The sequence below is a fragment of the Rhinoderma darwinii genome, chromosome 4 (assembly GCF_050947455.1).
Source record: "Rhinoderma darwinii isolate aRhiDar2 chromosome 4, aRhiDar2.hap1, whole genome shotgun sequence".
NCBI lineage: Eukaryota > Metazoa > Chordata > Amphibia > Anura > Rhinodermatidae > Rhinoderma > Rhinoderma darwinii.
Genome location: NC_134690.1, coordinates 51,193,106 through 51,337,284, shown reverse-complemented (window position 1 = coordinate 51,337,284; position 144,179 = coordinate 51,193,106). Strand labels below are relative to the sequence as shown.

Here is a 144,179-nt window from a genome sequence, read left to right as displayed (position 1 = left end):
GTGGGTAGATTAGGGCTCACTTTCCCTTCACCTCCTTCCTGCCATTACATAATTACAAGCCCTTACCTAGTCTACCATTTCTCCTACGCTGACGCTATCATGGACCCCCTTGAGACCCTGACCCAGCAGATGCAGGGCCTCTCCCTACAGGTCCAGGCCCTGGCCCAAAGGGTCAATCAGGGTGACGCTGCTTTAGTGGTACCCCTCACCTCACCTCTAGAACCGGACCTCAAGTTACCTGACCGGTTTTCAGGGGACCGTAAGACGTTTCTCTCCTTCCGGGAGAGTTGCAGACTGTATTTCCGCCTAAAGCCCCACTCCTCAGGTTCCGAGAACCAGCGGGTGGGTATCATCATATCCCGACTCCAGGAAGGGCCCCAAGAGTGGGCCTTCTCCTTGGCTCCTGACGCCCCTGAACTTTCCTCTGTTGATCGTTTTTTCTCTGCCCTCGGACTCATTTACGACGAGACTGACAGGACTGCTTTAGCCGAGAGTCAGCTGGTGACCTTACGTCAGGGTAGAAGACCGGTTGAGGAATACTGTTCTGATTTTAGGAAGTGGTGCGTAGCTTCTCAGTGGAACGATCCGGCCCTAAGGTGCCAGTTTAGGTTAGGATTATCTGACGCCCTGAAGGATCTGCTGGTTAGCTACCCCTCGCCTGACTCCCTTGACCAGGTTATGGCCCTAGCAGTACGACTTGACCGACGTCTCAGGGAACGTCAGCTAGAACGCTTCAGTGTGCTCCCCTCTGACTTTTCTGCGATTCCCCCCGAGGTCCCGTCTCCTCGCCCCTCCACGGAGGACTCGGAGGTACCTATGCAACTCGGGGCCTCCATGTCCCCTCGACAACGTAGGGAGTTTCGCAGAATGAATGGTCTCTGCTTCTACTGTGGGGACGACAAGCATCTACTGAACACCTGTCCCAGGCGCAAGAATAAGAAGCCGGAAAACTTCCGCGCCTAAGTGATCATCGGGGAGGTCACTTGGGCGCACAGGTATTTCCCGTTAATGTGAAACGCAATAAAATTTTGCTTCCCTTTCAGGTCTCGTTTGCTGGCCGGTCTGCCACGGGCAGTGCTTTCGTGGATTCTGGCTCATCTGCTAATATCATGTCTGTGGAATTTGCTATGTCTCTAAAGATGCCTTGTATTGATTTACCTTATCCTATCCCTGTAGTAGGAATCGACTCAACACCCCTTGCTAATGGTTATTTTACTCAGCATACTCCTGTTTTTGAACTCCTGGTTGGCTCCATGCATTTGGAGCAGTGCTCTGTACTGGTGATGCAGGGATTATCGTCTGATCTGGTTTTAGGCCTTCCCTGGTTGCAGTTGCATAATCCCACATTTGATTGGAATACTGGGGATCTCACCAAATGGGGTAATGAATGTCTTATGTCATGTCTTTCTGTTAACTCTATTTCTCCCCGGGAGGAGGTAAACACACTTCCTGAGTTTGTTCAAGACTTCGCCGATGTGTTTTCTAAGGAGGCCTCCGAGGTGTTGCCCCCCCATAGAGATTACGATTGCGCTATCGATTTGGTGCCTGGTGCCAAGCTTCCTAAGGGTAGGATATTTAATCTTTCATGTCCTGAACGTGAAGCGATGAGGGTGTATATCCAAGAATGCCTGGCCAAGGGTTTCATTCGCCCCTCGACTTCTCCTGTAGGTGCTGGCTTCTTCTTCGTGGGGAAGAAGGATGGTGGTCTTAGGCCGTGCATTGATTATCGTAACCTGAATAAGGTCACCGTAAGGAACCAGTACCCACTTCCTTTGATTCCGGATCTTTTTAATCAGGTTCAGGGAGCCCAATGGTTTTCTAAGTTCGATCTACGGGGGGCATATAACCTTATCCGCATCAAAGAGGGGGATGAGTGGAAAACTGCGTTCAACACACCCGAGGGTCATTTCGAATACCTGGTCATGCCCTTTGGGTTGTGTAATGCCCCTGCTGTCTTCCAGAATTTTATTAATGAAATCCTGAGAGAGTACCTGGGTAATTTTCTTGTTGTGTACCTTGATGACATACTGGTGTTTTCCAAGGACTGGTCCTCCCACGTGGAGCATGTCAGGAAGGTGCTCCAGGTCCTTCGGGAGAATAATCTGTTTGCTAAGACTGAAAAATGTGTCTTTGGGGTACAGGAGATACCATTTTTAGGGCAAATCCTCACTCCTCATGAATTCCGCATGGACCCTGCCAAGGTTCAAGCTGTGGCGGAATGGGTCCAACCTGCCTCCCTTAAGGCGTTACAGTATTTTTTAGGGTTCGCCAACTATTACAGGAGATTTATTGCCAACTTCTCGGTCGTCGCTAAGCCTCTTACGGACCTTACCCGCAAGGGTGCCGATGTCCTCTATTGGCCCCCTGAGGCCGTCCAGGCCTTTGAGACTCTCAAGAAGTGCTTTATCTCGGCCCCCGTGCTGATTCAGCCCAACCAAGAGGAGCCATTTATTGTGGAGGTTGACGCTTCCGAGGTGGGAGTGGGGGCCGTCCTGTCCCAGGGTACCAGCTCCCTCACCCATCTCCGCCCCTGTGCTTACTTCTCTAGGAAGTTTTCGCCCACGGAGAGTAACTATGATATTGGCAACCGCGAACTTCTAGCCATTAAATGGGCTTTTGAGGAGTGGCGGCACTTCCTGGAGGGGGCCAGACACCAGGTAACGGTCCTTACGGATCACAAGAATCTGGTTTTCCTAGAATCGGCCCGGAGGCTTAATCCTAGACAAGCTCGGTGGGCACTATTCTTTACCAGATTTAATTTCTTGGTTACCTATAGGGCTGGGTCCAAGAATATTAAGGCTGACGCTCTGTCACGTAGTTTCATGGCCAATCCTCCTTCCGAGAAGGATCCCGCTTGTATTTTACCCCCTGGTATAATCGTCTCTGCCACGGATTCTGATTTAGCTTCTGATATCGCGGCTGATCAGGGTGCAGCTCCCGGGAACGTCCCTGGGGACAAACTGTTTGTTCCCCTGCAATACCGGCTGAGGGTACTCAGGGAAAACCATGACTCCGCTCTATCCGGTCATCCTGGCATCTTGGGCACCAAACACCTCATTACCAGAAACTATTGGTGGCCTGGGTTGCCTAAAGATGTTAGGGCTTACGTCGCCGCTTGTGAGGTTTGCGCTAGGTCCAAAACCCCTAGGTCCCGACCTGCGGGCCTACTACGTTCCTTGCCCATTCCCCAGAGACCTTGGACCCATATCTCCATGGATTTTATCACCGATTTGCCTCCATCTCAGGGCAAGTCGGTGGTGTGGGTGGTAGTCGACCGCTTCAGCAAGATGTGCCACTTTGTGCCCCTTAAGAAGCTACCTAACGCCAAGACGTTAGCTTCTTTGTTAATGAAACACATCCTGCGTCTCCATGGGGCCCCAGTCAATATCGTTTCTGACAGAGGGGTACAATTTGTTTCCTTATTTTGGAGAGCTTTTTGTAAAAAGTTGGAGATTGATCTGTCCTTCTCCTCCGCCTTCCATCCCGAAACCAATGGCCAAACGGAAAGGACCAACCAATCCCTGGAACAATATTTAAGGTGTTTCATCTCTGACTGTCAATTCGATTGGGTCTCATTCCTTCCCCTTGCTGAATTTTCCCTGAATAACCGGGTCAGTAACTCGTCAGGGGTCTCCCCGTTTTTCTGTAATTTCGGGTTTAACCCTAGGTTCTCCTCCGTCTCCCCTGGTTGTTCCAATAATCCTGAGGTAGAGGAGGTTCATCGGGAACTGTGCACTGTCTGGGCCCAGGTTCAGAAGAACCTAGAGGCGTCCCAGAGCGCACAAAAGATTCAGGCGGATAGTAGACGTTCTGCTAACCCCCGGTTTGTCGTCGGGGATTTGGTCTGGTTGTCGTCCAGGAACTTGCGCCTTAAGGTCCCGTCCAGGAAGTTTGCTCCCCGATTTATTGGACCTTATAAGATCATTGAAGTCCTCAACCCTGTATCCTTCCGTCTGGAGCTCCCCCCATCCTTTCGCATACATGACGTCTTCCATGCCTCCCTCCTTAAACGCTGCTCCCCGTCCTGGTCCCCCTCGAGGATACCTCCTGTTCCCGTTCTCACCCCTGAGGGGGTGGAATTCGAGGTGGCCAAGATTATGGACAGTAGGATGGTCCAGGGCTCCCTCCAGTACCTGGTCCATTGGAGAGGATACGGGCCGGAGGAGAGGACTTGGGTACCTGCCCGTGATGTTCACGCTGGGGTATTGATCAGGAGGTTCCACCTCCTCTTCCCCACTAAACCGGGTCCCCTTAGTAAGGGTCCGGTGGCCCCTCATAAAAGGGGGAGTACTGTTAGGGATCTGCCAGGTACTTCATCTAGCTACACTCCTGGGATTAATCAATCCACACCTGAGGCCAGACCTGTTCGACTGACACCTTCTCCCACCAACCAGGGTGGCAGGCTCAGGAGTGGGAGAGCCTATCGCGGCCTGGTCTCTCGGAGTTAGCTCCGCCCCCTGCCCTTTATTACCTGCCCTGTGCTCTCCCTCAGTGCTTGTAATTCTTTTGGATTCCTGGCCCCACTGCTGCTTGCTCCAGCCTGCTTCTGCCGTGCTTCTGCCTTGCTGCAGTTCTGCTTGACCTGCTTTGCTTGCCCTGGCTTGCTTCTGTCTCCGTGTCCGCTCGGGTGTACTCACTTCGTCCTGGTCCTGACTGTTCGTTCGCCGCCCCGTTTCCTCGTGGCGTTCCGTGGCTACTGCCCCTTCCCTTGCGTGTTCCCTGTTTGTCTTCCTGTGCACTTAGCCAGCGTAGGGACCGCCGCCCAGTTGTACCTCGTCGCCTAGGGCGGGTCGTTGCAAGTAGGCAGGGACAGGGCGGTGGGTAGATTAGGGCTCACTTTCCCTTCACCTCCTTCCTGCCATTACAGATTCACAGTTCTCAATGTAAAGAAGCCTTGTCGCCTCTGCAGCTTGAACCTTTTTTTCTCCAGACGGAGGGAGTGCCCCCTTGTTTTTTGAGGGGGTATTACAAGGAACAGGATTTCACCATATTTTTTGTATGCGCCATTAATATATTTATATAAGTTAATCATGTCCCCCCTTAGTCGTCTTTTTTCAAGGCTAAATAGGTTTAATTATTTTAATCTTTCCTCATAACTTAGATTCTCCATGCCCCTAATTAGCTTCGTTGCTCTTCTTTGTATTTTTTCCAACTCCAGGGCATCCGTTCTATGAACTGGAGCCCAGAACTGGACTGCATATTCTAGATGAGGCCTCACTAATACTTTGTAAAGTGGTAATATTACATCCCTGTCCCGCGAGTCCATGCCTCTTTTAATACACCACAATATCCTGCTGGCCTTTGAAGCAGCTGATTGACACTGCATGCTGTTATTGAGTTTATGATTTACAAGTACACCCAGATCCTTCTCAACAAGTGAATCCGCCAGTGTAGCTCCCCCTAGGACATATGATGCATGCAGGTTGTTGGTACCCAGATGCATAACTTTACATTTATCTACATTAAACTTCATCTGCCAAGTGGACGCCCAAACACTTAGTTTGTTTAAATCTGCCTGCAATTCATGAACATCTTCCATAGACTGAACTATATTACATAGCTTGGTGTCATCTGCAAAAATAGAAATAGTGCTATTAATCCCTTCCTCTATATCATTAATAAATAAGTTGAATAATAGTGGTCCCAGCACTGAACCCTGGGGTACACCACTTATTACCGGGGACCATTCAGAGTAGGAATCATTGACCACAACTCTCTGGATACGGTCCTTGAGCCAATTCTCAATCCAATTACAAACTATATTTTCTAAACCTATAGTCCTTAATTTACCCATTAGGCGTCTATGGGGGACAGTGTCAAATGCCTTTGCAAAGTCCAAAAACACTAAATCCACAGCGGCCCCTCTGTCTAGACTTCTGCTCACCTCTTCATAAAAACAGATTAGGTTAGTTTGACAACTTCTGTCCTTAGTAAAACCGTGCTGGCTGTCACTTATAATGCTATTTATTGTCACATAATCCTGTATATAGTCCCTCAATAGCCCCTCAAACATTTTCCCCACGATGGATGTTAAGCTTACTGGTCTATAATTACCTGGGGAAGACCTAGAGCCCTTTTTGAAAATAGGCACCACATTTGCCCTGCGCCAGTCCCTTGGCACTATACCAGTCACTAGAGATTCTCTGAATATTATGAAAAGGGGGACAGAAATAACTGAACTAAGCTCTTTAAGAATTCTAGGGTGTAACGCATCTGGTCCCGGGGCCTTGTGCACATTTATTTTATTTAATATAGCTTGGACCATCTCTACATTCATCCAATTCAGTATATCAACTGATATATTAACAGCACTGGCACCGGCTACATCAGCTGCTCCTTCTTCAGTTGTATATACAGAGCTAAAGAACCCATTTAGTAACTCTGCCTTCTCTTGATCCCCTGTGATCAACTCCCCATTACCACTCTCTAGGGGTCCTACATGTTCAGAACTGGGCTTTTTTGCATTTATATGCTTGAAGAATTTTTTAGGATTTGTTTTACTATCCTTGGCCACCTGCCTTTCATTTTGTATTTTTGCTAATTTTATTACATTTTTACAGATTTTATTAAGCTCTTTATATTTTACAAAGGCTACAGCTGTACCCTCAGATTTGTATTTTTTAAATGCCCTTTTTTTGTCATGTATTGCCCCTTTCACAGAAGGTGTAAGCCATGTGGGGTTTAATTTGAGTCGTTTATACTTGTTACCTATAGGAATACATTTTGCACTATAATAACTCAAAGTAGATTTGAAAATCTCCCATTTATCATTTGTTCCATTATTTGACATTAGTTCTTCCCAGTCTATATCCTGAATTGCCGCCCTCATCCTGGGGAAATTGGCTTTCTTAAAATTAAATGTTTTTGCCCTCCCAGCCTGCGTTTGTTTTTTACAGTATAGGTAAAATGTAACTATATTATGATCACTGTTACCGAGGTTTTCACGAACATTGACATTCCCAACAAGATCTGCATTATTAGAAATGACCAGATCCAACAGAGCTTCACCTCTAGTCAGGTCTTCCACAAACTGGCCCATAAAATTTTCCTGCAACAGGTTGAGGAAATGTCTCCCCTTTGCAGTTGAAGCCGAACCATGACACCAATTAATATCCCGGAAATTAAAATCTCCCATTATCACTACAGTACCCGCTTGTGCAGCCTGCTCCATCTGTTTATATATCTGACCTTCCATCTCCTCAGTTATATTGGGGGGTCTATAGATTACACCAAAAGTAATTTTTTCAGTGTTTACCTCCCTTTCTAGTTCCACCCACAAGGTTTCAACCTCCTCACAGTATTCACCCACTATTGTCTCTTTCACACTCGCCTTCATATCACTTCTCACATACAGACATACACCACCACCTTTCCTATTTGTCCTGTCTTTCCGAAAAAGTGTAAAACCCTGTAGATTTACAGCCCAGTCATGTGAAGAGTCCAGCCATGTTTCAGCAACACCAACTATATCTATGTTTTCTTCCAGTATCAAGGCCTCCAGCTCCCCTATTTTGCTTGCTAGACTTCTGGCATTTGTGAACATACACTTTAACTTGCCTGTCAGTTTTTCACTTTTATTATCAGAAATGTGATTTGACATTAATTGGGCCTTTTTATTTACACTGATGTTTTGTAACGAAAGGATCTCCTTATCTTGTTGTCTAGTCCTCTCCCCACATTCTGTTTCTCCCCCCACCAATATAGTCTGACCCCTCTCTAACCTGGCTACCCCTTTTTTTTCTACATTGACCTAGTTTCCTCAGCCCTAGTTTAAATACTCCGCCACCCCAGCTAGAATTCTCTCCCCCAGCACAGCGGACCCCCTTCCATTTAGGTGCAAATCATCTGCAGAATACAGTTTGTACCCCAATGAAAAGTCAGCCCAGTGCTCTAGGAACCCAAATCCTTCTCCTCTACACCAAGACTTCAGCCATGCATTTAACTCCCTGAGCTCCCGCTGTCTTTCCTGTGATGCGCATGGCACAGGCAGTATTCCTGAGAATACAACCTTGGAGGTCCTTCCCTTCAGCTTGTAGCCTAGTTCTTTAAAATTATTCTTAAAGCTCCTCCACCTACCATTTATTCTGTCGTTGGTAGCGACATGGACCACGACAGCTGGATCATCACCAGCCCCTCCCAGCAATTTGTCCACCCGTTCCACCACATGCCGAACCCTGTCACCAGGGAGACAGCAAACCATTCGGTTGAGGTGGTCTTGGCGACAAATTATTCTATCCGTCTTCCTGATTATAGAATCCCCTACGACTATCAATTGTCTTGGCTTACCTGCATTACCGTCCCGCCGACTACTAGCTGGGCTGTTCTCCCGGCTGTTAGGGAGATCAGTATCCACTAGGGCTGCCATTTCTGAGACTGACACCCTCGCATCATCACCCAACTTGGCAATTTTGCCTGGAATGTCAGAAACCGGATTGGCCTTCCTTTTCTTTGACCCCTTTCTACTGCCCCTAACTACATTAACCCAGCTACTTACCTGATCCTGCTCACCCATGTCTACACCCTCCAGTTCTAACCCACTAACTGCATGCTCTGTGAGCAGCAAGCTCCGCTCAAAATTGTCTATCCTCCTCAGTGTTGCATTCTGCTCCTCCAGATCTCTAATACGAGCTTCCAGGTGAACAACATGCTCACATCTGCCACAGAGATATTCACCCTGGAACTACGGCTCCAGTCGTGCATACATATGGCAAACTGTGCACTGAAGAAAACCTCCAATCTTGCTATCCATTATCCAAGTTACAAAAAAAACCAGCGAACAGGTGTTAATCAAAAAGAAAAAGAAGTAGAAGAGCACTTACTTGGGCTTTAACTCCTCTTTTGAACTCCGGTTTTTGGAACTCCACTTGATATACAAACCACTTGTTGTTTCAAGCCACAGAGCAGGCTCTACAGAGTAGTGAGGCCTGATTTATAGCACCTGGTAGCAGCTAACCCCTCCCCCTTACTCAGCTACTCAGGAAGGAAACTGCAAGGGAAAAGTTATCACAACTTTTTCTGGTTAACAATGTAATTGCCGGCAAAAATTCTCTCATGCCTTTCATATCAACAACTCAAGATCACGTATGCACCTGCAATCTTTCATCACACAAAAAGTTTCAACATACCTTTTTTGGATCGATCCTTTCATACCATTACTGGATAAAGTGCCCCGTCCAGACGATGTGACGTCATGACAGCTAAATTCCAAGGCTTACGCAATACATGTGTAAATGATGTAACAATAAGCTCCTTACCTACCGCGTGTTTACCAGACCACTCCAGCGAGAGCTTATCAGATGTGCACTCTCCCGGGTTTTTTCGGCACCATTACTGTTGTGGAAGTCAATGGCTCAAAATGTATTAGACTGAAATTTAGACGAGTGTTCCAACCGACACTCACGCCAGGAACTTTATCCAGCATTCTAATCAGGAGATTTCATATCGATATGAGAGACGAGGAATAACACACAGACAATGTTCATATGCTCAAAATACTCCTCTGCGGTTTATTGCCAAACTCAATTACAATAATATCATTCAAAAGGGGGGTAGGCTTGAGGTTAACCAATCAGAGGCAATGTGACAGTAACTCTTATTTAGCCAATAGAATACCATGAGAATATTTCAAATTAATTATTACAATTCTTCATTAAAATGCTGACATCAGGTAACACCTGGAGACAGGCATACAATAGAGTGGTGTTAGCTGTTCTTTCCCATAGAGGGAGTTTGTTGCGATAACGAGAAAAAAAACTTGCAATTCTGATAGCTTTATGTCTGGGCGTTCAGCCAACCCGCTAGCAATGGATGCATGAAGGCCACACAAAAAAACACATAGAGATAAACATTTCTTTGAGACTTGAGCAGAACTATGTAGAGGAAAGGTCATTCAAATAATAGAGAATACATATCTTCATAATTCGGCATCCTGCTTGATAATTCAAAATGTAATTTAATACAGAGAATATAAGCAAATTGACCATCCGTCACAATAGTTATCTATGACGCTAGGAGTCCCTGTCTCTCCGTGGGAATACCGTCCCGTACTGTAATCATGTTTTCAGTACGAGACCTGGGCCATAAATAACTATGTTGCTAGGAGCCCGGCTCCCTGAATTGTGTTTGGTCCGGGAAATACAGTCGACATACGGTCCGTATAACACAGACCGAACACGAACATTTGAATAAGGCCACTTCAGAAGTGGCGTATTTGTCTCCTGTTTCTGGTGCGGATTGCACACTGAAAATTCACTACAAATTACAATATAAGGCTATACTCAACGAACATGTGCGAAATTGGCCATTAAAAATGGCTGTTTTTCACTTCCAATTTGCACACGTGTGGGACCCATTTTCACGGATCCCTCTTAGACTTGAGTCTATTGAGGGATTTGTAAAAACAGACATAAATAAGACATGTCCTATTTTTTCAGGGCCCTTCACATAGTCCATTAAAACAACGGCCATGTGAATAGCCCCATAGAAATACATGCAACCATGTGACAGCCGTCAAAAGAACGGCTGTCACACGGACAATTAAGGCTATGTTCACACGCTGTGTTTCCAGCCGTTTTAAGGGGGTAAACGCCTCGAAAAATGCCTGAAAAAACAGAAGCTGAACGCCTCCAAACATCTGATTTCAAAGGGAATAACGGTGTTTCGTTTAGACGGGACATTTTTTTATACAGCCGTTTTTGGAGCCGGTTTTCATTGTGTCAATAGAAAACAGCTCAAAAAAATGCCTAAAAAAAAACGGTCGATGCTTTAAAAACGGCTGAAAATCAGAGGCTGTTTTTCCTTGAAAAACAGAGGCTGTTTTTCCTGCATTTTATATGCTCCGTATTTTACAGCCAATTTTACTTTAGCGTGTGAACATAGGGCTTATTCGGACAAACGTTTTAAGCTAACTCATGTGGATGGGGTTTTCAAAACCCCATGCACATGCAGTAGAAAAAAATCTGCATGGAATTTAGGACAGGTGCTGATTGTTATATTTAAATTGCAGAATTGGAACGTATTTTACCCTTTACAATGCAAAGGGTTAATTTGCTGCAAATCCCTAGCAAAATCTGTAAGGCTACATGCACACGTTGAGGAATTTGGTGCAGAAAATCTGCATCAAAACCACAGGTAAATGCAGGTAATTCTGTAGGTAAAATCCACACCTGAGGACTTGTCCACACAGAGCAGAATTGCTGCAGAAAATTTCTGCAGCAATTCCGTTGAAAGCAGCAGACTTTCCTCTGTGGAAAAAACGAACCATTTCCTGCGTTTTTGACTACAGAAAATGGTGCGTATTTTGCTGCATTTTTCACAATGCTGGGAGAAGGTGACATGTCCTCTGAAAAACGCATCAATTCAGTCCACTTTCCGCAGCATGAACTGGCATGCTGCGGTCTGAAAAATACGCACCGCAGGTAAATTTCTGCTCTGAATTTTTATGCAGCGTGTGGATGAGATTTGTTAAATCTCATCCACTTTGCTGCTACTGTATTCTGCTGCATATTTTCCGTCTTCAATTCCGGACGGAAAAAACACCGCAATTCCGCAACGTGTGCTCCTGAGTTTCAGACGTTTTTTAATTGACTTGCGTTTTTCGCTGTGTTTTTTTACAGCCGTTTTTGGAGCTGTTTTTCTATAGAGTCAATGAAAAACGGCTCAAGAAGTGACATGCACTAATTTTTCGTTGGCATTTTTTTTTACGGGGCCGTTTTTCAAAATGGCCTCGTAAAAAAACGCCCTGTCGGAACAGAACACTGTTTTTCCCATTGAAATCAATGGGCAGATGTTTGAAGGCGTTCTGCTTCCGATTTTTAAGCTGTTTTTTGGCCGTTTATGCCCCGAAAAACATCCAAAAATAGCCAGTGTGAACATACCCTAAGGGTATGTTCACACACACTAATTACGGACGTAATTCGGGCATTTTTGCCCCGAATTACGTCCGAAAAATGCGGCTTGAAAGCGTTGGCAAACATCTGCCCATTGAAAGCAATGGGCTGACGTTTGTCTGTTCACACGAGGCGTATATTTACGTGCCGCTGTCAAATGACGGCGCGTAAATAGACGCCCGCGTCAAAGAAGTGACCTGTCACTTCTTGGGGCGTAATTGGAGCCGTTATTCATTGACTCCAATGAAAAGCAGCGCCAATTAAGTCCGTAATGGACGCGGCGTTCAAGCGCCTGCACATGCCATTACGGCTGAAATGACGGGGCTGTTTTCTCCTGAAAACAGCACTGTAATTTCGGCCGTTACAGACGCTGCCGTGTGAACATATCCTAATAGTGCATTCTTAGGTGCAGTTTTTACATTTTGATGTGGAAATACAGTGCAGGTTTTATGCTGATTTGTTATGTTTGATTTTTTTTTAAATTGGTCAGATACAATTTGCAAGCGGAAACACAAGATGAATTGACATGCTGTGGATTTTAAAATACATACCGCAGGTCAATTTATATGCAGAAAAAAATCTGCAACGTGTAGATGAGATTTCTTGATAATACATGTGGCAAATCCGCATGTAATACGCATCGTGTGCATTTGGCCTAACAGAGGTTTTTTGTAACTCACCCTATGGCCCCGTTCACACGTGTTCGATTTCATACAGATTGCGATGACAATCTGCATCCCATGCATATGAGGCAACCCAGTTCAGATGCGGAGAAACATTTTCCATGTGCGTTTTTGTCCGCACCATGAAAAGAAATCCAGCACAGTAACATGTTACTTATTTTGCACGGAAAAGGCGCGGATAAACAACTTTGAATGACAATGGGACTAATTCTCGTGTAAATCTGCTGCACACTTGTGGCACATCTGCGTCAGAAATCCAGGGGTAAGCCTCAGATTTTTTCTGCGTAAAAACACATTGGACTTTAAGGGCATGACCACACGTAGCGGAATTGCTCTGGAATTCCGCTGCGGACAGTCCGCAGCGGAAATCCGCAGCATACACGTTTCTCCATTGCCTTCCACAGCTTTTTAGCTGTGTTCGTTTACACGTTGCGGACAATTCCGCTGCGTAGCATAGGCTGCGGTGCGGAATTTGGTGTCCGCAGCATACAATGGTTGTTGCGGACGTGTAGCGGACTTGTTGCGGACTCATTGCGGAATTTCTCCATTGACTTCAATGGAGAGTCAAAATTTCCGCAATGAAGTCCGCAGATGTTATGTAGATGTTGTGTGCTGCGGAGCGTATTGGTTTTACTAACATGACATTTCTTCATTCTGGCTGGACCTATGTATTGAGGAAGTCAATGGGGCTCCCGTAATTACAGGTGACTACGTTTGTGCACCCGTAATTACGGGAGCGTTGCTAGGCGACGTCAGTAAATAGTCACTGTCCAGGGCGCTGAAAGAGTTAAACGATCGGCAGTAACTGTTTCAGTACCCTGGACAGTGACTTCCGATCACAATATACATCAACCTGTAAAAAAACTAGAAGTTCATACTTACCGAGAACTCCCTGCTTCTTCCTCCAGTCCAGCCTCCCAGGATGACGTTTCAGTCCAAGTGACGGCTGCAGCCAATCACAGGCTGCAGCAGTCACATGGACTGCCGCGTCATCCAGGGAGGTCGGGCTGGATGGCGAGAGAGGGACGCGTCACCAAGACAACGGCCGGGTAAGTATGAATTTATTTCTACTTTTACTAGGGAAAGTGCTGTCCCTTCTCTCTATCCTGCACTGATAGAGAGAAGGGAAGTACTTTCACCTCAATACGCAACGGCCAGTCCGCATCAATTTAATGCCCATTTTAGGCAAAGCCGCAACAGAATCTGCCACTCAGATTCTGTGCGGCATTGATGCGGACAGTTGCGGAAGAAATACGCCACGTCTGGGCATGCCCTAATGGCGATGTAAGAAATATAGTGCTCCTTATATCCTCACAAGCGCTTTCCCCTCTCTTAACGCCCCCTTTACATAGTTTTATTGGCCTACGTTAATCGTAGAGAAAATCTCTGAACGTACAATATAAACAACATAAACCATAATTCACAGGGCTCCATTATGTTGTTTTAGCCTACGGCAGGCCGGTAGACGTCGGTATACCTTATCTTTGAAGGATGGAATAGCGTAGTAGACTCTGCTATTCCATCCTGAGAGATCCCACAAAAAAACGTATACCGCTCCTGACATTATTATGTGGACAGTGACGTCCGTAGCTTCCCAATGCCGCAGTTCCCAGACAGAGCATCACAAGTGCTCTACCCGTGGACTTTGTCCCTGGGAAAGTTTCTGACATCACTGTCCATATATGTAAAGGGACGTCAGGGGATTCTCCAGGGCCAGAATCCCTGGCCAGAGCGTTGCGTTGTGTACTCAGGCTTTGTAAAGCTTCTGACGTCACTTTACGTACATGGACATCAGGAATAGCGCTGAGTCCCTGGGCAGCTCTGCCCGTGGGTTCCAGCCCTGGGAAAGCTCCTGTCAACACTGTCAATTTGTGGACAGTGACTTCAGGATTTTCTCCAGGACCATTCCCCTGGGTGACGTATCCCACTGTATGCCATACAAGGGGATATGTTTTGGCTAAATAGAACAAAATCCAGAGCATTAACCGGTCACTGCCTGCTCCATGGTTTCATTCACTGTAATTGACATCAGCACCAAAATCAGTTAATGCGTATAACGTACAAACATGAGCACCACACTTTCCATTGCCCAAACATGGTAATGGACGGGGGGCCCAGACAACTTAACAAGTTCTTGGTCACAAGGATGGCTCTATAGTTTTAGATTGTATCTGTACTATACAGTAAGGTTTCTGGATGAATATGTAGCCAAACTTTTATGATCCATCCACTAAGGGCCAGATTAAAACAGAGGCAAATGCCCTAGAGCCTCCTCCATCTTATCCTCTTTCCTGACAAAGTGCTTGGCATTGAGCAAAAACTTTTGAATTTATCCGAGTTGTGCCAATCATTAAGACTCCAACATGGTGAACATAGATTGACTTTTGATGATATCTCATGTACTTGTATTGTAGCTTTGTATCAGTCCCATAAGGATTACCCCTTCCCTGAATGAAGACCTAGTGGCAATCTTCTGAATGCCATGGATCTTGCAGCTGAAAACCCCGATAATCAGCTGTTATCACCAGGGAAGCTATGGTGGTCACACATTGTGGTATGCCAGAGAGTTCGGGGCAAAGCCTTCGTCTTGGGAAAATTATAACTTTGGGTGGAAACACACGCCAGGGTAGATGCAGTTAGTGTGGTTCCTTTCATTATGGGTTTGTTACTTTTGTGTTCCTTTGGCATGGCTGTATACCTGTGATACACTGCTTGGCACTAATACACTTTATGTTATGTATTGCTTTACATGAACTCTATTTATGAGGGATCTTGTAAACTTGGTTGTTTAGATACTTTTGTAACATGACCTAGGAATATTGTCTTATTCTAGTAGTGGAACTCATTTTTAATTGTATTTTACTGATTCATTGATGTACATAAAGACTAAATCCACTTTTTTTTTTTTCATTTTGTTGGCTTGTTGAGCACTAGATTTCTTACTTAACATGTTGTGAATTTTGAGTGTAGTCCTGTAATAGTGCTGCTGTAATGACAGGGATAGGGAAACAGACAAGTGAGCCCTAATCTACCCGCCACTCAGTCCCTGCCTACTTGCAACGACCCGCCCTAGGCGACGGGGTACAACTGGGCGACGGTCCCTACACTCAGTAAGTGCACGACAGACAACCAGACAAGGAAACACAGAACAAAGGGAAACGGGGCAGTTGCCCACGGCAACACCGTGAGCAACAAGAGAAGTAAACGAGCCGAGTCAAACCAGGAGTGTACGAGGTACCAAACGCAGAGCAGAAGAGTAGTCAGTAAGCCAGGGTCATATGAAGCAGGGTCAAATAGTACAGAAGCTGCAGCAGGGCCAGGAAACCAACAGAGAAGAATCACAAGCAAGGAGGAACAGGAAAGGCAGGTATAAATAGACAGAGGGCGGGAGCTAGCTCCGTCTGGCCAGGCTGCGATAGGCTCTCCCACTCCTAAGCCTGCCATCCTGAATGGTGGAAGATGGAGTCAGTCTCACAGACATAGAAGCAGGTGCAGACTGATTACCTATGGGCGTGGATACAGAAGCTGTGCCTGGCAGATCCTTAAAGGGAATGTGTTGCCAGAAAAACATGTTTTTTTTTTTTTAATTAAACATTTAGTGTGTAGGTGATTAAACATTGTTCAAATTTTTTTTATTTTTTTCAAGAGTCAGGAAATATTATAAATTAATTCTAATTTATAATATTTCCCATTGCTGGTCACTAGATGGAGCTATTCCCAAAATTGCAGCATTGCATGTGGTAAAGCAACCACATTGCTTTATGCTGCAAAATTGGGTAAAAAGCCCTCGCTCTAATGAGCTCTCAGCATCCCCCCCTCCTTTATCCTGGCTAGTGCCGTGATAAACGATGGGTTTGAACGGTCTAACCTCCTACACTGTGTGTCGCCATTTTTTGAGCTAACACACAGTGTAGTAGGTTTACATACAGTAGTAAACGTACACAAACACGAACATACATAGAAATCTCTTACCTGCTCCTGCCGCGGCTCCCTCCGGCCCGTCCGCTCCGTCTGCTGCCGCTGGTCCAAGTGCACAAGTCCGGAAGCCGCGACCGGAAGTAGTAATCTTACTGTCCGGCCGCGACTTCCGGTCCACAGGAAAATGGCGCCGGACGGCGCGCATTTCAAATTGGACTGCGTGGGAGCAGCGCATGCGCAGTTCCCACACAGACGGCGTACATGTCAGTGGATGGAACGGGCCCCGTTCGCAGTCCCTATGGGACTGTGGCTGCCGTATTCCATGTCTGTATGTGTCGTTAATCAACACATACAGAAATGGAAAAAAAAATGGCAGCCCCCATAGGGAAGAAAAAGTGTAAAAATAAGAAAAAGTAAAACACAAACACACAAATAAATATAAACGTTTTTAATAAAGCACTAACATCTTTAACATATTAAAAAAAAAATGTGATGACACTGTTCCTTTAACAGCTGCTGTGTAGATATACACATTGTCATAATATGGTTAAGACTGGATTATATTACATGTGTAAATACCTCATGATAGATATACAGTATATAACTTTTATTTTTTATTTGCAAATATACAGGAGTACCGGTCAAGGGGCCCCCACTCAACGATGTCCATATGCCTTAACCCGTTAGTGACCGGCCCATCGTGTTTCTACGTCGGTCACTAACGGGCCTTATTCTGATGCCATAGACTTTTTACGTCGCGGCATCGGAATAAGTTTACAGAGCAGGGAGCTGTCAGATCTCCCTGCTCTCAGCTGCTAGAGGCAGCTGAGGGCTGGGAGCGTCCCTGCTCTGCCGTGTGAGATCGATATTAGTATCGATCTCACACGTTTAAGCCCTCAGATGCGGTGCTCAATAGCGAGCACCGCATCTGAGTGGTTTTGGAGAGAGGGAGGGAGCTCCCTCTCTCTCCCACCGACACCCGGCGATACGATCGCCGAGTGTCTGTGTCTCTAATGGCAGCCGGGGGTCTAATAAAGGCCCCCAGGCTGCCTGGAGTGAATGCCTGCTAGATCATGCCGCAGGCATGACCTAGCAGATGCCTGTCCGTTTTAAACGGACAGGCAGTAATACACTGCAATACAAAAGTATTGCAGTGTATTATAAATGCGATCGCAGTATCGCATATTATAGTCCCCTAATGGGACTAGTAAAAAAGTGAAAAAAAAGTTTAATAAAGTTAATTTAAAAAAAAAATTGAAAAAAATGAAAAACCCAGCTTTTCCCCTTACAAACTGCTTTACTATTAAAAAAACAAAATAAAGTTAAAAAGTTACACATATTTGGTATCGCCGCGTCCGTAACGACCCCGACTATAAATCTATTACATTATTTAACCTGCACGGTGAACGCCGTAAAAAAAATAATAAAAAACGATGGAAAAATTGCTGTTTTCTGTGAATACTGACTTAAAAAAAATGTAATAAAAAGTGATTAAAAAGTCGCATCTACTCCAAAATGGTACCAATAAAAACTACAAGTCGTCCCGCAAAAAAAAAGCCCTCATACAACCGCATCGGCGAAAAAATAAAAACGTTACGGCTCTTCAAATATGGAGACACAAAAACAAATCATTTAGAAAAAAAAGCGTTTTTACTGTGTAAAAGTAGTAAAACATACAAAAACTATACAAATTTGGTATCGTTGCAATCGTAACAACCCACTGAATAAAGTTATTGTGTTATTTATACCACACGGTAAACGGCGTAGATTTAGGACGCAAAAAAGAGTGGCGAAATTTCAGATTTTTTTCTATTCCCTCCCCAAAAAAAGTTAATAAAAGTTAATCAATAAATAATATGTACCTCAAAATGGTGCTATTAAAAAATACAACTTGTCCCGCAAAAAAACAAGACCTTATACAGCTATGTCGACGCAAAAATAAGAAGGTTATAGCTCTTGAAATGCGACGATTCAAAAACGTAAAAAATAGCTTGGTCATTAAGGTCCAAAATAGGCTGGTCATTAAGGGGTTAATAGGTCCTATGGACAGGGGTTATCCATTTAAGGATATATGCAATAAAATACACCATTATATACAACCTTTTCTTAACGATTATCCTTAAAATTAATTGCACTAACTATACACACACAGTACTGATTTAAGGACACTTTTTTTATTTTTATCTTTTATTAAAATATTTTTTCAGGAAAGTACACCCTGAAGATCATACATAAAGCTCTACATTGGTTAACTTTAACCCCTTCCCGCACCTTGCCGTTAATGCACGTCAATGTGTGCAGTTAGTTCGTGCAACTTGACGGGCATTAACGTCTGCACTTTATGAGTTAAGCGGCGGTTAACTTTACAGTCTGTCTGCCAGGCCATACAGGTGGCATCCCACCGACAAAGCAGAAATGCTGCAGTACTGGGGATTGGTCCTAAATATGGGCCTAACGAAGAAGCCATCGGTGAGGGCCTATTGGTCCACAGATATTTTGTACCACTGCCCCTTATACCGCATCACAATGCCCAAGGCTCGTTTTGAGGCAATCCAAAAATTCTTTCATTTCAATGATAATTCCCAGTGCCCCCCCCCCCCAGAATGACCCAAATTTCGATCGACTCTATAAAATTAGACCCCTTATTTCCCATTTGGCCCAAACATTTGCATCGTCCTATACCTCAGGAACAGAAATTGCCATTGACGAGTCCCTGGTGCATTTCAAGGGAAGGGTGAAGTTCAGGCAGTATTTGCCCAACAAACATGCCAGGTATGGCATCAAGATCTATAAGTTGTGTGAGTCCGAGTCGGGCTACACACATATTTTTAGAATATATGAGGGAAGGGACAGTCAGATTGAGCCCCCAAACTGTCCACCTGTCCTGACCACAACTGGGAAGATTGTCTGGGACCTCCTGCACCCACTGTTTAATCAGGGGTACCACTTGTATATAGACAACTGGTACACAAGTGTACCCCTGTTCAAATGCCTGGCGGAGCAAAAAACAGTGGCGTGTGGGATGGTCCGCAAAAACCAGAGACAGCTCCCAAAAACACTTCTAGGCCAACCCCTGCAGCGTGGGGAGAGCAGGGCGCCCCATAGTGAAGGGGTCCTTTTTTTAATATTCAGGGACAAGAAGGATGTCCTAATGCTGACATCCATTCATGACGGCACCTGCTCCATTGTCCCTGTGCGTGGTGAAACACCCACCACCGCGTCACGGCCTGTCTGCATCCAGGCCTATAACAAATACATGTGGGGAGTGGACCTTTCTGACCAGATGCTCAAGCCGTACAATGCCATGCGCAAATCAAAAATTGGTACAAAAAATTGCGGGGTACTTTGTCCAAATGGCATTGTACAACTCCTTTATAATATACAGGAGCACTGGTCAGGAGGGGACATACCTGGAGTACCAGGAGAAGGTAATCAAATCCCTTCTCTTTGGGAATGTGGCAGAGGTAGGGGAAAGTTCTACCTCTGGAAGTAGTGATGTCCCCAGGATAGTTCCAGGGCAGCACTTTCCTGGTGAAGTGCCGTCCACAGAAGAAAAAAAAAGCGCCCACAGAAAAGGTGTCGTGTCTGTGCCAAAAAAGGCAAAAGAAGAGACACAACATACCAGTGTAACACCTGTCCCACCCACCCTGGACTATGTATAAAGTAGTGCTTCCAAATATATCACACCTCTCGAGTTCTAAATTAAATTTGTATCTGCCCATTATAATTATCGTCCCTTTCATTTACAATTACCTTACCATAACCATTTCACCATTTAAAAATTGAACATCCCCTCCATAACAAAACTAAAAATACCCATTATACCCCTAGATGAATACCTAGGATTTGTAATACCGTGTAGTATCTGCACAATTTTTTAGGCCTATGCAAGCATGACATCTGCCCAAAAATCATCCAAGTAAAATAAGGTCTCAAAATCCTTGTGGTGTTCCAATACTTTCTTTCCCTGCCATATGTCCAGCAACAGTAGATTAGGGCCAAGTTGGGGGTATTTCTAAACTCGAAATAGCATGATAAATATTGAGGTGCTTTTCTTCACTTGCATGCTCTGTGTCTGAAAAATCTGTCCTATAAATTAAGCATTTGTGAATTTTTTTTTATTAATTTTGTTCACCCCAGATTTCCACAGACTGCAAAAAAACTGTGCGGTCAAAAAAGTGATGGCACCCCTAGATAAATTACTTGAGGGGTGTAGTATTCGAAATGGGGTAATTTCTTGGTGTTTTCCATCATTATGGGGGCTCAGAGTCTCTTCAAAGATCAAATGGGGCCGTTGAACCAATCATGCAAAACTTGGGCCCTGAAAATCTAAGGCTGGGTTCACACAACCTATTTTCAGGCGTAAACGAGGCGTATTATGCTTCGATTTATGCCTGAAAATACGGCTCCAATACGTCGGCAAACATCTGCCCATTCATTTGAATGGGTTTGCCGACGTACTGTGCAGACGACCTGTAATTTACGCGTCGTCGTTTGACAGCTGTCAAATGACGACGCGTAAAATGACTGCCTCGTCAAAGAAGTGCAGGACACTTCTTTGGACGGAATTTGAGCCGTTCTTCATTGAATTCAATGAAGAACAGCTCAAAATTACGGCCGTCAAAGACGCCTCGCATAGTACGAGCACTTACGTCTTAAATGACGGAGCTGTTTTCTCCTGAAAACAGCTCCGTAATTTCAGACGTAAATGCAGTTTACGTGTGCACATACCCTTAGGCTGCTCCTGAAATTCCAGGCACTGCCATGTGCCCACACAACATATTTGGACCACTTTAGGGGTATCTCTGAACTCGGTACAAATGGGCCAATAAATGTTGAGGTGCTTTTCTTCACTTGCATGCTCTGTATCTGAAAAAGCTGTCCTATAAATGAGGCATTTGTGAAAAAAATTGAAAATGTTCTTTTTCACGCCACATTTCCACAAGATTCTGCAAAAAACTGTGCGGTCAAAAAAGTGATGACACCCCTAGATAAATTCCTTGAGGGGTGTAGTATTCGAAATGGGGTCATTTCTGGGTGTTTTCCATCATTATGGGGGCTCAGAGTCTCTTCAAAGATCAAATGGGGCCGTTGAACCAATCATGTAAAACTTGGGCCCTGAAAATCTAAGGCTGCACCTGAAATTCCAGGCACTGCCATGTGCCCACACAACATATTTGGACCACTTTGGGGGTATCTCTGAACTCGGTACAAATGGGCCAATAAATGTTGAGGTGCTTTTCTTCACTTGCATGCTCTGTATCTGAAAAATCTGTCCTATAAATGAAACATTGGTGAAAAAATTGAAAATAGTTTTTTTCACGCCAGATTTCGACAAGATTCTGCAAAAAAAATATGTGCTCAAAAATGTGATCGCACACTGGGAAAAATTCTTAGAGGGGTGTAGTTATCAAAATGGGGCCATTTCTGGGGGTTTTCCATCATTATGGGAGCTCAGAGTCTCATGCAAAACTTGAGTCCTGAAAACCTAAGGCTTCTCCTTCACTTCCATGCACTGCTATGTGTCCACACAACATATTTGGACCACTTTGGGGGTATCTCTGAACTCGGTACAAATGGGCCAATAAATGTTAAGGTGCTTTTCTTCACTTGCATGCTCTGTGTCTGAAAAATCTGTCCTATGAATGAAGAAGTTGTGAAAAAATTTAAAATGTTATTTTTCGCGCCAGATATCCACAAGATTCTGCAAAAAAATTATGGGGTTAAAAAAGTAATCACACCCCTAGAAAAAATTCCTTGAGGCATGCAGATTCCAAAATAGGGTCACTTTTGGGGGGGTTTCCACTGTTTTGGTCCCTCCAGGGCATTGCAAACGCGACATGGCACTGAAAACTATTCCAGCAAAATCCGTGCTCCAAAATCCAAATTACGCTCCTTCTATTCTGAGCCCTGCTGTGGGTCCAAACAGCAGTGTTATACCACATATGTGGTATTGCCGTAATCGGGAGAAATTGCTTTACAAACATAGTGGTGCTTATTCTCCTTTATTCCTTGTAAAAATGTAACATTTCTACGTTTTTCCAGAAAAAAAGTAGATTTTCATATTCATACACTAATTCAAATAAATTTCGTAAAACAACTGTGGGGTCAAAATGCTAACTAAACCCCTAGAAAGATTCCTTGAGGGGTCCAGTTTCCTAAATGGGGTCACTTTTGGGGGGTTTTCACTGTTTTGATCCCTCCATGGCATTGCAAACGCGACATGGCACTGAAAACTATTCCAGCAAAATCTGTGCTCCAAAATCCAAATGACGCTCCTTCTCTTCTGAGCCCTGCTGTAGGTCCAAACAGCAGTGTTATACCACATATGTGGTATTGCCGTAATCGGGAGAAATTTACTTACAAATATAGTGGTGCTTTTTCTCCTTTATTCCTTGTAAAAATGTAAAATTTCTAAGTTTTTTGAGAAAAAAAGCAGATTTTCATATTCACACACAAATTCAAATAAATGTAGCAAAACAACTGTGGGGTCAAAATGATAACTATACCACTAGAAAGATTCCTTGAGGGGTCCAGTTTCCAAAATGGGGTCACTTTTTCTCTGTTTTTACTGTATCGGCAGAACAAGAACTCTTCAAACCTGACATGGTGCCTAAAATATATTCTAAAAAAAGGAGGCCCCAAAATCCCCTAGGTGTTCCTTTGCTTCTGAGGCTGGTGCTTCAGTCCGTTAGCACACTACGGCCACATGTGGGATATTTCTAAAAAGTGCAGAATCTGGGCAATAAATATTCAGTTGCATTTCTTGGGAAAAACCTTCTGTGTTACAGAAAAAAATGGATTACATATGAATTTTGGCAAAAAAAATTTAATTTGTAAATTTCACCTGTAGTTTGCTTTAATTCCTCTGAAATGCCTAAAGGGTTAAAACACTTTCTGAATGCTGTTTTGAATACTCTGAGGGGTGCAGCTTTCAAAATGGGTTAATTTATGCAGACTTTCTAATATATAAGGCCCCCAAACTAACTTCAGAACTGACCTGGTCCCTGACAAAATAGCCTTTTGAAATTTTCTTGAAAATATTAGATATTGCTGCTAAATTTCTAAGCCTTGTAACGTCCTAGAAAAATAAAAGAATGTTCCAAAAACGATGCAAATATAAAGGAGACATATGTTAAATATAAACTAGTAAGTATTTTGTGTGGTAATACTATCTGTCTTCCAAGCAGATAGATTTACATTTCAAAAAATTTTAATTTTTGCACATTTTCTCTAAATTTTGATGTTTTTTACAAATAAATCTTGAATTTATCGACCAAATTTTTTCACTAACATAAAGAACAATATGTCACGAGAAAACAAACTCAGAATCGCTTGGATAGGTAAAAGCATTCCAGAGTTATTACCACATAAACTGACACATGTCAGATTTGAAAAATCGGCTTCATCCTGAAGGCCAAAACAGGCTCAGTCCGGAAGGCAGGGGCGTAGCTAGAGGGGGGCAGGCGGGGCACGTGCCCCGGGTGCAGCTCAGAGGGGGGCGCCAGCGCCACCTCCTCCTGCACTATAATTGTACCTGTGTCGCAAGGACACAGGTACAATTAGAAGCAATGAATGACCGGGCACGTTCCGTGCCCAGCCATTCAGTGCCTTTCCACGAATGAAGCAACTGGTACCTTTTGTACCAGTGAAGCTTCCGTCGATGAAAGACGCTGACTGACTGACAGGGAAAGTCATCCTGCCCAGCCAATCAGCGCCTTTCATAGACGCTGTGTTCAACCCCCTGGAGACCTGCGCAGAAGAGCGCAGGTCTCCATGGCTGCCGGACGGCGTGGGAGCGGGAATAAGGTGAGTTTGAATATTTTTTTTTATTTTTTTTTAACTGTAATAGACGTGTGTGTCTGTATCTGCGGGGGGACTATATCTACAGGGGGACTATATCTACAGGCGGGCTATATCTACAGGGGGGCTATATCTACAGGGGGTGGACTATATACAGGGGGACTATATCTACAGGGGGCTATATACTGGGGTGGGCTATATACAGGTGGACTATATCTACAGGGGGGCTATATACTGGGGTGGGCTATCTACAGGGGGACCATATCTACAGGGGGTGGGCTATATACAGGTGGACTATATCTACAGGGGGTGGGCTATATACAGGGGGACTATATCTACAGGGGGCTATATACTGGGGTGGGCTATATACAGGTGGACTATATCTACAGGGGGGCTATATACTGGGGTGGGCTATCTACAGGGGGACCATATCTACAGGGGGTGGGCTATATACAGGTGGACTATATCTACAGGGGGTGGGCTATATACAGGGGGACTATATCTACAGGGGGGCTATATTCTGGGGTGGGCTATCTATGGAGCACCATATACAGGGGTGGACTATAGCTACAGGGGGGCAATATAGTATATAGCCCCCTGTAGATATAGCCCATCCCTGTAGATATAGCCCACCCCTGTAGATATAGCCCACCCCTGTATATAGCCCACCCCTGTAGATATAGCCCACCCCTGTGTATAGCCCACCCCTGTAGATATAGCCCACCCCTGTAGATATAGCCCACCCCTGTAGATATAGCCCCCCTGTAGATATAGCCCACCCCTGTAGATATAGCCCACCCCTGTAGATATAGCCCACCCCTGTAGATATAGCCCACCCCTGTGTATAGCCCAGCCCTGTAGATATGGTCCCCCTGTAGATATGGTCCCCCTGTAGATAGGCCACCCCTGTAGATATAGTCCCCCTGTAGATATAGTCCCCTTGTAGATATAGCCCACCCCTGTATATAGTCCCCCTGTAGATATAGCCCACCCCTGTATATAGTATCCCACAAATAGCTCCCCCTATAGTGGTCCACAGAAAGCCCACCCCTGTATATAGCCCCCTTGTACATATAGTCCACCCCTGTATATAGTGCTCCACAGATAGCCCACCCCTGTATATACTATATACAAGGGTGGGCTATCTGTGGAGCACTATATACAGGGGTGGACTATCTAGTGGAGCACTATATACAGGGGTGGACTATATGTACAAGGGGGCTATATACAGGGGTGGGCTATCTGTGAAACACTATATACAGGGGTGGACTATATGTGGAGCACTATATACAGGGGTGGGCTATATCTACAGGGGGGCTACATACATGGTTGGGCTATCTGTAGAGTACTATATACAGGGGTGGGCTATATCTACAGGGGGCTATATACAGGGGTGGGCTATCTGTAGAGCACTATAGGGGGAGTGATTTGTGGGACACTATATACAGGGGTGGTCTATATGGGGGCACTATCTACAGGGGCTCTATGGCAGGCACTATCTACAGGGGGCACAGTGTGTGTGTGTGTGTGTGTGTGTGTGTGTGTGTGTGTGTGTGTGTGTGCGTGTGTGTGTGTGTGTGTGTGTGTGTGTGTGTGTGTGTGTGTGTGTGTGTGTGTGTGTGTGTGTGACACCGTGTATGGTGCTATTATAATTAGAGGTGCAGTGTATGGCGCTATTATATTTAGGGGCGTAGTGTGTGGTATAATGATAACTTTATATTTGTTTATAGGTGCAGAAATGTTGGAAAAGTGAGAAGCTGAAGACATGTGAGCGGCAAACTGCAGAAATGGGCTGTGACCGGGAGAAGCCACCATAGAGGTCTGGACCGGATGGAGAAAAAAAACTAGAATCTGAGACGTTACCGGTGAGTCACTTAATGTAAATGTTTATTCTGCCTCTAATCAGTAATGTAGTCATTGTATGATCTGCAGCGAGATGATGGGTGGTATGATTATGATAGGATTTATTTTGGTGAAACGGCATCTCCCAGCATATCCTTATCATTGTTTGGGCCATGCTGGGAGCTGTAGTTTTACGCCGTACACACCTATACGGCAGGGGTTGCACTAAATTGAGCTGTATTTGTGCCTGTGTTGTATTTATGTACTGAGCTTGGTTCTGGTGTTGTGTATAGAACCATATTGCTTGTAAAATGTACAAATGTTTTTATGCTCGCGTTTCATAAAAATAAATGACACATCGATTGGTAGAGAAAACAAACACGGCGAGGGGGAAAGAGATGTCGGGAAAGAGGTTGGTGGGGGGGGCGCCAAACTGAATCTTTGCCCCGTGTGCTGGAAAACCTAGCTACGCCTCTGCTGAAGGGGTTAAATGTAAATGGGTTGTGCGATTATTTACATCACCGTTTAATGTATGGCATAACACAGATCATTTAAAGGGGTTTTCCACATTCTGACAACTGATGACCTATCCACCAAATAGGTCATCAGTACATGATCTGTGGGGGTCCGACACCCGGACCCCTCACAGATTAACTGGTGCAGTGTTTCCGTGCACCGGATGTACAAGCTGGAACAGTTGGCTCCGGCCACAGAACAGCGGCCGAACTGCAGTACCTCAAGCGAATAGGAGCAGACCTGCAGTTCTGCAGTGCCGCCGCTATGCTGTGTACGGAGCCATCTGCTTCCGGGCTCCGTACATAGCATTATGTGCCATAACATCCGATGCCCGCAGGCCACCGGAGCGGCTTAAGGCCTTATTTACACGAGCGTGTGCGTTTTGCGCACGCAAAAAACGCTGTGTTTTGCTTGCGCAAAATGCACTTAACAGCTGCGTGTGTCATCAGTGTATGATGCGTGGTTGCGTGATTTTCGCGCAGCCGCCATCATTATGACACTCCGTTTGGATGTTTGACAGCTGTTGCGCAAATCACGCAGTTCGCACGGAAGTGCTTCCGTGCGACCTGCGTGGTTTTCACGCACCCATTGACTTCAATGGGTGCGTGATACGCGAAAAACGCTGAAATATAGAACATGTCATGAGTTTTACGCAGCGCACTCACGCTGCGCAAAACCCACGGACTGTCTGCACTGCCCCTGAGAGTAATATAGGTGCGTACGACACGCGTGAAAAGCACGCGCGTATATTACGCTCGTGTAAATGATGCCTAACGGTGCGTTGTCCGGGTGTCGGACCCGCACCGATGATATACTGATGACCTATCCGGTGGATAGGACATCAGTTGTCAGAAGGTGGAAAACCCCTTTAACACTCTGTGGTCTGCTGAGTTTTTATTAGGGAATGATAGATCCTTCTTCGATAAAAAGCATTTAAACTAAAAATATAGGAACGGTTCACATCCATCAGATAAATAGAGCAGAAATTATTAATTAGCTTCATTGCCTTTATTTTAATGAGTATGCAGCTATGAAGATCCCATGCTTCATCATCAAGGTATGCTGACATTAACTTTTTTCTTTTTTGTACTCTTATTTTTTTCATGCCATTAGGAGGAGATTTGTATCTATTGTAACTATTTTTATGCATAAATGGCACATAATCGGTAAATTCGCCTCATGAATATTAGTTGCGATCCCATGGGTGTCTAATGAATTGGCAGAGTTCATTCCTCATAGATATTACCGTGCATTTTACCATGGCTGATGTTGTACCAATTGTTTCTATTCACTGGCAGGAAAACAGATCTTGAAAATGGTGAGAAATTGAAACACAAAGTATATTAGAAAGTTTCAGAAATGTTCATTATACAATTTTTAAAAGGGATCAAGTGAATGGGGATGAACTGCAATACCAGACACAGCCCATGGACAAAAGTGTTGCTGTTTCTAGAAAAAGATAGATTTTTTTTTCTAAGAGTGGACTCCCCCCTTCAAAGCTTTTTTAACACAAAAATACTTTAGCAAGACTTAGCAGGGGGGTTTCAAATGGAAAGAAATCATGTTTTTGTTTTTTTATTATTGTCTACAAAATTCCTAATAGACTAATAATGGACTAGCAATTAAAAGGGTTATAGATATAAATCTATACAAAAAAAAATTGTTAAATCCTCTTTGTAATTAGGACCAGGGATAATCCAGTGGCAAGGTGTTAAGTAGAATAGATGATAAAACGGACGTTTTTCACGTCAGAGTTGCACCCATGCGGGTCCCGTTTTCACGGATCTCCATAGACGTGACTCTATGGAGGGATCCATGAAAATGGAAGAAAACGGGACATGTTCTATTTTTCAACAGACCCTTCACACGGTCCGTTGAAACAACGGCCGTGTGAACGGCCCCATTGAAATACATGCGTCCCGTGTGACGGCCATTAAAACAACAGCCACCCTTCACCTAGAAAGTTTTCTTAAAATCTACCCTTTTGTCAAGGTGCTCCTGAGTATTTCCTCCAATTGATGAGAACTCAAAAGGAATGAAAAATTCTCTACATCTGTGTCATGTGTAAAGGGATGCCTCCTGTTTAACATCTTTCCATGAACCCTATTAGGGCATATGGACGGCATAGAGGGGTCCCTCAGAGCAGAGACAGTGAAAAGATCAGCTCCTGCTGTCAGACTCAACACACCATATATTACATGACTGCACATTGATTTGAATGTGCGCCATGTGCAGCAACCCAGGGAGAGTGCAGTTTCACCAGTGGGACAGCTGGCATGCAGGACGTTAGGAGTAGTAGTCCTGGCAGGGCCCGCCTCCACTAGACCTCCCACACTCCTAAGGCTGGCACACCAATGAGGGGGTGGCACTTAGATGATGATGGCAGTTGTTTTTATCCAGTTTAAAGCCTATGACCCAGTCGTGGCTGTGAGGCCCAACGACATTTTCTCCTCACAGACTGTTCTTCTGTCCTCTTCTCATCCCATCCTAAGCTGAACTGAACAACCCTGGACGAGGAGGGGCAGCCCATGCTAGTTTAGCTCCGCCCTCCTTCCGGAAGCATCCAGAGACGCTCAATAGAAAAGATAGGGACCTGCTCCAGCCGCAGCAATTCACGCCCAACACATCTTAAAGGCACATTACAGTATTTCTTACAAATAAAGGTAAACAGTACAAGTATCAGTGGAGATAACGGTGCTGGAAACTTCCGGCACTTTCCTGTGAATCTATAATTATGTAGAATCATGTCAAACAGTATAAAAAAATGATCCATTTATCCACTAGTAGTGTCCGAGTGGTAGACTACACATGTAATATTATATTTAGCAGCGTAATAAAGCGGGGGCAACGAGCAGCAATAACAGCTAATCACCAAGAGTTGGATTAAAAACCGCGCCAGCATGCTGTTTGGCACAGTTGTCAAATTGCTTGTTAATGGCCGCATGGTGGTGTTGGTAAAACTGCTGGCTATCTGCAAAATTGTGCCGCCATTAATAAATAGACCCATTAATGAATAATGCCATGAAGGAATAGGCCACATGATTTTGTATGTAACCAGCAGATTTGCCCCCCCCCCCCCCCCCCCCCGATTGGAGCTTGGCCCGAGGATCTTTAATTTCTCATTGCCTCTTACATCTAAACATTAGTACCCTCAGGCATAGATGGTCTGTCTAAGTCATTATTTTTTTGCAAGCTTACTGATATATTTAGAAATCACCTTCATTTTACATAAAATGTACACCAAATAGATATTACCCATCATAGATCGTCCCGACCTGTACCTGGCTCTACAGCCACTTTGCTAAAGTATCAGGCATTGGATCAGTTCTCTCATTTTACAGCCAAAAAAATGTACAATAAAATTTTGCTCATGCTGATATTTGTTTTCAATTAAGTAAATGCAGTTATTTTCTTTTATGTTGTTCTAATTTTTTTATGAAAAGAAACATAATTATATTGGGGACGTGCATAGGTATTAGTCCAACTATGCAATCAATTTTACATGGCTTCAGTGCACCTAAATAGTTTTGATTAAAAATCTCCCGCTCTTTTGTGTATACAGCTCGTATGTGTCTCCATGGTTACAGCAAACTATAAACAACCCCTGTGTCATAACTCTCTTCCTTTCTGCTGACCTACTAAATGTACAGTATGTATTTCAGGATTTCGTGCCAAATTTCCAGTGCCCAATATACAGGGTGGGCCATTTATATGGATACACCTAAATAAAATGGGAATGGTTGGTGATATTAACTTTCTGTTTGTGGCACATTGGTATATTGGAGGGGGGAAACTTTTCAAGCTGGGTGTTGACCATGGTGGCCATTTTGAAGTCGGCCATTTTGTATCCAACTTTAGTTTTTTCAATGGGAAGAGGGTCATGTAACACATCAAACTTATCGAGAATTTCACAAGAAAAACAATGGTGTTACTTTATTCTTTCATGAGATCATAATCATCTTGCTGCAGATCATACAGTGACTACAGTGCTGATTAGAGACAGAATAAACATTTACATTAGGTGACTCACCGGTGACGTCTCAGATTCTAGTTCTTTTTCTCTATCTGGTCCAGACCTCTATGATGACTTCTCCTGGTCACAGCCCATTTCTGCAGTTTGCCGCTCAGATGTCTTCAGCTTCTCACTTTTCCAACATTTCTACACCTATAAATAAAGATAAAGATCTTATTATACCACACACTACGCCCCTAAATATAATAGCACCATACACTGCACCTCTAATTATAATAGCACCATACACACACACTGTGCCCCCTATAGATAGTGCCTGCCATAGAGCCCCCTGTAGATAGTGCCCCCCATAGATAGTGCTCCCATATAGCCCACCTGTAACGAATCGGGGTACGGAGACGGACAGGTGAGCCCTAATCTACCCACAACTCAGTCCCTGCCTACTTGCACGGCCCGTCCTAAGTGACGGCGTACAACTGGGCAACGGTCCCTTCGCTTAATAATTGAAAGACAGACAACACAAGACAAGGGCACACAGAAGCAAAGGGGGAAGTAGGGGCAGTTGCCCACGGAACACCGTGAGCAACAGGAGTGGTGAACGAGCCGAGTCAAACCTGGAGAGTACGTAGTAACAAAATCAGAGCAGGAGAAGAGTCAGTCAAGCCAGGGTCAAAAAGTAACAGCGGTCAATAATGTAAATAGCAGGAATTGCAGAGCCAGGAAATAAGACAATCACAGGCAAGGAACAACTGCAAGTGAGGGTATAAATAGACCAAGGGCGGGAGCAGAACCATCAGGCCAGGCTGTGATAGGTTCTAACTCTCCTCAGCCTGCGAGCCTGAGTGGTAACAGGTCGCGTCACTCTAGCAGACCTTGGAGCTGATGAAGGCTGATTAACCCCGGGCGTCGACACAGAACCTGTGTCTGGCAAATCCATTACACCACCCCTGTATACAGTGTCCCACAAATAGCTCCCCCTATAGTGCTCCACAGATAGCCCACCCCTGTATATAGCCCCTCTGTAGATATAGCCCACCCCTGTATCTATTGCTCCACATATAGTCCACCCCTGTATATGGTGCTCCATAGATAGCCCACCCCAGTATACAGCCCCCCTGTAGATAGAGCCCACCCCTGCATACAGTGCTCCATAGATAGCCCACCCCTGTATATAGCCCCCTGTAGATATAGCCCACCCCTGTATATGGTGCTCCATAGATAGCCCACCCCTGTATATAGCCCCCCCTGTAGATATAGCCCACCGCTGTATATAGTGCTCCATAGATAGCCCACCCCTGTATATAGCCTCCCCTGTAGATGGAGCCCACCCCTGTATATAGTGCTCCATAGATAGCCCACCCCTGTATGTAGCCCCCCTGTAGATATAGCCCACCCCTGTATATAGTGCTCCATAGATAGCCCACCCCTGTATATAGCCCCCCTGTAGATATAGCCCACCACTCTATATGGTGCTCCATAGATAGCCCACCCCTGTATATAGCTCCCCTGTAGACATAGCCCACCCCTGTATATAGTGCTCCATAGATAGCCCACCCCTGTATATAGCCCCCCCTGTAGATAGAGCCCCCCGTAGATATAGCCCCCCGTAGATAAAGCCCCCCATAGATAAAGCCCCCCCTGTAGATAAAGCCACCACCGTAGATAAAGCCACACACTTTTTTATTACAATAAAATAACAAACTATTCAAACTCACCTTAATCCCGCTCCCGGCCGGCAGCAATGGAGACCTGCTCTCTTCTGCGCAGGTCTCCTGGGGGTTGAACGAAGCGTCTATGAAAGGCGCTGATTGGCTGGGCAGGATGACTTTCCCTGTCAGTCAGTCAGCGCCTTTCATCGACGGAAGCGCGATGTCGCTTCACTGGTACAAAAGAGCTGAATAGCCGGGCACGGAACGTACCCGCCCATTCATTGCTTCTAATTGTACCTGTGTCCTATAGACACAGGTACAATTATAATGCAGGAGGAGGTGGCCCTGGCGCCCCCCACTAAGTTGCGCCTGGCCCCCCCTTGCTACGCCCCTAACTTTGCTACTGGGTAGGACTCCCATCTCTAGTGAAAATGCATTGTTTACAAACAAGAGGGTGGGCAATTGTCCCATCTAAAAGGTGTAGATGGAGAAATAATATATATACCCCGATCGGCCATAACAAAAAAAAAAACTCCCCCTCATGCTGCCAAAACAGATCTGACCCATCGAGGCATGGACTCTACAAGACCTCTGAAGGTGTCCTGTGGTATCTGGCACCAAGACGTTACTCTGTGGATCAGACTTGTTTTTCCAGCACATCTCACAGATGCTCGATCAGATTAAGATCTGGAGAATTTGGAGTCCAAGTCAATACCTTGAACTCTTTGTCATGTTCCTCATTACTGAACAATTTTTCCAGTGTGGCAGGGCACATTATCCTGCTAAAAGAGGCCATTTTGTATTTTGAGGGTCTCCTGAGGTCTGAGCACTGGCCTGCGTTGGAGAACCTCCTTCTCGTAAGCTGCAGACCTACTAGGGAAAAGAGCAGGGCATGGAGCCAATGGTTCTGCATTATTCAATTTTGAAGTTTAAAGTAGCCCTGAGATCCAGGTCGCTGAGAAAAAAAAACTCTGGGACGTGTGCCTCAGAGGCTCAATGCTAGCGATGCCACTGGTATAGTTGCTACCCAAATCCTACTCATAAAGTCATGGTTTCTATATAGTGCACAACAAAGAGATGATAAACTTAGGACAGCTGTATTTCTCTGCCCACTGTCAAAAAAAAGAGGAATTAATCACTCTGTTATGCAAAAAGAAATAAAATAGGGCAAGTTCAGCTTTACATATCTTGTCAACGAGACTTGTCAAAAATCTGTTAATTGAAATTTTGTATTAAATACAAAAAAGAAATGTCATACATCTTATAAATTCCAACAAGATAATACATAACCCAGAAGGCTGAGGAGAGAGGAAGAGAGAAGAAATAAATAAAAAATAAAATAATTATAAATAAAGAAAAAATATAAAATTCCCTTCTTTCCCTTTTTTTCCCCTTAACCCCTTAGTGACCAGACTATTTTAGGCCTTAATGACCAAGCAATTTTTTATGTTTTTCCATCATTTAAAGAGCTATAACTTTTGGGTCAACATAGCTGTATAAGGTTTTGTTTTTTGCGGGACAAGTTGTATTTTTAATAGCACCATTTTGGGGTACATATAATTTATTGATTAACTTTTATTAACTTTTTTTGGGGGGAATAGAAAAAAAACAGCGATTTCGCCACAATTTTCGCCGTTTACCGTATGGTATAAATAACACAATAACTTTATTTAGCTGGTTGTTACGATTGCAACAATACCAAATTTATATAGATTTTGTATGTTTTACTACTTTAAGGCTGGATTCACACAAGGTCATTACGTCCGTAATTGACGGACGTATTTCGGCCGCAAGTCCTGGACCGAACACAGTGCAGGGAGCCGGGCTCCTAGCATCCTACTTATGTACGATGCTAGGAGTTCCTGCCTCGCTGCCGGACAACTGTCTCGTACTGAAAACATGATTACAGTACGGGACAGTTGTCCGGCAGCGAGGCAGGGACTCCTAGCGTCGTACATAACTATGATGCTAGGAGCCCGGCTCCCTGCACTGCGTTCGGTCCGGTACTTGCGGCCGAAATACGTCCGTCAATTACGGACGTAATGACCTCGTGTGAACATACCCTTACACAGTAAAATCACTTTTTTTTTAAAAATTATCTGTTTTTGTGTCTCCATACTTCAAGAGCCATAACTTTTTTTTTTTTCCGCCGATGCAGCTGTATCAGGGCTTTGTTTTTGCGGTTTTTATTGGTACCATTTTGGAGTAGATGCGAGTCTTTGATCACTATTTATTCAGAATTCACAGAAAACATACTTTTTTTTTTTTTTACGGCGTTCACCGTGCGGGTTAAATAATGTATAGTTTATAGTTACGGAAGCGGCGATACCAAATATTTGTAACTTTTTTTTGTTTTTTTTAATAATAAAGCATTTTGTAAGGGGAAAAAGTGTGTTTTTCATTTTTTTTTCACTTATTTTTTTTTACTAACTTTATTCAACTTTTTTTTTTACTTTTTTACTAGTCCCACTGGGGGACTTCAATATGCGATCGTCCTATCGCTTTTATAATACACTGCAATACTTTTGTATTGCAGCGTATTAGTGCCTGTCAGTTTAAAATGGACAGGCATCTGCTAGGCCATGCCTCTGCTATGGCCTAGCAGGCATAACTAGTGGCAGACCTTGGGGACATAATTAGGCCCCCTGGTTGCCATAGAAGACACCGGTGCACTGCGATCACACGCATGGTGCCGGTGGAGTGAGAGAGGGAGCTCCCTCCATCACTCCAAAACCACCCAGATACGGGGCTCGCATCTGGGGGGTTAAATGGATGAGATCGATACTGATATTGATCTCACCCGTTAAAGCAGGGATGCTCCCAGCCCTCAACTACTGAAGGTTTTACCTCCCCCACCCTTACTCCCCCTCTTCCTTTCTGTATCCCTCCTATTACCCATCCCCTTCCCTACGAATTTTTGTGAAAATCAAAATAAAGAATTTCTTAAAAAGAAAAAAATAGTTACATTTTTGTGCTTCCTACCTCCTCCATCCACTTCCCACTACTATCCTCCTCCTCCTTGTGTTCCCCATGTTACCCCCACCTTTCGGTCATTGATCTCCTATCACTGACCACTTTTTAGTCTTCAGGGGCACATTTCTTGGTCCCTGGGGATTATTTTTTTTCTTTATAAAATACCAAAAAACCCCCAAAAAATTTTTATAAAAAAAAAAAAAATTAGTTTAGAAAGTTATCCTCTAGCTAGTTTAGTATTAGGGATAGTTAGTGTCAGGGAACCGTCAAAAAGTAGTTAGGTTTAGTGTCAGGAATCATTCACCGTAGTTAATTTAACATTTGGGATCCATCACTGTAGTTAAGTTTAGGCCTTATTTACACGAACGTGTGAGTTTCGCTTTTTTACGCGCGTTGCAGTTCCGTGTGTCATCAGTGTTTGTTGCGTGTCTGCGTTATTTTTGCACGTATGGCATCCTTATGTCAAGTGGTTTTGACGTATGCAAATTTAATTGAAGGAGGTGGTTTTCTTTTTCCCATCATTTTTCGAGCAACTGTTGCGCGAATCACGCACAGCACATGGATGTGTGTCCGTGTGATGTCCGTGATTTTCACGCACCCATTGACTTTAATGGGTGCATGATGCACAAAAAACGCTCAAGTATAGGACATGCAGTGAGTTTCACGCAGCGGTCACACGCTGCGTGAAAAACACGGAATGTCTGAATGGCCCCATTGACCTACATAGGTCCGTGCGATGTGCGTGATTTTCACGCGCGTGTCACGGACATGAAATACGCTCTTGTAAATAAGGCCTAAGTGTCAGGGAAGCCCAGAATAATCTAGTTAGGTTTAGTGTCAGACACTCATCACCGTAGTTAGTCTTAGTGTCAGGGCAGCTCGGAATAATCTAGTTAGGTTTAGTGTCAGGGAATTGTCGCCGTAGTTAGGCTTAGCGTCAGGGAAGTTAAAAAAAACAAACTAGTTAGGTTTAGTGTTAGGAACCCTCGCCCTTGTTAGGTTTAGGGTAGTGAAGTCCACTCATTCTATAAAAGTTGTGGGTAGCTTAGGTAGCACCCTATTGCTTCTAGTTAAGGAATTATTATTTTTTTGTTCTTTTCATGTTTTCTAAAAGTTTTTTTTTTGCTGTATACGCAATACATAATATACGCGTCTAAGAACACAATTTACACGTGTCTAAGCACATAAATAATATAGATGTCCCAAAGGTCAATTTCTGCCAAAGAGGCCTATGCATTTCTAGCCTCCAACACAAACTCGTCGGATGGTGAGACTCTTTTTTTATTTGTCAACGTCCTCATCTAGTGATGAAGAGGAAGGACCCCCTAGATCTAGTGATGAAGAGGAGGGACCCCCTAGGAGACGTCTCAGGACCAACACCACAGTTGAAACCCCCAAGAGAAGTGACCCCGTCGCAGTTGAAACCCCCGAGCAAAGTGACCCCATTTGGACCCCCACACTAGACAATTATGAGCCCCAAATCCTCGAGTATATGGGCAGCCCGGGGATCAAATTTAACAAGGCAGGAGTCAGTGAGATGGACTTTTTCAAGTTCTTTTTCACTGATGACTTTATATAGCTTATGGTCTCCCAGACAAATTTATATGCCCAACAGTATATTACTAAGTACCCCACATCATTTTATGCCCAAATTCACAGGTGGACCCCTGTAGATGCAGCAGAGTTGGGGAAGTTCTGGGGACTTCACTTGAACATGGGGCTTCTGAAAAAGCTAACTATTAGGGACTACTGGTGCACGGACATCTTATACCACACCCTGATGTACCATATGGCCATGTCCAGGATGCGTTATGAGGCAATACTTCGCTTCTTACATAATGAGCAGTGTCCACCCCGAGATGACCCCAATTTTGACTGTTTGTATAAACTGAGACCCCTATTGGACTATTTCAGTGCACGGGTTTGCCCAAGCATACACCCCTGAGAAGTGTATTTCTATTGATGAGTCCCTGGTACATTTTAAAAGGAGGCTTCAATTCCGCCAGTACCTGCTGAATAAGAGGGCAAGGTATGGCGTGAATATGTATAAACTGTGGAGAGTGCATCAGGGTATACTTACAAATTTAGGGTATATGAAGGGAAGGACACCAGTATTCAACCCCCAGAATGTTCTCCCTTACTGGGAGTTAACGCAAAAATTGTGTGGGATTTGGTGCACCCACTGCTGGACCAGGATTACCACCTCCACTTGGATAATTTTTATACCAGCGTCCCACTTTTCAAGTGCCTCGCTTCCAGAAGTCCTGCGGCATGCGGCACTGCTAGAAGAAATCTGAGAGGCCTCCCTAAGACACTGCTTGGGCAAACACTCAGAAGGGGTGAGAGCAGGGCACAATCTAGCAGCAACATATTGTGTGTCACGTACAAGGACAAGAGAGATGTCCTTGTATTGACAACAATACATGCCCACACCAGTACCCATGAACATGTACGAGGTACCAGTACAGAGACCCCACACCAGACTGCCTCCTGGACTATAATAGGTACATGGGAGGGGTGGACTTGTCAGATCAAGTCCTGAAGCCCTACAGTGCCATGCGGAAAACGAGGGTGTGGTATAAGAAGCTGGCCGTGCACATCATACAGATGGCATTGGCATTGTACAACACGTATGTGCTATGTCGATGTGCAGGCCAGAGGGGAACTTTCCTGGAATTTCAACAAGTGGTTATTAAGGACCTTATTTTTAGGTACTTCTGGAAGCGAAGCCACACGCATTGTACCAGGGCAAGACTTTCCAGTAAAAGTTCCCCAAATTGCCAAGAAGGGAAAGAATCAAAAGACATGCAGAGTCTGCTCAAAGAGGGGGATAAGGAAGGACACAATATACCAATGTGACACGTGTCCCGAAAAAACAGGGATCTGTATAAAAGGGTATTTTAAAAATTATCATACATTCCTTTATTTTTTATTTACCCTGATGTGCTACGCATAGCTTATCCCCCTCATCTTTCCCTTCTGAGCCCTGCCATGTGCCCAGACAGCAGATAACAGCCACATGTAGGGTATTGCCGTACCCAGGAGAACCCACATTACAATTTATGGGGTATATGTCTCCAGTGGCACATGCTGGGCACAATATATCGGTCGCTGAAATTGAATATTTGTATAGAAAATTGCAAATCTCACTCTGAACCATCTGCTGCGCATTACCTTTTACACAATGCCTGTGGGGTCAAGATGCTCACTACACCTCTAGATGAATGCCTTAAGGGGTGTAGTTTTTAAAATGGGGTCACTTCTTGGTGGTTTTTAACTGTACTGGTACCTCAGGGGCTTCCGCATACAGGACTTAGCACCAGAAAAGCTCCAGTAGGCCAAATGGTGCTCCTTCCCTTCTGAGCCCTCCCATGGGTTCAAATGGCAATTTATGACCACAAATGGGGTATTACTGCACTCAGAAGAAATTGGGCAACAAAATGGGGCATTTTATTACTTGTGAAAATAAGGCATTTTGAGCAAAAATGACATATTATTGGAAAAAAAAATTTTGGGGTCAAAATGGTTGCAACACCCATAACTTGATTGAGGAGTGTAGTTTCCAAAATGGGGTTACTTCTGGTGGGTTTCTATTTCTTGGATACTTATGAGGCTCTGCAAATGCGACATGGCACCCGAAAACCAATCCAGCAAAATCTGGACTGCAAAGAACACATAGCGCTCCTTTCCTTCTGAGCCCTCCCATGGGCCCAAATGGCAGTTTATGACCACAAATGGTGTGTTGCCGCACTCAGGAGAAATTGGGCCAAAAAATTGCATCTTTTATTCCTTTTTGAAAATAAGACAATTTGAAGCAAAAAATACATATTATTGGAAAAAAAAAAAAATTTTTTTAATTCACAGCCCAATTGAAATAAGTTCTGTGAAAAAACTATGGAGTCAAAATGGTCACAACACCGATAAATAAATTTTCTGAGGGGTGTAGTTTCCAAAATGGGTTCTTTTTGTTTGTTTTGGTACCACAAGACCTATCAAACCTGACATGGTGCCTAAAATATATTCTAATAAAAAAGAGGCCCCAAAATACACTATGTGCTCCTTTGATTCTGAGGCTGGTGTTTTAGTCCAGTAGCACACTAGAGCCACATGTGGGACATTTATAAAAACTTCTGTGTTACAGTAAAACATGGATTCAAATTTAATTTCAAAAATGAAATTTGCAAATTTCACCTCCACATTGCTTTAAGTCCTGTGAAATGCCTAAAGGGTTAAGAAACTTTCTAAATGCTGTTTTGAATACTTTGAGGGGTCTAGTTTCTAAAATGGGGTGATTTATAGGGAGAAAAAGAAAAGAATGTTCAAAAAATCGATGCAAACATAAAATAGACATATGGGAAATGTTAATTAGTAATTATTTTGTGTGGTATTACTATCTGCCTTACAAGCAGATACATTTAAATTCAGAAAAATGCTAATTTTTCCAAATTTTCTCAAAATTCTGCTATTTTTCACAAATAAACACTGAATATATCGACAAAATTTTACCACTAACATAAAGCCCAATGTGTCACGAGAAAATAATCTCAGAAGCGCTTGGATTAATAAAGTCATTGTAGAGTAAGGGGGGATTCACACGAGCGTGATTTGGCAGCGTGTAGACCGCGTGGTTTTCGCGCGGCACGCAATGCCCTATAGAAGTCAATGGGGCAGTACACACAGTCCGTGTATTTTGCGCAGCGTTTGTTCGCTGCGCAAAATACGCGACAGGTTCAATAACTTTGCGTATTTCACGCATCACGCACCCATTGAAGTCAATGGGTGCGTGAAAACCACGCATGTCGCACGGAAGCACTTCCGTGCGAACTGCGTGTTTGCGCAACAGCTGTCAAAAGGATGAATGGAAACAGAAAAGCACCACGTGCTTTTCTGTTTCCAAGCATCCAAACGGAGTGTCTTTGCGAGGAGCGAACCCCGACAACCGAGGCAAACTTCACCGGGTTCGGCCAAACTCGTTTTGGCCGAACCCGGCAAAAAAATTTCCGGTCCGCGACGTCGGGAGAGATTCACTGTGCATGGTGCTGAAAGAGTTAAACTGTTTCAGCACCATGGACAGTGACTTGCGATCCCAAAATACATGAACCTGTAAAAAAAAACGAAGTTCTAACTTACCGATTACTCCTGTCTCCTTCCTGCAGTCCGACCTCCCGGGATGACACTTCAGTTCAAGTGACAGCTCCAGCCAATCACAGGCCAAGCACAGGCTGCAGCCAATCACAGGCTGCAGCGGTCACTTGGACTGCCGCGTCATCCAGGGAGGTGGGGCCCGATGTCAAGAGAGGCGCGTCACCAAGGACGCGTCACCAAGGACGCGTCACCAAGGCAACGGCCGGGAAGTTCTCGGTAAGTAGGAACTTTATCTTTTTTTTTTACATGTTTTTCGCTGTTGTGTTCGGCATTCACTGTCGAGGGTGCTGAAAGAGTTAGCTCTTTCAGCACCTTGGACAGTGACGGGCGTCGACAAGCCTCATCTCTATGATGCCGGCTGCGCGAAAATCACGCAGCCGCGCATCAGACACGCATGACACACGCAGCTGTCAAATGGTTTTTGCGCTCGCAAAACGCCGTGTTGTTTGCGCGCGCAAAAACGCAACGCTCGTGTGAATCTGCCCTTATTACCACATAAATTGACACATATCAGATTTGAAAAATGGGCTCTGAGCCTTTAGGACCAAACTAGGATGCATCATTAACCCCTTCCCGCTCCTTGACGTACTATTACGGCATGGCAGCTGTATCGTTCGCGCTCCATGCCGTAATAGTACGTCACGGGAGTAACGGCCATTTCGGCCGTCCTCCCGACACATACAGGAGCTGTGACGCTGCTGTCTTGTTCAGCAGCTGTCACAGCTCCTACAGCGGGGACCGATCGCTGTGTCCCCGCTGATTAACCCCTTAAAAGCCGCGTTCTATAGAGATCGCGGCTTTTTAGGGGTTAAGCTGCCATCGCCGGCCTGCTACACGATAGCGGCCGGCGATGGTGACTATGGCAACCGGACACCAAACAATGGCGTCCGGCTATGCCATAGACGGAAGCCTAGTGGGTCCTGACAACGTCAGGACCCACTATGCTTGCTGTCAGTGAGTAGCTGACAGTTCTAATACACTGCACTACGCATGTAGTGCAGTGTATTAGAATAGCGATCAGGGCCTCCTGCCCTCAAGTCCCCTAGTGGGACAAAGTAATAAAGTAAAAAAAAAGTTAAAAAAAGATTTGTAAAAATAAGAAAATAAAAGATTTAAAAGTATTAAAAGTAAAAATCCCCCTTTTTCCCTTATCAGTCCTTTATTATTAATAAAAATATATAAACAAACAAATAAACTATACATAATTGGTATCGCCGCGTCCGTAACGGCCTGAACTACAAAATTATTTCATTATTTATCCCGCACGGTGAACGCCGTAAAATAAAATAATAATAAACCGAACCACAATCACAATTCTTTGGTCACTTCACCTCCCAAAAAATGGAATAAAAAGAGATCAAAAAGTCGCATGTACCTAAAAATGGTACTGATCGAAACTACAGTTCGTTACGCAAAAAATAAGTCCTCGCACGGCTTTATTGATTAAAAAATAAAAAAGTTATGGCTCTTAGAATAAGGTAACACAAAAAGTGAATGATTGTTTACAAAACGTATTTTATTGTGCAAACGCCATAAGACATAAAAAAAACTATAAACATCTGGTATCGCCGTAATCGTATCGCCCCGCAGAATAAAGTGAATATGTCATTTATAGCGCACGGTGAACGCTGTAGAAAAAAAAGAATAAAAAAACAATAGTAGAATGGCTGTTTTTTAGTCACCACGCCACCTAAAAATAGAATAAAAACTGATCAAAAAGTCGCATGCACCCCAAGAAAACTACAATGGATTCCTCAAGGGGTCTAGTTTCCAAATTGGGGTCACTTTTGGGGGGTTCCCAATGTTTTGGCACCACCAGACCTCTTCAAACCGGACATGGTGCCTAATAAAAAAGAGGCCTCAAAATCCACTAGGTGCTCCTTTGCTTCGGAGGCCGGTGCTTCAGTCCATTACCGCCCGAGGGCCACATGTGGGATATTTCTCAAAACTGCAGAATCTGGGCAATAAGTATTAAGTTGCGTTTCTCTGATAAATGCTTTTGTGTTATAAAAAAAATGGTATAAAGAGGATTTTCTGACAAAAAAAAATATGTAAATTTCACCTCTACTTTGCTCTAAATTTCTGTGAAACACCTAAAGGGTTCATAAACTTTCTAAATGCTGTTGTGAATACTTTGAGGGGTCTAGTTTCTAAAATGGGGTGTTTGATAGGGGTTTCTAATATATGGGCCCCTCAAAGCAACTTCAGAACTGAACTGGAACCTAAAAAAAAAAAAAAAATGAGGCAATACTTCGCTTCTTAAATTATACTGATAATGAGCAGTGCCCTCCCTGAGATGACCCCAGTTTTGACCGTTTGTATAAACGGAGACCCCTATTAGACCGTTCCAGTGCCCGGTTTTCCCAAGCATACACCCCCGAGAAGTGTATTTCTATTGATGAGTCCCTGGTACATTTTAAATGGAGGGTTCAATTCCGCCAGTACCTGCCGGGTAAGAGGGCAAGGTATGGCGTGAAGATGTATAAGCTGTGCGAGAGTGCATCAGGGTATACCTACAGGTTTAGGATATATGAAGGAAAGGCCACCCCCAAAACAAACTGCATCCTGGACTACAATAGGTACATGGGAGGGATGGACTTGTAAGATCAAGCCCTGAAGCCCTACAGCGCCATGCGGTGTGGTATAAGAAGCTGGCTGTGCACATCATATAGATGGCTTTGTACAATGCGTACGTGCTGCATCGATGTGCAGGCCAGACGGGAACTTTCCTGGAATTTCAAGAGGTGATTATCAAGAACCTAATCTTTAGGGACCAAGAAGGGGGGGCACCCAGTACTTCTGGAAGCGAGCCCACACGCATCGTACCAGGGCAACACTTTCCAGGAGAAGTTCCCCAAACTGGCAAGAAGGGAAATAGTCAATAGAGGTGCAAAGTCTGCTATAAGAGGGCGATAAGGGATGACACAATATATCAATGTGACACGTGTCCCGAATAACCAGAGCTCTGTATGAAAGAGTGTTTTAAAATTTATCATACATCCCTTGGTTTATAATTTACCCCAATTTTACTTACCCTGATGCACTCCGCACAGCTTATCCCCCCTCGTCTTTCCCCTCTGAGCCCTGCTGTGTGCCCAGGCAGCTGATAACAGCCACATGTAGGGTATTGCCATACCCGGGAGAACCCACATTACAGTTTATGGGGTGTAGGTCTCCGGTCAAAATGCTCACTACACCTCTAGATGAATGCCTTAAGGGTGTAGTTTTTAAAACGGGGTCACTTCTTGCGGGTTTCAACTGTATTGGTACCTCAGGTACTTCTGCATACATGACTTCGCACTAGAAAATCCCCAGTAGGCCAAATGGTGGTCCTTTCCTTCTGAGCCCTCCCATGGGCCCAAACGGCAGTTTATCACCACAAATGGGGTATTGCCGCACTCAGGACAAATTGGGCAACAAAATGGAGTATTTTATTTCTTGTGAAAATAAGAATTTTTGAGCTAAAATGACATATTATTGGAAAAAATATATTTTTTTTTAATTCCCAGCCCAATTCAAATAAGTTCTGTGAAGAAACTATGTGGTCTAAATGGTCACATTACCCATAAATGATTTCCTTGAGGGGTGTAGTTTCCAAAATGGGGTCACTTCTGGTGGTTTTCCATTGCTTTGATACCTCTGGGGCTCTGCAAATGCGACATGGCACCCGAAAACCAAACCAGCAAAATCTGTACTCCAAAGAACACACAGCGCTCCTTCCCTTCTGAGGCCTCCCATGGGCCCAAACGGCAGTTTATTGCCACAAATGGGGTATTGCTGCACTCAGGAGAAATTGGGCAACAAAATTGAGCATTTTGTTCCCTGTGAAAATAAGAAATTTTGATGAAATTTTTTCCAATAAGATGTAATTTTTTATTTTTTTAATGTCACAGCCCAATTGAAATAGGTGCTGTGAAAAAACTGTGTGCTCAAAATGCTAACAACAACCATAAATGAATTCCTTGAAGGGTGTAGTTTCCAAAATGGGGTCACTTTTGGTGGGTTTCCATTGCTTTGATACCCCTGAGGCTCTGCAAATGCGATATGGCACCCCAAAACCAATCCAGCAAAATCTGGACTCCAACAAACATATAGCGCTCCTTTCCTTCTGAGCCCTCCCATGGGCCCAAACGGCAGTTTATCACCACAAATGGGGTATTGCCGCACTAAGGACAAATTGGGCAACCAAATGGGGTATTTTGTTCCCTGTGAAAATAAGAAATTTTGATCACAAATGACATTTTATTGGAAAAAATGACATTTTTTTCATTTCACAGCCCAATTCAAATATGTGCTGTGAAAAAACTGTGCGGTCAAAATGGTAACAACAACCATAAATGAATTCCTCGAGGGGTGTAGTTTCCAAAATGGGGTCACTATTGGGGGATTCCTACTGTTTTGGCACCTCAACACCTCTCCAAACCCGGCATGCTGCCTAAAATATATTGTAATAAAAAAGAGGACTCAAAATGCACTAGGTGCTTCTTTGCTTCTAGGGCTTGTGTTTTAGTCCACGAGCGCAGTAGGGCCACATGTGGGACATTTCTAAAAACTGCAGAATCTGGACAATACATATTTAGTAGTGTTTCTCTGGTAAAACCTTCTGTGTTACAGAAAAAAAAATGAATAAAATTGAAATTCAGCAAGAAAAATGAAATTTGCAAATTTCACCTCCACTTTGCTTTAATTCCTGTGAAATGCCTGAAGGGTTAAAAAACTTTCTAAATGCTGTTTTGAATACTTTGAGGGGTCTAGTTTTTAAAATGGGGTGTTTTATCAGGGTTTCTAATACATAGGCCCCACAAAGCCACTTCAGAACTCAAGAGGTACCTTAAAAAAAAGGCATTTGAAATTTTCTTAAAAATATGAGAAATTGCTGTTTATGTTCTAAACCTTGTAACGTCCAAGAAAAATAAAAGAATGTCCAAAAAACGATGCCAATCTAAAGTAGACATATGGGAAATGTGAAGTAGTAACTATTTTGGGTGGTATAACCGTCTGTTTTACAAGCAGATGCATTTAAATTCAGAAAAATGCAATTTTTTCAAAATTTTCTCTAAATTTTGCAATTTTTCACCAATAAACACTGAATATATCGACCAAATTTTACCACGAACATGAAGCCCAATGTGTCACGAGAAAACAATCTCAGAATCGCTTGGGTAGGTTTAAGCATTCCGACGTTATTACCACATAAAGTGAAATATGTCAGATTTGAAAATGGGCTCTGAGCCTTAAGGCCAAAACTAGGCTGCGTCCTTAAGGGGTTAAGGGTATGTGCACACACACTAATTACGTCCGTATGTACGATGCTAGGAGTCGCCTCTCTGCAGGATAACTGTCCCGTACTGTAATCATGTTTTCAGTACGGGACAGTAGTTCCACGGAGAGGCAGGGACTCCTAGCATCGTATATAAGTATGATGCTAGGAGCCCGGCTCCCTGCACTGTGTTCGGTCCGGGACTTGCGCCCAAAATACGTCCGTCAATTACGGACGTAATTAGTGTGTGTGCACATACCCTAAGGGGTTAAATAAATGTTGTAATAATTCAAAAAGTTGTGTTATGTGTTTATTCAGGTTCTCTTTGTCTAATGTGATTGCATTTCAGAGAAAAGAAATCAGCGGGACAAATAAAATAATAGGGGACATCTGTAAAAGAGCAATCACTTTATTCACAGAGCTGTACTGCAAAGGTTCACACAACAAAAAGAGGAGGTGGTAATGGCGGCTCAAATTGCCTTGAAAATAACAGAAGTGCTCCACAATGTGTTTTTGAAAGCAGAATTTTCTGAAGTATATCATTATTTGTAGAGAATTGCATCAAAAGGCTGAAATAGAAAAAAAGAAATCTATGTATTCCCATACATAATTGCCAACTTAATACATTAAGACAGTGATGTGTATTATTTTTTAGAAATATAAAATAAGTTATTATCTTAGGGGCGGGTTTCACATGTCGGTAAGCACATTTACCAAATGGCTTATTGACCTAATGAAAAAAATTAATTACATTGTGATAATACTGGAATACATTGTGGAATACTGGTTATTGTGGCAGCAAGGCTCCTTTTAATGCATAAAAGAAAAGTAAAGCAGGAGTAAAACTGGCCACAGATAATACGTTTTACCAGGCGAATCAGGCAGATGCCAGGGTACACTGGGTTGGGACCATAGGCAATCTGGATAAACATGGTCTACACTTGTCAATTCAAAGGGGGTAGACAGGGGGCCTACTGTGACTCACCCAAGGGCCCACATTCACATGGAGCTGTCCTTGATTCTGGTTCTGATCCATAAAATAATTATTTCATCGCCATAGACGTTACATTTATCTTAATTTAGGCCTACCAATAGAAGTTACAGTGATGTCATTACTTAAAGATTAAACAATATTCCGTAATATTTCGTCTAAATATTTGCCTGCAGTTGACAAGTGCAATGATGTTCACACTTCCATAGCAGGAATAAAGAGGGCATCCTAAGCAATCAGATAGAAATCCTTGACCCAAGAGCTTGCATGCTTTACAATGCTAGCTAGTTGAATTTGTCCCATCGCCCCCCGCCCAAGATAAAAAATATCTGCTACCTGCAAAACTGATCCTTGTTTGTGTCTCATTTGGTGTTTCTCCAGACTCACTGACTCTGGCTTGTTAACTATTCTCATACTTTGATATTACCCCTTCATCATCCTTTGTCATCACCAATGCTTTGTGGATGTTTTGTAACTTTTTGTGCATGGAAAAAAGTATATAATCTAATTATACTGCCTTATACTAGTGATAATATAAATACATATATACTAAATATATGTGGACACCAATGTTCCCTTTAAGTCTTTGCAGCTGCTGAGTGGAGCGGTTAGGGAGATCGGCAATGTTCCGTTAAAGGTGGGAGATCTGAAAACCTAACATAAGGACATCGGTACATCTGTCAAAAAAACAAAATAACCTAGTAAATAAAACAATAAAATGGAACTTACTCTACTTACCACAGTAAGGGGTGGTGCATGTTAAGGGTATGTGCACACGATATCGACAATTACGGCTGAAATTACGGAGCTGTTTTCAGGAGAAAACAGCTCCTGCATTTCAGACGTAATTGCTCGTACTCGCGTTATGCGAGGCGTCAATTACGGACGTAATTTGGAGCTGTTCTTCATTGAAGTCAATGAAAAACGGCTCAAATTACGTCCAAAGAAGTGTCCTGCACTTCTTTGGCAACGCTGTTATTTTACGCGCCTTCTTTTGACAGCGACGCGTAAAATGACAGGTCGTCGGCACAGTACGTCAGCAAACCCATTGAAATGAATGGGCAGATGTTTGCCGACGTATTAGGGCTGTGTTTTCAGGCGTAATTCGAGGCCTAAAACGCCTCGTTTACTCCTGAAAATAGGTTGTGTGAACCCAGCCTAAGTCTTCCCTATATGTAGGGACAAAAGCACCTAAATATTTAAAAGATACACCTGTATCTTTGGGTATTTATGACGGACAAAGGCATACATGGGGAGGGGACACACAAGCCCAAGTTACTCATTTAGGCCGACGGACATCGACACACAAAGGCCCGGGAGAGGGGTCATGGACCTTTAACACAACACCTCCAGTCGACTGCGCTATTGATTCCATCAAAAACAACTGAACCCTGTCACAACGGTGACAAACGGAAACCATTAACAAAGTTTCTGTCACCATTGAGATCAATGATGAGGCAAATGGAAGCTAAGGTTTCCGTCTGCATTTCCGTTGCATTTTTTTAAGAAACCATCATGAGTCCTCCTGCTATTACCTGAGCAGGAGTACTAAATAATTAGCATGAGCCTGAAATAGTACATAAAGATCACATTATCACCCTTCACATCCCTTCATAAGGACCTACATATTACAAAAATCTCTTCCCCAGATGTCCACCAAATAAAGAAGGATGGGACACATGTGAAGGACACATTTTGACTGCATGGGACCCAGATATTCAAAACATTGGTCATCAGTTAAGAGGTTACATCCACACCTGTCCCTGGTCCCAGAGGGGACTAATGGTCCCTCTGCCCCATAGGAGGAAGACGGCACTATAAATGCATTGGAACCCAGGAGCTTCAACCAGTGGCGTAACTACCGTTGTAGCAGCCGTAGAGGCTGCTACAGGGCCCCTCCCATGCCCGGGGGCATCGCTAGCATTGGAGGGGGTCCCGGTGCTAGCGACAGCCACCCCCTCTTGCATTAATTGTATCTGCGTCTATAACATGCAGGTACAAATACATGCATTAGCGCTGAATAGCCGGGCATGTTCTGTGCCCGACCATTCAGCGCCTTACAATGACGCTGATTGGCGGGGCAAAATGACTTGCCCCGCCAATCAGCTACTTTCAACAATGCTAGCGGCGCGATGACTTCCGTGCTTGAAAGGCGCTGATTGACGGGGCAAGTCATTCTGCCCTGCCAATCAGTGCCTTTGAACAACGCACCGTTTGCGTCGTTCAGCTCCAGCAGACCTGCTCAGAAGAGAGCAGATCTGCATTGCCACCGGACAGCGTGGGAACGGGATCAGGGTGAGTATGTAATCTTTTTATTTTTTCCTGCTAAAACTGTGAGTGGCGTTATCTACAGTGGGGGCTCTATCTACAGGGGGGTTCGTCTATATGTGGGGATGTGGGCCACTATATACCGGGGGAGTCGTCTATATGTGGGCCACTATATACAGGGGGGTATATATGTGGAAATGTGGGGCACTATCTACAGGGGGCGTCTATATGTGGGGATGTGGAGCACTATATACAGGGGGAGCTATATGTGGGACACTATATACAGGGGTGGGCTATATGTAGAGCACTATCTATAGGGGTGGGCTATATGTGGGACACTATATACAGGGGTGGGTTACCTGTGGGGCACTAGCTACAGGGGGCTATATGTAGGGCACTGTCTACATGGGTGGACTATTTGTGGGACACTATATACAGCAAGAGCTATATGTGAGGTACTATCTACAGAGGTGGGCTATATGTGGAGCACTATCTATAGGGGGAGGTATTTGTAGGGCACTATCTGCAGGTGTGGGCTATATGTGGGACACTATATACAGGGGAGGGTTACTTGTGGGGCACTATCTACAGGGGGGCTATATGTAGGGCACTGTCTATAGGGGTGGGCTATAGGTGAGGCACTATCTACAGAGGTGAGCTATATGTGGAGCACTTTCTATAGGGGAAGCTATATGTAGGGCAGCATGGTGGCTCAGTGGTTAGCACTATTGCCTTGCAGCTCTGGAGTCCATATGTGGGCACTCTCTACAGAGGGCTGTATTTGGGGCACTATCTACAGGGGCTTCTATGTAGGGCACAATCTACAGATGCTCTATGGGGGTCACTATCTACAGGGGGCTATAGGGACACTATCTACAGGGGGCACGGTGTGTGTGTGTGTGTGTGTGTGTGTGTGTGTGTGTGTGTGTGTGTGTGTGTTACTATTATAATCAGGGACACAGTGTATGGTGCCATTATAGTTAGTGGTGCAGTGTATGGAGCTTTATTATATTTAGGGGTGTTGAGAATTTTATTTTCGTTTATAGGTGCAAAAATGTTTTAAAAGTGAGAAGCTGAAGACATCTGAGTGGAAAACTGCAGAAATGGGTCATGGCCGGGAGAAGTCATCATAGAGGTCTGGACCGGATGGAGAAGAAAAGAGAAAAAGAACAACTAGAATCTGAGACGTCACCGGTGAGTCATTTAATGTTAATGCTTATTCTGCCTTTAATCTGTACTGTAGTCACTGTATGATCGGCAGCGAGATGATGAGTGGTTTGATTATTATATGATTTGTTTTTTGTGAAACAGCAACTCCCAGCATATCCTTACCATTGTTTGGGCCATGCTGGGAGCTGTAGTTTTACTCCGTACAAACCTATACAGCAAGGTGTAATGTCCGTGGCTGCGGGCTGTCAGTTCCGTTCCCCCTCTGACAGCCGCAGCCACGAGTCGGTAAGCGCTGGCCCCAGCCTCCTCAGGAGATGCCAGTGCTCGCGTCCACTCACCTCACCCGTAGGGTGCGCGCGCACGCTCGTGCCCGCTCTTAAAGGGGCAGCGCGCGCACCGGACCTTGTTGATGAACTTTGACCCGTGAGTACCTTGGACTCCTTGCAACGACCGTCCTAAGCGACGGGGTACAACTGGGCGACGGTCCCTACGCTCAGTAAGTGCAAGACAGACAAACAGACAAGGGTACACAGAAGCTAGGGAAAACGGGGCAGCTGCCCACGGAGACACCGTGAGCAACAAGAGTAGTGAACGAGCCGAGTCAAACCAGGAGAGAACGAGGTACCAAACACTGAGCAGGAGAGTGGTCAGAAAGCCAAGGTCAATAACAAGCAGATGATGAGCAGTACAAGCAGCAGCAGCAAGCCAGGAAACATGCATAGAAGAATGACAGGCAAAGGAGGAACAGGAAAGGCAGGTATAAATAGACAGTGGGCGGGAGCTAGCTCCATCTGGCCAGGCTGTGATAGGCTCTCCCACTCCTAAGCCTGCCATCCTGAGTGGTGGAAGATGGAGTCAGTCTCACAGACATAGGAGCAGGTGCAGACTGATTGCCCACGGGCGTCGACACAGAAGCTGTGTCTGGCAAATCCTTTACACCACGTTTAGAGACTTTCTGCAGATCTGGCAGCAGACTCGATCCTCCATCCTAATGGCAGTCGACCGCATGAAACGGAAGGCTGACACAAGGAGAAGAGAACCTCCTCTGTTTCCTCCTGGCACGAAGGTCTGGCTGTCTTCCAGGAATATCCGACTAAGGGTGCCATCATGCAAATGTGCTCACAGGTTCCTCTGACCCTTTGAGATCCTACAACAGATCAACCCTGTCGCCTATAAGCTTCAGCTGCCTCCTACCCTCAAGATCCCAAACTCCTTCCATGCATCCCTCCTGAAGCCGGTGGTCCTGAACCGCTAGACCAAGACTCCTAGCCCTGTGATTGCCTCCAGCGGCCCTTCAGACACCTTTGAGGTTCAAGAGATCCTGGACACCAAAAAAGTGAGAGGAAAGACCTTTTATTTTGTGGATTGGAGGGGGTTTGGTCCTGAAGAAAGGACTTGGGAGCCAGAGGAGAACCTCAATGCCCATGCTCTTCTGAAGAAGTTTCTCTCTAGCTCTGGTCCCAAGAAGAGGGGGCACAAGAGGGGGGATACTGTAATGTCCGTGGCTGTGGACTGTCAGCTCCGTTCCCCCCCTGACAGCAGCAGCCACGAGTCGGCAAGCGCTGGCCCCAGCCTCCTCCTCAGGAGACGCAAGCACTCGCGTCCACTCACCTCAGCCAGATCCCGTAGGGTGCGCGCGCACGCTCGTGCCCGCTCTTAAAGGGGTAGCGTGCGCACCGGACCTTATTGATGAACTTTGACCCGTGAGTACCCTGGACTATAAGAGGGGTCCAGCCCCCTAGTTATTTGCCTGAGTGTTGTTGTGTTCCCTAGTTTGTCTATGTGATGGCCTCCTAGTGTGTTTCCTGTTTCTGTACCTGTTCCAGTTCCTGTACCTGTTCCAGTTCCTGTTCCTTGCATTTCCATACCATCCTGGTCGAGCACTGTGCTGTGCCAAAGTCATGTCATGCTGTTTCCACGTCTGACCTGCTTCACCTCGCCTGACACCTACCTGCTTCCTAGTCCAAGCCAAGACTGCCCTGATGCTATCTGAGCTGCCATAGGTACCTATACGAACTATAGACTTTCACCTGCTCCCTGTTGGCCAGCTGCCTTACTGCCAAGGAGGTACGGCCCAGTGGGTCCACAGACCCTTCGTGGCACAGGGGTTGCACTAAATTGAGCTGTATTTGTCCTGGGGCTGTATATGTGTACTGAGCTTTGTTCTGGTGTTCAATTTATGTACTGAGCTTTGTTCTGGTGCTGTATATATGTACTCAGCTTAGTTCCAGTGCTGTATATATGTACTGATCTTGTTTCTGGGGCTTTATATATGTATTGAGCTTGGTTCTGGTACTGTATATATGTCAGAGCTTGATTCTAGTGTTGTATTTATGTACTGAGGTTGGTTCTGGTGCTGTATATATGTACTGAGTTTGTTCTGGTACTGTATTTATGTACTGAGCTTGGGTCTGGTGCTGTATATATGTATTGAGCTTGGCTCTCGTCTCTTATATATGTATGAGCTTGGTTCTGGAGCTGTAATTATATATATATATATATATATATATATATATATATATATATATATATATATATATTTATAATATCAAAATTGCAGGGCAGATGGAATTGTTTTCAACTCACTGTATATTTAATGAGAACCTGTCAGGTAGTTTTAACCCCTTGAACCACCACCATGCGGTAATACATGACCTGACAATATTTCCAAATGTATGTTTTTTTCAGATGCAGCAAAATCTATAAAATCAACTTTTGAAACGGCGCACACTATATGCTAATTACACATTAAAGGGTCATGGGGCGGTGCCGCTATCCTAAAGAGTCACATAGTCCTGCCTCCAAACCCACCTTTCCATGTTTGCTTGATATCCCCTTGGCTGATACAACCTTCTTGGATGCGCCATTGTCTTGTACTACTTGGGCACGTACCATGCAAAGAGGTCTATTCTGCCCGGCTTCATTGCTGCACCCAGCATGCCAGGGAGTACAAGGCAACAGGCGCATCCACAAGCGTTTGAGGAGGCTGGTAGTGATGTAGAACAGCCAGGGGGATGTCAATCAAAATCTGAGGGGCACCATTTTAATCTTTGCCTCAGGCTGCAGAAAAGCTGGAATCGGCCCTGAGACTGCAGGCCACTTTAGGCCTGCAGCCTATAAGGTGCTCGGAAGACTCCCTGCGCAGGCATATGTGCTGACATCACTGCATCTCGCTGGTCTGCGCATGTGTCCCGTCCGTCGCAAGAACAGGGCAAGGTAAGTACAATATATATGTTTTTTTGGGGGGTTGTGTGGCACCATATACAAGGGGGGGAGCAGGGTGGCATTATATTCAAGGGGGAGCAGGGTGGCACTATATACTAGAGGGAGAGCAGGGTGGCACTATATACAAGAGGGGAGCATGGTGGCAATATATACAAGTGGCGGAGCAGGGAGGCACTATATACAAGGGGGAGCAAGGTGGCAATATATACAAAGGGGGAGCAGGGTGGCACTATATACTATGGCGGCTGTGTGGCACTATATACAAGGGGCTGTATGGCACTACTAAGGGGGTGGGCTGTGTGGCACTATCTACTAGGTGGGCTGTATGTCACTATTTACAAGGGGAGGGCTGTGGCGCTATCTAAAGGGGTCTGTGTGTGGCTCAATCTACAGGGGTCTGTGTGTGGCACTATCTACTAAGGGGGGATTGTGTAGCACTATACTAATGGGGGCTGTGTGGCACTATATACAAGGAAGAGGGGCTGTGTGGCACTATATACAGGGGGAGCTGTATGGCGCTATATACAAGGGGGGCTTTATGGCGATATCTACAGGAAGGCTGTATTGCACTATCTACAAGGGGGAGGTGGGGGCGCTCTCTACAAGTGGGTGTGACACTGTCTACAGGGAGGGCAGAATGTCTAGAGGGGGGCTGTATGGTACAATCTAGAGGGGACACTATTAGGGGGGTTACGTGTAACACCTAGGGGGGCAGTCAAAAGTTTGCTATGGGGCCCAGTCTTTCCTAGTTACGCCCCTGAATGTAGCCCAAGTCTCTTCTCAGGAAGAGCAAGATTTCCTGCTGATCACATGCTGCCACTTTGCATGTCTCATGGAGGTGCAGATAAATGATCACAGCATTGAGAACACGAGTTCACCAAGAACACTGATCAGAACCCTCTGCTGGTTTATTAGAAACAGGCACAGAATTATTGGCTGGGGACAATATGCAGTGCTCCTGAGTGTGGGAGAACAGCGTAGCAGGTTGTGCCCACTCCTATGGTAGGGGGCTCAGGAAAAACTGACAATTTAAGATGAAGCCTTTCGAGGAGGAAAACTGCTGAAAATAGATGATACAGATGACATTGTGGTCAGCGATCCTATTATTACAGAAGTACACACACATGACTTACTGTGAAAATGAACATCTTAATTTGGCTAAAATTATTTTATTCCATTTTGTCCTGAGATAGTTGTAGAAATAATTGCCACTAACAATGCCATGAGATATTTTATACAATGCATTGCATTTTGTTATTTTCTTAATTTGTGAGTAGTTCTTTATTGATGGTAATAATACAGATGTCTAACTCTGGATTACCGCCAAGGACAAACCATGAGAGAACTGGCACATTGAACTTTTTAAAGTACTGTAAGTAGAGAGTGCTCTGAGGCAATGCCTCGCTGTCTGGATATTTCCTTCTATCTCCTTTCAAAGTGGCGGCTCCATGTGACATCTGTGGATTTAACTTATTGTCTGTTAGATGCCTCCTGCAGGGATTGGCCTTTCAGAGTACGGGGCTTCCATTCAGCGCATGGTTTGATTATTCCATCACTCTCATTCTGAAGTTCAGCTTGTGACCTGCTATTAATTGCGCAGTGTGTGGCACAGGCTTTTTGTGTTGGAATGTTACAATAGATATTTTGGGCTGTTATTTGCTGTTATAATAGTCCTGCAATTTTATTTTTTTTCAAGTTGCTTCCAACATAGTCAATAAACGCTCTAGTAACATTTAAAATGGTTATATATTTTTTCCTATAAAATTGTAGCTGCCTTCTACACTTGGGAGGTTGGTATTTGCTGGGCAGAGAAATATACAGGACCCTTATTAATGTGGCATATTGTGGGTTATGTCTCAGTGATTAGCTTCCAAAGTCTTTATTCATGCACTGTTAGTTGAATTTAACCCCTTAAAGACTATGTACACCTTTAAATGTTGTATTTTATTAGCGCAATATAAATTTGTATTCTAAGCACTTTTTTAATTGACTTTTAAGAAAAAAAAATTTTAACTTTTTAACGTATAGCTTATAGAAGCTGTATCATAAAAAGTAAAAAAAGTGCATTTTTCCCTTCCCTTTTCCCATCCCTTGGTTGAACTTGATGGACATGTGTCTTTTTTTCAACCGTACTAACTATGTAACTATGTAAATTAAAAAGTGCTTAGAATACAAAATTACATCCTATATACGTAGAAGCTATATCTCTCAGCCGAACCCGTTAGTTCAGCTGAACTGACAGCTCGACTGAGTGCGGCTCCTGTGTGCCTCTCACATACAGGATCCAGCTAATATCGATCACATCTAAGTTCATAACTTAGTACTTAGAATACAAAAATACATTTATTTAATTAAAAAAACATTCAAAGTTTTTGATAGACTTTAAAGAGAACCTTTCACCTCCCCATACATGTGCAGCTGAGTGCAGCATGTAATGGGGAGGGCTGCACAAACCCTGGGGCACTTTACATTTTTTTCTACCCTCCTCCATTATTTCGATATCGGTGCCGTTATATTTGGCGCCCGATATTTAAATAACCCCCTGAACTGTCCATGGGGCGTGTACTGGCAAGGGGGCGTGTTACTATGGCTGTGACACTGTCCAATCAGATACGGACAGTGTTACAGAAAGAGTGAGGATAGAGGAGAGAGTGTACGTGCGCGCACATGCTCTCACTTTTCAGCTTTCAAGATCAGTCTTTTGCCGAACTGGCAAGGGGGCGTGTCACTGCTACGGACAGTATAAGAGCTGGAGAGAGGAGAGCGGGCATGTGCGCTCTCCTCTCTTCAGCTCTTGCGAGAGATCAGTCTTGTACTTTGTCTGCTGAACTGGCAAGGGGGCGTGTCTCTGCTACGGACAGTGTAAGCGCCGTAGCAGTGACACGTCTCCTTGCCAGTTTGGCAAACAAAGTACAAGACTGATCTCTCGCAAGAGCTGAAGAGATGAGAGCACGCGCACGCACAATCTCTCCTCTATCCTCGTTCTTGCTGTAACACTGTCTATATCTGATTGGACAGTGTTACAGCCATAGAAACACGCCCCCTTGCCAGTACACGCCCCATTGACAGTACCGGTTTTTTGTTTTTTTTTAAATATCGGGTGCCAAATATAACGGTGAAAGGTTCTCTTTAGGGACGCAGCCAGTTTTGGCCTCTAGGACGCCGCCCCATTTTTAAAATCTGACATGTCTATTTATGTGGTAATAACTCTGAAAAGCATTTACTTATCCAAGTGATTCTGACACATTTCTTTAAAACACATTATACTTTAAGGGGGTTACTCCCAGAATGTATAACTATCACCTATTCACAGGATAGGCGATAATTGTCTGATTGCTAGGGGCCCCACCGCGGAGGTTCCGAACTCCAGTTCCTCCTCAGTGTTTTCGACCGGAGTGTGAAAGACTTTAAATGAAGCGGTGGTCGAGCATGAAGCTGCCACTACATTCAAAGGTATGGAGATTATGGAAACAGCCGAGTACAGAACTCGGCTGTTTCCATCAGTCCCAAAGACTTTGAATGGAGCCGTGGGCACATTCTCATTTGCCGCTCCATTCAAACTCCTCCTTGTTGCTGGGAGTGTGGACTGAGGAGGAATGGGGGTTTGGGACCCCCATTTTCGCAATTGTTGGGGGTCCCAGCAGTAGTACCCTTAGAAATCAGACAATTATCAACTATTATGTGGATAGGTGATAATTGTCTATTCTGTGAAAACACCTTTATAATGAGTAATGAGCATTTTCTTAAATTTGAAATCGTCTGCATTTAAATGGATAATGATACTACATAAATTAGTAAATAAATAAGGTTTACCATATGTCTTCTTTATGTAGGCTTCATTTTCTTTGTATTTAATTTTTTTAGGATGTTATGAGGCTACGTAAGCCTAATAAGTTTTTCCACAAGCCTAATACGTTTTTCCGCAATTTTCTAAATTTACGAAACATATTTTTTAAGGCATCAATTCAGCTCTGAAGTGGCCTGTATATTAGAATCCCCTAGAAATCACACCATTTAAAAAAAAAATACACCCCCAAAAGTATAAAAATGTAAATACATTTGTTCAGAGGCAAAAATAGGTTTACCTGCACCCAGGACAAAAACTCAGTTTGGGCCCCCTCCCCACCTAATGCTTAGCTCCCCTACCATGCCCCCTTCCCCCCACCAATTAATGTAACTTACTTTTTTTTATATCTGACAAATTGGGTTTTTTCATGCCAGTAAGGGATATAAGTAAGGTTTAATAACTTTAGTAATAGTGCCACCTTTTGTGCTTCCTACACATTAATGCCGCCCTCTGTGACCCCACACAGTAGTAATGTCTTCCTTTGTGCCTCCATACAGTAGTAATATTCATATATACAATACCAGCACAGCTCAATACAGAGATCATTTAGAAATTTAGATTAGCCCCTACCATAGCTAACAATTACTGATGGATTGTTAGAAAGACATAATCTCATAATCTATGTTGAGGTATTTGAGAGCAAAAGACTCATATACTGTTCTTTGACTTGGGCTCTCTGCTGTCTCTGTCCGCCCCTGGCATGAGCAATAGTAATGGCATGCTGGGAGTTACTGTTAAAGAAAAAAGATGGTACCACCCATCATCTCACTTTAGGTTATACAGTGACTACAGTACAGATCAGTCAGATGAAGAATAAACATTTACATTCAGTGACACACCGGCTACATCTTCTCAGATTGGAGTTGTTCACTTTACATTTCTTCTCCATCCAGTCTAGACCTCCATGATGACTTCTCCCAACCACAACTCATCTCTGCAGAGATTGCTGCTCAGATGTATTCAGCTCCCCACTGTTCCAAGATATCTGCACCTATACACTAACACAAAATCCTCATGGTGCCGCAGACTATGCCCTTGAATATAATAGCACCATACCAGGCTGTTAGATTTCAAGATGCCCGATCCTTTTGTTTGTAAGGAGATAAGCCACTGCCAGAGGTGTCCGGGCGTATGGGGGGAGGTCGGGAGGGATAGCTATTGGCTGAACGAGCATTCGAATGAGCTATCTAAAGTGAGGTTTATAGGCCAGTGATCAGAAGATTTCAGGGGTTTTTGTTATATAGATGACATGAAAAAAAACAAAGAAAAAACAACATGAAATATGTTATACATGTAAAAACTTGATTTAAACATTAGATAGTTTTCTGATGTTACTTTCCTTTAATATTGTTAGTTTGATTTGTATTATTTGATTGTTTCCTTATTTATACAAATGAATAAAAAAGAAATAGGAGTAAATAATGAAACATCCTTTGTTTTTCCTATTATCCAGCAGGAAGTATAGTCAATAATATTGATAACAGTTTAATTCCCACCAACAGCAAGTCAATAGTTGTCTCGTTCGGTTAATTTAAAAATCCTTGGCAATTTTATTTCCTTTATTGTATAATCAATAGTTTTCTCATTCTGTTAATCATAAAATACATATTGATCACGTTAATGGTTTGTCTCTCCCATATTGGCCACTTGGGACTTCCTGTTAATAAGAAAAGGATGGGATCATAATGTGCCTATTTCTACGGATATAACAATCAGTCATTAATAAGTAGTCATTATTGTCAATGATGTGTGCTGTGTAACGTCTATTTTCTATACATGAATACAACATATCGGGTGACATTTATGAAAATGTCATCGGACAATTACAAAATTGGAATAAACTATCAATCAGTAGGTGCAGCATAATCATATGTACAACACTTCTTCCTACTGTGGCAGCTTTTAAGTTTAAAGGGAATGTGACGCTAGAAAAAAATGTATTTTTTTTTTAGTTAAACAATTAGTGTAAACATTGTTCTAATTTTTTTAATTTTTTTCACGAGTCAGGAAATATTATAAATTAGATTCTAATTTATAATATTTCCCAGTGCTGGTCACTAGATGGAGCAATTCCCAAAATTGCAGCATTGCATGTGGTAAAGCAACCACATTGCTTTATGCTGCAAAATTTGAGAAAACTCACTCGCTCTAGTGAGCTCTCAGAATCCCCCCCTCCTTTATCCTGGCTAGTGCCGGGAGAAACGAGGGGATTGAACGGTCAAACCTCCTACACTGTGTGTCGCCATTTTTTGAGCTAACACACAGTGTAGTAGGTTTACATACACTAGTAAACACACAGTAAAACACTTACATACACATAAATAACTTACCTGCTCTAGTCGCCGCCGCTCCCTCCGGTCCGTCCGCTCCGTCTGCTACCGCCGCTCCAAGTGCACAAGTCCGGAAGCCGCGACCGGAAGTAGTAATCTTATTGTTCGGCCGTGACTTCTGGTCTACAGGAAAATGGCGCCAGACGGCGCACATTTCATCTTGGACTGTGTGGGAGCGGCGCATGCGCCGTTCGCACACAGACGGCGTACAGCATAGTGGATGGAACGGGCCCCGTTCGCATTCACTGTGGGACTGTAGCTGCCGTATTCCATGTCTGTATGTGTCGTTAATTGACACATACAGAAATGGAGAAAAAAAATGGCAGCCCCCATAGGGAAGAAAGAGTGAAAAAATAAAAAAAAGTAAAACACAAACACACAAATAAATATAAAAGTTTTTAATAAAACACTAAAATCAAACTGATGTAAAAAAAAAAATTTTCGTGACACTGTTCCTTTAATGGTAAAAATCTTGCAGCATGCATAATTGATTTCTTATCTTTTGCTTGTTTATTTTTACTCACCTATTACCTGAAGTGCAACCCATTCTACTTCCTATGTGACTTACATAAAAAGCTGGGTATTGTGCTAGGCTGTTTCCGTCAGTCCCATGAAAATTGAATGGAGCGGCAGGGTGCATGCTTGACTACCGCCCCATTCAAGCTCCTCTGAGAAACGGAGGGATCGGGACCCCCGTTCTAGTGATCGGTGGGGCTCCCAATGATCAGACACTTATCGCCTATGCTCTGATTAGGTGATAAATGTAGATTCTAGGAATACCCCAGTGTAGGGTTTGTTTTAAAGGGAACCTATCAGCTCTCTTGACATGTCTGTTTAAGGAAATATTTTCATTCCCTATAAAATAACAAAGCTCCTCCTGGAAATGTATGAATAAATTGACAACTGGGTATTATTTCCTATGTCAATGGGGCTGGTTTGCTAAGCAAGATGCACCAAAATGATGTAATCAATTGTGCCCAAAAATTGGAATACATGGCGTGTAATTTTTATGTTTTTGAAATTTTTTTATTGTCTAGAGAAAAGAGCATAACTTAGAGGACTTGTACAATGCCTCAGATTTATTAATGGCATGAACTGTTTTATTGTTAAGCAAAATTTTGGTGTATATGAGCTAGTAAAGAAGTCCAGTATAGAAGTCTAGTATAGAAGTCTATTGGGGTTCATAAAATTTATCATGCCACATTCATCATTTTGATGTTTGGCGCAAGGTGCACCATTTTTACCGACTCCCTTCACAGTGCCACATATACCCCAAATGATCATCAATGATTGGAATAATATTTTAAAGTCAATAAAGCTTCAGAAGACATGATGCCCTTTGTCTCCTGGGGGCCCATCATGAGTGTCACTTTCTGAAAACATCCATGAAAGCAAAAATGCCCATACTTTCAATACTTTTCTAGACATTTCAGCTCCACAGATATATTATTATTTCCACCTAATCTAGAATTTTGGCATGGCCTGACAGAATGCACAGCTTCATTCCTGTCAGGTTGAACATTTTGTCTGAGCTGGAGGCAGCATGATATCGAGCAGAACAAGCTGAGCAGATTTATATATAGCTTTGTGGGAAAAGATTCAGTATAACTTTGATTAATTTAAATCACTGCTCATTCTGGGCTTATTAGTCCAATGGGCGGTCCTATTCAGTGATTGACAGCTACTCTGTATAAACATTTATACAGGGAAGGCTGTCAAGCATTGAGTGAGACCGCCCTCTGGACTCCTAAGCACAGAAATAGCAGATATTTCAATCAATAAATTACAAGTTATACTAAATCTTTTCCCACAAAATTATATGTCAATATTCTGAATGCCTCCTGCTCTATAACATGTTGCCTGTAGATGGGACAGAATTATTTTCAATGTAACAGATTAATTTTTTTTTAAATTATTTCTCCAGTGAATTATATATACTCACGCAGAACACTTATCCGATTTTCTATCCATTTCAGATGGTAAAACAGACACTAACTTGTAAATCCTAAATTCACTTTAAAATAGGAACTATAAGGCCCTGTACTATATGCATCTTCCATGTCACTCTGATCTCTGGAGGAGGGGGCTGTACTCCTTTACGTCCCTAATAATCTATGACATTTCTCTGTCAATTGACTCCCATTCATTTCAGCTGCCTTAAAGCACACCCCCTGGAAGAAAGTGTGTGCCTCCAATATGGCCACCCCCTTTTTCACAGACCTTACATCTAATTAATTAAACTAAAATATTGCAGCATTCCCTTTAAAGATGACTTGAGGCAAAGTTCATACACTGTTATACCTAGTCCAGAGCCTGAGGGGCGGAGCATGACACAGAGATTCAAAGAACACCAAAGAGAGAATCCCTATGTCATGCACCACCCCTAGGGTCCTGCAGTAGACATAACACAGTGTTTCAGTTTTGCCCGGAGTGTTCCTTTAACTTATCATGTATATAATATCTATATTTAAACTGTAAAATGGTTATCAAAGGTGAACCTACGTATGCTGACCTATGGCAGTAATATGGGCACTGACGAATTAAAGGGAATGTGTCGCTAGAAAAATATAATTCTTTTTTTTAGTTAAACTGTTAGTCAATAAATGATTACACATTGTTCTAATTTTTTTAATTTTTTTTCACAAGTCAGGAAATATTATAAATTAGATTCGAATTTATAACATTTCCCAGCGCTGGTCACTAGAGGAAACAATTCCCAAAATTGCAGCACTGGCATGTGGTAAAGCAACCACATTGCTTTATGCTGCAAAATTTGAGAAGACACACTCGCTCTAGCGTCCTCAAACAATCCCCCCCCCCCCTTTATCCTGGCTAGTGCCAGGAGAAAGGAGGGGATTGAATGTTCAAACCTCCTACACTGTGTGCCGCCATTTTTTGAGCGAATGCACAGTGTAGTAGGCTTACATACAGTGGTAATCACACACTAAAACACGAACATACACAAACATAACTTACCTGCTCCAGCCGCCGCCGCTGCCGCCACTCCCTCCGGTCCGTTCGCTCCTAGTGCTTGCTTCTAATCACATGTCCGGAAGCCGTGATCGGAAGTAGTCATCTTACTGTCCGGCCGCGGCTTCCGGTCCACAAGAAAATGGCGCCGGATGTCGCTCGGCCGAAGACCTTCCATTTGGACTGTGTGGGAGCGGCGCATGCGCCGTTCCCACACAGACGGCGTACACCATAGTGAATGGAACGGCTCCCGTTCGCATTCTCTATGGGGATGTATGTGCCGTATTCCATCTCTGTATGTGTCGTTAATCGACACATACAGAGATGAAAGAAAAAATGGCAGCCCCCACAGTGAAGAAAAAGTTAGAAAAAAAAAAAAAGTAAAACACAAACACACAAATAAATAAAATGTATTTTAATAAAACACTAAAAGCAAATTGATATAAAAAAATAAATTTTCGCGACACCCGTCCTTTAAAGAGAAATCTTGTTTGCTGACACAGGACGTAACTGATCTCGAGCACCTGATTTAGTGTTAATGTACACAGTGGATTATACTGAAGTGCTAAAAGGGTTTTGCCGATCTGGCAGCCAGTTGCGTAAAAGTCACACAATGCACTTTGACAAATGCAGCAAAAATAAAAATAGATTGCCCTTGACCTGTGTCATTGTGACAATACACAAGGGTTTTCTATTGCCACTCTGCTGCACTAGACTAGTCATGTGTGGAAAGGGAATAACAAGGTGAGAAACTGAAAGGAAATGCATTGTATATATACATTGTATAGATACATGTGGAACACTAAGCCGATTAACTATCTGTCAGATGGTAAGACGGACACTAACCAATAAATCCCAAATTCATAAAAAAAAATTTAAAGCTCCTATAAAAATTCTAAACTACTGAATCTATTGTATATTAGCAAATAGTAGAGAACAGTTAACCCCTTCCCGCCGCAGCCCTTTTTCAGATTTTCATTTTGGTTTTTTCCTCCCCACCTTCCAAAAGCCATAACTTTTTATTTTCCACAGAAGTTGATAGGGAAAATAGGGGGTAGGAGGAAACCTCCAGCTCACCAGCTCCACGTTCGTGTGTTCGGGTCTCGCCCGGATCTCCGCGCCGGCCCGCGGTAATAAGCACAAGAAAGAAGAAAGGAGGATCCAGCGAGATGAAAATACTGTTCGCGAACTAGCCATGAATAAGAGCACAGATCGTGCTTGAAACGCGTAGGCTGCTTTATACCTGCCATTTTAACCACCTTGCCACAATATTTTGTTCCTGTGTCCGTTATTTGCTGTTCACAAATTAATAAAGTGGAAACAGTATTTTCATCTCGCTGGATCCTCCTTTCTTCTTTCTTGTTTTTATTTTTCCGTCAATATAGTACTATGAGGGCTTGATTTTTGCCGGACGAGTTGTAGTTTTTCGTAGCGCCATTTATTGTGCCATATAATGTACTAGGAAACGGGAAAAAACATATTTGTGGGGTAGAAAATGAAAAAACAGTGATTCCTCCATTGTTTTTTGCGCGTCGTTTTTACGGAATTCACTGTGCAATTAAAACAACATGTTATCTTTATTATGTGGGTCAATACGAGTTTTTTCTATATTTTACTACTTTTACAAGTAAAAAAACGAGTGTAAAAAATAAAATTTATTTTGTGTCGCCAAATTCCGAGAGCCATAACTTTTTTATTTTTCCATCGATTAAGTGATATGAGGGCTTATTTTTTGTGTGGGATAAGCTGTTGTTTTTAATGATACTATTTTGGGGTACATGCCACGTTTTGATCACTTTGTATTTAATTTTTTGTGGGAGATGAGGTGACCAAAAAATAGAGATTCTGGCGTTTAAATTTTTTTTGTTTTTACGGCGTTCACCGTGCGGGTTAAATAATGATATTTTGTAGTAGCTCAGACTTTTACGGATGCGGCGATACCAATTATGTTTATTTACTTATTTTTTTACTATGCTCTAGGGAGAAAATGTTTTTGTTTTTTTTAACTTTTAATTTTGATTTTATTTTTACATAAAAAAAAAACTTTCTTTTACAAATTTTTACTGTTTTTATTAGTCCCCCTAGGGGACTTCAACCAGCGATCATTAGATCGCTTGAACGATATACTGCAATACTAATGTATTGCAGTATATTGTGATTCCGGCAGGGCTTAATAGGACCTGGGGGCCTTCATTAGGCTCCCAGGCAGCCATAGCAACCATCGCCCCCCCCCCCCGCGCGATTGCGTTGCGGAGGGTGCGATGAGCTGTTACAGGGGGTCGCCCCCCTCTTTCTATTAATTTAAATGCTGCGGTCGCTATTGACCACCGCGGCATGTAACAAGTTAAACGAGCGATGTCGCTCGTTACTCCGAAGTGTTGACTGTGACATACAGTCGACACCGGCATCGGATGGAGCGGGTTCACTCCGTGAGCCCGTTCCGTAGTTCCCCTACCCAACTTTGGCATATGGATACGTCAAGTGTCGGGAAGGGGTTAAAAAGGAGTGTGGCTGCAGGATCAGACTACACAGGGTTTGTTTGTAGTCTGTTGCCATGGAGACAGATATATCTGCATAGGAGCTGTAGACATGAAATGGTAGGACATTTTTGATCAAGACCATTTGCATATTTGATTATTCTCTATCTGTACCAAATGGTGTCCTTAAATAGGTTAAATTGCAATACCAGGAAAAAAAATCTAAGAAAACCCTTTTATTCTTGAGTATTACTGGTTTTCCATATAGTTATTGTCTAAAGTTACAATATTTTCAAGTTAATATTGTAACTTGAGGGAGCACTTAATAATCCAAACAATCACTGAGTAGATTGACAATGTCACTAGAACCCTCACTGATCACAAAAAAGTCTTCGTTTTACCCTCTCGTTCATAGGTTGTGTCTGCTCTTGAATTTCCACTGCAGCTCAGCGCTATTCACTTGAATAGTACTCACCTGCAGTACCAGACACAGCCCATGGACGTGGTGCTGTGTCTAATAAAACTACAAAGCTTTAGCCACCCCTTTGTTTTCGTGATCAATTGAACCCACATAAAATGTTTAGTCCCACACCACCTCTTTTATGAAAATTGTTCTACCTCTTGTTTCATGTTTGGCTCTCTTTGTATAATCCATTGCTAAAACTAGAGTAGCAAAGAGTATGTTGGTAGGGGAGAGATCAACACCTTCCATCTGCAGCACAGTATATAGAGTGGCAGAAGAGGTAGGACACCAGAGGCACTGAAAGTAACACTGTTCAGAAGGCGGAAGGGCAGTGGGAGGAGAGTGATTACTTACTTAGGGTCACGATCTATGGGTATGTGGACCCACTGGGCCGTACCGCCGTAGCGGGATAGCAGCTGGCCAAACAGTGTACCAAGTAAAGTCTATAGTCAGAGCAAGGGTACCTCTGGTAGTACAGACAGTAGCGATGGCTAGGCTCAGATGGGACCTTGGCAGCAGACACCAGGCGTGGTGTAACACAATACGACTCCAACTCTAGTAAGGCACAGGAACAAGGTAGCACGGGATACAGGATACAGGTAGCAGGAACGGGAACACTGGGAACAGGAAAACACTAAGGGACCATTTGCTAGACTGACACTGGAAAACATAACAATGCTCAGGCAATTAGTGAAGGGGCAGGGCCCTTCTTAAAGTCCAGGATGATTAGACAATTCTAAACATGTGTGCGCGCTGGCCCTTTAAGGCTGAGCTCACGCACGCACCCTAGTGGTCACTGCAGGCCAGAATGGCCGCATGTGCTGGCATCTCCAGGAAGGAAGGTGTCGACAGGATGGGAGGAGTCTGCGGAAACTGATGTTACACTTAGGTTGAAAAAAAAATAACACTAGTCCATCAAGTTCAACTTTTCTCAGGCTATTCTATTGATGTTTAAATCAACTTTTCTCCACACATAGAAAAAGCAGCCTGGTTCCTGAAATAAATGATGTGCCAGTAGTTTGTACTAACAATGAATTTATTTATACATGTTAATAATTACCCTCTAACTCTTCTTTATTGTTTTTACAATGTGTATTTCAAAACTGAACCCCATATACAGTACTGTGCAAAAAGTTTTAGGCAGTTGTGGAACAATAGTGCAAAGTAAGAATGCTTTAAAAAATAGAAGTGTTAAGAGTTTTTTTTTATCAATTAACAACTATACAAAGTGAATAAACAGAATCTAATTAAATTGAAATTAAATCAATATTTGGTGTGACCAATTCTTCTAGGTACACTTGCACACAGTTTTTGAAGAAACTCGTCAGGGAGGTTGTTCCAAACATCTTGGAGAACTAACCACAGATCTTCTGTGGAGGAAGGCTACCTTCAAATCCTTCTGTCTCTTCATCTAATCCCAGACAGACTCGATGATGTTAAGATCAGGGTTCTGTGGGGGCCATATCATCTCTTCCAGGGCTCCTCATTCTTCTTTACGCTGAAGATAGTAATGTGACATTGGCTGTATGTTTGGGGTCATTGCCCTGCTGGAGAATAAATTTGGAGCCAGTCAGACACCTCCCTGATGGTATTGCATGATGGATAAGTATCTGCCTGTATTTCTGATCATTGAGGACACCATTAATTCTGATCAAATCCCCAACTCCATTTGCTGAAATGCAGCCCCAAACTTGCAAGGGACTTCCACCATGCTTCACCGTTGCCTGCAGATACTCATTATTGTACCGCTCTCCAGCCCTTCGGCAAACAAACTGCCTTCTGTTGCAGCCAAATACTTCAAATTTTGACTCATCAGTCCAGAGCACCTGCTGACATTTTTCTGCACCCCAGTTCCTATGTTTTCATGCATAGTTGAGTCGCTTGGCCTTGTTTCCACGTTAAAGGTATGGCTTCTTGGGCGCAATTCTTCCATGAAGACCACATCTGCCCAGACTTCTCCAAACAATAGATGAGTGTACCTGGGGCCCACTAGTTTCTGCCACTTCTGAGCTGATGGCACTACTGGATATCTTCAGATTTCAAAGGGAAGTAAGCATGATGTATCTTTGATCTAATGCACTAGGTTTCCTTGGCCGCACACTGCGTTTACGGTCCTCAATGTTGTCTGTTTCTTTGTGCTTCTTCAAAAGAGCTTGAACAGCACATCTTGAAACCCCAGTCTGCTTTGAAATACCTGGGAGAGACCTTGCTGATGCAGTGTAACTACCTTGTGTCTTGTTGCTGTGGTCAGTCTTGCCATGTTGGACTTGTGACATGAAACTGTCTTCCACAACCTCACCTTTGTTGCAGGTTTTGGCTGTTCTATCCCAGTTTTAATCTTCCTACACAGCTGTTTCTGTTACAGTTAATGACTGTGTTTTAACCTATATATGAAAATGATGATCATTATCGCCTGTTTAGTATGATTGGTCAATCATACAACTGACTATAATCCTAAAAAAATCCATGACTTTGTGCAAGTGTACCTAGAAGAATTGATTCTGTTTTGAAGTCAAAGGGTGGTCACACCAAATATTGCTTGCTTCAAATTTATCCCTTATTCATTCACTTTGTACTTTGTTAATTGACAAAAAAAAACTATTAACACTTCTTTTTTTGAGAGCATTCTTACTTTGCAGCATTTTTCCACAACTGCCTAAAACTTTTGCACAATACTTTATAACATGTAGCTTCTTACAATATTACATTTGAATTACGTTTTTATCTCTCATATATACACTCTAAAATATTGTTTGCTTTTGCAGCTGCAGCTTGACATTGAGTGCTGTTGCTTAGTTTACTGGTAAGGGTATGTGCACACACAATATAAAAAATTTCTTAAAATACGGAGCTGTTTTCAAGGGAAAACAGCTCCTGATTTTCAGAAGTTTTTTAATGAAAGTCGCATTTTTCGCTGCGTTTTTTACGGCCGTTTTCTGAGCTGTTTTTTAATAGAGTCAATGAAAAACGGCTCCATAAGTGACATGCACTTCTTTTTCGCGGCCGTTTTTTTACGTGGCCATTTTTAAAAATGGCCGTGTAAAAAACGGCCCGTCGAAACAGAACACCGTTTTTCCCATTGAAATCAATGGGCAGATGTTTGGAGGCGTTCTGCTTAAGATTTTTCAGCTGTTTTTCGGAACGTTTACGGCCCGAAAAACGGCTGAAAACACTACGTGTGCACATACCCTAACAATTATAACCTGTGAGCTGCTTTTCATATGTGACATATTACCAGAAAAGAATATAGTTTATATTAGGCGTAGGCAACACAGAGACCGAGAAACATCCACTGCGTTTAGTGAACTTTTATGTTTTGTGGGGGGGAAATGCTTTTTACAATGAACACGGAGGGACTGTGTGCACCTTTAGATTGTTTTCTTGCTTTCTTGTCTAATTTATGATTTTGAATTATAGCCTTGTGGTAAATTAATTGATAAGACAACAATATATATTCTTTCATTTCTAGAAGTGCCTCTCAGTCACATCTGCGTGTTTTAAAACCAGTGTAAATCATATACTAGATGAATTTAAATGGAAACTGCATTACAGGGGGCAGGATGCAAGGCATTGGGAATCAATGGCTTCATTCATCCTCTACTTCGGGGAATGGAAAATGAATCATTGCAGCAGGGTCACTAATTTCAGGGGTTTAGGACCCTGCAAATATAAATATCCTTGCTCAAATCAATTGTAAGGCTAAAGATGACATCAGTTTACTGAAGCATGCTTCTGTAGAAGTACTAAGTTCAGTTAAAATTTCACTTCCAGCCTGATTCACAAAGGGGCAATAGTTTAAGGCTCTGTCATGGCTTGTGCTCCTAACAGAGCGATAACAGCTAAGCCAGATCCGTTTTAAAATGGATACCAATGAACCCTGACGGACCACCACGTTTCCATTAGGGTTCCGGCTTGAATAGTGCTGCTATTTTAGCAATCCTAATAGCACAAGTGTGAATAGAGCCTTACTACTCCAAGAAAAGGCTGCAGAAAATTCATGCTTGCACTTTTTGTGGCAATTGCAGTCACAATTTCTAGAAAATAGTTTTACAACTATTCTTTTTAAAACCTAATTTGCTGTGGCATCTTTAAAAACTTTCCATCTTGTCTATAATTTTCTGTATTGCATTTTTCCAAAGTGACAGTATTTGTATATTATGTCAGGGATGAATATCTATATTGAGCCCTGACATCCTTTTCTCATTAGGATTACAGGATTTAAGCCTTTACTTTAAACTTCCTCCTCCCCACAGTAGCAATTTGGTAAAAGAGAAGAGAAATTTCCTATACTGTGCTCACTTATGTCATTCGCACTCAGCACAAGGGAATGAAGCACTCCTCTGGTCAAATATGCAAAGAAAATATGAAATTTTTGGATCAGGCAATATAACATAGAAAATATGTAACGTTTCGGCCACAATCCGGCCTTTGTCAAAACTCTATTGCCGCTGATCAATAGAAAAAGTTGCTGGAGCGCTATAGGAAAGATAACTAGTTCCACACATTTTCTCCATGGCACTAGTTATCTTTCCTATAGCGCTCCAGCAACTTTTTCTATTGACCATCGGCAATAGAGTTTTGACAAAGGCCGGATTGTGGCCGAAACGTTACATATTTTCTCTATTATATTGCTTGATCTGAAAATTTAATATTTTCTTTGCATATTTGACCAGAGGAGTGCTTGAGTTTATCTTATCAATATTGACGGGGTGGGAGCCCTACCTGTAGCACCCAGACCATTTGCAGAGTGCCACAGATTTGATCTAAAGTGAATGAAGCAGGCGGGCACAACAGATGCCATCCTTCGACAACGTCTGCCCTTCTGAAGCTGGAAAAGATGGAGCAGGGGAACATAATAGTCCTACAGGTCTTTATTTTCTGATTGTTTCTTAAAGTCACCACCAATTAAACCCTACTGGGGGGGGGGGGCACAAATTCTGTCCAATTCAAGGACTGGACAGTTTGTTTTTTTTTGTTTTTTTTTTAAAGCTTAGCTACTGTTACAGCTGTAGTTGTGTGTTAGATGAAGTGCAGACCGAAATATTGTGTGTAACCTGCATATTGTATGTTTTTTTCTCTCCCCTGCATCATTCCTGTGAATGGACATGTTCTCTTTTCTGCTGACAGGGCAGGCTACTCCTTGGATGATGTCAGAGCTTTGCTTTATAGTCTGCCTCACACAGGCTGAGGGAGAAAGAAAGCTTGACGGTAGGTGGTCGTCACAAGTGTAGAAGAACGGACACAGCTTCTTGTGTCAACCGTATACTGAGATTACAACAGATCAAGGCTGTACAATCTTTGGGAGCAGGCAGGACACACTGACGTTGGGGATTTCAAACCCGCTGGAGTGCCCCTGAGAGAGGTTGTGCCTGACCCCACTTTGCTCAAGGCTTTGGGTAGCGACATGCCTCCATCAGTCACAGTGAGAGCTATTCGCTACTGCCAGAATGCCTAAGAGTAAGAGCCACGCTCTCAGCCACGGTTTGTGTCGTGGGAGTCAGTGGACTAACCGGACCTTCTGGCACCACCGCGGGTCCTTTGCGGCGCTAACTGCTACCTTTTGCGGTTACCTTCTCCCGTCCTCAGCGTCGGCCAATAATAGTCAGGTACGCCTGGGACGCAACCAACCGTGGCAGCAGGTGAAGTGTATAATTAATTACTCTTTGTCCATACACAAGTTCAATGCTATTTCAATTAGTCTGCCCTCACTTAGCCTGCCTGCTCCAACACCATTAGTCAGCTAAACTAATACTATCTTCCCGGGGAGTAGTATAGGGAAGCGCTAAGTGTAACTGGATTGTTACAATGAAACTGGAGCACTCCAATAATCAGGCGCTAGACCGGAGACACCCACTAAAGATTTCTAATGATTCCATGCACATTAACGCTTCTGTGCAATACAATGATCCTTCACCCTGTTACCAGGTACCTTCTATAGACTGCAAGGACCCATTATCCACCTTACCTGCCCAGGACCTTATACCATCCTTCTTTAAATTAAAACACCAACACCTTCTTTATGGAAATGTGGAAGTGGCCACAGCTTTATTATTATTTACAACCATCGGCATGAAGACATATATATATTTATTTTTCTCTCTCCTTCTCCTGAAATGCCGATGCTCCCTGTCTCCATCAGGCATGTAGGGTGCTAACTTTGTCTTCTTCTGCCGTACTTTCCGCCAGCTGTGACATCTACGAAAAACCAGAAAAACGCCAGAACAAGAATATAACCGTAGAATTTTTTTTTCCAAAAACAAAACCAACACCACCAGGGGAGGGAGGGCGGGTGTTTCTTCCACCGCAGCTTGAAGGTAAGAGGGCTTTCTGCCCCAACCCCCTGCCTTATATCTTCTTAACCACGCCCCTCTCACCCCTTGTTCACCAATGCCAGTCCTGGGCATCATTTAAACCGTTCCATCCTTTCTTAACCCTTTGCAGTCCCTGACACTCTCCCTAGGCGCTTCAGTGTCTGCAAGACTGCAAGGACCCATTATCCACCTTACCTGCCCAGGACCTTATACCATCCTTCTTTAAATTAAAACACCAACACCTTCTTTATGGAAATGTGGAAGTGGCCACAGCTTTATTATTATTTACAACCATCGGCATGAAGACATATATATATTTCTTTTTCTCTCTCCTTCTCCTGAAATGCCGATGCACCCTGTCTCCATCAGGCATGTAGGGTGCTAACTTTGTCTTCTTCTGCCGTACTTTCCGCCAAGAAGGGGAACTGAGAAACCTACTCAGTCCCCCGACCACCCCCACCAAGCAACGCCAGGCCTCTCTCAGCACCATCCAACAGGTCCAATAAAAAGATATCAAGCCCGATATCATTTAGATGCACTCCATCCGGCGCCAGCAAATCCGCATTATCCCCTTCCAGAGATTGGTGCCGCAACCCAATTCCCCCTATAGAGTGAATGAACCGCGACACCCGCACATTAATCAGCCTGCGATCTCTCTCCAATGCTGCCATGTTCCTCGCTCCTCGCCACACCGTGCGCGCCACTATCTCGGACCAAACCACAACACAATGGGCGAACAATTTCTGAAAGCGCGCCAAATCAGTCCGTATAAACGATAATAACTCGGCCATTTTAACTTGGCCGATATCATTCCCCCCAGCATGGATGATCAGGACAACAGGTCCGTACGTGTGCCTCGTAACTGCCACTACCTCTGGCAGTAACTGCACCCACTGTAGTCCCCGGACACCTCTCCAATGGACGTCGGCCTGTGAGAGGCCCAAATTCGGACCCAACGGCCTCCGTCCTGCTCGAACCGCTGCCCAATGCACATAAGAATGCCCCAAGATCCACACCTGGGGGCGCCGAGACCCTAACAAAGAAAAATCAAGCTACATTCCGGTCAAATGAAGATACAGGCAGGATTAGCATAAAACGATACCCAAAGAAACGAGGAAGGAAAAAAGGGGGGGGTGGGAGAACTAACCAGGGAACCTCCAAGCTTAATCACACTTTAAAACCAAATCAGGTCGCACATATGACTTATAGCTATTAGAACGACATCTACCCAGACGCATGATAGCCGCTGAATCCAAGCCCAAGGCATCCGCCTCAGTTGCCGCCCCAATCCTAAACGAATGTGTACCAAACTCGCCCGGTGGCAAACCCAGGTATTTCAACCCGGCCTTAAAAACCGCCTCAAATTGAAAACGCGACATTGCTGATCCATCCTGATGTATCAAGAATTGGGCCCCGGGCACTCGGACCAACACGAATTCCTGAACCCATCTCACCGGGCAATCCTGCCCCCCCAATCCGCCCAATCGACAACCAAGCTCCCCTCCCTGCCGTGTCTGTCTTTGACCTCCGAACGCAGACCCGGGGAGAATCTCCCAACGTCACTACATCAGATCCGAGAAGCCCACCGCTTGCGCCCACGCTGGGCGGAACCCGCTCACTGACCCGTAATGCGGCAAAGAAAGCCAAAGAAAACGCCGCGCCAAACAAAGACACCTCATATTCATCCCGGCACACAAAACATAAAACGGCTAGAAGCCGACCCAGGAGCGAAAAGGATACTGGACGCCTCGTGTCCCTGGAACACGCCTCTTTTCTCCACCCTTTCAAAATTTGCCTAACAACAAATTCTTTTGTAACATCTCTGCATCCCCACAATTTTAACATAAAGGCCACACCTGCTAAAAACTTGCTTGCAGTGGCCGCACTGCCCCCCTCCTGACGTAATTGTACCAAACTTGCTAACGTGACATCAAGGTGACACCCATCCTGCGATGGGAAGTTATCCCCCGCAATCTCCAACCACCGATCCCACGCTCTGCAATGACTCTTCCAAGTCGCCGGTACCACCGAACCCCTCAACAGTCTCATAAGTTGTCCTCGACCAGGGCCCATAAGTGAAGGGGGGGGGACTCCCCTTCTGCCAAAGCTGCCGGGTGCAATTCCCGAAACCAGGACATCTGTGAACGAGACAAAGCATCAGCCATCACATTACGGACTCCCGGAACATGTTTTGCACGAAACCACACATTCAACCATAAACACTTCAAAACCAACCGTCGTAATAAAGCTAATACCGGCAATGAACTAGACGACAACCCATTCACCGCATGCACCACCGCCATGTTGTCTGTCCAAAATACAATCCGCTTATTCACCATCACGCTACCCCACAACTCTACTGCAACTATAATAGGAAACAATTCTAATAACGTAAAATTACGTAACAAACCTAACTCACCCCAATGCGAGAGCCAAGGGGACCTACACCAACTTCGGCCCAAAACTGCTCCAAAACCATCACTTCCAGCTGCATCTGTAAACAATTCCAAGTCTATATTAGACAACTCCGCGTCCTGACACACCGACCTCCCATTAAACTAACTCAAAAATGAATGCCAGACAAACAAATCCTTCTTCATCCAGGAAGTTACCCGGATAAAATGATTCAGTTTTAATATACCCCTAGTGGCTAAAGACAAACGCCGAGAAAAAACACGACCCATTGGAATTATCCGACAGGCAAACACCAGCAGTCTCAACAACGACTGTAACTGTTTCAACGTCACTTTTTTAGACCCCATGATCTGGTCAACTTGCGACACCAGCCTTGCCAATTTATCATCAGGCAAGCGAAAAACCATCTGCTCGGTATCTATTTCGATACCCAAAAATGACAAAACCGTTACCGGGCCTTCCGTCTTGTCTTCAGAAATAGGTACACCAAAACGCGACATTACCTGTCTAAACACCCGCAGCAACGTACTGCACAACCCAGAGCCCCCAGGGCCTACAAAAAGAAAATCATCCAGATAATGAATGACCAAATCAAAACCAGACTCCAAACGAACTACCCATTCTAGAAATGACGCGAACATTTCAAAGTAACTGCACGATATTGAACAACCCATGGGAAGGCACATATCAACATAAAAATCATTATCTAAACAACAACCCAGCAGGTGAAAACACTCCGGATGAACCGGCAGCAAACGAAAAGCCGCTTCAATATCAGACTTAGCTAACAACGCGCCCTGTCCAGCCGCCTGTAGCAGCCTCACTGCAACATCGAAAGACGTATACGAAACCGCCGCCTCCGCCCTGGAAATCCCATCGTTAACAGAACCGCCGTGAGGAAAGGAAAGGTGATGAATCAGCCTAAACCTTCCCCGCTCCTTCTTTGGAACTAAGCCAAGGGGGGAAACTCGCAGATTCGTATACGGCGGCTCGCTGAATGGACCTGCCATTCTCCCTAATTCCACTTCTTTCGCCAATTTTAGACGCGCAATGCCCACATTCTCATTGATCGACTTCAAATTGTCAGCCAATGACAATGTCGCAGAATATTCAAAAGGAATCTCAAAACCAAACGAAAACCCGCTAGTGAGCACCTCTGCTTCCCGCCTCCTGTGGTACCGCTCTAACCATGGGACCATCTCGAGCACGTTCACCGGCGTTCTCCGCTGCGCCGGAAGGAGGTGCCTTGACCGGCTGCTTACCTCTCCGGAAACACCGGAGCGCCGAATGAGCGCCCCCACAGATGGAGTATTCTTGTCGGAATTTGCACGTGGCAAAGAACCGACAGTGGCCCTCGTTGTAGAGCCAACAGGCCCCTGTGGGCCTAGCGGCCGCAGCTCCAGGGGCGGGGCCTGGCGCTGCGGCCGCACTGGGAAAGGGTCGTTGTTGCCTGCTCCCATGCGCTAAGATGAGCTGCAACCACACGTCCGTTGCCTTCGTCGCCCAACTAATATCGGGCGACAAAGCCAAACGACGCCGAAATTCTTCATCATAACGCCACCAGGCCGCACCACCGTGCAGCCTGTGGGCGCTGAAAATTGTGTCAAAATAAACAAACAACTCGGCCCCTTTCCCGGGATAGCGCTGGCAAATAACATGAGCCAGTGTAGCATAACACTGTACCCAGTTGCCAAACATTTTTAGTGACTTTAGCTTTCCTATCTGAACCTCTCTCAAAGACCCGCTCCTTATCGACAGTCACCTGCTCCACCGAGACCAAGGACCAAATATCCACAAATTCATTCCTCCAAATCTTGTCCTTGATCTCAGCTGACAAATGAGTCCCGAGAGGAGCGACCCCACAAAACAATGAATCTCAAAACGTCAAACTAGCTAAAGCATTTTCTCTCTCAGACGGGAGCTTCGCCCCCTCTGGTGGCACCGAGGGAACCGACGTTCCCTCATTCACATTTAACCCAGCCACCACGGCTTTTAAAACAGAAATCAGATCCGCACCCGATGCATTAGATTTATTAAGCCATGCGTCACCGCAGGCCGACTCACCGCTCCCAGAGGTCCCACCGACTCCAGAGGGTCCTTCAGCCACTTGCCGCGGTACTGGAACCACGGCCTGAACCTCCTCCACCGGCCCGGCGGGAGGGACAACCTGGGACAGCTGCTCACGATCCACCGACAAGCGCCGCACCTCCCGGCGTCGACTGTGTCTCTGCGGCCGTGACGATCTCCTCGACGACTTCCTCCACGATCCTGATGAGGCAGATGTCGTTGTCGCTGACGAGGAGGAGAATCCATCGCTGGAAGACGAGGAAGACCGCCGACCATGCCTCTTTGCGCCACCTGATCTGCGACGTCTGTGATGGCCGTGACGGCGATGTCTTCCAGCCCGGCGTTTCCTCCCTCGCCTGGAACGCTCCCTCACTGGACCTGCAGGAGAAAAATGAGACAAGGCAGGAGAAGGGCAAACCGGGCCCGCCACTCCCTCGACCCTATCCTCCCTAGCACACTCCCCCCCCCCCGGCCTTGACCCCTGTTGACAGGGGACCGGGGGAGACCGGGGTGGAGAAGCAGCAGGCACAGCAGAAGCCCCCACCCCAGGGCTGGGCTGAGTACTCACCGCTCGCTTCCCCGAACCCGCCGCCATCTTCTTTTTATGGGCGCCGCCATCTTGTTTCCTGGCCGACCTGCGCCGGCCAGGACGTCCCGCCTCTGTTCTCCCCACAGCCATTTCCGGCTGCACAGAGAACAGAACGGGGAAAGATGGCGCCGACCTCGGCTGCTCACAGGAACCGGAAGCAAGCCCCAGATCCCGTGAACATGCCGCATGGTAAGCGACCATGTCGGACCAGTCACCTGGGCCCGCCATACTCACCCCACTGTCCCGGAAATCGGCCGCTGCCTCCGTGCCCGCACCAGCAGCTCGAGGCGGGTTGTACCGTGCCTGTGCCGGTTTAACAGCAGCCCTCTTACCGCCATGGGGAGGGACGCCAGCGTGACGAGTGGACGGGGGGGAGGGCGGCACTATGTAGACCGACGAAGTGCCAGTCGACATAGGCCTAGGGGACATGCTGGGACCACCGCACGACGGTGCAGCAGTCACTGCGCCCCGCACAGCAACGGGGCTAGGGCTCAAACGAACAGGGGGGCGTATAACGCGCTGCGGCCTACCTCGGGTAGCCGCTCCCGGCTGTTCCATGCCACGCTCCGATCCTCGATTCTCTCCCTCCGCCATCAGGGATTCCAGCCAGGCAGGCCCCTCCAACGCTACCCGCTGTGCCACCTTCCGCAACAGATCTTCCGCCATTGTCCTGAAGGATTACGCTCCGAATCCTCACAGCAGCAGCAAAGGTGTTTCTTCCACCGCAGCTTGAAGGTAAGAGGGCTTTCTGCCCCAACCCCCTGCCTTATATCTTCTTAACCACGCCCCTCTCACCCCTTGTTCACCAATCCCAGTCCTGGGCATCATTTAAACCGTTCCATCCTTTCTTAACCCCTTGCAGTCCCTGACACTCTCCCTAGGCGCTTCAGTGTCTGCAAGATGTTGAGGTGAAAACACCCTGAATGCAGCCAGGCCACTCCTTTACTTCTCCTAATTCTTCTTCCTCAGGTTCTCTGGCTCCACTTCTGTCCAAGTCTTGCTCCTTGTAGTCTCTGTGTCTCTCCTGGTCCTATCCTCTCCCTCATGCTATTTGTGACCTTTCTCCTCTGCCTCACACTTTTTTCCTACTCCTCCCGCTCTCCTCACTCTGTCTCCATGCCCAACAAACCACTCCCCCATGCTCTCTCTGCACCTCCCCTCCCCTGGCGTGACATCACTACGTTTCCCGTTTTTCCGACCACCTTCCCTGTGACAGAGCCGACGGAGACTTCACTCCGTCACTCGGTGTAGAAGCGTGCACGACATGACGCACAACGTCACAAACGTCGTCGCCATGATGATGTCGCTCCGGAGTTACACTCCTTAGCTATCTGCCAACAGTGTCCTATATGGGACCATACATACAACAAGGGAGGTGTACATCCCCTTATATGCTGTAAGATGATTGTTCCTTCTCCCTTTCCCCTCTCACAGCATGAGCCTCACCCAAAGACTGAGGAAGGGATACTGCTGCAGCTTCCCTCATTCACCCTGTATAGTATTCACTCGGAAGCCAGGCCTCTTGTAGCGCCCCCATTGGCATGGGCAACTGATGTGCCTTATGCAAATGCACATCCCCTGCATTGGATAGTCTTTATTCCCTAATATTTTATATATACTACTCTAAAGTGGACTTTCACTGTACGTTCACAGTTTCTATATATTTCCTGCTGTAGTTTAAGAAATTTAATTAAGCAGCAACCATTCATCAATAAAAGTCATTTTCCCGAACCATTCAATTGAAGAAGCTTTTTAATTTTCTGTTAGCTGTGTATATAATGGTCTGAAACCTGGTATACAAAACACTTGCAATGATCCCGTGATAACTGGAAACAAATTCAAAGTTCTGACTTTAATTTCCACTTGGATAATTGTTTGGTGAGAGGCTTAGATGAAGTTTGGTCAAGCCAAATGGAATTTTGATTACTCTTGGAAAAACAAAGATAGAGGTTAAAATATAGGTCATGGATAAAATACTGTTCATACTATGCCAGTTGGTGTACACTATGTGGACCAATTTAGAGATATCTACTCTTTTTCTGTTTTGTTTTTTATTTAGTACTATCATTCTATTAATTTCAGGAATTACTGACACCATATTGTAGGATATATAGTTCCGTTTTTTTTCTTAAATCTCATCGCTTTGTTACTAGTAACCATTTCAATGTGTGCTCTGTACCAATGTCATATCACAGTTACTCTCTCCGTGTCTTCCTCTACCATAAACGTATTCTGTACTATGAATTTTTCAAAATGCTCCATACATTGTAAAATAGATCTAGCTATAGATAAACTACTGTATACCAGTATGTGAACTTCTATTCATCTCCACCTAAGCCTAGGGGAGATTAATATTAAATGTATATATGTATATATTTGTGGATTTGATCTTACAGTTTTTGTGTCACACCGACACTAAGGGATAGATACTGCTGCAGCTTCTCCCTCCTCCCGGTCTTCCTTTTACTGCATTAATCTAGATGGCGTTTTTGGAGAATGAGGAGATTTCTGAAGACTTTACATAGAAACTGCAGGCAGAGGAAGATGGAACTACAGGCTATTAGAAGGCGAGGACGGTGCTACTGTCCCCTAATTAGGTCTATTACTAAGTTTCATATATTCAAATGTACTAATGATTTATGTAAAATAAGGTATAATAATAATTATGCCTTAAAGGGGTTGCCTGAAGACAAGCCCTGTCTGCCTTATTGGGGCATATGGACTGTATAGAGGTAGGTTCACCAGCGTGGGGAGAGGCTCCTACTCTGTCAGACACAAGTTGTCCATGTATTACATGGACTGCCATTTATCTGAATAGCAGCCATGTAATTCTACATTTCCATGGAACGTCCGCTGCAGGGGAAATGTCTGGTTAACTCAGGCTTTCCCCCAGAACAATTAGGTTTTTGGCAGGGGCGTCAGGTGCCGGACTCGGTGACTCCCATATAAAAGGGGTTGTCCGTGATAAGACAACAACTTCTAGTAGTACATTCCCAATGGGTGGTATTAGTGCAGCAGAGAACCACACCATTGGCGCACAACAAAAATCACATGTTTTGCTATGTTCATGCAGAATCCTCATCAAAATTGGGATTGTCATTTAAGCAATTATCTAATGTAAGTGTCTAAGTGCAAAGTAAACCTAGCGTTTAAAGGACATCTGCCAATTTCTTGACTGCTCTTTGACTGGCGAACACTAGTGATAAAGTCACAAAGGCTATGTACACTTTTGCAACCATTTTTTTTAAATTATTATTCAATTCACTCTAAAATAAAAAATTAAGCACCTTTGCAAAATCTTGATAAACCTATTTTGTGCATACAGCTCCTATGCAGACCTATGGCGAGATGGTACACTTAACCACTTTGGTATAAAGACTATTTGCATAGTTGCCATATTTAATTTTTTTTTATATTTTAGATTCATTGGGGCTAAAGTTGAGTGAATCTCTGAAAACTCGTTTCAAAAGTTACATTACAAAACCGGCAAGTGTTAATACACCCATATACATCTCTGCGCATTTGTGGTGGGCGGTAAGGTAAATAATTTTTTTATTTCTTTGTGGAAAAAGATTCTAGGAATGAGGCCATACTGAGGACTTATGCACATGGCTATATTACAGAACAATTTTTTACAGAGCTGTAATAGTGCACCCATATGAGGTACCTCCATATGCCTCCAATTTCATAGGGAGTATTTTTCTGTCGAATCCTTTGCAAATATTGGCATGCATCAGATGCCGTATGTAAAGAAATTTTACCCTACAGAAGCATAATTTCTTGGGGAGAATAGCTTCGTACATACAGCACCCGACGGCAGCGCATGAAGTGGGGTTAAAACCCCATTCACTTTCATAGTACTGTACTTTGATGCAACATTTCGGTGTAGGTTCCGCAACTGAAATTCTGCAACAAAAACACAATTTGTGAGCCCTGCTTTATAATTGCACACGGAGAAGGCTACCTTTTATAAGATGGCAGTCACACAATTACGTGTTTGCAATTGAATTTTGCCTAGTTTTTACAGCCTCCACTTTATTAAGTCACGTTGCACGCAGAAGATGTAACTAATGCTTTAAACTTGTTTCAATGTAACAATTTCAATGTTAGATTCAAAACAAAATAATTTTTTTAATATAATATTTTCTTTAAAAAGGAGCCTGCTATGATAGGAAAATGACACTGTGTAACTATAAAATGGATATGATTCAATTTGTGCAGCAGGTCAATGTAAAAATCGAGGCTGTTAATTACTCAGCGTATAACTGTAATGAGAGTCACAAAATGTGACTGACAGGAGTAAATGTAAGAGAATTAATGTGCCCTTATCTGAATCTAATTAGCAAAAAGCCGTCGTGCATCGTACTGGAGTAAGGAAAACATATCTGTGCGGAGAACTCTTCTGTTCTATCACTGTGGGCCGTGTTTTCTTCCTCTGTCGGAGAGTTATACTCCTGAGCTCTTATTCCTCTTGTAGATGGGTCATAAAAGTAGCATGGTATGGCCACCTTCGCAACCATGTTTTATTTTTTTTGTCCCAATGTACCTAAAAGGAAAAATGTAACAACTTACTGTAGCAGATACTTTTAAAGGGGTTCTCCACTTTGGACAATCCCTACTTGTCAGAAGGGGCCTTTGACAATAAGCAGATCACAAAGTGTCCCCCAGCGATTAGCTGTAATCTGTGGGTAAACCTGGCAGTAAAAGCTGAGTTTCCCTGCAGCGCTCCTTTTACGGCTGCGGTCACAGACCGCCACCTCTTCTTACCTGCCTCCCGCAGGTCCTCCTCTTCATGCCGATGTCTCCCTCCCAGCTTCCACATCTGCCACATCTGGTGCAACCTGCCACATCCACCTCCATCCGTGCTAAAGCCCCTGCCAATTGCCTGGACTATCTCAGGTACTTTCGGGCTACATACTTCTTGTATAGACTTGTGCATTGACTCTGACTTGGCCAGCTGCCTCTCTGCTACGGCGGAGCGGCCTAGTGGGTCCACATACCCCTAGATCATGACAGCTCCCACAGGGGATGTTAAGCATTGTCAAACGTTTAGCTACACTTTAACAGACTTTCCCTTCATACAACACAATAGCTGCTGGAGCGCTAGCAGTCGCTCATGATCTTTTTCCTAGAACGGCTTTATGCTAGACAGAGAATATTGGGAGAAAAAAGACAGATACTGTGTGGGACCCAATAGTAAGATAAGTTCCTTTTACTTGTACATCATAAAAACATGGTAATTAGCATATCAGGTTAAAAATCCCTCATGCAGAATTGCAGCAATGCCCAACCGGTTTCGCCTGTCAGTTTGGTCAGGGGGTCACTGCTCCTGACTCCATTCCACATTTTTAAAAGGCCAAATCATAACCTTTCCAGATCAGAGGTCAAACATAAAACACTCGGAACATACTGTATTTCATTACTATATTCAGATAAAACAATTGATGTCACGCTCTAGGCTTAAACTACTGCGTGTCATTGTATCTAATAAATTAATATATTTGGCTTCCTTTTTGGATAGCATTTTTATAATATCTCCTCCCCCCTAATTTTAATTCCAACTGGCATGTATCTGTCACTTTTAGAGAGTTTGGGTCTTTTTCAATTTTTAAGTGAAAGTGCGCTGAACCTCTGTAGGATATTAACCCCTTCTTAATGTTATTAACATGTTCGTTCAGCAATCTCTTTAATTTCCACCAAGTCCTCCCAACATATTGATGCCCGCACCCAGACTCCAATAAGTGCACAACATTTTACAATAAGTGCAAAATAGATTTTTCTAGTGGGAAGATTGATCCTTGGATTTCTGCCGCGGTTTGAAATCTTACAGACACATTTTTTGCACGCAGACTATTCCCATTTAATGGGGAAAATCTGCTTGTGGCTCCCAACGCTGTTTTCATGGCGGACTGCGCTGCGGAAACCGCATCAAGAAATGGCATGTCAATTCTATTTTTTCAGAAAGTGGTTTGTTATTCTGCCTGCTGAAAATTGTGCCCAAATTGTGAACAACGGAGTAGTTTCTCATTGACATCAATGGGAGTCTTGTTACCAACTAAATTCAAGCTGATTTAGCGTAAAATTTGTTTGTGTGAACAGGACCTAAGGGTTTTAGACACCTTGCACCTTCTTCAAGAAAAAAAACGATTTTGAGAGACCTTTTTGTTTTTATATCCCAAATCCAAGATGACTTCTCTCTTATCGTCCTGGCTCTCCGGTATACCCTTCTTGGTTGAGCTGGCATCAGTGGACCTAGGGTCCTTTCACTTGATAGTATATGCCAATTCCACTCTCAACTTTTCTCAGATTGGAATCTCTGGAGAAGTTTGTGATGAGATGGCATTGTCAGAGTAGTAATATCCACCTCCTTTTTTTGTTTTTCTGTGTAATTATCAGTTTTCCTCGATCTATTTTCCTAATTTCCTCCATATCTTTACCAACTAATTCTAGAGGTTAGTTTGTTTCTTTAATCCTTTCACACTTCACAGTGCTCTATTTTTTAAAGTCATCATTTTTTGCGCAGTTCTTTGTAACACAGAGTAACTGATATTTTGGTCTATTTTTTTTTTTATCCAGGGAGAAAAATGACAGCTGCTGTTTTAAATAAATCTGTTACAATTTTGGTACAACATTTTCATAAAAAGTCCAAGAAGTCTACTGTTTATTTTACTTATGTTAACCATTTTTTTTTCAATTTATGGGTGTGCTATATAGACGTGTGCCTCCTCCCACAGCTTTGTAACTAGGGGGAGGTCTTCACCCTTATTGCCATACCTGTCATCTGCAGGTAATAGCGTTCCTCCCACCAGAACTAATTATGTGTCAACATAAACGTAATGTACTCTATCAAGAAAACCCTTTGATCTTAATTCAATAATAAATCCCAATGTAAAAATTCATTAATGGATGCGATGCCCTTTTCATGGCAAACCACTGTGTACAGTGAAGTGACGTCAGCTGTACAAAGGATAGCATCTGTTTCCCATGTACTTGAGACATACGCTGATTTTTGGATCTATCGAAAGGAGCCTCATTATTATTATTATTATTATTATTATTATTATTATTATTATTATTATGTGAAAACTGATTATTTATATTTGTGTCTTAGGCATTAGTTGTAAGAAGAAATTACTAATGAAAAATAATTATTTTAACTGTTTGTTCCCCCATGGTTCCCAAATTTAGAAACACACACGTATCACATCATAACACGACAACAGTGTGTGGGCCTAAAAGTGATGCTTTATTATTCTGCAGGGAACACACATTCACTTTTTGCTCATTAGCCTAGTGAAAAACTAGATACAAGATCGAAATATAATGTTCTAAAATAAAAATAGGTAATGTTGCAAGGGACCAGTTGGAATGTCTGTTATGAAGATAGTGGTTGTCACCATAAATACAATTCTTAGTTTAAAGGAGTTGTCCTCTTTGGGTTATCTCTTTATGTTAGTAGAGCCCCCTGAATATTCGCTCATCACAAAGTTTTCCACTGGTAATCACAAATATCTGTAGACTACAGCCACGTTACTACTTGTGACATGAAATACCAAGGGCAAGAGTGCAACTTTTAGCCCTTATTCACACGACAGGGTTTCCCGGCCGGGTGACGGCCGTTCATAAATCGGCCATCACCCGGCTGCATTAGGATCAATAGACCCCTAATGGGGCTATTCACACGACCGATTTTTTGACGGGCTGGGAAAACCGGCCGTCAAAAAATGGGACATGCCCTATTTTCGGCCGTTTACCTGGCCGCCCTGCTCCCATAGAAGTCTATGGGGCCGGGTAATACACGGCCATCACCGGAATGTGTCCCGAGTGATGGCCATGTATTCCGTCGCTCGCTCCCTCCTCACAGCGCAGAGTGCATGTGAGGAGGAGGAGTTGATGCCATTCGGACGAATGGCTGTACGCTGGAGATACACTGTGTGGCAGGGCCGGGGTGTACAGCAGGTGGAAGGGAGCACTGCGCTGGCTCCCTTCCCCTGCTTGTTTTAAAAGCGCCCTGGCCCGGCGACACCTTCGATGGAGCTGCTAGCAGCTGCTGCTGCGGCTGCTACTGCTGTAGCGATGCCACTATAGCAGAGCAGGGAGGTATCTACCTGCTCTGCTATGTGCAGCCCCACTTTAGCTCCCTGAAGGAGCGGAATCCCTGTGTGTTCGGGGATTCCGCTCCTGGACAGAGCGCTTGATGTCTCTGCCCATATCTGGGCAGTGACATCAGGGGAAACTCCTGAAGCGGAATCCCCGAACACATGGGGATTCCCCTTCAGGAGTTGCCCCTGATGTCACTGTCCAGATCTGCCCGGCCCGGAACGGATGCAAAACTAATGCAAACCGGCCGGGAAAAACGGTCGATTTTATCGGCCGACACTAGGGCTCGGGCGGGACCCTGTCGTGTGAATAAGGCATTAGAGTAGAGCAACCATGTTTTTTTACATGTTAACTTGTTATGTTATGATGTCAGATAGCACCACTTACAGAAGCATTGTTTGCACACAGTCTGCCAAAGGGGACTCTGTTTACTTTGCTCTTCTATGTCGAGGCTATGTCCACTTTTGCAACGAAAAATATTTTTATTGCTCCAATGCATCTAAAATGTGATGCAACTGTGCAAATTTGATTAAAATGGCATACCATTTTGTGTCTACAGTTCCTATGCAGACCAAATAACACCCTCTTCCATCTGTCCCATACTTTTTGCTCACATACTGTACATTCAGAAAGTACATACCCAACGTCAAGGCTTCTAAAACTTTTTTTCTACTTGGGTTCACCAGTTAGAACATAGTGATGCCTGGGCTTCACCATTGGTCGAAGTCCATGCAAAAATGAAAAAAAAAAATCCAAATTAATCTTTCATTTGTTTCCTGAACCCAGTATATCATTAAAATAAGCACAAAGGAAGTTAATTATGTTGCCAAACCAGAGAGATTGCAGCAGCTAGAGAAAGGACTGTGTACATATGATCACTTCTGTCACAACTGCCTCCCCAGCTGTGCCTCACCAAAAACTGGGGGGCATCTTACCAGTGAGGCCCACCTCACAGTTTAAGAAGTAATAGTGATGAGTGAATTTCCTGAAATTCATTTCTGGGCCAATTCTATTGAATCAGTCCCGAAATTCGCCGGGAATCTCAAGTCCCCTGATTGCCCTGTCAGACTCTCTGAAGTTTTCTAGGACTGTATCCAAGTGGGATACAGTCCTAGAAGACATCAGAGAGTCAAGCAAGGAAATTGGTGGACTTGCGATTCCACCATTAGTATAAAAAAAATACCAACCATAAACAAAATACTCACCACCTCCCCTGGTCACCCATCCCTGTCTTATGTGATCGCTGCAGCCAATCACAGGCTCCAACGGTCACATGGGACAAAACAACATCCTATCAGGAGGCCGGCAGAGGAAATGATGTTGCTTTGTCCCATGTGACTGCTGCAGCCTGGAGGCTGGCAGGGACACGTCCCCATGGAAAATCAGGGGAGATGCTGAGTAAGGTATTTTTTTTTTAACTTCTCTTCTCCCCTCTTTTTTTCAGCAAAATGGCGGCAAGCAGCTGCAATTTGACGATTCGTGCAAACGTTTTGAATTTTAGCTAACCCAAAACTTTTTGGAAACTTGGACCTAATTCGATTCGTGCCGAATCAGTTCGCTTATCTCAGTGAGGCAGATTTATTAATGTACCTACATTATTTAGACAAAAATATATAGCCACTAGGTAAAACGCTATATTTATGAGGAACTGCTCCAAAGTGGGTGTAGACTGAAACCATGTTGTTCTCCATCTCTCATATTTTTGTAAGCAATGTTTTAGTTGAAGAATAAAGGTCTTATTATGGCTTCCATGTTGTACAGATCTACTTTATAATATCATGTCCATACCCTTCTATGGGCCCATACTGCGCCCCAATGTGCTCTTGTTTTTTCACAGAAGCACGCAGACGTTTTGTCTCAGATTTTCTATAAATCATCAGTCTGTCCCTGAAAAAAATGTTTTCATCTCATTCTGTAATACAAAGATACGTTCTCCCAATGCGTAGGTACCATATGGTGGCACACGTGTCTGCAGCTTTGTAAGGCCCTATGCACACGACCGTGGATTTCGTCTGTAATTGCGGACCTATTCACTTCTATTGTCCACGGACACCTCCCCGTATATTTACGGGAAGGTGTCCAGGCCGTAGAAACCTTCTGTCAAAAATAGGACATGTCCCATTTTTTATTTTACGGACCGTGCTCCCATACTTTATAACGGGAGCACTGTCCGTGGTTACGGGCACGGTCGTGTGCATGGGGTCTAACACGGAACCGTAGGGAGTCTGATTGTCACTTTACAGGGTCTGTGCACATGGCATTACCGTATCCATGAGGCCTAATTATGTATTTTCTTTCTAGCACAGTTCTATTTCTGCAATATGGCTCCTTCAGCTGTCATTGCAAACACTGGGAGATGTCCAAAACAGACTCTGTTTTGCATATTGTCACCAATCAATGACAAATTAAAAGAAATGTCAAGGGATGAAAGAAATAAACATGTTGGCCCAAAGAACACAGGTTATTGTTTGCTTGCAAAATCTTTATTGACACAAGTCAGCAGGACTCTCCCAGGCATAGACTTAGCGAACAACAAATAATTATAACCTCCAATGTGGTTTGTAGGAGTTTGCTAGATAAATCAATGAGAACAGAAGCTTGCTGCATTTGCTTTGCGCTGTTTCTCTGGTTACCAGTTCAAGCAAAACAGTTAAAATTGTAGTCAGATCACGCACTATGCTGTGACAGTGGTGTATAATTGCTCGCCTCTCCCACAGGAAAGCTGTGCTTGTGAAGCCCCGTCAGGTGTCGGATTATAGCTTACCATATGTTTTAAGCAACGTGCTTGATGGAAAGACGGTAGGAACCCCTGAAATTCTTCTCAGAATTAAAAATGTATATTACATGCTGTGCTAGAGCCTTGGAAGACATTAGTCCTGATACAACTGGGTATCCTGAATGGATGGAAAGAAAAAATCAACTTCTGCAGTTTATCTGTACAATAACGTTAAAGAAAAAAAGAAAAAGAAAAAAGAAGAATGAGAGAGAAAAACCTTATATCGATTTGCCAAGCCCCTGTCTTTTAGAAGTGCTGAGGAGGGGTTGGTACCAAGGGTAGATGGATTTCTACTTTAAGAATGGATTTCACGTGGTAACAGTTCAAAAAATATCTTTACTGGACTGGACTCTACATACAGTGGCACAAAAAGCGTAGTAGTTACAGTTCATTTTTCAAAGGGCACAATAAGCTTGGTGGTTGCATTTCACTTTAGGTCACCCTGGAGGGCAAGGGCACTTACACTTTCTGGAATCCAACACACATACATACTTTCATACTAGACAAACACGTGCACACAGAGTACTACTACTACTACTACTACTACTACTACAACTTTCACTCCACAAAGACCACTCTCAGCTTTACCCCTCATACACACGACCGCTGTGCCACTCGGGCCATTTTTAAGGGCATCCGAGTGGCACCCGATAGTTCTCACAAACCCATTCACTATAGCGGGCGAATTGGTTTGTGAAAACTGACCCAATTCTCAGATCCAAGGAAAGATAGGACATGTTCTATTTTTCCTCGGATCACTGACAGAACTCGGGCGGCGCACACAGTTGTTTGCATGAGGATTTACAGAGATCACTAGGCAGTGTTCCCTTCACACCGTCCACTCACTTGCACCCATAAGCAACAACTCTCAGCATCACACGCTTGCACACTGGTTTTGAAGGGACTTGGCAAGGAGGTTGTTCCAAACAACTTGGAGAATTAACCACAGTCCTTCTGTGGATGTCGCTTCCTCAAATCCTTCTGTCTCTTCTTGTTATCCCAGAAAGACTCGATGATGTTGAGATCAGGGCTCTGTGGGGGCCATATCATCACTTCCAGGGCTCCTTATTCTTCTTTACACTGATAGTAAGATAGTTCTTACTGACATTGGCTGTATGTTTGGGGTCATTGTCCTGCTGAAGAATACATTTGGAGGCAATCAGACGCCTCCCTGGTGGTATTGCATGATGGAAAAGTATCTGCCTGTATTTCTCGGCATTGACGACACCCAGACTAAATCTCCAACTTCATTTGCTGAAATGCAGCCCAAAACTTGCAAGGAACCTCCACCGTGCTTCACTGTGGCCTGCAGACACTCATTATTGTACCGCTCTCCAGCCCTTCGGCAAAAAAACTGCCTTTTGTTACAGCCAAATATGTCACATTTTGACTAATCAGTCCAGAGCACCTGCTGCCATTATTCTGCTCCCGAGTTCCTATGTTTTTGTGCATAGTTGAGTCGCTTGGCCTTGTTTCCACGTCGAAGTTATGGCTTTTTGTTCGCAATTCTCCCATGAAGAGCACTTCTGGACAGATTTGTCCGAACAGTAGATGGGTGTACCTGGTACCACTGGTTTCTGCCAGTTCTGAGCTGATGGCACTGCTAGACATCTTCCGATTTCAAAGGGAAGTAAGCATGATGTGTCTTTGATCTGCTTCACTAAGTTTCCTTGGCCGACTACTGTGTCTATTGTCCTCAACATTGTCCGTTTCTTTGTGCTTCTTCAAAAGAGCTTGAACAGCACATCTTGAAACTCCAGTCTGCTTTGTAAGTTTTGCATGGGAGAGACCTTGCTGTTTCTGTTACATTTAAAGCCCTTTTACACTGGCCGATAAGTGGCCGATGCAGCGAGACATCGTTGATCGGTGCTCGTTTGCTCCTGTCACACTGAGCTATGGATGGGGGACGAGTGGTCGTTACTCTGATCGCTCGTCCCCATACATTATTTTCATGTTGGCAGCGCGTCTCCCTGTTTACACATGGGGATTTGCTGCCGACAAAGATAATATTTCACTTTCTTAAAACGACACGACCAGCAGATGATTGAGAGTTTGCTCGCTGATCTGCTGATCACTGCCCTATTTACACAGGGCAATTATTGGAAACGAACATTCTATGAACGCTCGTCTGCACGATAATCATCCTGTGTAAAACCCGCTTTAATGACTGTGTTTCAACCTAGATTTGAAAATGATGATAATTATCACCTGTTTGATATAATTGGTTAATCATACACCTGACTATAATCCTACAAAATCTATGACTTTGTGCAAGTGTACTTAGAAGAATTGATGCTGTTTCAAAGGCCAAGGGTGGTCACACCAAATATTGGCTATTTAGGTGAACGAGCCCTCTCGGCCTACAATTCACCAATCATCTGATGGAAAATCACAGGCCTTACAGTTCCATAGGCCAAGAACCGGTTCTTTAGGCTCCTCCCAAATTCTCCCTGGCGCAAAACCACTTTAACTCACCCCAAAAAGCAGCGATGTGACGTGGCATCCCAGCTCCCAATGCCAATATCTTTATCAGTATCATACTCCGAATAAGCCCAAGCTGCCAGAAACACAGACTCCTGAGAGCGAGCAATGGCGATGCCACTGACTACAGAAGCCCTCCCTCTCCCCACCAACCGGGTCTACAAGGTTCCCGAGCCGTGTGGGGCATAGCACAACACAACATGCTCAACGTTTTCACATATCTGCATCCAATGCAAAAGTAATCACCTTTTCTCACCTAAGGTAAATGTATTGATACTGCAAACAACGTTCCAGTATCGCAGTCTTGCAATCCTGGAACTCCGCTCCATACTCACCGCACAAACAACGGATTGTTTTGCCTATGCAAATAGATGGTAGTCGTGAGATTCTAGAGCTGCAGATAATGGACAGAGCCCAAAATATTGTAACACTTTCAGATTTCTTCAATAAAAGAAAACTTATATTGTTATACTCACACAATCTTGATTAAAAATTGTTTGAACAATAAGATCACGGCACGCCGTGTAGTTGCCCCACCCTAGGTTTCATCCTCTCACCTTCTTTAACCCCTTAACGACCGACGTATAGTGTTTTTACGTCGGTAGTTTAGGGTAGTTCTTCTGAAGTGTCGGCTTTTCACGTCGGCACTTCAGAAGAACTTTCCCCGCATCGTGCGGGGTGCTGCTGAAGCCCGTGCTGTTAGTAACAGCCTCAGGCTTCAGGGCAATGATCAGAGACCACTAGCAGTGGTCTCCGATCGTATTTAACACCTCAGATGCGGTACTCAATAGCAAGTGCCGCATCTGAGTGGTTTGGGAGGGAGGGGGCCGCTTCGGAGCGGTTTTTGCGAGGATCTGAAGTCCGGGCTGCTGGTAACAGCCTTGGGCTTCAGGGCAACGATCGGAGACCACTAGCAGTGGTCTCCGATCGTATTTAACCCCTCAGATGCGGCACTAAATGGCAAGTGCCGGCCGCATCTGAGTGGTTTGCGAGGGAGGGGGCCGCATCGGAGCGGTTTTCGCGGGGATTGCATAATCTGCCTCTGAAGCCAAGGCTGTTAGCAACAGCCTTGGCTTCAGAGTGAAGATCGGAGGCCAATAACAATGGTCTCCGTTCATGTGATCACTGTGAGAACCATTCACAGTGATCACAAAATGTAAACAATGTGTTTCTCCTCCGTCTCTCCTCACACTTGTTACTTTGTATGAGAAGAGACGGGGAGAGAATTTTACAGTGACAACAAAGACACAAAATTACTAAAAATCTAATATATATACTTTATATAAACATCAACTGGATACCTAGGCTAGGGTTATCCTTAGGGTTATTCTAGGTTCTATTCTAGGTTCTATTCTAGAATTAGTCTAGAGTTAGCCGAGGTTAGTCTAGCTTTAGCCTAGGGTTTTTGTGTAGCGTACGTGTGTGACGTCTGTGTATTTTTTTGTGTAAAAAAAAAAAAGTTATAAAAAAATATATGTAAAAAAAAGTTTTATAGTCTACGTGTTTGTTCGACATCAGTTCTTTGTGAAGTGTGCTTTTGTGTATTTTTGTCTGTGAAAAGAAAAAAGGAAAGAAAAAATAATACATTTGTCTCCGTGTGTGTCTGGTTACAGTCTTTTTCATACGTGTGTGTAATTACAATGGCCCATAGAAGGTTCATGGTGGAAGAGGCATACGCCATGTTAATTTCTGACTCTGATGAAAGCGATACAGAAACCGCATCTAAGGTAGAAATGTTGTCTCCCAGTGATAGCGACGACAGTGATACGCTTCCTACAAATGCAAGTGTCGCTGCAGAGTCCACAAGCACAGGGCATGTCACAGAAGTACCACAAAACACGGCCCACCCTATTCCCCCAGAATATATTGAGTGGGTACCCACAGAGTCATTTTCCCCTAATATCCCAGAATTTATTGCCACACCAGGGATAAATATTAACGTGGAATATTTTACAGCCCTCGATTTTTTTAAAATATTCATTACAGATGAACTATTGGAGCTGGTTATTAACCAAACCAATCGGTATGCTCGCCAATTCTTTGCTGAAAAGCCGACGTCCTCCTATGCAAAGCAGTGGCACCCCACAAATACTGGCGAACTGAAAAAAATTTTGGGGCTTATCCTCAACATGGGGTTAGTGAAAAAGCCCTCAATCTGGTCATATTGGGCAACAAGCCCTACACATGCCACATGTGTTTTTCCAGCCGTTATGACCAGAAGCCGATATGAAGTGCTAATGCGCTTGCTTCATTTTAACGACAATCACCAGGCCCGAAAAAAACCTAGCGGTGGATGAATCGCTGATGAGTTACAAAGGCAGGCTCTCATTCCGCCAGTACATCCCCTCAAAGAGAGCAAAATATGGGGTTAAAATCGACAAGCTCGGTGACAGCGGTGCAGGCTACACATCTGCCTTTAGAATTTAGGAAGGCAAAGACCGTAATATTAACCCCCCAGGAAGTCCCAGTGAGCTAGGATGCAGTTGCAAAATAGTCTGGGACTTGATGCATCCTCTGCTGAATAAGGGTTATCAGTTATACACTGATAACTTCTATAACAGCGTCCCCTTGTACAAGCACCTGCATGCCGCTGACACAGGGGCTTGCGGAACAATCAGCAAAAACAGAAGGGGCTTGCCACAGGAGCTGGTGAGAAAACGCCTGAGAGGGGGGAATCAAGTGGTCTTTGCAGTGGAAACCTTCTTGCAATAAAATGTAATGACCGCAAGGATGTGTTCATGGTAAGCACTGTTCACACAGACACAAAAGTGACAGTGAGGGAACGTAGTGCCACCTCTGATAAAGAGAAGCCGGTCTGCATCACAGACTATAATAAATTCATGGGGGCAATGGATTTGTCTGACCAGGCTTTACAGCCATACCTGGGGCAAAGAAAATCCCGCGCCTGGTATAAAAAGGTGGCCATTCACCTTATTCAGATGGCAGCATTCAACGGCTTTGTGCTGTACAAAAAATCAAACGGGCAAAATATTTTTTTTCAATTTCTGGAGAATATAATTGAACACCTTTTATTTGAGTCCCCTGACCCCAGACACAGCCATGAGGCAGAAGATGTCCGACGGCTTGTGGAACGTCACTTTGTACACCCTGTGCCGCCTACTGAAAAAAGCAATACCCCCAAAAGCGATGCAGAGTGTGCAGCAAAAATTGCATACGAAGGGACACGCAATTTTATTGCCCTACATGTCCCTCTAATCCTGGTCTCTGTAACTATCCATGCTTTGAAATTTATCATACAGTCCCACATTATTAACTCATTTACTTTCACACCATTTTTGTAGGAAGAACCAAAAGGGAGGGTTGCTTATTGGATAATGTTTCACTGCAAAATTGCAGCAATACTGTATTTTCTGGAAAAACCTATTTTTTATTTCTTTCCACCTATTAAAAATACTCACTATACAGAGGAATATTAGCAGGATATTTATACTTGTCAAAATGACCTGCAGTACCACGGCAAATATAGCGTGGTTCCCTAAAATCAGTTCTTGCGTAAAAAGGCCTCCAAAAGCCAAAATGGACTCCTTCTATGATAATTTGGCCAATTTCTGAAAAAAGTGTGAAGGGTTAAAACAGAAATTGAACCACTAGAAATAGAATTTGGGGTGTGTATTTTTTTGTACCATGGTCATTTTTGGTAAATTCTGACAGTCTGCCACTCCAGTACTATGGCAAATGCAACATGGTGCACTAAAATTAATTCTGGTGTGACAGGCCTCCAAAAGCCAAAATGGACTCCTTCTATGATATGCCCTATAACGGGTCCATATAATAGATTACTGGATGAGGAGAAAAAAACAACACACGGCGCCACATAGTGAAGATAATCCAAGAGTAATTTACACAGGGATAAGGTGAATTGTACTCACCTAAAGAGGTTATGATGAACAGGCACAACACTGTTAAAAGAGAGAAATCAGCCTACAGGTTAATCACCGCTGTTTAAGATGTGTTGAAAACAGACACACCCAGAGTGTGTGTAGGTAGATCAGGGATACAGTTGCTGCCCAGGTCCAAACCGGTAAATGGAAATTCACCGCCAGGTATAGAGTAAAATAGAAGGGAAAATAGGGCCAAATATGCTAGGCGCTGCTATAAACGAACATATTTAATGCATGGAATAAAATACAGGCTACGCGTTTTGACGCAGGACATGCGTCTTCATCAGGCCATAAATATATAATAAAAACCAAACACTTTATATATATATATATATATATATATATACATACATATATATATATATATATATATATATATATATATATATATATATATGTATATATATATATATATATATATATATATATATATATATATATATATATATATATATATATATATATAGAAAGAAAGAAGATTTGCAGCACTCCAATGTGAAAAAAGTTGTGGTTTATTCAATCCAAGAACAACAGCAACGTTTCAACCCTACAATAGGATCTTTATCAAGCCTAGTGACACATCTACTAAAGGAAACTAATATAGGGTTGAGACTACTTAACATACTTAGTCTCATTATAATACAATCAAGTATACAGTGTTGAAAAACTCATATAATGCATGTTATAAGGTATCATTATAAAACACAAACATGATACAGAAAGTGCGAATGTGTATATATAACAGTGTAAGTGGCAATATACAGTGACACAAACGTTAAAAACAACTGATTACAACATAATCATTTATGCCTCAGCGGTGTTAGAATCAATCGTCATTTTCATCAATTCCTCAATTCCTTGGATGAGGATATTCAGTTTACTATGACACACTCTGTGGACAATATCCAATTTTTGGATGTTACAGTATTGATTGATAACAACACATTAAGAACTAAAATGTATACCAAAGAGACTGACCGGAATACTTTACTACGATTTGACAGTTGTCATCCGAGGAATATGGTCAGGTCCTTGCCCTATAGCCAGATGATTAGGGCCAAACGTAACACTGACAGACAGGAAGATCTTGATACATCTTTAGATATTATGATGGGCAATTTTCTTCAAAGAGGCTACCCTAAAGCACTACTGTGTACACATAGAAATAAGATTGACAATACAGCGAGGGATAGCTTGCTACAACCTAAAAAAGCTCTAGTGGGTGGAAAACGGAAACGTATTCCATTCATTTCAACTTACAATGATATAAGTGGGGATATCTCTAAGATTATGAACAGACATTGGCCAATTATTAGCAAGAGCTTTGGACATATTGATGAATTGAATAATAATCCTCTTATGTCTTATAGACGTTCACAAAATCTTCGCGATAGACTGGTGAAAACCAGAGTATCAGAACAAAAGAAAGTATCACAATCAATCTTTAAACCCCTGAAACCGGGTAATATTCCGTGTTACAGATGCGTCAACTGCACTTTGATGTGCAAGGGTGATTCCTTTAAACATCCAGTTACTGGACAACAATTTAAAATTAGACACAATTTCACTTGTGATTCGGATTGGGTCATATACGTGTTATGGTGTCCCTGTGGCCTCCTATATGTAGGGGAGACAATACAGAAGATATGTGGAAGAGATCCTCCAGCTCACCTGACACTTGACGTGTGTGTCGTAGTCATCGCACGGGCTCTCGTGTCGGCTCACGATAAGTAAAGACAGGCAAAGGCAAGGGGTTGAGTCCAGCGATAGAGAGGATAAAATGGAAACTTATTCCAAGTTTACTAGGTATCGATGTTTAAAAAGGTCCAATAAGTTGGAGTCCTGGTGTGCAGACAGGAGTATATAACGGTCCAGTCTTAGAGCCCTAAGACTGGACCGTTATATACTCCTGTCTGCACACCAGGACTCCAACTTATTGGACCTTTTTAAACATCGATACCTAGTAAACTTGGAATAAGTTTCCATTTTATCCTCTCTATCGCCGGACTCAACCCCTTGCCTTTGCCTGTAGGGGAGACAACTTGTGCTTTCAAAACCCGGTTAAATAATCATCGTTTCTCGATACGCAAAAAGAGACTTGACTTACCAGTGTCTAAGCATTTTTCGGAATATGGTCACAATGAGAGGGATCTAAGATTTATGATCCTGGACCATGTTCCTATACTACAATTAGGCGGCGATCGTCATGTGATGTTACATAAAAAAGAATTGAGGTGGATATTCCAATTAAATACATTGAAACCATTTGGACTTAATGTTGAATTTGCTGTAGATAGGTTAGCTGTATGACGCTCACATATCTCTCTCCTTGAGTTCTTTGATGTCCTCCCTAGTATAAAGAATGATGACACACTAGTATTTGCATTTCTTATGATGAATTTCTTGTCAATATGTGATTAACTCCTTAATGACCGGGCATGTTTGTACCTTAATGACCAAGCCAGATTTGTCAAATCTGGTATGTCTGACTTTATCAGAGAATAACTCTGTGAAAGTTTTGAATATCCAAGTAATTCTGACACTGTTTTTTCGTCACATGTTGTACTTTATTTTAGTGGTAAAAGTAGACTGATACGATTTGCGGAAATTAATAAAAAAATAGAGAAATTGAAGAAATTTTGTAAAAATTATCATTTTTCCCTATTTTTAACTGCAATATGTCACATATGTACATACATACTGCACAATTTTTTTAATTAAATATATATTTCCATCTCTTTACTCTATTTTGGCAGCACTTTTGAAAAAAAAAAAATTTTTTTCCAGCAATTTGGAAGACTTACAAGTTTAGTAATCATTTTATACATTTTGAAGTACATTTTGTTTTCCTGCACCAAGCCAGGTTTTCAGAGGCTCATAGGTGTCAGAATGGTGGAAACCCCCACAAGTGACCCCATTTTGAAAACTACACCCCTTAAGGTATTTATTAAGGGGTGTTGTAAGTATTTTGACCCCACAGTTTTTTTGTAAGAATTCATGCAAAGCAGGCGTAAAAAAATATAATTTCACTTTTTTCATAAAAGTATCACTTTGAAGACCGATTTCTGTGTAAAGTGACCATGAGAATGAAGAAACACACCCCAAAATATATCACCCTGTTTCTCCTGTTTTCAAAAATGCCCCCATTGTGACCCTAATGCATTGCTTGGACACACGACAGGGCCCGAAAGGGAGGGAGCACCCGGAGGCTTTCAGGACTCATATTTTGCTTGAAAATGTTTTAGGCCCTACTGTATATTTGGAGAGGTTTTGAGCTACCAGAGCGATAGAATCTCCCCATAAACGACCCCATTTAGAAAACTAGACCCTTTAAGGTATTTATCTAGAGGTGTAGTGCGTACTTTGACCCCACAGTTTTTTGCTAAATTTAATACATAGCAGGTGAAAAAAAAACAAAAAACACTTTTTTCATAAAAGTATCACTTTGAAGACCGATTTCTGTGTAAAGCGACCATGAGAATGAAGAAACACACCCCAAAATATATCACCCTGTTTCTCCTGTTTTCAAAAATGCCCCCATTGTGACCCTAATGCATTGCCTGGACACACGACAGGGCCCGAAAGGGAGGGAACACCCGGAGGCTTTCAGGACTCATATTTTGCTTGAAAATGTTTTAGGCCCCACTGTACATTTGGAGAGGCTTTGAGCTACCAGAGCAATAGAATCTCCCCATAAACGACCCCATTTAGAAAACTAGACCCCATAACGTAATTATTTAGGTATATAGTAATTATTTTGACCCCCCAGTTCTTTGCTAAATTTAATGCATATCAGGTGAAAAAAAAAAGAATTTCACTTTTTTCATAAAAGTATTTGTTTGAAGACCGATTTCTTTGTAAAGCGAACATGAAATTGAAGAAACACACCCCAAAATCTATCACCCTCTTTCTCCTGTTTTCAAAAATACCCACATTGTGGCCCTAATGCGTTGTTTGGACACACGGCAGGGCCCCAAAGGAAGGGAGCACCCGGAGGCTTTCAGGACTCATATTTTGCTTGAAAATGTTTTAGGCCCCACTGTACATTTGGAGAAGCTTTGAGCTGCCAGAACGATAGAAACTGCCCATAAACGACCCCATTTCGAAAACTAGACCCCTTAAGGTATTTATCTAGGGGTATAGTTAGCATTTTGACCACACAGGTTTTTCGCTAAATATATTGGAATTAGTCTGTAAAAATTAAAATGTACTTTTTTTCTGAAACATAGAAATTTTTATTATTTACAAGGAATAACGAAGAAAATGCACCCCAACATTTGTAAAGCAATGTCTCCCGATTACGACAATACCCCATATGTGGTAATAAACTGCTGTTTGGACCCACAGCAGGGCTCAGAAGGGAAGGAGCGCCATTTGGATTTATGACTTTGCTGGAATGGTTTTCGGTACCATGTCGCATTTGCAATGCACTGGAGGGACCAAAACAGTGGAAACCCACCAAAAGTGACCCCATTTTGGAAAAACCTTCAAGAAATTTTTCTAGGGGTATAGTGAGCATTTACACCCCACGGGTCTTTTGCAGAGTTTATTAGAATTAGGGCGCGAAAATTAATATCAAAATTTTTTCCACTAAAATGTTGCATTTTCTCATTTTCACAAGGGATAAAGGAGGAAAAAAACAACCATTTTTTATAAAGCAATTTCTCCCGAGTACGGAAATACCGCACATGTGGTCATACGTTTTTTCATTAGAAATGAATTAACCCTTTCAGGACTGATCCATTTTTTGCTTTCATATTTGAGATTTTCACTCCCCGCTTTCCAAGAGCCATAACTTTTTTATTTTTCCATCAATAGAGTGGTGTGGGGCTTATTTCTTGCGGGAGGAGCTGCAGTTTTTATTGGTACCATTTTGGGGTACATTCGATTTTATTTTTTTTTATCACTTTTTGTTCCATTTTTTTGCAATCCTGAGCAAAAAACAGGAATTCTGACACCGTTTTTTAGGTTTTCTTTTTGCGGCGCTCACCGTACGCTATAAATGACATTTTTACTTTATTCTGCGGGTTGGTACGATTACGGCGATACCAGATGTATATAGGTTTGGTCCTTTTTTTTAGCGTTTGCACAATAAAATGACTTATTTATAAACAAAAAAAATTCTGTGTCACCATATTCTGAGAGCCATCATTTTTTTATTTTTTAGTCAAAAAGGCTGTGTAAGGGCTTGTTTTTTGCGGGACAGATAGAAGTTTTTATTGGTACTATTTTTGGGAACATGCGACTTTTTGATCACTTTTTATTCTTTATTTTGGGAGGGGTGGTGACCAAAAAAATTGTGATACTGTCGTCGTTTTTTATTGATTTTTTTGGGGGTGTTCATAGTGCGGGGAAAATAACATTACAGTTTTATAGTTGGGGTCGTTACGAACGCGGTGATACCAGATATGTGTACTTTTTTAACGTGTTCATTTTTTTTCTATAATAAAAGTTTTATTATAGGAAAAAAAGCAGTTCATGTTTATGTCACTTCTAACTTTTATTTTTACACTTTTTTTAAAACATTTTTATTACTTTTTTTAACTTTTTTAACTTGTCCCACTAGGGGACACTTAGTCTTGCAGCTTTGATCGCTGCTAGAGTACATTACACTACACACGTAGTGTGATGTACTCTAACTGTCATTGTGACGTGACTGTCACACTGACAGGAAGCAGAGGAGGAACGGCCGGAGGCTGTTCCTCCGAGGCTTCCGTACATGGCAACCCGGAGGTCATTATCTGACCTCCGATTGCCGTGCCAAGCATCGGTAGCCCCCACGATCACTTCTTGGGGGCTGCCGATGTGCTTCAAACCATTTAAATGCGGCGACGGCAATCCGTCGCCGCACTTAAGGGGTTAACTGCCGAAAGCAGCGGCGATGGTCCGCTGTCCGGCAAGACTGATGTCTCAGCTGTCTAGGACAGCTGTCAGCGCGGGTCTGTCACTCTGTGTTTACACAGAGTGACAGTTTGAAATGCGGACGAAAATGCACGTCCTGGTGCGGGAACTAGCAGCCGACCAGGACGTGCATTTTCGTCCTTGGTCGTGAAAGGGTTAATACTAATTTTTATATTTTTGTATTTTTCTAGATCGAAATACCACTCCCAACAGAATTTCGGAATCTCTTTTTTTATTTTTAATAGTAAAATTATGATATTAGGGATACCTGACACGGCTGTGCTATATTCATCTTGTCTTATGATATCAATAAAGATATTTATTATTTGTTGAATTTTTTCTAGTCTCCTACTGTGGTGTTAAGTGATGTAGAGATATTTATATATAAAAGATTTATTTTATAAAAAAAAAGTGAAAACATATATATACATATGCTTTATGAGAAATGGTGTCGCTGATACGACAATCTTGGTCCGTTACACGTATGAGGGGGATGGGACATCATATGCACGTGAAGACGATGCTTTGTGGTTCCTAAAACCCTAGGTAGAAGGACGCTCTGAATACTTAATTGCGGACAGAGCTCTCTGTGCCAACGTGTGGATCATTCATAAGAAGCTGATATAATAACATAATATTGCAAAACTATTTTTATATCTCCATTCCTTACCATGAGGAGCATTGATCAATTTACTTGTTTTGGTTACAATTCAGACTTTTTGTCTGACACAGCCGTGTTACTAGTTATCCGTTATATAGTTGCATCAGTTGCTTGGCAACCTATGAAGCCGCTTCACACATGACCAGTTCAGTGGAACGCATCGACACGCATTACATCATATTGATGCGTCCGATGCGTCTCGCTACTGATCGACGATACACTTCCGTCTCTTGGCTTTATACGTATGTATTGAAGTCTAATGACTTTAGGTGTGCAGCGGTTTGCTACAACGTATACCTACGAATTTACATACTAATGATTCACCTGATGTATCTGAAGTTCTGGTTGGTGAGTGTAGTTATGACGATTGATTCTAACACCACTGAGGCATAAATGATTATGTTGTAATCAGTTGTTTTTAACGTTTGTGTCACTGTATATTGTCACTTACACTGTTATATATACACATTCGCACTTTCTGTATCATGTTTGTGTTTTATAATGATACCTTATAACATGCATTATATGAGTTTTTCAACACTGTATACTTGATTGTATTATAATGAGACTAAGTATGTTAAGTAGTCTCAACCCTATATTAGTTTCCTGTAGTAGATGTGTCACTAGGCTTGATAAAGATCCTATTGTAGGATTGAAACGTTGCTGTTGTTCTTGGATTGAATAAACCACAACTTTTTTCACATTGGAGTGCTGCAAATCTTCTTTCTTTATATACCAATACACGTCCGAGGATCGGGACGTTTTGCTGGGCACCTGATCGATTGATTCCGTGTGAGTGCTGCTGCTTTCTTGTTTGCTATATATATATATATATATATATATATATATATATATATATATACATGTGCATCCTCAAAATGGACCATTCACAGGGAAGAAACGGGGAGGGGACACGAGAAACTCCGGAAAAACAGAGTCGCGCATATAATCCAACTCAAACCATCAAATAAATTAATGAGTTCATAAGTTGATAAACACAAATTAGTTATAGGGTCAAAGACATATGTATAATTTTGGCTAACAATAGACGTTTTGAACAGGAATATAAGATGAGATAAGCGCACGCTAAAATTATTAGTAAAACATGAATCATATAAAGAAACAACATATAGCAACATTAATTAAAAACGAATAATATGTGTGATAATTTAATACAATAATTCTAAATTAGATTAATACTGTCGGAAACATTATTTTACTCACAATAGACCAAAATCCAAATGTACGCTAAAGAGGAGACAAATAGCGTCCCCGTTGTCATAAAAACTCCTGTCAAACAAGACAGCCGAAAATAGGCGAGAGGAGGGGGTGAATAGTATTGTATTATAGGGACATAACAAAACCTATTGTATACTATCATTAATGATAATTGTAATCAAACCATAAATATGCATATTAGTAAAATAAAAATGAACTAATGAAGTAAAAAACAATCTGAAACGTATTTTTTTTTAAAAAGACTTAAAAATCTATATATATATATAGAAAAATATGTATTTCATGTGTTTATTTCGTATTATATATATTTGAGAGAATAAAAAATATATAATAAAAATTATAAAACATTTTAGAAGAATAAAATATTTTAGTCTAAGGAGGACTCGCTAATGTCATTTAAACCTTCAGGATGCAATGTACATAGTTTATATAACCAATCATTTTCTCTCTGTTTCAGGCATAAAAATCTATTGGTATAATCTGCCGGTATTTGTTCGATTGGAGTAATACTTATGCACTCAAAGCCAGGGGCGTACCTAAAGGCTCATGGGCCCGGGTGCAAGAATTCAGCTTGGGCCCCCCTACCACTCCCCAACACCACCATCGTCATCAGACCCCTGCGCGTGCCTATGCCCAGACGCCTTGCCCAACAGCCCCCATAGTATAATGCCCCCACACAGTATAATGCCCCATAATGTATAATGCCCCCCCCCCCCCATAACAGTCCCATACCGTATAATGCTCCCCATACAGTATAATGCCCTCAAAAGTTTTTTAAATTGTGGGAGTGAATATGTCATTTATCTTTTACAGTGTACATGCAAATTACAATATATAGGACGCACAACTCAGACCCTACGGAATAGGATCAATAAACATAGGTCAAATGTTAATAGAGGATTTCCCAAACAAAGTGTCTCTCGACATTGTCTGAATAAGCACAATTGTAGCTTTGAGTGCATAAGTATTACTCCAATCGAACGAATACCGGCAGATTATACCAATAGATTTTTATGCCTGAAACAGAGAGAAAATGATTGGATATATAAACTATGTACATTGCATCCTGAAGGTTTAAATGACATTAGCGAGTCCTCTTTAGACTAAAATGTTTTATTCTTCTAAAATGTTTTATAATTTTTATTATATATTTTTTATTCTCTCAAATATATATAATACGAAATAAACACATGAAATACATATTTTTCTATATATATAGCTTTTTAAGTCTTTTTAAAAAAAAATACGTTTCAGGTTGTTTTTTACTTCATTAGTTCATTTTTATTTTACTAATATGCATATTTATGGTTTGATTACAATTATCATTAATGATAGTATACTGTAAAGGATCTGCCAGGCACAACTTCTGTGGATACGCCCATAGGTAATCAGTCTGCACCTGAGTCTATGTCTCTGAGACTGACTCCATCTTCCACCACTCAGGATGGCAGGCTTAGGAGCGGGAGAGCCTATCGCAGCCTGGCCAGACGGAGCTAGCTCCCGCCCTCTGTGTATTTATACCTGCCTTTCCTGTTCCTCCTTTGCTTGTGATTCTTCTCGTGTGGTTTCCTGGCCCAGCTACAGCTTCTAATTATTTGATCCTGCTCCATACTGACCCTGGCTTACTGACTACTCTCCTGCTCTGCGTTTGGCACCTCGTTCACTCCTGGTTTGACTCGGCTCGTTCACCACTCTTGTTGCTCACGGTGTTGCCGTGGGCAACTGCCCCATTTCCCTTAGCTTTGTGTACCCTTGTCTGTTTGTCTCGTGCACTTACTGAGCGTAGGGACCGCCGCCCAGTTGTACCCCGTCGCCTAGGGCGGGTCATTGCAAGTAGGCAGGGACAGAGTGGCGGGTAGATTAGGGCTCACTTGTCCGTTTCCCTACCCCCATCATTACATATACAATAGGTTTTGTTATGTCCCTATAATACAATACTATTCACCCCTTCCTCTCGCCTATTTTCGGCTGTCTTGTTTGACAGGAGTTGTTATGACAACGGGGACGCTATTTGTCTCCTCTTTAGCATACATTTGGATTTTGGTCTATTGTGAGTAAAATAATGTTTCCAACAGTATTAATCTAATTTAGAATTATTGTATTAACCTCTTCACGCGCTGCTCCGCAATAGTGATATGTCAGAAATTATCGTTTGGGGTCCAGGTACTGAGACCCCACCGATCACTGAAACTAAGGGGCAGAAGAGTTTTGCCACGCACAGTGCCCCTTCAGCTGTAATAGAAAAACTTCAGCTCTTTTTGGAATGAAGAAGTCAGCTGAAGACAAGCTCATTTCTTAATATTAATGTATTCAAAGTCATTCTTGCTGAATTATATGATACATTCTAATATGAGTCTGAATACAAATCAAACGCTAATACAAATTAATAGTGCCTGTCCTTAACTTGGCAAGTGACATGTATTTTCCATTAATTCCCTTTCCTTGTGTGAATCCGGTTTTGTATTGTGCCATGAGAGATCACTGCCCAAAATAACAACTTACAACCTGACGTAAAATCAGCCTCATCTACTTTTGTGCTTTTTTCCTATTTACTTATTTTTGAAATTCTTGGGCCTCAGTTTAAAGAGTAGCTCACACAGCGTTTTTTTGCCGCTGATTTTGATACGGAAACCACGTCGGAATCAGCACAAGAAATGCCCCAAATTGATCAACATTGAAATCAATGGGAGTCAGAAAAAACCTGCAGCGCTTGTTTCAAGCGTTTTTTTGCACAGGTTTGTGCCCACGGTTTTTTGCATTAGATTCAATGAGAAACAGAGCAAAATAATTTAAAAAAAAACAAAAAACAAACACGGGCATTTCAAAAGCTGCCCAGAATTTTGAGGGAGACTTTTCTGCCTGACAAAAAACGCAGTGTGAGCTTCCTCTAACAGCTTTATCAACCGACAGGCGACAGCGCATTATATCATATAGGATATCTAGACTAAATATATAAAAATATTATGAAATCAGAATATAATAAATAAATGTATTTAATAAGATTTAGTATTCATTTGAATGAGATAAAACTGTATGGCGAGATTATTATATAGTATTAGGGTTCCCTAAGCCGTTCTTTAGCTACACCACTGGATCCCTAGACATATAAGACCAAACTAAAAATTTAGATGAAAGAACATTAATAATAAAGTAAAGGTTGTCATATAAAACATATCAAATAAACAATACTGTATTCACAAATTAGCTTGTTTGCCAAAAAAAAAGAAATGCTAGGTAACTTATCAAAAATTCTTCTGCTTCAACTGTTGCAAAGTCTCTATTTAAGCCAGAAAATACCAGTTTCAAGCACCTCACAAAACCAATCCCACTTCTGGTATATTACAGAGAATGGAGTGGCTGTCAGTAGACAGTGGCTCCTCTCTCTCTTTCCTATGCCAGTCTCTGGTATAGATGTGAGGATGTAAGTCTAAACTATCAGTCTTTCAGGAAGCTTTCTGTCAGTGAAGGATGGAACAGAACTGCTTTGCGCAAAAGTGTCCTAGGGTAAGGATACTTTCACACGTGCCATTTTACGGCATTTTTGTGCAAGAGGTGAAGTGCAATCTTTCCTGAAAAGGAAAGGATGATCCAGCGCTGTGTGAGGTTTTAAAAAGGAAATGGCATTCCCACTTTTATTTTGAAAATTTGATTAAAAGATGAAAAGGAGACACAGTCTCAAGATGAAGAGTAGTGAAAATGCCATGACTAAGAGCACTGTACGTGCTCGAAACGCGTAGGCTCGGGCAACTGCCCGTCACTACTCTTCATCTTGAGACTGCGTCTCCTTTTCATCTTTTAATCGAATTTTCAAAATAAAAGTGGGAATGCCATTTCCTTTTTAAAACCTGACACAGCGCTGGATCATCCTTTCCTTTTCTGTATCGTTTACCCCTGGCCGTTGCGGGGATCCGAGTGAAGTGTCTGGAGACGCAACAAACCGGTGAGCTGGAGGTTTCCTCCCTTTTTCTACTATACAATCTTTCCTATATACTTCCCCTCCCTTTACGATCTCCACCTTGAATTGGCTTCAAAAACTGCATAAAGAAACTGCATGAATATGACACAAGTGAAAAGCACGCCAAGTGACCACTAGACAATCTAGATATATGTTAAGGAAGTGTTCACACCTGTTATACTTGCTAGAATATCTTTTTTATAGCTTCCATGTTCTCTTTTATTACAATGATCAATGCATGGTTTGATCCTCATAACTAAGATATTGCTCAACGTGTAGCTTCATGTACCTGAGATCAGACAGAAAGCTCAAGGAAAGTTTTCAAGATGACAAGACAAAATTGAAGTAAAAAAAAAAACAAACAAAACCCTTTCCCATGCAAATAAAACTTTTTAGTATATTCTTTCTGTAAAGCCATGGGCAATTTTGAAATGCAAGTGGAGTATATGTGACATCTATAATAAATATCCTCCACAATTTAATATACTGTAATAATTAACTTTTATAGGAAGAGACATCCTGCCACCTGGTGGTCAGTAAGAGTGGTGAAGTTCTAACATTCCTGTGAAAGCATTTACAAATTAGATTTTTCTTATTCATATGCTATTCTAAATATTACATGGGGGTCACCTATCTACTATATATGGGGCCTAACTATTATATGGGGGCACCTAAATACTATATAGGGGCCTAATTATTATATATGGCACCTCACTACAATATATGGCACCTAAGTACTATATGGTGAGCACAAAAGAGTACTACTACTGTGTGGGGAGCACAAAGGGGGACATTACTACTCTAAGGTGGCACCAGGGCCGGCCCTAAGATAGATGGTGCCCTGTGCGAAATGATCTTTCAGCACCCCACCCCATCATTAAAAAGAAAATGCCCCATAAAAAATTATAATGCCCCTTTAGTGCCCCCATACAGTATAATAATAATATTTAATAATATAATATATTACAACCCCTTCAAGGACACAGTATTTTGTCCTCTAATTGTGCCCACAGTATTATGCCACCTGTAGTACCCCTACACAGTATAATGTTCTTGTAGATTTTGCCATATAGCCTCCCTGTAGACAGTGCCATAATCCCCCACCTCCCTTTTGTAGATCGTGCCATACAGCCCCCCACACCTCCCCTTTGTAGACAGTGCCATACAGTCCCCCACCTCCCCTTGTAGATCGTGCCATACAGCCCCCCACACCTCGCCCTTGTAAACAGTGCCATACAGTCCCCCACCTCCCCCTTGTAGATCGTGCCATACAGTCCCCCACCTCCCCCTTGTAGACAGTGCCATACAGTCCCCCACCTCCCCCTTGTAGACAGTGTCATACAGTCCCCCACCTCCCCCTTGTAGACAGTGTCATACAGTCCCCCACCTCCCCCTTGTAGACAGTGCCCCCAAACAAAAACAAAAATTGTACTCACCCATGACGAACTGAGCTGCTCCATGACGGGACCCTGTAGCATAGTACAGAGTTTCCCAACCTTTTCGGACTCGAGACAGCACTGGAAAAACAAAATTTCCTCAGGGCCCCCCTAACAAAATTTTTTTTGAAAAAGACAGAAAACGGCTAAGAACAAGCACTCCACTCGTAGGGCATGTTCACACACGTTTTTTGTAAGGCAAAAAAAAATTGCCTCAAAATTCCTTCAGACAGCGTTGTTTGACCTTTTTTTGTGTTTTTTCTTAAGCTGTTGAAGCTAATGCAAAAGACCCAGGAAAAAAAAGCTCCAAACGAGCGCCGCAGGTATCTTCTGCCTCCTATTAATTTCAATTGGAGGTCAGAGGTGGAAACCACTTGAAGACCATCAGCCCCCCACTCACAGAAAAATGACCATCAACCCCCCACTCACAGAAAAATGACCATCAACCCCCAACTCACAGTAAAATGACCATCAGCCCCCACTCACAGCAAAATGATCATCAGCCCACCACTCAGTAAAATGACCATCAGACCCCCACTCACATATTCCCCCTGTAGGTAGCGCCACACAGCCCCTTGTAGGTAGCGCCACACAGCCCCTTGTAGGTAGCACCACACAGCCTCTTGTGGGTAGCGCCAGACAGCCCCCTTGTGGGTAGCACCACATAGCCCCTTGTAGGTAGCACCACACAGCCCCCTTGTGGGTAGCGCCAGACAGCCCCCTTGTAGGTAGCGCCACACAGCCCCCTTGTAGGCAGCGCCACACAGCCCCCTTGTAGATAGCGCCACACAGCCCCCTTGTAGATAGCGCCACACAGCCCCCTTGTATATAGCGCCACACAGCCCCCTTGTAGATAGCGCCACACAGCCCCCTTGTAGATAGCGTCACACAGCCCCCTGTAGGGAGTGCCACACAGCCCCCTGTAGGGAGGGCAACACAGCCCCCTGTAGGGAGTGCCGCGCAGCCCCCTGTAGGGAGTGCCGCACAGCCCCCTCTAGGGAGTGCCGCACACAACCCCCTGTAGGGAGTGCCGCACAGCCCCCTGTAGGGAGTGCCGCACAGCCCCCTGTAGGGAGTGCCGCACAGCCCCCTGGTAGGAAGTGTCGCAAAGACCCCTGGTAGGGAGTGCCTCACAGCCCCCTGGTAGGGAGTGCCACACAGCCCCCTGGTTGGTAGAGCCCACAGCCCCCTGGTTGGTAGTGCCCCACAGCCCCCTGGTTGCTAGTGCCACACAGTCCACAGCTCCCTGGTTGGTAGTGCCACACAGCCCACAGCCCCCTGGTAGGTAGTGCCACACTGCCCACAGCCCCCTTGTAGGTAGTGCAAGGACTACGAAATGACCGATAGCTGGCGGGCAATAGACATTCAAAAAAGGACAACTGTGCAGGAGCACACAAAATACCAAGCTTTCCCAGCTATCAAATAAATGTGTGGAAATAAACTAAGTTATAACTTTTATTTCGTCTGAGTAAAGGATTAATCCTTTTAGCTAGATTAAATAAAAGTTATATCTAAGTTTATTTCCACACTTTTTTTTTTTTTTTTTATACCCGGGAAAGCTGGGTATTTTGTGTGCTCCTGCACAGTTGTCCTATGTAGGTAGTGCCACACAGCCCACAGCCCCCCTGTAGATAGCAACCCCCCTCCTTCCAGTAAAGATAGCGCCACCGTAGCTCCCTGAAGGAGCGGAATCCCTGTGTGGCCGGGGATTCCGGTCCTGGAGCGCTGCTTGATGCCTCTGTCCATATATGGACAGTGACATCAGGGAAAACTCCTGAGGCGAAATCCCCGTCCACAGCGTTGCAGACGCTATGACCGTCGATTCCACCCCAGGAGAAGCTCCTGTCGTCTATGTCCATGACGTCATTGTTTTCTCCTGGAGTGGAATCCCCGGTCATAGAGTCTGCAATGCTATGACCGGGGATTCCGCTTCAGGAGTTTCCCCTGATGTCACTGTCCATATATGGACAGAAACATCAAGCAGCGCTCCAGGAGCGGAATCCCTGGCCACACGGGGATTCCGCTCCTTCAGGGAGCTACTGTGGCGCTAGTAGACAGCAGAGAAGGGAGATGCTATAGTGCCCCCCTGTAGATAGCAACCCCCCCTTCCAGTATAGATAGCGCCACTGTAGCTCCCTGAAGTAGCGGAATCCCCGTGTGGCCGGGGATTCCGGTCCTGGAGCGCTGCTTGATGCCTCTGTCCATATATGGACAGTGACATCAGGGAAAACTCCTGAAGTGGAATCCCCAGTCACAGCGTTGCAGACGCTATGACCGTCGATTCCACTCCAGGAGAAGCTCCTGATGTCTGTGTCCATGACGTCATTGGCTTCTCCTGGAGTGGAATCCCCGATCATAGAGTCTGCAATGCTGTGACCGGGGATTCCGCTTCAGGAGTTTTCCCTGTTGTCACTGTCCATATATGGACAGAGGCATCAAGCAGCGCTCCAGGACCGGAATCCCCGGCCACACGGGGATTCCGCTCTTTCAGGGAGCTACGGTGGCGCTACCCTGGAAGGGGGGGGTTTGATATCTACAGGGGGGCACTATAGCAGAGCAAGGGAGGTATCTCCCTTCTCTGCAGTCTACTAGCTGAAGGGAGCTACAGTGGCGCTAGTAGACAGCAGAGCAGGGAGATATCTCCCTGCTCTACTATAGTGCCGACGCTACCGCTATAGCAGCCACAGCAGCTGCTAGCGGCGCCACCGCCTTCATGCCCGGTGTCACCGCTAGCAGTCGCTATGCCTGCTACAGCGGTGGCCACTAAGTGAAGAAGCGCCCGGGTGCGACTGCAGTTAGTGTGTGTATCCCCGCTGGTAGTTGCAACGGCGCGGGAATACACACACCCGCTGGCGCCCCTCTTGCCGTTTGGCGGCTGGCGCCCTGTGCGACCGCACTGGTCGAACATAGCTATGGCCGGCCATGGGTGGCACTATAACTATTTGGCGGGCAATATTACTGTGTGTAGCACTAAGTGGACCAGTAAAATAGTCCGGGGCCTCAAGGGGACACTATTATTGTTTGGCAATAGGTAGGGAGGATGCTGAAAAATAAAGGAGCCAAATATATCTGTGTTGTTAATTCTGCAGAGACAAGTCGTGCCTGGAAGAAGTCGTCATGACGGATAATGTAGAAAAGTGAAAGTGAACGACTCCAATCTAAGTGTTATGGAATTGCAAGTTGAGCGATTTCCTTAAGGCTGCTGGAGACTTCCGGGAGAGAGCGTGCAAATAAATCCGCAACTTCAAATCCGTCACAACTCTGATTGACAGAGTCTAAGTCTACTCTAAGGTTTTCGCCAGAGCCGACCGCAAGGTGGGATGGTCTTTGCTGCATAGAACCACAATCTGTGGGTAAGTGGACCCACTGGGCCATACCGCCGTAGCAGGATAGCAGCTGGCCAACAGTGTACCATGTCAAGCTATAAATAGTCCAAGCACAAGGGTACCTGTAGTGGTTCAGACAGTAGCAACGGATATGCACAGATGGACCGTGACAGCAGACACCAGACGTGGTGTAACACAGCAGGCGGAACCGGTGGCACAACACGACTTCAACAGGTTAAAGGCACAGAAACAAATAGCACGGGATACAGAGTACAGCTAGCAGGGCACGGGAACAACGGGTACAGGATAACACTAAAGGACCATTTGCAAGACTCACATAGGAAAACAGAACGCTCAGGCAATGAGCAAAGGGGCAGAGAGCTTCTTATAGTCCAGGGGGATCATGGGCCAATTAATGATAATTTCCATGTGCACGCACTGGCCCCTTAAGGCCGGGCACTAGTGTGCGAGCGCACCCTATGGGACACAGCGGACCGTAGCGGAAGTGAACGCTGGCGTCTCCTGGGGAGGAGATGCAGGCCAGCGCTCACAGATCCATGGCTGTGGCCGTCGGAGGGTGAGTAATCCCGATGGTCTGCGGCCATGGACACTACAGTATCCCCCCTCTTACGCCCCCGCTTCTTGGGGCCAGAGCGAGTGAGGAACTTCTTAATGAGGCCAGTGGCATTGAGGTTCTCTTCTGGCTCCCAGGACCTCTCCTCTGGACCAAACCCCTTCCAATCCACCAAACAAAAAGTTCTTCCTCCTACCTTTTTGAAGTCCAGATCTCCTTAACCTCAAATACATTGAAAGAACCGCTAGGGGCAACTGCAGGGCCAGGTGTTTTTGTGTAGCAGTTGAGGACCACAGGCTTCAGGAGGGACACATGAAAGGAGTTGGGGATCCCGAGGGTAGGAGGCAGCCGAAGCTGGTAGAAGACAGGGTTGATTTGCTGTAGGATCTCAAAGTGTCCGAGAAACCTGGAAGCAAACTTGTACAAAGGTAATTTTAGATGGATATTCCTTGAGGACAGCCAGACTTTGGTACCCGGAGGATACTGAGGCGGTTCTCTTTTTCTAGTATACGCCATTTGCTTCATGTGGTCGACCACCAGCAGAATACGGGACCGGCTTTGCTGCCAGATCTGTAGAAAGTCCCTGAATGCAGAGTCAGCTGCGGGCACCTGGGACGTAGCTGAAACCGGAAGAGGAATTTGTAGATGCTGGCCATAGACAATGAAGAACGGTGTAGAAACAGTGGATTCACTTGTGTGGTTGTTGTATGAGAACTCGGCCAAGGAAGAAGCTGTAACCAGTCATCATGCTACATGGAGATTACGTTTTGTAGATAATTCTCCATGATTTGGTTAATCCTCTCGACTTGTCCATTGGACTGGGGGTGGTAGGCTGCGGAAAAGTCCAACTTCACATCTAGGAGTATACAGAGAGCTCTCCAGAATTTCGAGGTAAACTGAACCCCCAGATCAGACACAATATGAAGAGGCAAGCCATGCAAGCGGAAGATGTGTTGGATGAAGAGGTTAGCCAGTCGAGAAGCAGAAGCGGGACAAAATGAGCCATTTTCGATAGCCTGTCCACCACCACCCAGACCGTATTGCATCCAGCAGGGGAAGGAAGGTCTGCTATATACTGCCAGGGAGCATTGGGCAGAGGCAGAGGTTGGAGCAGACCAGCAGGCTTGGAGTGAGCAACCTTGTTGGCAGTGCACACAGTGCAGGACGAGACAAAGTCTACAATATCTTTGGGCAGCGTGGGCCACCAGAAATAATGGCAATCAGATCTCGGGTTTTACGAGCACCAGCGTGCCCAGCCAGTTTGGAGCTGTGCCCCCAGCGAAGGATTCTCCCCCTGTCTGCCAGGCGCACAAAAGTCCTCCCTGGAGGGATGTCTCTAACTTGCAGATGATTAACAGAAATGATAAACGATCAATGATACTTTGCCGAGACTCCACGGTGTCCTCTGTTTCGAACGACCTGGACAAGGCATCGGCCCTCACATTTTTGTCAGCAGGAAGGTAGTGGAGCACAAACTGGAAACGGGCGAAGAACAGCGACCACCTGGCTTGACGGGGGTTCAGCCGTTGGGCCGACTGGTGGTAGGTGAGGTTCTTGTGGTGGGTATACAGTGAAGGAAATAAGTATTTGATCCCTTGCTGATTTTGTAAGTTTGCCCACTGTCAAAGACATGAACAGTCTAGAATTTTTAGGCTAGGTTAATTTTACCAGTGGGAGATAGATTATATATTTTTTTTTTTAAAAAACACAGAAAATCACATAGTCAAAATTATATATATTTATTTGCATTGTGCACAGAGAAATAAGTATTTGATCCCCTACCAACCATTAAGAGTTCAGCCTCCTCCAGACCAGTTACACGCTCCAAATTAACTTGGTGCCTGCATTAAAGACAGCTGTCTTAAATGGTCACCTGTATAAAAGACTCCTGTCCACAGACTCAATTAATCAGTCTGACTCTAACCTCTACAACATGGGCAAGACCAAAGAGCTTTCTAAGGATGTCAGGGACAAGATCATAGACCTGCACAAGGCTGGAATGGGCTACAAAACCATAAGTAAGACGCTGGGTGAGAAGGAGACAACTGTTGAATAGTAAGAAAATGGAAGACATACAAAATGACTGTTAATCGACATCGATCTGAGGCTCCATGCAAAATCTCACCTCGTGGGGTATCCTTGATCCTGAGGAAGGTGAGAGCTCAGCCGAAAACTACACGGGGGGAACTTGTTAATGATCTCAAGGCAGCTGGGACCACAGTCACCAAGAAAACCATTGGTAACACATTACGCCGTAATGGATTAAAATCCTGCAGTGCCCGCAAGGTCCCCCTGCCCAAGAAGGCACATGTACAGGCCCGTCTGAAGTTTGCAAATGAACATCTGGATGATTCTGAGAGTGATTGGGAGAAGGTGCTGTGGTCAGATGAGACTAAAATTGAGCTCTTTGGCATTAACTCAACTCGCCGTGTTTGGAGGAAGAGAAATTCTGTCTATGACCCAAAGAACACTGTCCTCACTGTCAAGCATGGAGGTGGAAACATTATGTTTTGGGGGTGTTTCTCTGCTAAGGGCACAGGACAACTTCACCGCATCAATGGGAGAATGGATGGAGCCCTGTACCGTCAAATCCTGAGTGACAACCTCCTTCCCTCCACCAGGACATTAAAAATGGCTCGTGGCTGGGTCTTCCAGCATGACAATGACCCGAAACATACAACCAAGGCAACAAAGGAGTGGCTCAAAAAGAAGCACATTAAGGTCATGGAGTGGCCTAGCCAGTCTCCAGACCTTAATCCCATCGAAAACTTATGGAGGGAGCTGAAGATCCGAGTTGCCAAGCGACAAAATCGTAATGATTTACAGATGATCTGCAAAGAGGAGTGGGCCAAAATTCCATCTAACATGTGTGCAAACCTCATCATCAACTACAAAAAACGTCTGACTGCTGTGCTTGCCAACAAGGGTTTTGCCACCAAGTATTAAGTCTTGTTTGCCAAAGGGATCAAATACTTATTTCAATGTGCATAATGCAAATAAATATATATAATTTTGACAATGTGATTTTCTTTTTTTTTTTTTATATAATCTATCTCTCATTGGTAAAATTAACCTAGCCTAAAAATTCTAGACTGTTCATGTCTTTGATAGTGGGCAAACGTACAAAATCAGCAAGGGATCAAATACTTATTTCCTTCACTATATATCAGGATGGGGTGAGTTGCGCCATCTAGTAGATGTCTCCACTCCTCCAGAGTCAATTTGATGGCCAGTAACTCCTGATCCCCAATAGAGTAATTGTGCTCTGTGTGAGAAAAAAGTGTAGAATAATAGCCACATACCACTGCCTTCCCTTTGGAACCTCTCTCGAACAGAAGTGCACCTGCACCAACACCTGCACCTGCGTCCACCTCCAACGAAAACTGTCGAGATACATGAGGATGATGTTGAGGCTGACGTGAAGGCACTCTTAAGGCTATTAAATGCAGATTCTGCCTCTGGAGTCCCCACCTTGGCATTCATACCTTTTATGGTGAGGGTAGATATGGGAGCTGTCAGTGAAGAGAAGTTTGGGATAAACTGCCGGTAGAAGTTGGCGAATCCCAAAAAACGTTGTATGAACTTCAAGCCTTGAGGACGTAGCCATTTCAGGACGGACTTTACCTTCTCAGGATGCATCTTGAGGCCTGGATCCGAGATGATGTAGCCCAGGAAGGGTAGAGAATTCTTATCAAACACGCACTTCTCCAGCTTGGCATACAGGCGTTTCTCCCTTAATCGCAGAAGAACTTGACGGACATGTCTCCGATGAGTCGTCGGATCTGGAGAAAACAATCAAAATGTCATCGAGATAGACCACAACTCAGACACACAGGAGATCTCGGAAGATGTCATTGACGAACTCTTGGAAGACCGCGGGAGCGTTACACAGAGTGGAGGGCATTACCAGGTATTCATAGTGCCCATCTTGGGTGTTGAATGCCATCTTCCATTCGTCACCCTGGCGGATCCGGATCAAGTTGTAAGCCCCATGCAGGTCTAGTTTAGAGAAAATCTTGGCTCCTCGTATGCGGTCAAATAGTTTGGAAATTAGTGGCAACGGATATTTGTTCTTGATCGTGATTTGATTGAGGCCCCGTTAGTCGATGCAAGGCCAAAAAGATCAATCTTTCTTCTCCAGGCCGAGGAGAAGGGTTTTTGTATGAAACCTTTCTCCAGATTCCCCTTGATATAGGTCGACATAGACTGAGTCTCTGGCAAGGAGAGAGGGTATACCCGTCCATGAGGAGGGGACGCATTAGGAACCAGTTCAATAGAGCAGTCATAAGCCCGGTGTGGAGGCAGCATCTCAGCCTCCTTCTTGCTGAAGACATCCGCAAACTGAGAGTAATGAGGAGGTAATCCTGCCAACGACTGAGGCAGAGGAGGCTGGGTCGGATGAATCTGCAACAGACAGCGATTGAGACACTTGGAGCCCCATTGAACCTCTTCAGAAATTCTAGTCCAGAACTGGGACATGTAGTCGAATACAAGGCAGGCCCAGCAGAACAGGGTTGACGGCTTTGGGCAGCACAGAAAAATTAAATTAGCTCCGAATTAAGGGCTCCAACTTGGAGCTTTAGCGGTTTGGTCTCAGATACAATTGGATCGGGCAAAGCCAGTCCATTCACTGAGGCAACAGCCAAAGACGTCTCCAGAGGGACTGTGGGCAACTGGAGAAGATCCACTAGGTCTATTTGGATGAAGTTCGCTGCGGATCCAGAGTCCAGATAGGCAGAGACCCGGTGTGTCTTTTAACCGGACACTATGGTCACGGGGATGGATAGTTTTTAAGAGAGTTTTTTTTATTATTGCCTGTCTTTTAACCAATCCCAGGCATTGGATTTTTTTGGCTTCTGAGGGCACAAACGCACAACATGGCCTCCGAGGCCGTAATACAGACAAAGTCCCGAAGTGCGTCTGCATTGTTTCTCCTGGATGGATAATTTGAGCTGGTCCACTCACGGATCCTCATGTCAATCCGGGTGGCAAGAAGAATGAGGTCATCCAGGCTCAGTGGCAAATCACGAGCGGCAAACTCTTCTTTAATCTCGGAAGACAGTCCCTGCCAGAATGTAGCCACCAAGGCCTCGTTGTTCCAGGACAGCTCTGCTGAGAGAGGGTGTGAAACTGAATGGCATACTCGCCCACAGAGCTATCTCCCTGGTGAAGGGTCAGCAGAGATGCAGCAGAAGATGAGACTCGCCCAGGTTTCTCAAATACAGAGCGGAAAGTCTGTAAGAAGCACTGGAAGTCACGCGCCCCTGGTCCCTGACGTTCCCAGATAGGATTCACCATTCTAGTGTGGGGGGTAAGTAATCCCGTCGGTCTGCGGCCATGGATGCTCCAGAACCCAGGTTGTCTTAGCAGACTTTGGTGTTGGTTAAGAGGTGCAGGCAATACATGAACAGGATAACCAGACAGCTAGAGGATAAACAGAAAGTCCAAAACAGTGCAAGTGGATATCAGGTAAAGCAGAGGTCAGAACCAGACGGGAGCAGATAATCAAAATTAGTAAACAAAGGGTTATCCAAATACACGCCGAGGTCAATGTCCAAGAAGTCCAGAAGTCAAAGGTAAAGGGTATAGATAAGTAGCTTGATCAAAACGCCTGCAGACAGGAAATTCACAAGCAAAGCACAAGTGGAGCAAGCTAGGTATAAATACAACCCTACACCTGATAGGCAGAAGAACTGAGAAAAGAGATAGGCTCAAGGTAAAAAAGAACTGACCAGAAGCTAGAACAGTAGTCATGGTGATATTGAGGGAACAGGCGTTTTCCTAACAGTACCCCCCTTTCTATGAGGGGCCACCGGACCCTTAAATCTCGGCCTAGGTTTCAAAGGAAACTTGGAATGAAAAACTCTAACTAAACGACTAGCATGTACTGAATAGGCACGAACCCAAGTTCGTTCTTCTGGCCCATACACCTTCCACTGCACCAAGTACTGGAGAGTACCTCTGACTCTTCTAGAATCCACAATCCTCTGAACCTCATACCCCATATCTCCTACTACCTGAGGAGGAGGTTTCTTGAGTGAATTAGATGGTGTAAAAAAAAATTCTAGGAGAGATTTGTGAAAAACATCATGAATTCTAAAATACGGAGGAAGCGCCAGACGAAAAGACACAGGGTTAATAACTTCAACAATTTCATATGGTCCAATAAAATTAGAGGCAAACCTACTTTCAGTCGCAGATTTTTAGTAGAAGCCACACCTTTTGACCCACACTAAACACAGGACCCACCTTACGTTTTTCTTTTGAATAACTTGGGAGTTCTTCATGTTCAATTGAACCTGAGCCCAAACTGTGCACAGTTTATTTGATTCAACTTCCACCTCAGGGTTATCACTAGAGGAGGCGGAAAATTAACCAAAATGAGGATGAAAACCATAATTACAGAAGAACGGTGAAGTATCAAGAGAAACATGGTGGTAATTATTTAGAGCAAATTCCGCTAAAGGAAGATATGAGACCCATACAGCCTGGTTATCAGCAATATAATACCTAAGATATTGTTCCAAGGTTTGACCATTGGTAAAACAGAACTGCCCAGAAGCTAGAACAGTAATCATGGTGATCTTAAGGGAACAGGCATTTTCCTAACACTAAGAAGAGAAGACGTCACCTGTAACTGTACTGTAATAACTTATACGGTCTGCAGAGCTCCTGTGTACAACTAGTATTTACTACTATATGGTCAATGTATGGTGGTAATATTGGTCTTTGTATAGTGGTTTTTATTCAGTAATAGTATAGTGGTATTATTCAGTCACTATTTGGTGGTAATGTGTGGTCCTGGTGTGGATGTATTATTCAGTATCAATAAAGTGATAATATCTGTCTTATATAGTGCTTATATTCAGTATCTGTATGGTAGTATTTTTCAGTCTCTATGTGGTATTATTATGTGATCATGTGGGGTTGTAATTATTCAGTAACAGTATGGTTGGTATTATTTAGTCACTATGTAGTGGTAATATGTGGTCATAATGTGGAGGTATTATTCAGTATCAGTATGGGGGTATTATTCAGTCACTATGTCATTATGGTGTGGCGGTATTATTCAGTAACAGTATGGTAGTATTATTCAGTCATTTTACACTATGTCAATGTACTGACATTTGCATTAGGGTCTGTTCACATCAGCGTTCAGTTTACGTTGATGGGTTCCTTCAGACCTTTCCGTCTGAGAAACCCATCATTGGAAAGGCAAACGGAAACCATAGCTTCCGTTTGCTATACCATTGATTTCAATGGTAATGCTTCAGCTGCAAATGGTTTCCGTTTGTCTCCGTTCCGTAAGGTTTCAGGGTTTTTTTTTTTTACGGAATCAATAGCGCAGTCGACTGATGGAAAATACGATATGCAAAATGTTTGTTTTATCTATTTTTCCATCACAATATGAAAGCAAAAAAATAGAATAAAAATATGTATTGATTAATCCATAGATTAATAAAAGTCTAATAGGTTGGACCTCAACAAATTGGGAATAGACCCCCGTTTCGTAGTAGAAGTTAGCTGCAGTTGTTTGCCAAAAGAAGATACCACGCAGAACTGGCAAGGATCTCTTCCTGTATAGCAGGTGCAGAGGTACTGTAGAAGTCACACCTGGGCCCTGGTGCATTAGGGGTGCCCTCTCTGTCACATAAGAAGATACCCGTATTATAAATGCATACTTGCCAACTGTCCCGAATATTTTCCAGGACTGTCCCGAATTTACAGAGACAGTCCCAGACTTGTCCCGGCAACTGCTACATTCAATTGTATCTGCGTCCTTAGAATACTATGGCAGAGCATGAACTTTCCGCTTCCTTCTCTGCCATTCACTTCTCCTGGAGCAAAATCCCCAACCAAAGCGTTGCCAACGCCCTGCCGGGGATTCTGCTGCAGGAGGTGCCACTGATGTCACTGCCCTTATATAGACAGTGAAGTCAGGGCTCTCCTTATGAGTAGAATTCCTGGCCAGGGTGTCAGCAACGCTTTGGCCGGGGATTCCGGGGCTCCAGGGGTAGCCCATGACTTCACTGTCCATATAAGGGCAGTGTTGTCAGGGACACCTCCTGGAGCGGAATCACCGGCCAGAGCATTGCCGACTCCTGGCCGGGGATTCCGCTCATGGAGGAAGCCACTGACGACGTCACTGTCCATATATTGACAATGAAGTAAGGGGCACCACCTGCAGCGGCCAGAGACGCCTGGCCGGGGATTCCGCTCATAGAGGCAGCCACAATGGCTCTCTCCATAGGTTTGAGAGGGTATCTACAAGAGGAGTATGTGGCACTATCTTCAGGGGGAGTATGTGACGCTATCTACAGGGGGAGTATGTGGCACAATCTACATGGGGAGTATATGGCACTATCTACAAGCAAATTTGAAGTGCTGTATAAACAGTGCTTTTTTGTGGTGTTTTTTTCTTACTTTTGGTGCATTTTTTTCTTCAAAATGCAGTATTTTCTAGATGTGTCGAAAAAAACACGTTAAAAATGTGTGAATAAAAAAAACGCCACCCAAAAAAACACAGGAAATTCATAGAATTTTTACAATATGTGTGAAGGAAACCTTAAAAGGTTCTCTTACAACAACAACCACTGTCCATATGAAGTATTAGGAATTATGGACTTCATTAAGGGAGGCTCGGCTCGAGTTTTGGTGGACCCATTGTGCCCATGCATCACATGAACGCCCATTAATTTGATCGGCCACTAAAGGACACATTAATTCCTAGGTTTCTTGGGGAGACAACCATTTCTATCCAAACGGGATCAATCAACAGTCTAATATTATGGAGGCAGTCTTAGTATCTTGTAGTATTTTATCATGTCCGATCCTTTGATCCTCTGAAGGTAAGCAGAGACAGAGGTGTCTGGCAGTGGCTTATTCTCCTCTCCCTATGGCAATAAACATGAACGCAAAGCCGAGGCAGTTGAGGCTTCAGAGCTCTGAACAAAGAGAAAGGACTAACAATCCCTAGAGTATCTGGAAAGTTCTTAAGGGAACTAGAAGGTGGTGACCCATGGGTTATTACGCCCTTGTCCTTCCTATAAGCTGACCCTAGCCCCAAAGCTCCAGCAGAAGAGAAGCCCAAATGTAAAATTTTGGAGCCGTCACTTCCCACTAGGGCCTATTACTTACTAGTACTTCTCAATGAATTAGAAAATCATCAAAAAGTTAATTTGTTTCAGTAATTCAATTCAAAAAGTGAAACTCATATTATATAGATTCATTACACACAGAGGGATCTATTTCCAGCATTTTTTTCTTAATGTTGATGATTATGGCGAACAGTTAATGAAAACCCAAAATTTGGTGTCTCAGAAAATTGTAATATTATATAATCCCAATTTCAAAAATGATAACAGTGTGGACCAACACCAGCAGATAACATGACTCCCCAAATCATCACCGATTGTGGAAACTTCACACTGGACCGCAAGCAACTTGGATTAATGTCTCTCCACTCTTCCTCCTGACTCTGGAACCGAGATTTCCAAATGAAATGCTAAATTTACTTTCATCTGAAAACAGGACTTTGGACCACTGAGCAGCAGTGTTGGTCCACTGTGTTAGATCATGTCCAGCGTCAACGCAGCCGTCTACCAGGACATTTTCGAGCACTTCATGCTTCCCTCTGCTGACAAGCTTTATGGAGATGCTGATTTCATTTTCCAGCAGGACTTGGCACCTGCCCACACTGCCAAAAGTACCAATACCTGGTATAATAACCACAGTATCACTGCGCTTGATTGGACAGCAAACTCATCTGACTTAAACCCCATAGAGAATCTATAGGGTATTGTCAAGAGGAAGATGAGACACCAGACCCAACAATGCAGACGAGCTGAAGGCCGCTATCAAAGCAACCTGGGCTTCCATAACACCTCAGCAGTGCCACAGGCTGATCACCTCCATCCCACGCCGCATTGATAACACCTCAGCAGTGCCACAGGCTTATCGCCTCCATGCCATGCCGCATTGATAACACCTCAGCAGTGCCACAGGCTGATCGCCTCCATGCCACACCACATTGATAACACCTCAGCAGTGCCACAGGCTGATCGCCTCCATGCCACACCACATTGATAACACCTCAGCAGTGCCACAGGCTGATCGCCTCCATGCCACGCCGCATTGATGCAGTGATTCATGCAGAGTCGGAGCTCCGACCAAGTATTGAGGGCATATACTGTACATTTCAGTAGGTCAACATTTCGGTATTAAAAATCATTTTTGAAATTGGGCTTATATAATATTCTAATTTTCTGAGAGACTAAATTTTGGGTTTTCATTAACTGTTCCCATAATCATCAACATTAAAAGAAAAAAATGCTGGAAATAGATCCATCAGTGTGTAATGAATCTATAATATAGGAGTTTCACTTTTTGAATTGAATTACTGAAATAAATGACATTTTTGATGATATTCTAATTCATTGAGGAGGACTAGTTATAAGATGATTCACAAATAACCTAAGAACTTACTGATGATGTGTTCTGTGTACAATTATAACAACAAAGATTACAATGCAAATAAAAATGTCCGTCTACATGTTCTGTATAGATGGGGTGTGGGCCTTCATAATCATTTCCTCTGGTGGGCCCACGGAACCCCTATTTCAACACTTTATTATATAGCGAGGCTTTACAGATAAGGGATAATGTGGTGTAGACTACAGATTCCATATTGTCCTGTATGTTGTTGTTTAGAGTCCACCAGGATGAGTCAAAAAAAAATAAATCCAAAAATGAAGCTCCACTGTGTGTTATATCTGTATAGTACATGTACAGTGCTGCCTTTACCCTGACATTTATTTTCTGCTTTGTTGTATTTGTTTATTGGAGATTCCTGTGAAGTCGCTGCAGCTCGTCTTGGCCGATCACTTCCTTTGTTCTGCTATTCATGATCCCGGCAGTAGATCCAGTTACCCATGGCTACAGTAAACAGCGACAAATGTGTGTGTATCTCTCTGTGGTATTTACTTCATCCTCAACAACACAGCAGAAACAAAACGTCTCATCCCCACCCCACGACTCGCTGCGTCACACACAGTCCACCTGTCACTAACAAACTTCATTTGCGAGAATATCTTCGTATAAGAGCTGAAGATGGGGAGCAGACAGATATCTATTAGAAGAGCCACCTCAGCCGGCTACAGGATGCCAGACAGAACTGCAACAAAAATCACATCTGTGTCCTCTGTCTCTTTAAGTAAGTCGCAGCCTGGGACGCGGCAAATAACGTCACTGTCTGATAGAGGAAAGGAAAAGCAGACCTGGGGTGACGCCGTTAGAAAGGACCATGTCTGGAGAGAGTTTGTAGAAGCTGAAAGACGAGGTGAAAAACTATGGTGAGTCCCTTTTATTTTTTACAGCTTTAAGTCGTCTTATTCTGTCAAGGTGTTCAACAATTATATTCAATTATTTTGAATCATTTATTAGCTTTATCTGTTCCTGGGAAAGCTGTGTGACAATCAATATGAACGCTAGTAAAAACTTCCACAAGGTTAGCTACCCAGCTTTCTTAGGGCATGCCCACACGTGGCGGATTTCCTCCGCAACTGTCCGCATCAATGCCGCACAGAATCTGCGTTGCAGATTCTGTGGCGGATCTGCCCAAAATGTGCAGTAAATTGATGCGGACTAGCTGCTGCGGACTGCGATAAAAGTGCTTCCCTTCTCTCTATCAGTGCAGGATAGAGAGAAGGGACAGCACTTTCCCTAGTGAAAGTAAACGAATTTCATACTTACCGGCCATTGTCTTGGTGACGCGTCCCTCTTTCGGCATCCAGCCCGACCTCCCTGGATGACGCGGCAGTCCATGTGACCACTGCAGCCTGTGATTGGCTGCAGCCGTCACTTAGACTGAAACGTCATCCTGGGAAGCCGGACTGGAGACAGAAGCAGGGAGTTCTCGGTAAGTATGAACTTCTATTTTTTTTACAGGTTGCTGTATATTGGGATCGGTAGTCACTGTCCAGGGTGCAGAAACAGTTACTGCCGATCGCTTAACTCTTTCAGCACCCTGGACAGTAACTATTTACTGACGCCGCCTAGCAACGCTCCCGTAATTACAGGAGCCCCATTGACTTCCTCAGTCTGGCTGTAGACCTAGAAATACATAGGTCCAGCCAGAATGAAGAAATGTCATGTCAAAAAAGCAAGACGCATCCGCAGCACACATAACATGTGCATGACAGCTGCAGACTTCATTGCGGAATTTAGAATCTCCATTGAAGTCAATGGAGAAATTCCGCCATGAGTCCGCAACTAGTCCGCCACAACTCCGCAACAGCCATTGCATGCTGCGGACACCAAATTCCGCACCGCAGCCTATGCTCCGCAGCAGAATTTTCCGCATCGTCTAAACGAACCCTACTAAATAGAAGTGGAAGTCAATGGAGAAACGGCTCTGCTGCGGATTAACGCTGCGGAGTGTCCGCAGCGGAATTCAAGAGCAATTCCGCCACTTGTGGCTTTGCCCTTAGAGTCCTGAATGCCAAATCTGCCTCTTTTCATAGCACAGGGGATGCAGGTGTTGCATAAAAAGCTGGGTGGAGTTTTAGTAGTGAACGTATTTGTTAGCACCCAGCTTTCAGGGGGAACACAGATATCAAGAAGAAACTACTGAATATCATTTTTTCAACTTGAGAACAGAGAAAGACGACTCAGGGATTTATATTTACTGGTTAGGTGGATAGAGTTTGTGTCACATTTTTGGGGTGATTTTCTTGTGTGTGAATAGGAAAATCTTAATTCATAGTTATACAAGGGAAGAGATTTATCATAACTGGTGTAAAGGAAGAGTGGAGTAGTTGCTTAAAGGCTATGTACACCTTCGAAAGCGTTTTTTGGTTTTTGAATAAAAATGTGTATCAGTGTGTTTGGTTCAACTTTCTAATTCGTTTTTATTAAAAATTCGTTTTACTTTTTGAGATACAGCTGCTTTGTATCCTGTATACAGCGCAGCTGTATCTAGTGCTGTGACCTGAATCCGTCAGGTCAGCGGCACTGACGGGTTCAGTGACAGTGGGTCCACGCAGGATCCACTTGTAATCCATCACATCTAAGTTACAGAGCCCTGACCTCAACTCCATCCAACACCTTTGGAATGAACTAGAATGGAGATTGTGAGCCAGGCCCTCTCCTCCAACATCAGTGTCTGACCTCACAAATGTTCTTCTGGATGAATGGGCAAAAGTTCCAACAGACACCCTCCAAAATCTTGTAGAAAGCCCCCAGAAGAGTGGAAGGTGTTTTATCTGCAAAGGGGGAACCAACTCCATATTAATGCCTGTGGTTTCAGAGCTCATGTAGGTGTAATGTGTAGGTGTCCCAATACTTTGTCCATATAGTCCAGATAGTATTTACAGTCCTGCTCCAGTTAACATAGTTGAGGTGGAATTTCAGCCCATGCTTCTTGTTGGAAACAGTGCTCAGTAAAAGAAATAACAATAAAGATTGGGCTGTGGTCTCACAATAATACAGGTTACAAATTTAAAAAAAAAAAAAATATTTCAGAGGTAGATGAAATATTATCATAATGTTATTTTTACTTTCTCACAGGCATGAAAACTGGAGTTTCCTAAAAGAATATGATTCCCTGGTAAGAAATAATAATTTCATATTACTGTATAAGGCCTCTCTTATCTGCACACTTCTTCATTGCAATATTATCCTACTCTTCCTAAATTTGATGAGGCACAAAGAGTAGACAATGTCCCACATGAATTGAGACAAGTTCACAAATCTTAGATGGATTTGGATTCTTCCTAAGGATAGGCCAGCAATATAAAATGCCCAGAGAACCCCTTTAAATAGGAGTGCCATTTCACTATTTTGCCTGACACCATCAATCAGTAAAGCTTAGAGCCGGACCAGTAGATTTTGATGCTAGGACACCGGGCTGTTCTCATGCTAGCTTTGGGAAAGACGTTTGTACTATGGCTTCTCATAGTTTGTGTTTCAGTGGGTGTGTCACCAGCTTTTTCTAGTGAAATGACAATTGGTAAATCATATAGAGACTGGTGAGTCTCAACCAGTGCTATAAGTTGGTGTAGGTCTCACACACTCTTCGACAGATAATATACACTCGTAGAGTCATAGGAGTGGAGGAGAAGTACGGTCATGTATAAAAAATCATGGCTGTGGAGCAAGTCAGTGGCATTAGCAACTAATTGTGGCTGCTATCCCTATTGTGGGGGCACTGGGGCATCTAAAAAATACAGAATGCAAAAAAATGCAGAATCGCCCTCTGCACGCCACATGTAGCTATCACTTTTCCCCTAGTAGATCACCTAGCTTAGGCTCCTCAAAAATTAGATTCCATGCGGAAACAAATTTGACCACTCCAGGTCCACATAATGCATACAGTCTATACTAAAATAAATAATATAAATCACAAATTGTATTAACAAATAAATATAGATTCATATATATTAATGGCATCATTTATTTACTTATATGTCTCATCTTTCTCAGGGCAATAAGAAAGAAGTAGAACAGTTACCTGAGAAGGTACCAATTTTTTCTGACCAAGTCCCCAATACAACCAACCAAAATATTGGCAGCAGGATAAATACAGATCTGGGTAAAATGCTGGTCTATATGGATTTCCTTCTCACCAGTGGAAATCAGAAGAAGAAATTAGGAACCGAACTTCAGCCCTGCTAATCATCAATATACCAGATGTGTAGAATGGATGGAATAGACTCTTTGTTGACTGCAGAAAAATGTTTCCAACTTTTTTCGTCATGTTGGATGGGAAAACAATTATCACAAATGTATTTATTTAAAAGACTAAAAAAATTTGATGCCGCACACGATGCAGATGTTCTTCAGTGAGAAATTTTCAAGCGGTTGACGGGATATTGCCGAAATATTACCTCAAAATTATAAATAAATAAAAAAATTTATGGAGGTATACATGTTAACGATATTCTGAAACTTTTTGGATAAATTTATAGGGGTTATTAAAGAGCTAGTTATAATAGGTATAGTAAATAGTTTTTAATCTGGCCTAAAATGCCCTAGATCAATTTTACTCAACCTTTCTAAAGTTAGTAACCCTTAGTCACAGAAATGTTATCTAAGAACCCCAAAAACTGCATTCTGTAACGATCTTAAGCAAAAGTACTCAGCTAAGAGCATAATAGAAGGCTATTAGTGCAAAGTAATGCATAAAATAAAGCATAAATAAAAAAATACCATAGGCTCAAAGGCAACGGACACCTTTGGTGTCTTTTTTTTTTCATGAAATTTATTTTTGCATAAAAATCACATTTGTAATTTACTTTTATTAAAACGTTTGCTTCGTTCCACTTATACAGTAATATATAGAAGCTGCAGAGTGCTGCTCTGCAAGTACAACATATTCAATATGGACTCTATAATGATTAGGAATCTCCTCATAAAGGGGTCTTCCCATAATCAATATTTATCACCTATCCAGGGGATAAGTCATGAATTTCCAACCGTTGAAATCCAAAACCGACCATGAGATCGGGCTTACTTTGCCGTTCCTGGGAGCTCTATAGGAAGGGAGCAGTAGTGTGAATGCTCTACCACCGCTACATTCATTTCTATGGGAATGCCAAGCGATCTCTTCGGCAGCCCCATAGAAATGAATGGAACGATGGCCCATTTTCATGATCGGTGGGGGTCCCAGCTGTCGGACCCCCACTGATCAGATATTTATCACCTATCCTGGCAGTATTTTTTTTTACTAATTTAAACCAGATGGTGAAACATCATCTTTTATTCCTAATCTTCTCTGATTGTAGATATGTTTGGTCCATTTTCTCTACATGATTATTTTTGCAGCGATCTTGCCTGAGCAGCTGTTGACATCATTAAGAGATATGCTTTACAGCTGCCATATGAACCATAGGAAACAATAGTCTGGAGATGACCTTTTGACTTCTAGGCATGCTCTGTGACATGTGCAAAGGTCATTGTACAGGGAGGGGTAGGAGGGGAGCTGTGTCCGTCACCCTTTTTTAATGATGGACAGGGCCGGTCTTAGGATAAATGGCTCCCCGTGCAAAATTATCTTTTGGCACCCCACCCCCATCATTAAAAAAAAAATTGCCACATAAAAAAATTATAATGCCCTTTTAATGCCCCATACAGTATAATAATAATGTTTACTAACGTATTACTACCACTTCAAGGACACAGTATTTTGTCCCCTAATTGTGCCCACAGTATTATTCCCCTGTAGTACCACTACACAGTATAATGTCCGCTTAGTGGCCCCCACACAGTATAGTGCCCCCCTGCAGATTTTGCCATGCAGCCTCACTGTAGACAGTGCCATAATCCCCCACCTCCTACTTGTAGATCGTGCCATACAACTCCCCCCCCAACACCTCCCCCTTGTAGACAGTGCCATACAGTCCCCCACCTCCCCCTTATAGACAGTGTCATACAGTCCCCTACCTCCCCCTTGTAGACAGTGTCCCCAAACAAAACAAAAATTGACTCACCTGGGCCCCGTTCCCATGACGAACTGAGCTGCTCCACATCGGGATCCTGTTGCCTAGTACAGAGTTTCCAAACCTTTAGGGACTCGAGGCAGCATTGGAAAAATAACATTTCCTCAGGGCACCCCTACCAAAAATTATTTTGAGAAAGACAGAAAATGGCTAAAAAGAAAAGCACTACACTCATAGGGTATGTTTACACACGTTTTTTGTAAGGCAAAGGAGGTCAGAGGCGGAAACTACTTGAAGACCATCAGCCCCCCACTCACAGTAAAATAACCATCAGCCCCCCACTCACAGTAAAATGACCATCAGCCCGCCACTCACAGTAAAGTGACCATCAGCCCCCCACTCACAGTAAAATGACCATCAGCCCGCCACTCACAGTAAAATGACCATCAGCCCGCCACTCACAGTAAAATGACCATCAGCCCCCCACTCACAGTAAAATGACCATCAGCCTCCCACTCACAGTAAAATGACCATCAGCCCCCCACTCACAGTAAAATGACCATCAGCCCACCACTCACAGTAAAATGACCATCAGCCCACCACTCACAGATTCCCTCTGTAGGTAGCGCCACACAGCCCCTTGTAGGTAGCGCCACACAGCCCCTTGTAGGTAGCGCCACACAGCCCCTTTGTAGGTAGCGCCACACAGCCCCTTGTAGGTAGCGCCACACAGCCTCCTTGTAGGTAGCGCCAGACAGCCCCCTTGTAGGTAGCGCCAGACAGACCCCTTGTAGATAGCGCCTCACAGCCCCCTTGTAGAGAGCACCACACAGCCCCCTTGTAGATAGCGCCACACAGCCCCCTTGTAGATAGCGCCACACAGCCCCCTGTAGAGAGCGCCACACAGCTCCATGGTAGGGAGTGCCACACCGGCCCCTGGTAGAGAGCGCCACACAGCCCCCTGGTAGGGAGTGCCACACAGCCCCCTGGTAGGGAATGACACACAGCCCCCTGGTAGGGAGTGCCACACAGCCCACAGCCCTCTGGTTGGTAGTGTCACACAGCCCACAGCCCCCTGGATGGTAGTGCTATACAGCCCACAGCCCCCTGGTTGGTAGTGCCATACAGCCCACAGCCCCCTGGTTGGTGGTGCCACACAACCCACAGCCCCCTGGTTGGTAGTACCACACAGCCCCCTGGTTGGTAGTGCCACACAGCCCACAGCCCCCTGGTTGGTAGTGCCATAAAGCCCAGGTAGGGAGTGCCACACTGCCCCCTGGTAGGGAGCGCCACACAGCCCCCTTGTAGGTAGTGCCACACAGCCCACAGCCCCCTTGTAGATAGCACCACTGTAGCTCCCTGAAGGAGCGGAATCCCCGTGTGGCCCCGTATGGAGAGTGACATCAGGGGAGACTCCTGAAGCGGAATCCCCGTCCACAGCATTGCTGACGCTGTGACCGTGGATTCCACTCCAGGAGAAGCTCCTGTCATCTGTGTCCATTTATGGACAATATAAGGTTGTGTTCAGACAGCACCAGTATCTTCGGGTGCTCTAAATAGGGTCCCAACCCAGATGTAGGTCAAGAAATGTATTCTGCACACCTTGATTGTGTTCAATAAAAATCTTTTTATTTATTTCTCAGGGTAAATGCCAGAGGCTATACGTGCAACGTCAACGTTTAGGTCGTGAGACCTTCGTTGGGCACTGAGCCGTACTGGGGACTCGATCAGCGTGAATATCGCGTTTGTAGTAGCGCTGCTATAAATTGTGTCTGGCGGCTAAAGAGCGGTAAGCCGGCAGACAATTTATAGCAGCGCTACTACAAACGCGATATTCACGCTGATCGAGTCCCCAGTACTGCTCAGTGCCCGACGAAGGTCTCACGACCGAAACGTTGACGTTGCACGTATAGCCTCTGGCATTTACCCTGAGAAATAAATAAAAAGATTTTTTTGAACACAATCAAGGTGTGCAGAAAAAATTTCTTGACCATTTATGGACAATGACATCATTGGCTTCTCCCGGAGTGGAATCACCGGTCACAGCGTCTGCAACGCTGTGGATGGGGATTCCGCTGCAGGAGTTTCCCCTGATGTCACTGTCCATATATGGAAAGAGACATCAAGGAGCGCTCCAGGAGCGGAATCCACAGCCACACGGGGATTACGCTCCTTTAGGGAGCTACAGTGGCGCTAGTAGATAGCAGAGAAGGGAGATACCACCCTGCTCTGCTATAGTGCTGTCCCTACCGCTGTAGCAGCCGCAGCGGCCGCTAGAGGCGCAACCGCCCTCATGCCCAGTGTCGCCGCTAGCAGCCGCTATGGCTGCTACAGCGGTAGCGACAGCCACCAAGTGAAGAAGCGCCCGGGCAGAAAGGCGACTGCTGAATCGCCGGCCCGGGCGCTTCTGAAACAAGCAGGGGAAGGGAGCCAGCGCAGTGCCCCCTTCCACCTGCTGGAGTGATGCATCCTGAGCGAAGGCACAGGTCGCACACCCCTAAGGCCGACCCTGATGATGGATCATGTGTTAGCCTCCTCCAGCTTTATAATAGAGGTGTTAGCTTTTAATGTAAAGGTGTTTTTACATGGCAGATATTCTACCCATTAAAACAAGCGACGATCGACATTAATGCATGTCGCTCGGCACTCGCTCCATTCAAATGGAGCAATGATTGCAAGTATGGGGATGAACCAACATGCCACCGAAGAGCAGATGCAACCCTTCCCTAATGTGCGAGTGGGAAGAGGAGGGAAAGCAGCATTCAGGGATGAGTCTAGTTAAAGGGGTTGTGCCATCAATCGGGTCCGTTTGTGTTGCGTTATGCATCAGTGTGTTTTGTGAGGGGCATGCGTTATTCACGCACTCGCAAAGCACATCTTTTTTTTGTTATTATTTTCAAATGAATTGATGGGCAAATCACGCATTGCACATGCATGTGCATCAATGTGCGATGAAAGGTTTCCACGCACCCATTGACTTCAATGGGTTCGTAGGTGCGTGATAATGCACCAATATAGGACATGCAGTGAGTTTCACGCAGCGGACTCTCGCTGAGTGTAAAATCACGCATGTGTGAATGGCCCCATTGAAATCAATGGGTCCGTGTGCTGTGCGTTATTTCAAAATGTTTGTTTACAAATTTCAGAAGTCTAGCAAGCAATATGGGGGAGCTTGAGGTCTTGGTACTGGAGGAACATATTGATATAGTTGGTGTTGCTGAAACAGACTCTTCACATGACTGGGCTGTAAATCTACAGGGTTTTACACTGTTTTGGAAAGACAGGACAAATAGGAAAGGCGGTGGTGTATGTCTGTATGTGAGAAGTGATATGAAGGCGAGTGTGAATGAGACATTAGTTGGTGAAGATTGTGAGGAGGATGTAAACTCTGTAAAAAAATACCTTTGGTGTAATCTATAGACCCCCCAATATAACTGAAGAGATAGAAGGTCAGCTATATAAACAGATGGAGCGGACTGCACAGGCTGGTATTGTAGTGATAATGGGAGATAATTACGAAGATATTAATTGGCGTCATGGTTCGGCTTCAACTGCGAAGGGGAGAAATTTCCTCAACCTGTTGCAGGAAAATTTTATGGCCCAGTTTGTGGAAGACCCGACTAGAAATGAAGCGTTGCTGGATATGGTAATTTATAATAATAAGAAAAACAAAAACAAAAAAAGTTCCCTGACTAAACCAGCACACTCTAGGTAACAATGATGGCATATCAAAAGAGATACAATTTCCTTAACCAAAATTCAACCAAAATTAATCCAGAGAACAAGGAACTATCATAGACCGATAAATTTGTTAAAAACCACAAAAGGTCAGCTGACCAGGTAAATAGACCGCAACAGAATAATAATATATCAAAGGCAGAGGCGTAGCTAGGGGGGGGGCAAGCGGGGCATGTGCCCCGGGCACAAATTAGAGGGGGGCGCCAGCACCGCACGGTCCATGATGCAGCGGTCTGCCTGGAGAGAGGGAGCAGACACACCGGAGCAGAGCACTGCAGAGGACAGGAAAACACAGGGCAGTGGTGAGTACAGTGTAAACAATTTAGTGCCTGGGAACACTAGCGTTTCTAAAATCATAAAATAAATGACATTAGTTTATGATTTTAGAAACTCTTGTGTCTCCAGGCACATTCTTTTTGCGGCTTCCGCGACCCCCCCTCGCGGCCCCCCCGCGACCCCTCGCGAACCGCCCTCGCCCCCCCCCCTCGCTGCCCCGCGGCCCCCCTTCACGGGTCTGCTGTAACTTTTCCCTCTCCTGGGAGGAGAGGGAGAATAGTAATAGTAGTAGTGGTGGTAGTGGTGGTAATACAAAAACACATTTCTCCATTAAACATATCTATCTATCTATCTAGTCACTGTATAATCTGCAGCAAGATTTTTTTTATATTTTTTTTTGAAACAGCAACTTCCAGCATATCCTTACAATTGTTTGGGCCATGCTGGGAGCTGGAAACAATTTAGTGCAAACCTATACGGCAGGGGTTGCACTAAATTGAGCTGTATTTGTGCTGGTGTTGTATATATGTAATGAACTGGGTTCTGGTGCTGTATATTTGTACTGAGCTTGGTTCTGGTACTATATATATATGTACTGAGCTTGGTTCTCGGGCTGTATTTACGTACAGAGCTTGGTTCTGGAGCTGTATTTATGTATTTAAGCTTTGTTCTGGTGCTGTATATATGTAATGATCTTGGTTCTGGAGCTGTATTTATGTACTAAGCTTAGTTCTGGTACTGTATATATGTAATGAGCTGTGTTCTGGTGCTGTATATATGTAATGAGCTTTGTTCTGGTGCTGTATATATGTACAGAGCTTGGTACTGGAGCTGTATATATGTACTGAGCTTGGTAATGGGGATGTATATATGTATTGAGCCTGGTTCTGATGCTGTATTTATGTACTGAACTTAGTTCTGGAGCTGTATATATGTAATGAGCTTTGTTCTGGTGCTGTAAATATGTAATGAGCTGGGTTCTGGTTGTGTATAGAACTATATTGCTTGTAAAATGTACAAATGTTTTTATGCTTGAGTTACATACAAAAAACCGTGGAAAAGTAATGACACGTCATTGATTGGTAGGGAAAACAAACATGGTGAGGGGGAAGGAGATGTCGGGAAAGAGGTTGGGGGGGCGCCAAACTGAATCTTTGCCCCGGGTGCTGGAGAACCTAGCTACGCCTCTGATCAAAGGCAACATTATTCAACAGATTCCATATGTGAAAATGACACTGTATTGTGCAAGGCGCCCCATTGATAATTATTATTGAGAAGATCTTAGGTTTGACCGGTTCATCGTCCATTAGAAATGATTCCAGCAGCTGGATAGTATGTGCAAGCCCGACAGTTCCTTGCTGAGCAACTTGTGTCTTTCAGGACGGGTTCAAAGGAGAGATAAAGTCTTCGCTCTCCAAGCAAGCCGGCACGGTCCAAATCAAACCTTGTGGCTAGTATACATCCACCCGCATAGCATTGGACACAGAGCAAGTTTAAGTTGCAGTCTCCCAGATGAAATCTGCTCCAGAGCGGGTACACGGCGTGTGACGTCACTCACGCACGTCTCAATACAAGATAGGTTGGCTAACGCGTTTCATCCCCTCCGGGACTTCCTCAGCGTCGTCATGGCCATCCAGGTATCCACACCTTATATAGTGTCCATCTTAAAGAGATAGTAACTACTCCATACGTAGTTTCAATATATCAGACATTTTTTTTCTCAAGAACAATCCAAAATGAACTGTCATATATTAATATACATTTCATAAGGTCCTAATATATACATTTGAAAAGTTAAGACTATCGATAAAGACAACAAACCCCTGACATGAAATATTTCAAGGTCAAGGATATAATATAATTTCAAATATTAAGGAACTTCTTCACATTCTTCACATTTCTAATAATACAGAGCTTTTTGGGAATGTCACTGTTCGTGAAAACCTCGGTAACAGTGATCACAATATAGTTATATTTTACCAATACTGTTAAAAACAAACCCAGGCTGGAGGGCAAAAAAACTTAATTTTAAGAAGGCCAATTTCCCCAGGATGAGGGCTGCAATTCAGGATATGGACTGGGAAGAACTAATGTCAAATAATGGTACAAATGATAAATGGGAGATTTTAAAATCTACTTTGGGTAATTATAGTGCAAAATTTATTCCTATAGGTAACAAGTATAAACTACTAAAATTAAACCCCACATGGCTTACACCCTCTGTTAAATGGGCAATACATGACAAAAAAGGGCATTTGAAAAATACACATCTGAGGGTACAGCTGTAGCCTTTGTAAATTCTAAAGAGCTTAATAAAATCTGTAAAAAGGTAATAAAATCAGCAAAAATACAAAATGAAAGGCAGGTGGCCAAGGATAGTAAAATAAATCCCAAAAAATTCTACAAGTATATATAAATGCAAAGAAGCCAAGTTCTGAACATGTAGGACCCCTAAATATTGGTAATGGGGTGATGGTCACAGGAGATCAAGAGAAGGCAGAGTTACTAAATGGGTTCTTTAGCTCTGCATATACAACAGAAGAAAGAGCAGCTGATGTAGCCAGTGCCAGCAGGGCCGCCTTCGGGAATTTCTGGGCCCCATACTGCCAAGGAGTCTGGGCCCCCGCCCCCCTAATTGGTAGGTAGGGCACAGAAAAAAGCAAACTAGCAGGGCTTCCTTGGAGGGGCAGGGCAGAGACAGGAGGTGGGTGTCGGAGGGCAAAGGGGAGAGACTAAGTGCCTGGGCTGGGAGAACTGAAAGTAGCAGTAGTGGCCAGGGAGAGACGCAACCTCACAGGGGCTCTGTTGAATGATGAGGAAGAGACAACGGCTCTGTAGGGGGCAAAAAGGGAAACAGCGTGTGTGCAAAAAAATTGTCGGGGTATAGGCGGGGGCAACATAAACAAAAATCATTGCACTGAAGCTGCTGATGTCCTATACACAGCAGAGTCACTCACCAAAATGTAGTCCATAAGATCTCCCACCTTCGCGGGCACGCCTGGATGATGTTTTTGCATTCTCTTCACACGCTGCACGCACATTATCTGTGTAAAAATCACACAAGATTAATTCGGAAACCAGACATCTAAATAATTTCAGACCCCATACCAGAAAAAAAATTCAGACCCTACACCAGACCTGTTAAGTAATTCAGACACCTTTCCACCAGACCCCTACCTTCGGCCAGAGTTTAGCATTCAGACTTTTATCTACAGGGAGCAGTGTGGTATTATCTACAGGGAGCAGTGTGGTATTATCTACAGAGAGCTGTGTGTGGAGCTATCTACAGGGGGCTGTGTGTGGCGCTATCTACAAGGGGCTGTGTGTGGAGGTATTTACAGGGGGCAGTGTGTGGAGCTATCTACAGGGGGCTGTGTGTGGAGCTATCTACAGGGGGCTGTGTGTGATGCTATCGACAGGGAGTGTGTGTGATGCTATCAACAGGGGGTGTGTGTGGCACTATCTACACGGGGTGTGTGTGATGCTATCTACAGGTAGGCTGTGTATGGCGCTATCTACAGGAGGGGGTGGCAAAATCTACAGGGGGGTGTGGTGCTATCTACAGGGGGGTGCCCCTATCTACAGGGGGTGTGACACTACCTACAGGGGGGTGTGTGCGCTATCTACAGGGGCTGTTTGGCACTACCTACAGGGGGTGGCACTACCTACAGGGGGGTGTGGCGTTAACTACAGGGGAGTTTGGCACTACCTACAGGGGGTGGCACTACCTACAGGGGGGTGTGGTGCTATCTACAGGGGTGTGTGGCACTATCTAAAGGGGGGGTTGTGGCACTACCTACAAGGGTTGTGGCACTACCTACAAGGGGTGTGGCACTACCTACAGGCGGGCTGTGTGGTGCTATCTACAGGGGGGTGTGGCGCTATCTACAGGGGTGTGTGTGTGGCGCTATTTACAGTGGGGGGTGTGGTGCTATCTACAGGGGGCTATGTGTGTGTGGCACTACATACAGGGGGAGTGGGGCACTACCTACAGGGGGGTGTGGCACTATCTACAGGGGGGGTATGCCAATATCTACAGTGGGGTGTGTGGGGCGCTATCTACAGGGGATTCCAGCCAAGGAAGAGCCCCTGACCTCACTGTCCATATATGGACAGTGACGTCAGGGGCTGCATCTAGGAGAGGAATTCCCATCCATAGAGTCGGCAACTCTCTAGCCGGGGATTCCACTCCTGGAGGAGTGAATGATAGAGCAGGAAGTGTATAGTTTCTTAGTCTGCCATAGTATTCAATTATATCTGCATCCTGTGGACGCAGATACAATTGAATATGGCAGTTGCTGGGACACGTCTGGGACAGTAATTTGCTGGGGCCGTCTCTGTAGATTCTCGACAGTCCTGGCAAATTCGCGACTGTTGGCAACTATGCGTCTGGTATAAGCTCTCTCCCCCTACCCCGGTATAATCTTCTCCCAGGTATCCTCTCTCCTTCCTCTACCCCTCTCCATGTGTAATTTCTCCCCACCCGTCAGATATCATCTCTTCAATTATTATCCCCCTAGTATAATGCATCCTCCAGTGTCATCCCCCCTTTATTATTATCTCCTTCCCCCCTGTAGCTTCATTCCCCCCTTAATACCATCTCCCTGTCCCCATTATCATTTAACTCTATCCCACCCCCATAGAAAGCAGATGTCTTACCCAGGTCTGTATTAGTTTATACTGCAGCATAAGATTGTATCATTAGCAGCAGCTCTTCGAAGGCTCTTATCTCCTGTGCTGTGTAACCAGAGGGAGAAGACAGGTTTATTGTCCCATATTACACAGCACAGGAGATAAGAGCCGTTGTAGAACTAATGATACAATATTATGCTGCAATGGATCTAATACAGACGTGGGTAAGATTTTTGCTTTCTATGGGGGCAGGAGGAGAATTTTTGGGGAGACTTCGGGCAGCAGCAGCCGAACACAGACATCACTCCGTACTCACTGTGTCAGAAGAAGACGACTGCTGCTACTGCTGCACATATCCTTCCTCTGAGGTTGAGCTCAAAACTCCCGCTGCTTGTACTGAAGTCTCCACTGCTTGTCTCCTCCCCACACGCTGTCACGCTGTTGTGTAGGAGGAGGAGTGACGGGCATATTTCACTCTCCTGCGGGCCCTTATGGTTTTACTCTGATGTAAAGAATGGGCCTTGGCTTCGTGATGGGACCTATTCCTTTGACCAAAATGAAATCATAGGGACCCCACTGCTGTGAGTATATTAATTTCAGCCGCAGAGAGCAGGCCGCTTTTTTTAAAATTTATGGCTGGGCCCCTGACAGCAGTACTGCCAGTACTGCCCTGATGGCGGCCGTGGGTGCCAGTGCTGTTAATATATCAGTTGATATACTGAATTGGCTGAATGTAGATATGGTCCAAGCTAAGTTAAATAAAATAAATGTACACAAGGCCCCGGGACCAGATGGGTTACACCCTAGAGTTCTTAAAGAGCTTAGGCCTCATTCACATCTGCATTGGGGTCCGGTTCTGACGTTCCATTGGAGCTTTCTGTCAGAACGGGACCCTGAAAAGACACAAACTGACACAGACGGAAACCAGAGGTTTTCCGTTTCCATCACCATTGATTTCAATGGTGACAGATCCAGTACCCGTGTTTTTTGCTTGGCTCTGTTGTGCACCGGACCCGTCATTTTGCCGGAAGTAATAGCGTAGTCGACTACGCGATTGCTTCCGGCAAAATGACTAAGACCCAGTATCCTGTGCACCAACCAGACCAGAGGAGGCCGACTACTGAAATGCATTGTAGAAACTCAGTTTAGAGTGAATAATTTGTCAAGTTACCTGGTCAAGTTAATCCTTGTTAAAGAAACATTGTCCTATTTGTTGCTGAGAAAGAGCTGGTTATAGGGGGGCAGTGACACGGCGGGGATATGTAAAATATAGGTTACTCCTCCGCACTTTTCTCAAAATAAGCTAAACCGGAGCAGGCAACAGGGTGAGATCCACAGCACCCAATATAATACAGTAAATTACCACTCAAACGGTACTTAGCTACAGTCCCAGTTTCTTCAGAGGATGCCAATTCCTTCAGCACATAAGCGACAGACAATTAGTCCCAATGTTGCGCTTTACTCTCCTGGGCCCTGTAGTTCCACAGTGCATCGATGTCCAGACACTGGCTCTCAGGTATTTCCAGGTATCCAGACAGATTACCCTTCAAAATAAGGATGAAAGATGGAGCAACACCGCAAGTTGGCTCCAAATCACACGATTTATTTTATAATTTACTTTATACTTCAGTAAATTTATATCACCGGTTCTGGTTCTGTGACATCACACTAGTTCCAGACTTGACCAAAATTATCCATCAAGACCAGTTCCTGGAGTAAGCGGCGGGCATCTGAATATGTCATTGTGCCGTACCTGCTTGATAACATCTATGTAAGGTAAGGCAGGTAACATTAAAGCTGTATTATATTTGCTGCTTTGGATTGGTCCAGTTATTGAGACTTCTTTGGGGAGTCCGTGCCATAATTACGGACAAAAAAATGACATGTTCTTTAATTTCTACGACACGGACACCCATCTGTAAAAATACGGAAAGTTGTCCATAGAAATGAATAGGTCCGTAATGAAAGGTACGTACGTGTGCATGGAGCCTAACAATCCACTTATTTGCTGTCAGCTATAATGTAACTCCAGAATTATACAATGTCAGCAGACTTATATCAGCTTCTACCACATAATTAGAAGGCGATATCTGGCCTGATTTTTACTAATTTAAATGTTTATAGGAAATAAATGCTTATTTTTATACCTAGATCTAAGAAGGAACAGATGGGAAAAGGTATTTGGTTGTGTTTGCATGATATTAGGGATGGAGACTCTATCATTTGTCTGGTTCAGCTGGCTTGTAGATACTTAGCACTCAGACCAACAGGTGGAGCTATTCCTCAATCATCAGTCAGGACGATCGCTGACGCAATTTCAGTTTAGAGAATTATTGAGGAATAGTCTGTGTAAACTGGGACTGCACTATTAGAACTTTTTCACACATTTATTTAACATGTAGGGCAGGTTTGGACTCTCAGTTGCTTAAAAAATTGAGAAAATGGGACTCCAAATGTTTTAGGAGTCATGTTAGACCATCAGAACCAATTGTTTCACAGCTCTTTTCGTTTTTAGAGGTCGAACTGTATGGATTGTTTGCCACTCCTATGTACATTGGGTTGAACATAGATCTGCAGAGAGATACTATAGTAGAAACTTATCAATTCCTATTATATGGAGTGATCAACCAGTCTATAGGTGGACTGTTGTGAATCAATTGTATGTTCTGCTTTCCGAAGTGAATCACGACCTTCTCATACCGTATATGAAGCCATTGGTGTGAGGTATGATTATCCTCCACACATCTATAGGGAGGATGCATGTAACCAGAGACAAGCAGAACATATGTGATATGTACAGCTCCACAACTGTTCCCACCAGCAGGATGTCCCTTACCTACTATGTGCATATACTTATAGTGTGAGGAACCCGAAATCACCACAGGTCCACGTGTCCGGTCTGCGCGTTATGAGAATCATGTGACTCTTTATATTAGGACTGGGCTCTCTTCACACTCTCTGTATTGTAATTTGAGGCCATTTCTTGTAGACACTGTATACTTATACATGGGGCAGACATTTTTGTTTTATCTTTCATCTAGTAATAATAACAGTATTGTAAACATAAATCCATAGATAAAAGGTTATATGAATATAACATCCTACAGGGTCATATGTGATTGGATACGTATCACACTAACGTCTATAACATCTTCTTTATAACATGTCTGTAATATATATATATATATATATACATATACATACACTACCGTTCAAAAGTTTAGGGTCACTTAGAAATTTCCTTATTTTTGCAAGAAAAGCACAGTTTTTTTCAATGAAGATAACATTAAATTAATCAGAAATACACTCTATACATTGTTAATGTGCTAAATGACTATTCTAGCTGCAAACGTCTGGTTTTTAATGCAATATCTACATAGGTGTATAGAGGCCCATTTCCAGCAACCATCACTCCAGTGTTCTAATGGTACATTGTGTTTGCTAACTGTGTTAGAAGGCTAATGGATGATTAGAAAACACTTGAAAACCCTTGTGCAATTATGTTAGCACCGCTGTAAACAGTTTTGCTGTTTAGACGAGCTATAAAACTGACCTTCCTTTGAGCTAGTTGAGAATCTGGAGCATTACATTTGTGGGTTCGATTAAACTCTCAAAATGGCTAGAAAAAGAGAGCTTTCATGTGAAACTCGACAGTCTATTCTTGTTCTTAGAAATTAAGGCTATTCCATGCGAGAAATTGCCAAGAAACGGAAGATTTCCTACAACGGTGTGTACTACTCCCTTCAGAGGACAGCACACACAGGCTCTAACCAGAGTAGAAAGAGAAGTGGGAGGCCCCGCTGCACAACTGAGCAACAAGACAAGTACATTAGAGTCTCTAGTTTGAGAAATAGACGCCTCACAGGTCCTCAACTGGCAGCTTCATTAAATAGTACCCGCAAAACGCCAGTGTCAACGTCTACAGTGAAGAGGCAACTCCGGGATGCTGGCCTTCAGGGCAGAGTGGCAAAGAAAAATCCATATCTGAGACTGGCTAATAAAAGGAAAAGATTAATATGGGCAAAAGCACACAGACATTGGACAGAGGAAGATTGGAAAAAAGTGTTATGGACAGACGAATTGAAGTTTCAGGTGTTTGGATCACACAGAAGAACATTTGTGAGACCAGGGCCGCCATCAGGGGGGTATTAGGGGTAGTGGTGTGAGGGGCCCGGCCAAACCTAATTGAAAGGGGGGCCCGGCAACTGCCTCGACATTCTTTTGGTAGGAAAAAACGGGCCCCTGCAATGGGGCCCGTTTTTTTCACCAAAAGAATGTCGTGAGCTGCTGCTGCTGCTGCGGGCCCCCTCCCCTCGTCATGGGGGGCCGTCAAACCGTCCGCCCGCGCGCGCGCACCCGATCGCGCGCACAATGAAACTCCCGCGCGTGCGCACTCGCGAGCGCGCATCCACGAACGCCCGCACTGGAGACCGCCCGCGCGCGCACCCGCGATCGACCGCGCGCGCACCCGCGACCGGCCGCCCGCGCACCCGCGAACGAAGCGCGCGCAGCCGCGGACCCACATGGACAAAACTTACCTGGAGCCTGGCTGGAGGTGAAGGACTGGACGTCTGGACCGAAGACCTCCCCTGGAAGACATCGCCGGAAGAGGACTGGAGTGGGAGCAGCTCTTCTGACAGTGAGTAAATTATCTCAAAGTGTTGTTTATGTATGGCCCTGTTCACACAGTATTTTGCAGGCAAAAAAAAATCTGCCTCAAAATTCCTTAAAGAATTTTGAGGCAGATTTTGAGGCAGATTTTGACCTGCCCACACTATCTTGCCGCGTTTTTTTGCTGCGTTTTTTGCTCGCGGCGATTGAGGACAGCAGACAAAAAACGCAGCGAAAAATGCATTTTCTGCCTCCCATTGATTTAGATGGGAGGTCAGAGGCGGAACCGCGGCAAGAAAGGACGTGCTGCTTTTCTTTTTCTTTTTTCCGCGACTGGCTCCCATTGATTTCAGATTAAATCAATGGGAGGCGGTTTTGGAAGTTCTTTGGTGCTGATTCTGACGCAGTGTCCGAGTCAATATCAAGGCCCAAAAACTCTGTGAACTGGGCCTTATTCTTAGGGCTTATTCAGACGAACGTGTAATACGTCCGTGCAACGCGCGTGATTTTCACGCGCCTCGCACGGACCTATGTTACTCTATGGGGTCGTGCAGACTGTCAGTGATTTTCACGCAGCGTGTGTCCGTGTGTCCGCTGCGTAAAACTCACGACATGTCCGATATTTGTGCATTGTTCGCGCATCACGCACCCATTGAAGTCAATGGGTGCGTGAAAATCACGCCCAGCGCTTCCGCAGCCGTATAAACTATGTATGAAAACAGAAAAGCACCACGTGCTACAAACATACAAACAGAGTGTCATAATGATGGCGGCTGCGCGAAAATCACGCAGCCACACATCATACACTGCTGACACACAGAGCTGTTATGAACCTTTTGCATGCGCAAAAAGCAAACGTTTTTTGCGCGTGCAAAAAGCACACGCTTGTGTAAATCCGGCCTTAGGGTAGGAACACACTAGGCATGAACACTGCGGATTTTATGCAACACATTTTATTGTGGAAAATCCGCAGCGTATTACAGTCGCAGCAGAGTGGGTGAGGTTTTAACAAATCTCATCCACACGCTGCAAAAAAAAATGGACCTGCAGTGCGGCTTTGGCTTTTTAAGCCGCAGCGTGTCAATTTATTCTGTGGAATCGCCGCTCCTCTGTTGCAGAAATGCTGCGGTTCTGCCGCAAAAATCACACAAGAGAAGAAAAAAAAGGTACTTTTTTAAATTGATAAAGTTTAGACTTGCCCCGGCCGTAGTCCTGGTGACGCGATCCTCTATTCTTAGCGCAGCCCGGCCTCCTGTCATGACGTTTCATACCATGTGACTGCTGCAGCGGTCACATGGTCTACAGTGTCATCCCAGGAGGCGGGGCTACGTTCAGAAGAGAGAGATGCGTCACCAGGACTACGGCCCTGGCAAGTCGAAACTTTTTTTTCCCTGCAGGATTCCCGCAGCGGACACGCCTCACGAAACCTGCGCCACTATTTGGTGCGGTTTTGCTGGCAGAATTCCCTGCGGCTACCGGGGTAAGCTGTGTAGTTTTACTCAGCATATCCGCCTAGTGTGTCCCTTATGATGTCGCTCCTGGAGCTGCTGCCGCTCTCTAAATAGGCAGTTGGTCCAGTAGAATTTGGAATAATTTTTTTTTGTGAACCAGCTTAAAAAAATACAAAACTTTTGTGTTAGGGCCTGTTCACATCACTGTTCGCTTCCGCTCCGGGGTTCCGTCTGAGGTTTCTGTCGGGTGAACCCCGCAACGGAAAGTGAAAGTGATAGCACAGCTTCCGTTTCCATCACCATTAGCGCAGTCGACTGCGCTATTAATTCCGTCCGAAAACCAGCCGGAATGGTGACGAACCACCGCTCCGGGGTTCCGTCTGAGGTTTCTGTCGGGTGAACCCCGCAACGGAAAGTGAAAGTGACAGCACAGCTTCCGTTTCAGTCACCATTGATCTCAATGGTGACGGAAACATCGCTAATGGTTTCCGTTCGTCACCATTCCGGCTGGTTTTCGGACGGAATTAATAGCGCAGTCGACTGCGCTAATGGTGATGGAAACGGAAGCTGTGCTATCACTTTCACTTTCCGTTGCGGGGTTCACCCGACAGAAACCTCAGAAGGAACCCCGGAGCGGAAGCGAACGGTGATGTGAACAGGCCCTAACACAAAAGTTTTGTATTTTTTTAAGCTGGTTCACAAAAAAAAATAATTCCAAATTCTACTGGACCAACTGCCTATTTAGAGAGCGGCAGCAGCTCCAGGAGCGACATCATAAGGGACACACTAGGCGGATATGCTGAGTAAAACTACACAGCTTATCCCGGGAGCCGCAGGGAATTCTGCCAGCAAAACCGCACTAAATAGTGGCGCAGGTTTGGTGAGGCGTGTCCGCTGCGGGAATCCTGCAGGGAAAAAAAAGTTTAGACTTGCCCCGGCCGTAGTTTAAGTGACGCATCTCTCTCTTCTGAACGTAGCCCCGCCTCCTGGGATGACGCTGTAGACCATGTGACCGCTGCAGCAGTCACATGGGATGAAACGTCATGACAGGAGGCGGGGCTACGCTAAGAATAGAGGATCGCGTCACCAGGACTACGGCCGGGGCAAGTCTAAACTTTTTTATAAATTTAAAAAAGTGCCTTTTTTTTTTTTTTCTCATTTGTGATTTTTGCGGCAGAACCGCAGCATTTCTGCAACAGAGGAGCAGCGATCCCACAGAATACATTGACATGCGACTGCAGTCACACTGCAGGTCCATTATTTTTGCAGCGTGTGGATGAGATTTGTTCAAACCTCACCCACTCTGCTGCGACTGTGATACGCTGCGGATTTTACACAATAAAATGTGTTGCATAAAATCCGCAGCGTTCACGCCTAGTGTGTTCCTACCCTAAGGCCGGATTTACACAAGCGTGTGCTTTTTGCGCGCGCAAAAACGTGGCGTTTTGCGCTTGCAAAAGGTCCATAACAGCTCCGTGTGGCAGCAGCGTATGATGCGTGGCTGCGTGATTTTCGCGCAGCCGCCATCATTATGACACTCTGTTTGTATGTTTGTAGCACGTGGTGCTTTTCTGTTTTCATTCATAGTTTATACGGCTGCGGAAGTGCTGGGCGTGATTTTCACGCACCCATTGACTTCAATGGGTGCGTGATGCGCGAACAATGCACAAATATCGGACATGTCGTGAGTTTTACGCAGCGGACTCGAGCTGCGTGAAAATCACTGACAGTCTGCACGGCCCCATAGAGTAACATAGGTCCGTGCGAGGCGCGTGAAAATCACACACGTTTCACGGACGTATTACACGTTCGTCTGAATAAGCCCTAACAATAAGGCCCAGTTCCCAGAGTTTTTGGGCCTTGATATTGACTTGGACACTGCGTCAGAATCAGCACCAAACAACTTCCAAA

At 44.0% G+C, this 144,179-nt stretch overlaps 1 protein-coding gene across 2 annotated transcripts; it reads left to right on the top strand.

Annotated features, from left to right (window-relative positions):
* The first annotated feature begins 28,886 nt into the window (after window positions 1-28,886).
* CIMIP5 (ciliary microtubule inner protein 5) lies at window positions 28,887-126,103 on the top strand. Of its 2 annotated transcripts, XM_075863880.1 has the most exons (5): window positions 28,887-29,313; window positions 80,195-80,312; window positions 121,970-122,475; window positions 124,691-124,730; window positions 125,606-126,103. In XM_075863880.1, the coding sequence occupies exons 3-5, from the start codon at window positions 122,234-122,236 to the stop codon at window positions 125,795-125,797; spliced, it is 474 nt and encodes a 157-aa protein (XP_075719995.1). In that variant the 5' UTR covers window positions 28,887-29,313; window positions 80,195-80,312; window positions 121,970-122,233; the 3' UTR covers window positions 125,798-126,103. The 2 variants fall into 2 exon arrangements, with proteins under 2 accessions (XP_075719995.1, XP_075719996.1); XM_075863881.1 differs by lacking the exon at window positions 80,195-80,312.
* Window positions 126,104-144,179: the final 18,076 nt, after the last annotated feature.

Coding starts and splice junctions, on each gene's coding strand:
- CIMIP5 (XM_075863881.1), top strand. CDS start 122,234: ATGGGGAGCAGACAGATATCTATTAGAAGAGCCACCTCAGCCGGCTAC. Junction 122,476..124,690: donor AGACGAGGTGAAAAACTATG/GTGAGTCCCTTT, acceptor ACTTTCTCACAG/GCATGAAAACTGGAGTTTCC. Junction 124,731..125,605: donor TAAAAGAATATGATTCCCTG/GTAAGAAATAAT, acceptor CATCTTTCTCAG/GGCAATAAGAAAGAAGTAGA.